At 40.5% G+C, this 144179-nt stretch overlaps 2 protein-coding genes and 1 pseudogene across 18 annotated transcripts; 1 reads left to right on the top strand and 2 right to left on the bottom strand.

The window, feature by feature from the left end:
• Positions 1–1477: 1477 nt before the first annotated feature.
• On the bottom strand, positions 1478–19224 carry SERF1A (small EDRK-rich factor 1A). Of its 6 annotated transcripts, none has more exons than XM_050793597.1 (5): positions 19062–19224; positions 17991–18099; positions 2981–3088; positions 2523–2658; positions 1478–1949 (listed from the first exon to the last, which is right to left on the bottom strand). In XM_050793597.1, the coding sequence occupies exons 1-5, from the start codon at positions 19066–19068 to the stop codon at positions 1803–1805; spliced, it is 507 nt and encodes a 168-aa protein (XP_050649554.1). In that variant the 5' UTR covers positions 19069–19224; the 3' UTR covers positions 1478–1802. The 6 variants fall into 6 exon arrangements, with proteins under 6 accessions (XP_050649554.1, XP_050649555.1, XP_050649553.1 ...); XM_050793598.1 differs by lacking the exon at positions 19062–19224 and adding an exon at positions 18855–18987; XM_050793596.1 differs by lacking the exon at positions 19062–19224 and adding an exon at positions 18726–18841.
• Positions 19225–24240: 5016 nt separating this feature from the next.
• Positions 24241–139497, top strand: BDP1 (B double prime 1, subunit of RNA polymerase III transcription initiation factor IIIB). Of its 12 annotated transcripts, none has more exons than XM_050793530.1 (40): positions 24241–24711; positions 26181–26457; positions 29785–29894; positions 32664–32723; positions 33913–34038; positions 35159–35292; positions 38234–38328; positions 53020–53074; positions 55668–55811; positions 58236–58514; positions 59833–59980; positions 64124–64282; positions 66845–67001; positions 72169–72260; positions 73188–73380; positions 75209–75336; positions 80359–80992; positions 81482–82054; positions 83130–83317; positions 84065–84287; positions 85779–85957; positions 86902–87112; positions 88142–88272; positions 96752–96953; positions 97217–97410; positions 98421–98805; positions 105470–105592; positions 113269–113305; positions 113788–113880; positions 116645–116873; positions 117297–117457; positions 119476–119626; positions 119844–120024; positions 123449–123515; positions 124211–124397; positions 126163–126367; positions 128216–128255; positions 131293–131548; positions 133640–133886; positions 136456–139497. In XM_050793530.1, exons 1-40 carry the CDS (start codon positions 24500–24502, stop codon positions 136585–136587), a joined length of 7398 nt encoding a protein of 2465 aa, XP_050649487.1. In that variant the 5' UTR covers positions 24241–24499; the 3' UTR covers positions 136588–139497. The 12 variants fall into 12 exon arrangements, with proteins under 12 accessions (XP_050649487.1, XP_050649486.1, XP_050649485.1 ...); XM_050793529.1 differs by having other exon boundaries at positions 81317–82054; XM_050793528.1 differs by having other exon boundaries at positions 80359–81329; positions 81495–82054.
• On the bottom strand, positions 45488–52725 carry LOC126957017 (sterol carrier protein 2-like; annotated as a pseudogene).
• Positions 139498–144179: the final 4682 nt, after the last annotated feature.

The raw sequence follows: 144179 nt of genomic DNA, 5'->3' as shown, positions 1-144179 counted from the left end.
TGCTGAAATGAACTGCCATGACTCTAAGACTGGTTTTACCTACAGCATCACTCACCAATCAGAGCTTGCTAGCTCCCACAAGCTCTAGTGTGAATGAGCTTTCTTCCAAAAGAGTATGTAACACTGTTCTTTCTCATAAAACCCTGAACCTTCTCTTTTTTTTTTTTTTTTTTTTTTTTTTTTGAGACGGAGTTCTGCTCTTGTTGCCCAGGCTGGAGAGCAATGGGGCGATCTCAGCTCACTGCAACCTTCACCTCCTGGGTTCAAGCGTTTCTCCTGTGTCAGCCTACTGAGTAGCTGGGATTACAGGCATGCGCCACCATTCCCAACTAATTTTGTATTTTTAGTAGAGACGGGGTTTCTCTATGTTGGTCAGGCTGGTCTCAAACTTCTGACCTCAGGTAATCCACCTGTCTCAGCCTCCCAAAGTTCTGGGATTACAGGCACGAGCTACAGCGCCCAGCCCCAACCTTCCCTTTATTCTCCTGATCATAACAATGATTAGCCTGGTCTGTGTGTATGCCCTGAATTGCAGCTCTTGCTTACCAAATTTTAGAGATTTGTCTCTGTATGATATTTGGCTTTGACATAACTATTTCCTAGGAATTCTATCTTTAAAAATCCATTCTTATAGAAATGAAAGCACCAGTAAATGGGAATAAATATGATAATCTACATCACAGAATTGTTTGTAGTGGCAAAAGTTGCAAACATCCTAATTGTCTAGGAGTAAGGAAATGATTGAATAAATTACTGTACATCTATACTAAAGTTAAATCTGTAAGTACTGAAGTATAAGCATGGCTATTTTTTTTCTTTTTGTGGAAACAGGGTTTCACTGTCACCCAGGCTGGAGTGCAGTGGCACCATCTTGCGTCACTGCAACCTCTGCCTCTGAGTTCAAGTGATCCTCGCACCTCAGCTCCCAAGTAGCTGGGACTATAGGCACGTGCCACCACACCTGGCTACTTTTTGTTTTTGGCTTGTTTCTTAATTGGTATGTTTATTTAAAATATAGACTAATGGGCCGGGCATGGTGGCTCACACCTGTAATCCCAGCACTTTGGGAGGCCAAGGCAGGCGGATCATGAGGTCAGGAGATTGAGACCATCCTCGCTAACACGGTGAAACCCCGTCTCTACTAAATATACAAAAAATTAGCCGGGCATGGTGCCTGTAGTCCCAGCTACTCAGGAGGCTGAGGCAGGAGAATGGCGTGAACTCGGTTGGCGGAGCTTGCAGTGAGCCGAGACTGCCCCACTGCACTCCAGCCTGGGCGACAGAGCAAGACTCCATCTCAAAAAAAATAAATAAAAATAACAATAATAATAATAAAATAAAATGTAGACTAATGATCCTGTGCTTAAATGTCATTGTGGTTATGTGCTGATGTCCGTAAAACATAACTTATAAGGGACTCTTCACAAATACACTCCAGACAGAAGGGTAAACAGAAATGACTGACAAGACAGTGCCATTTCAGACATACTTCCTTTAATTATTAATACTTGCTAGAAAATGGAGTTTGACATTATCTACAATTATACCAATATTCACAGAGGCCAAGTGCCACAGACATAACGGCACACCATGACCAGGAGACCTCGTTTCAGACTTCCCAAATATTTTTATGTTTTAGCTATTAAGATCAGTTACCAGAGCCAAACTTGTTCTTAACAAGCAGAATTTTTATGTCCATTCAAAGAGTCTCTTACACTTTTCTGGGCCTATTTACTTGCAGAGGGCAGTAGAAACTGTAACCAGGTTCTTCATATCATGCATTCACATGTGATGTCCAATCTTCATATGCTGTCCAATTTCTTTAATATAAATGGAGTGACTCGCAGCAGGGCCGCATAGATGAGAAAGTTCCGTATGGAGGAGATCATATCCTCATGCATCTTCCGTTTCATCTCCTTGGGGTCCAGCTTCTGGGTAAGGCCCTCAATCTGGAAGATCGGGGCTCTGACCAGCCTTCAGCCACCTTGCTCTGCTCTCCCTAGCGGCCCCCTCACACCCGGAACTCGGCCTATCCCCTCCCTTCAGCTAATTTTTGTATTTTTAGTAGAAATGGGGCTTCACCATGTTGCCCAGGCTGGTCTTGAACTCCTGAGCACAAGGGATCTACCCACTTCATTCTTCTAAAGTGCTCAGATTACAGGCATGAGCCACCACACCTGGCCCAACATGGCTATTTTTTTTTAAAGTGCTAAATTATGGCCGGGGGCTGTGGCTCATGCCTGTAATCCCAGCACTTTGGGAGGCCAAGGCGGGTGAATCACGAGGTCAGGAGATGGAGACCAGCCTGGCCAACATGGTGAAACCCCGTCTCTACTAAAAATACAGGAAATTAGCTGGGCATGGTGGCAGGTGCCTGTAATCCCATCTACTTGGGAGGCTGAGGCTGGAGAATCACTTGAACCCAGAAGGCAGAGGTTGCAGTGAGCAGTGATCACACCACTGCTGCAGTCCAGCCTGGGTAACAGTGCGAGTCTCAAAAAAAAAAAAAAAAAAAAAATTACCTGGGTGTGGCGGTGCATGCCTGTAATCCCAGCTACTAGGGACGCTGAGGCAGGAGAATCTCTTGAATCCGGAAGCAGATGTTGCAGGGAGCTGAGATCGCACCACTGCACTCTAGCCTGGTGACAGAGCGAGACTCTGTCTCAAAAAAAAAAAAAAAAAAAAAAGTGCTAGGTTACATCTAAGTTTCCTATTTTTGTTTAAAAAAACTCCTTGTAGTGGGTTGAACGGTAGACCCCAAAATGATACATCTGTCCATCTGATATGCATGAATGTGACCTATTTGAGAAAATAGTTTTTGTAGATCAATTAAGGATTTCCAGATAAGATCATCCTAGGTTAGAATGGAACCTAAATCCAATAGCAAAAGTCCTCATAAAAAGAAGGGAAGAAGACAGAAAAGAAGACCACAAAGACAAAGGCAGAGATAGGAGTTATACTGCCATAAGCCAAGTAATACCTGGAGCCACCAGCAGCTGGAAGAGGAAAGCAAGGATCCTCCCTTGGAGCCTTCAGAGGAAGGTGTGGCCCAGCTGACACCTTGCTCTCAGATTTCTGGCCTCCAGAACTGTGAACAGAAATATTTCTGTTGTTTTAAGCCACTAAGTTTGTGGTAATTTGTTACAGCAGCTCTCAGAATCAAATACCTTCCCACATCCCTTATTCATGTGTGTGTGTGTGTACGCATGTTTGCATGAGCACTGAGAGAAGTATACCATTTTTAACATTGGTTAGTTCAGGGGAATGAGACTGGCTTATTGAAGGCTGAGAGAGTATACATGTGTGTATATAAATTGAGTGTATTTAAATTAAGTATACAGAAGTAAATTAAGACCACAGTGAGATATCACTACCTCCCACCAATATGGATAAAGGACTGATAATACCTAATGCTGGTATGGAGCAATGGAACCTTCATTTATTGATGGTGGTAAAATGGTATGGTCATTAAAAACAAACTAAAACAAAAACAACAAAAATGCAATTGTTTAATGGTACCTACTAAAAAATGTGTGTATATGTGTGTATAGACACACACCCTATCACCCAGCAATTCCACTCCTAGCATATACTCAGTAGATAGCGTGTTTAAGACCACCATAAGATATATAAAAATGTTATGGTAGCATTATTCATAACAGCCCCAAAGTGGGAGCAATTCAAAGGTCCATGAAATGTAGAGTAACTAAATTATGGTATATTCATATAACAGGATGCTATACAGCAGTGAAAAAGGCTGAACTGCTGCGTAGCAGCAAAATAGAGGATTCTTGCAGACATAATGTTGAGCAAATGAAGCTAGGCTCACTACAGCACATACCGTGTGATCCCATTTATATAAAATTCAAAAACAGGCAAAACTATTTATGGTGATAATCAGTGAGGAGGCATTATCTAAGACGGTGCTGGAAATGTCCTTTATTGTGATCTGAACATAGTATTCATATACGAGTCATTGAAACATACATTTCAAATGCTGGCTGTTTATTATCATTTCACTGGGATAAATGCCCAAGGAGTTAGTTTTCAAAGAGCTGCTATTTAGAATTTATGGATATTTAGAACTTACTGTATTTTCCCAGATTTTCTATAATGAGCAAGCATTGTAGTTTGAGGGTTTGAAAGGTTTGTAGAGACAAAAATTGCATAAGCTGCATGATTATTTCTCACACTTCAGATACCACCTTCATGATTTGCCATATCACGTATTTTTAAAAATACATTTTTTTCTTTTTTTAGATGGAGTCTCGTTCTGTCACCCAGGCTGCAGTGCAGAGGTGTGATCTCAGCTCGCTGCAACCTCCTGAGTTCAAGTGATTCTCCTGCCTCAGCCTCCAGAGTAGCTGAGATTACAGGCACCCACCACAATGCCTGGCTAATTTTTATATTTAAAAATATAGCCAAGCATGGTGGCTCACGCCTGTAATCCCAGCACTTTGGGAGGCCAAGGCTGGCGGATCACCTGAGGTCAGGAGTTCAAGACCAGCCTGACCAACATGGCGAAACCCCGTCTCTACTTAAAACACAAAATTAGCTGGGCGTGGTGGCTCACGCCTGTAATCCCAGCACTTTGGGAGGCCAAGGTGGGGAGATCGCCTGAGGTCAGTTCAAGACCAGCCTGACCAATATGGTGAAATCTCATCTCTACTAAAAATACAAAAATTAGCTGGGCGTGGTGGTGTGCACCTGTAGTCCCAGCTACTCGGGAGGCTGAGGTAGGAGAATTGTTTGAATTCGGGAGGTGGTGGTTGCAGTGAGCCAAGATTGCGCCACTGCACTCCAGCCTGGGCAACAGAGCAACACTCCATCTAAAAAAAAAAAAAAAAAATATATATATATATATATATATATATACACACAATTTAAAAAATTTAGTCTTAGCTTTCAATAAGAGGGATTAAAATCTATTATTTTAGTCTGCTTAGCATCCATTCTTCCTTCCTTTTGGCAAAGAATCCTAAATTTTTGGGGGGGATGATATAGTTTGGCTGTGTCCCCACCCAAATCTTATCCTGAATTGTAGCTCCTATAATTCCCGTGTGTCATGGGAGGGAACTGGTGGGAGGTAATTATGGGGGTGGTTACCTCCATGCTGTTCTCGTGATAATGAGTGAGTTCTCAGGAGATCTGATGGTTTCATAAGGGGCTTTTCCCCTTTTGCTTTGCACTTCTCATTCCTGCCCTCTTGTGAAGAAGGATGCATTTGCTTCCCCTTCTGCCATGATTGTAAGCTTCCTGAGGTCTCCCCAGCCATAGACAATTGTGAGTCAATTAAACTTCTTTCCTTTATAAATTAGCCAGTCTCAAGTATGCCTTTATTATCAGCATGAGAATGGACTAATACAGGGGACCACCTATTCCTTACTAGACATAGTCTTGGTTTTACCATCAACTTGCCTTCCTCTTGCTGAGGGATGGGTACCTAACCCATGTAACTTCAGTTGGAGGCACTCCAAGTGACATAAAGGCTAAATATACTTGTCAGAATTTCAATCTGATATCAGCACTGGGAGGGGGCGGGGGGAAACACTTCATAACACCTACTCTTTTTTTTTTTTTTTTTTTGAGATGGAGTCTCGCTGTGTTGCCCGGGCTGGAGTGCAGTGGCCGGATCTCAGCTCACTGCAAGCTCCGCCTCCTGGGTTTTTACGCCATTCTCCTGCCTCAGCCTCCCGAGTAGCTGGGACTACAGGCGCCTGCCACCTCGCCCAGCTAGTTTTTTTTGTATTTTTAGTAGAGACGGGGTTTCACCGTGTTAGCCAGGATGGTCTCGATCTCCTGACCTCGTGATCCGCCCGTCTCGGCCTCCCAAAGTGCTGGGATTACAGGCTTGAGCCACCGCGCCCGGCCACACCTACTCTTAAGATACCTGAAACTGTTGCAATTCTTGATCTTTCCAAAGCCTTAAGTCCTCAACTTCTCCATGACTCTGGAGTCTCTCATTCTTTCAAATAAGGTTTTTAATCAGTAAGTTAATTAATCTGATCCTGTTGCTTGCAACCAAAAATTCCAATATATCATGAAATCAGGTTAGATGTGGTTACATTACTTCAAGTATATATTAACCCATTTCCCTTTTGCCCCAAGAATACTCTTGCCTCAAATCCTAATGTAACATCATATACATTTCTGTTATATTAGGATTAGAGACAAGTTCTGTTTAGAAATAACTCTTAGAATAGTTTATTTTATTTTCACATTGAAAATTAATTGGCATCAACCTCTAAGAGTGTGTTTATGTAAAATTAAATGGGCGCTGGCAGCGAGCTGTATTTTTTTTTTTCTAAACAGGAAATGGGTTAAATACATAACTCGGTGTGAAATATCCATTCACAAGCTACCCTAACAGCCCCTTTGAGTGGTACAAGGCTACAGCCTTTGACCAAAAAAAAAAAAAAAAGTATTTGACAAAAACTTATGTGATACATGTTCATAAAAGGAAAGTATTCAATAGGATTGTGTCAATTATAGCCAGGCTGGTAGGTAAATTTCTTGTAAACACAAAGAGTCAGCCAGACCGCTTCAAGGAAATGGTCTGGCACTTATGTACCAGCAAGCAGTCATGTCCAACTGGTAAACTAGCACGAGTAGTATGTGGAATGGAATTTTTTTTTTGAGATAGAGTCTCACTCTGTTGCTCAGGCTGGAGTGCAGTAGCACAGTCTCAGCTCACTGCAACCTTCGCCTCCTGGGGTCAAGAAATTCGTTTGCCTGAGCCTCCCAAGTAGTTGGAATTACAGGCGCCCGCCACCATGCCCGGCTAATTTTTTGTATTTTTAGTAGAGACGGGGTTTCACCATGTTGGCTAGACTGGTCTCGAACTCCTGACCTCAGGTGATCTGCCCGCCTCAGCCTCAGCCTCCCAAAGTGCTGGGATTACAGGCGTGAGACACCATTTTTTTCTGAGACGGAGTCTCGCTCTGTCGCCCAGGCTGGAGTGCAGTGGCCCGATCTCAGCTCACTGCAAACTCCGCCTCCCGGGTTTACGCCATTCTCCTGCCTCAGCCTCCCGAGTAGCTGGGACTACAGGCGCCTGCCACCTCACCTGGCTAGTTTTTTATATTTTTTTTAGTAGAGACGGGGTTTCACCGTGTTAGCCAGGATGGTCTCGATCTCCTGACCTCGTGATCCGCCCGTCTTGGCCTTCCAAAGTGCTGGGATTACAGGCTTGAGCCACCGCGCCCAGCCTTGTTTTTTTATTTTTTTCTTTGAGACGAAGTCTTGCTCTGTCACCTAGACTGGAATGCAGTGGTGTAATCTCAGCTCACTTAAATCTCCACCTCCCGGGTTCAAGAAATTCTCCTGCCTCAGCCTCCTCAGAAGCTGGGATTACAGGCGCACTCCACCATACCTGGCTAATTTTTGTATTTTTAGTGGAGACAGGTTTCACCATATTGGCCAGGCTGGTCTTGAACTCCCGACCTCGTGACCCACCTGCCTTGGCCTCCCAAAGTGCTGGGATTACAGGTGCCTTTTAAAAATTAGTATTGAGACAAGGTGTCACTTTGTCACCCAGGCTGGAGTGCAGTGGCGTGATCTTGGCTCACTGCATCCTCAACTTTCCAGGCTCAAACCATCCTCCCACCTCAGTCTCCCAAGTAGCTGGGACTACAGGTGTGCACCACCACACCTGGCTAATTTTTGTGCTTTTTGTAGAGATGGGGTTTTGTCATGTTGCCCAGGCTGGTCTCAAACTCCTGGCCTTAAGCGATCCTCCCACCTCAGGCTCCCAAAGTGCTGAGATTACAAGTGTGAGCTACTGCACCTGGCTGTGTATTTCTACAAAAGTTATGTTATAATCAAATTTGAATATCTCAACTTTTCAAAGCAAATGATCCAATAGCAGGCTATTTACAAACTTTTAATGTGCATTAGATAGTTACTGCTATGTAAAAGATTTGTTTTTAAGAAGTGAAGGTGTGGGACCTGGCGCGGTAGCTCACGCCTGTAATCCCAGCACCTTGGGAGGCTGAGGAGATCAAGGAGATCAAGACCATCCTGGCTAACACAGTGAAACCCCATTCTCTACTAAAAAAAAAAAAAAAAAAATAAAAAAAAATTAGTTGGGCGTAGTACTGGGCACCTGTAGTCCTAGCTACTCGGGAGGCGGAGCTGGCAGTGAGCCAAGATGGCACCACTGCACTCCAGCCTGGGCAATGGATCGAGACTCTGCCTAAAAAAAAAAATAAAAACAAAAACAAAAGTGAAGTTGTGAAAAAAAAAAAAAAAAAAAAAACCTGTAGTAAGTTTCATATCTTTCAGGAATTTATAGGGAAGTAGATTTGAGGATACACAGTGTCATTCTCCTTTTCTCAGTGACAGTTTTATGACTTGGCCATCTCTAAAGATAATATATTACAATATGTAATTGTTACACAGCAAATACATTAGCTGATAAAGTTGTAGGAGGCAATATAATAAATGTTCTTACTCAGCTCTGGTCTAAGAGATAACTATGAAAATTTCATAAAAGTAACAGACCAAGTATTTTTAAGTTGAGAGAGAGAGAGAGAGAGAGAGAGAGAGAGAGTGTGTGTGTGTGTGTGTGTGTGTGTGTGTGTGTGTGTGTGTGTGTGTATGTTTTGAGACAGGGTCCCACTCTATCGCCCAGGGTGGAAGGCAGTGATGAAATCTCGGCTCACTGCAGCCTTGACCTTCTGGGCTCAGGTGATTCTCCCACTTTAGCCTCCCAAGTAGCTGGGACTACAGGCGTGTAGTCCACCACACCCAGCTAACTTTTTTTTTTTTTGGTAGAGATGGCGTTTTGCTGTGTTGCGCAGGCTGGTCTCAACCTCCTGAGCTCAACTGATCCACCTGCTTTGGCCTCCCAAAGTGCTGGGATTACAGGCGTGAGCTACTGTGCCCAGCCTATATAAAATTTTTTTAAGTTTTTGGAAAATATCAGAAATCAATGTTCCCTTTTAGCCCTATTTTCAAAAACAGGCTAGAGTTTGATAAATGGAACACAATTTCTTACACATGCTACTAACAGAAGAGGCATTCAAAAATAAATGACTGATGGCTGGGTGGGTGGATGACTTGAAATCAGGAGTTCGAGACCAGCCTGGCCAAGATGGTAAAACCCCATCTCTACTAAAACTACAAAAAATTAGCCAGGCATGGAAATGGAGGTTGCAGTGAGCGGAGATCGCACCATTGCACTCCAGCCTGGATGGCAAAGCGAGACTCTGTCTCAAAAAAAAGGAACTGATAAAATGGACCACAGTGTATCTTGGGCAGTAATGGCCGCTACTTCTCATTTTCAGCAGGACTTACTGAAAATTGCTAATGATAATGCACTACCTCCTCTTGAGAATGATGCAAAATATAATTTTTGATGTTTAAAGGGGAGGTTCCATGGAGTTTAGTATTTTCCAAATTACATTCTAAAGTTGGTACTATCTCACCTAATAATTTTATCTTTCTTTAGCAACAAGCCCTAAGAATATCCAAACTAAATAAAGTCATTACATGAATTTACTTTTTAAAATTATTCTCCTAAGGCCAGGCACAGTGGCTCACGCCTATAATCCAGCACTTTGGGAGGCCAAGGCGGGTGGATCACCTGAGGTCATAAGTTTGAGACCAGTCTGACCAATATGGAGAAACCCTGTCTCTACTAAAAACACAAAATTAGTTGGGTGTGGTAGCTCATGCCTGTAATCCTAGCTACTTGGGAGGCTGAGGTGGGAGAACCCAGGAGGCAGAGGTTGTGATGAGCCAAGATCACACCAACGCACTCCAGTCTGGACAACAAGAGGGAAACTCTGTCTCAAAAATTATAATAATAGTAATAATAATAATAATAATTACTCTCCAGGGCTGGGCATGGTGGCTCATGTCTGTAATCCCAGCACTTTGGGAGGCCGAAGCAGGCAGATCATTCGAGGTCAGGAGTTTGAGACCAGCTTGGCTGACACGGTGAAACCCTGTCTCTACTAAAAATACAAAAAAACTAGCCAGGTGTGGTTGTGCACGCCTGTAATCCCAGCTACTTGGGAGGCTGAGACAGGGAATTGCTTGAACCCAGGAGGCATAGGTTGCAGTGAGTCAAGATTGTGCCACTGTACTCCAGCCTCGGCAACAGAGCAAGACACAGTCTCAAAAAAAAAAAAAAAAAAAGAAAAGAAAACTTATGGCTTATTACTCTGTGTAGAAATAAATTCTGGAGACAGAATTACAGAAATCAGGCCCACAAATTAAGCTACTGTAATCTTTTTGCCTTTGTGACTACCATCATAGAATATTCTGAAGACTAAAGTTAACCAAAGATCCAGAACAATGTTTTAATTTAATGAAAAATTTAGGCTAATATGAAGATAAAAACTCAGGCTAAAAAACTTCAGCTGGGTGGGATGGCTCATGCCTGTAATCCCAGCTCTATGGGAGGCCAAGAAGGGGGTGGATCACCTGAGGTTAGTAATTTGAGACCAGCCTGGCCAACATGGTGAAAACCCGTCTCTTCTAAAAATACAAAAATTAGCTGGGTCTGGTAGCGTACACCTGCAGTCCCAGCTCCTCAGGAGGCTGAGGCAGCAGAATCAGTTGAATCCAGGTGGCGGAGGTTGCAGTGAACCAAGATGGCACCACTGCGTTCTAGCCTGGGCAACAGAGCAAGACTCTGTCTCAAAACAACAAAAACAAAAACAAAAAAACAAAAAACTTCCTGGTTGTCTAATTCAATATTAGACACAAAAAATTATAGCCTATAACCTATGGGTGCTACCACTGGTAAGAGACATATCACACGATATTATTATATTAGGCTAACTCTTCAGGATCTGTCCATTCAGAGAGTGGTTGACGTATTGGACGATCAGAAAAATTTGTTAAACTGCATTATGTGAAAAATCAAGTATTTGTAGAATACTTACTTTAAAGTTATTCTATTTACTATTACAACGGCATTTTTATTCTCTTTGACATAGTTTTGCATTTACTTCAGAATGCAGCAAGGTCTCAAACCTTAATTTCCCTAGGTTACATATTTCCAAATTTATAACTACCATCAAGACTCAAGTTTTAGAAGGGGCTGAGAACAGAAAATATGGTACTCCATTCCAAAAAATATTAAAGTTATAAGTAGAACTGAGACCTCAGTTTACATCCACTTAGTTTCTATTCCAGTGGTTTGTAGTATCTGTTGTAAATTCTTCAAGCAAGCTTTGTAAGTTGGTTTTTTTTTTTTTTTTTTTTTTTTTGAGGCAGAGTCTCGCTTTGTTGTCCAGGCTGGAGTGCAGTGGCACAGTATCTGCTCACTGCAACCTCTACCTTGGGCTCAAGCGATTTTCCTACCTCAGCCTCCCGAGTAGCTGGGATTACAGGCATGTGCCGCCAACACCTGGCTAATTTTTTTTCTGTATTTTTAGTAGAGACAGGGTTTCATCATGTTGGTCAGGCTGGTCTCAAACTCCTGACCTCAAGTGATCCGCCCACTTTGGCCTCCCAAAGTGCTGGGATTACGGGCATGAGCCACTGCGCCTGGTCCTGGAAGTTGATTTCAAAGCAAAATTATACAAATGGATCTTAACTTCTATTATATATTTAAGTTTACTTCAAAGATCTACTTTATCCTTATCCTTAGAAACTGTGAGGAAAAAAACTACGTTAACAAAGCTGATGACAAAGATTTTTTTATTACATAAGAGATCCTATTATCTGATCATATTACCTGATAAATTATATATGAATGTTCAATAATAAAAATAATATTCACCAATACGTCACATGCATGGTTAGTGTTTTATTCTTTGAAGACTGCTTCTAAAACATCGCACTAAGTCAAGCTGAAATGGCAAAGTTTAAAATAGTTTTTAAAGGATAAGTTATAACATATGTAATGACTGTCCACTCTACAAAATCTTGATCTTAGAGCTTATGATACACCCAGTTGGCAGTAGCACCCAGGTTTTCCAAATAGCCAGTCATCACTTTTCTCTTGTCTGCATAGACTTCTTCTCATTAGCTGCCTTCTGCTTTTGTTGCATGATCTCAGAGTCCCTACAATGAGGGAAAAGTCTATAAGTTGTTACAGAAAAACCAATTTTATATTCTCACTTGTTTTCTACACATAACCCATTCAGTGTATTAGAAGACAATTGAAAAGATGATGTAAACATTCTTGTCTTTCCATTTTCATGGCTGGAGACAAAATGGAAAGACAAAGACTGGAAAGACTTCGAAGTCAGATCTTACTCTGAATACCATCTCTGTTATAACGACCTTGGGCAAATAACCTCAAAGCCCTTACAAAATCCGAGCAATATGTATCAAGGTTGTCACAAGGAATCACTAAAAGTGTCTGACATTAGGCAGCTACATGTAGAAATAATAGCTATTACTCCTGGTTGTTAACTAGTTAATTCATTCTAATTTTTTTTCTTGAAAGAAGAGGCATTTATGAACTCTCCTAGATATCCTAACTGGTATCTATGACTAGAACATAGATATTATGAAGGATTTCAGTTTCTCAGAAGCAAAAAAGCCCAAAAGCTAGTCACTGAAACTGGATTATACTAAAGAAAAGCTGGATGTTCAGGGTACTTTTTTTGTTTGTTTTTTTTTGAGACGGAGTCTCGCTCTGTTGCCCAGGCTGGAGTACAGTGGCATGATCTCAGCTCACTGCAACCTCCGCTTCCCAGGTTCATGCAATTCTTCTGCCTCAGCCTACTGAGTAGCTGGGACTACAGGCCCACGCCACCACACCTGACTAATTTTTGTATTTTAAGTAGAGACGGGGTTTCACCATATTGGCCGGGCTGGTCTCGAACTCCTGACCTCGTGATCCGCCTGCCTCGGCCTCCCAAAGTGCTGGGATTACAGGCGTGAGCCACTGCGCCCGGCCCTTAACCCTTTTCATCTCTGGTCAAACTGACACATGCCATATAAACTGTGAACTATGACCAGACTACTTGGGTTAGGTGATTCATGAGTCCATGGACCCATATTTTAAAAATAGACTAAACGGCCATGTATTCAACATCTACTGTGTGTCAAGCACTCTACCAGCTCTGGTTAAAGTCCCACAACTCTGACTTATTAACCTCATATTTCAAATTTTTTTATTTTTTTATTTATTTTTTTGAGACAGAGTCTTGCTCTGTTGCCCAGGCTGGAGTGCAGTGGCACAATCTTTGCTCACTGCAACCTCCACCTCCCTGGTTCAAGTGATTCTCCTGTTTCAGCCTCCCAGTAGCTGGGATCACAGGCATGTGCCACCACGTCCAGCTAATTTTTGTATTTTTATTTTTATTTTTTATTTTATTTTATTTTTTTTTTTTGAGACGGAGTCTCACGCTGTTGCCCAGGCTGGAGTGCAGTGGCGCGATCTCGGCTCACTGCAAGCTCCGCCTCCCGGGTTCCCGCCATTCTCCTGCCTCAGCCTCCTGAGTAGCTAGGATTACAGGCGCCCGCCACCGCGCCCGGCTAATTTTTTGTATTTTTAGTAGAGACGGGGTTTCACTGTGGTCTCGATCTCCTGACCTTGTGATCCGCCCGCCTCGGCCTCCCAAAGTGCTGGGATTACAGGCTTGAGCCACCGCGCCCGGCCTAATTTTTGTATTTTTAGTAGAGAGGGTTTCACCATGTTGGCCAGGCTTGTCTCGAACTCCTGGCCTCAAGTTGATCCGTTCACCTTGGCCTCCCAAAGTGATGGAATTACAAGCGTGAGCCGCTGAGCCTGGCCTGTTTTAACTTTTTGAGGAACTGCTAAACTGATTTCTACAGCCATGACAGTAAGACATTTCTGTAAAGCCAATAGCAAAAACAAAGGAATAGAAGAAAGGCAAAATAGGCCCGTGGCTCCCGTCTGTAATCCCAGCACTTTGGGAGGCTGAGGCAGGTGGATCACATGAGGTCGGGAGTTTGAAACCAGCCTGACCAACATGGAGAAACCCCATCTTTACTAAAAATACAAAATTAGCCGGGCATCGTGGTGCATACCTGTAATCCCAGCTACTTGGGAAGCTGAGGCAGCAGAATCACTTGCACCCAAGAGGTGGAGGTTGCGGTGAGCCGAGATTGCGCCACTGTACTCCGCCTGGGTAACAAGAGCGAAACTCAGTCTCAAAAAAAATAAATAAATAAAAATAAAGAAGAAAGGCAAAATAACACAGCTACAGGCTGTTCTGCCTATGAAGTAGCCAATCTTGATTTCCTTACTTTCCTAACAAACTTGCTTTCACTAAAAAAAAAAAAAACACAGCTATAAAGAAATGAAGTACAGTGGAAAAACAACCATGACGGTTACTTCCCTATTTGAAACCAAGCTCTGCTGTGCTTACTATATGACCTTAGTAATGTTACTGAAGTTTAGAGCCTCAGTTTCCTATTCTACACATTAGTGTTAATACCATTTTTCAGGGTTATGATGAATAAAGAATAACACATATAGAACATCTAGTACAGAACTTAATAAGGAGTGCATATTTGGTAAACAATGACAATTTCTTTTTCTTTCTTTTTTTTGAGATGAAGTCTCGCTCTCGTCCCCCAGGCTGGAGTGCAATGGCACGATCTCCGCTCACTGCAACCTCCCCCTCCCAGGTTCAAGTGATTCTCTTGCCTCAGCCTCCTGACTAGCTGGGATTACAGGCGCCTGTCACCATGCCCAGTTAATTTTTGTATTTTTAGTAGAGACGGGGTTTCACCATGTTGGCCAGGCTGGTCTCGAACTCCTGACATGATCCACCCACCTCGGCCTCCTGAAGTGTTTGGATTATAGGCGTGAGCCACCGTGCCCGGCCAACAATGACAATTTCTGAACCAAGCTAGACTAGGTTCTCCAATAAAAATACTACTGCAGAGTCACTGATTTATACCATGTTCATTTTTACTCTAAAGTGAGTAAACAGAAATTGAAGGCAAAGCTTATCACTTTAATAATAAAATAAATGCACTTTTAGGGCCGGTTGTGGGCGCCTGTAGTCCCAGCTACTGGTGGCTCAGCCTGGGCGACGCCTGTAAATTCCATGGTGGCTCACACTTTTGGGGGACTGAGGTGGGCAAATCACTTGACCCCAGAAGTTCAAGACCTGCCTGGACAACATGATGAAACCCCATTTCTACCCAAAATACAAAAACTATCTGGGATTGGTGGTGTGCCCTTGTAGTCCCAGCTACTCAGAAGGCTGAGGTGGGAGGGTCACTTGAGCCTGGGAGGTAGAGCTTGCAGAGAGGTGAGACTGTGGCACTGCACTCCAGTCTGGGTTACAGAGTAAGACTCCATCTCCAAAAAAAAAAAAAAAAAAAAAGTGTCAGGACCTTTGCCTTAAATTAAGGTCTTTAATCTCATTAATCAATGATTCTTACTAGTGGCTGCACATCAGAATCACCTGGGAGCTGTTTTAAGTTCAGTTTAAGGTATAACTGGGTGGGGTGGGAGGCTGGGGGAGGGAGAGCATCAGGAGAAATAACTAATGTAAATGACGAGTTGATGCATGCAGCAAACCAACATGGCACATGTATACCTACGTAACAAACCTGCACGTTGTGCACATGTACCCTAGAACTTAAAGTATAATAAATAAAAAATAAATAAAAAAATAAAGGTATAACTGGGCCATCGCGGGGCTCACGCCTGTAATCCCAGCACTTTGGGAGGCTGAGGTGGGTGGATCACTTGAGGTCAGTAGCTTGAGACCAGCCTGGCCAACATGGTAAAACCCTGTCTCTACTAAAAATACAAAAATTAGCTGGGTGTGGTGGTGGGCACCTGCAATTCCAGCTACTTGGATTGCTGATGCAGGAGAATCGCTTAAGTCCTGGAGGCAGAGGTTGCAGTGAGCCGAGATCACACCACTGCACTCCAGCCCAGGCAACAGAATAAGACTGTGTCTTCAAAAAAAAAAAAAAAAAAAAGGGTTTAACCTAAGTACAATAAAATTTACCTAGGGTGCTTTTTAATGCTCGACCTCAGACCAATTAAATCAGAACTGGATGAAAGATAAATGTTTGAGCATAGAGATATCCCAATTACCCCGATTTGATCATTACACATACAGGTTTTGTTTGTTTTTGTTTTTTGAGATGGAATTTCGCTCTTGTTGCCCAGGCTGGAGTGGAATGGTAAGATCTCAGTTCACCGCAACCTCCACGTCCCAGGTTCAAGTGATTCTGCTTTTTAATGCTCGACCTCAGACCAATTAAATCAGAACTGGATGAAAGATAAATGTTTGAGCATAGAGATATCCCTCCCAAGTAGCTGGCAGTACAGGATTATTCACTGTCAGCCTCCCCACAGGTATTCACTGCCACACCCGGCTAATTTTATAATTTTAGTAGACACTAGGTTTCTCCATGTTGGTCAGGCTGGTCTTGAGCTCCCGACCTCAGGTAATCTGCCCACTTCAGCCTCCCAAAGTGCTGGGATAACAGGCATGAGCCACCACACCCAGCTGGTTTCCTTTTGTTCTTGCTGTTTTTTTTGAGACAGGGTCTCACTCTGTCACCCAGGCTGGAATGCAGTGGCAGGATCTCGGCTCTCTGCAACCTCCACCTCCCAGGTTCAAGTGATTCTCCTGCCTTAGCCTCCCAAGTGGCTGGGACTACCCAGCCCACATACAGGTATTAAAATATCACATGTACCCCCAAAATATGTACAACTATCGTAATTCAATTTTTTAAAAAACAAAAAATCAGAACTGAGCATAAGGCAAGGCTTGAGTAGCTTTCGAGGTTTCCCAGGTGATTCTAATGTGCAGCCAGGATTGAGAACGCCAAACAAGCCACACTGAAGCACGTGCAGTCACTTATTCACTTAACCTCCAAGTTCCATATGGACAACATGATTTGAGAATAAAATTAAGCTTTGATTAGTTCTTTCAGAAACATGAATGTACTTTTTTTACTTAAGCTGCAGTCTAAAGTATTTCTGTAGCAGTTTTACATTGGCACATATAGTCATATATTAAGGCTATGTACGTGAATTCTCTCCAATGCAATGGATCTTCAGAAATCAGCATAGCTAGCTATTATACATATACTTTTTTTGCATCTTCTTCAGAACTATTATCATTATATCAACAATTGAGTCACTTGTCATCCAGAGTAGTTTGGGTACGCTGTCTGCTTTGAAAATGTTGTAACTCTAGCACCTCACAGTGTTTTGCATATGGAAGATGTTATTTTGCTGAATAAAGCTTTTTTTTTTTTTTTGAGACGGAGTTTCCTGCTTAGTACCCAGGCTGGAGTGCAATGGCGCGATCTTCACTCACTGCAACCTCCCCCTCCTCAGTTCAAACGATTCTCCTGCCTCAGCCTCCCAAGTAGCTGGGATTACAGGCATGCACCACTACACCCAGCTAATTTTGTATTTTTATTAGAGATAGGGTTTCACTGTGTTGGTCAGGCTGGTCTCAAACTCCTGATCTCAGGTGATTCACCCACCTTGGCCTCCCAAAGTGTTGAGATTATGGGCTTAAGCCACTGCACCCAGCCTATAAAGTTCTTATGGTTGTAGAGGAGCTGCAGGAGTCTCTGCGAAACAAATAGCCTCAGAGCTTTACCTGCTTTATCTATGGGTTGGGATGACTTCCCCACGTGGTTTTAGTCTGCCTGGCACAAATCATTAGGCCCTGTTCTACCGAGGGCTTAACAAAATGCTTTTCGTTCCCCAAAAATGAGGCCTTTTTTTTTTTTTTCAGACATGGTCTAACTGCCACCGAGGCTGGAGTGCAGTGGTGCAATCGCAGCTCACTGCAGCCTTAACCTCCTGTGCTCAGGCGATTCTCCCGCCTCAGCCTCTGGAGTAGTCAAGACCACAACCATGTGCCACCATGCCTGGCCAATTAAAAAAATATATATTTTGTAGATACAGGGGCTGGTTATGTTGTCCAAGTTGGTCTCAAACTCTTGGCTTCAAGCAGTCCTCCCAAACTGCTGGGATTACAGGCATGATAAAACACACCCAGCCCCAAATGTGGCTTCAATCACAACGTCAGCGACTTTAGAATTAAGTTAGTACCACTTACCTCTGCTTTCTCTGAGAGGCAGTCAGGCTATCCTCTTTTCTCTTACCCTTGCTAATTTCCTGGGTTTTCTTCATGTTTTTCTGGCGGGCAAGTTCTCGTTGATTTCCACCTACAAAGTCAAACAGTCATGCTCTTTTCCCATCTCCAAAATTATTAATAATTCCAATGAATAGGTCTTGTTTAAATGCATCTTTAGTTTGTGTTTTAATAGATAAACCAGCAGAGTAACAGACTGATGGTGTTCCCAGATCTGACAAAAAGGAAGTGGCTTAAAGGCAAACACTTAAAGACTTAAGAGTATTATCATCCCAATCAAGGTGGTCACTAGCTATAAATACCAGATATTTTAAAACAGATACTTGAATCTTGGGCCAGTATCCCAAAATAAGTTCTGGCTTTTGAGGGGAGTGGGTGGAAGGAGAAAGCTAGACACAGAGATCACAAGTTCAGCCCATCACTTGAGAGTTATCCTTATCCCCATGTAGAGGCGGAGAGGGATGGATGGGGACTGAACAGATTGAAGGTAACTGCGAAAGGCAATGTGGGCCCTTTACGTCCTTATTCTAGCCACAACCCTGCAAGGTAGGCTTCATTGTTCTCATTTTGCAGAACAGACTGACCTAATACCTAGGACTAGTAGAAACGAGCATCAGATTTAGGACCGGCTCTAAAGCCTCCTGTTTTTTCTACTATTAGCTGCGAGCGCCAAACAAAAGAACCAGGGAGGCGACTCACTGGAGTTCCCGGTCCTCATTAGGCCTTAAGACTTGAGGTATCAGCTATAAACCTCCTCCAAACAAGCACCCTCCCCGGGCGGCCGTGTCCACATCTCCGGGGTGTGTTCTTTACCGCACAAACTCGCACCTAAGAGACAGGCACCCGTCCGGCCTCAGAAGCCGGACCAGAACTACCCGCGAGCTCTCTCTCTGCAGACTGAAGCTGGGATTCCCGCCCTGCGGGACCCAAAGGGATTCTTCAGCCAGACCCCGCCTCCCCCGCCCGCCGCGCCTCAGCGCTAGGCTCCCACGCCGGACGCTTCCCGCAGCTTCCCACCCCAGTCTGCACACTCACGGGCCATGCCGACCACCGAGGGAGCCTGGAAGAGAGCAATTGGGAAAAGCAACGGCTCCCTGGCACTCTGGGCTACTGTCACCACTGTTGACCAGGAAGGCTGAGCCCGCGTGGGCCCTCCGCCCGGCTGCGCCTCCGCTCTGCTCCGCCAGCGGCCCCGCCCACTGGAGGCCAGACAACAGCCGGCAGCATGGCCGGCGCGTCCTGCGCGTGCGCGGCCGGGGCAGGGCCGGAGCTCCGAAGCTCGTGGAGACTTGGCAGCGCCGGGAGCCCTGCTGCAACAAATGCCTGGGAGATCCCAGAGAGAGCCCAGAAAGCGGGTTCTGTTCTGACTGAGGCATAGGCGTGTGTGGATTTTCCCTACTGTGCACCAGACACAGGGGCGGGGCTCCACCAGCTCCCCACCTTTTTTTTTTTTTTTTTAATAGGAAATGACAATAAACTCTACAATGTATTACTTTTTGGCAAAGAACATTAGCTTTCATTCATCCCCTTGCGGAGGCGGAGAGTGGTGGATGGGAACTGAACAGATTGAGGGTAACTCTGCAAAAGGCACTGCTTATCCTTTACATATTTTCCTTCCTCATTCTAAACGCAACCCTGCAAGGTAGGCTTCATTGTTTTCATTTTGCAGAAGAGACAGACTTAACCGAGTAGGAATTGTTATGAGAATAAAATTTAAGACGGACTCTAAAGCCTATTTATTTTCCAGTTTATCCCAGTGCCCTTGTCACGATCCACAGTGCTTTAGTAGTTTTAGGCTACTGACTGTGTGCTTAGGTTGTTTGGTGGGGAGAGGATGGCAGGGAGTGCAGTCTTAACCACCATTCAGAATAGCCCAGAATAACCTCGGAACCTACGTAAAAGCTGTGGACCATCCGTCATTGGTAGAAACACGTGTAGAGATGCTTCTATGGCTCATGTGGCATATAATTACATTGTTCACCTCTGTCATTGTCACACACGCAAGAATAAAAACAAAAGATAACATTGTTACAAACTGAGATGATTTGGATACCCCACATTGCCCTATATTTTAAAAACTTTTATTTTTGGAAGATCTGACATTTATACAGTACGAAAGCATTAGTAACAAGGATAACGAATCCTCAAGGAGATGCGACCAAACTTCAATTATTACCTCATACAATCGTCTATTTTAGAGAAGGTGGAGAAAGTAAAGACTGAGGAGCTCTGGAGATGAACTGTCTGGGTTGAAAGTCCATCTCTACTAATTAGTAGCTATGTCAACTTGGACACTATTTCATTATGTTAAAGCTTTCTTATCTGTAAAATGGGGAGGCATGTACCTCCTTCATTAACTGAATTAATGTATGTGAAGTACTAGGTCCCCAGCATATGGTAGCACTCAATATGTTAGCTCTGTCATTATTCCTTCAAATTCAGAGAGCCTGGCACACATCACTATCCTATCCCCACACCCCACCTTTCTTCCTTAATACTGCTAACATCTGTTTCCACTGAGTGAAGTAACTTGAAAGGAAAAGATTGACTTTCTAGCACCGTGTTTTGTTTTGTTTTGGAGACAGTGTCTCACTCTGTTGCCCAGACTGGAGTACACTGGTGCAGTCTCGGCACACTGCAGCCTCAGCCTCCCCGGTTCAGGCAATTCTTGTGCCTCAGCCTCCCAGTAGCTAGGATTACTAGATCTTTAGAGATAAGATCATCTAAAGAGGGAATGGGGTGGGATTGGAAGGTAAGTGGTAGAGTTGGTTTTTTGTTTGCTTGCTTTGTTTTGTTTTTTAGATGGAGTCTCGCTTTGTCACCCAGGCTGGAGTGCAGTGGCGCGATCTCAGCTCACTGCAAGCTCCGCCTTCTGGGTTCACGCCATTCTCCTGCCTCAGCCTCCCGGTAGCTGGGACGGTGGCGGTAGATGCCCGCCACCACGCCTGGCTAATTCTTTTTTAGTAGAGACGGGGTTTCACCGTGTTAGCCAGGATGGTCTTGATCTCCTGACCTCGTGATCCGCCTCGACCTCCCAAAGTGCTGGGATTACAGGCGCGAGCCACCGCACCCGGCCGGTAGGTGGTAGAGTTGTTTTTGTATGTTCTCTCAATTTAATGTCACTGAACATTTTTATTTGCAGCTGAAAAATTTTGCAGTTTTTAAGTCGTAGGGCTACACATGATATACCCCATGTACACAAAACGTGTTGGGTATGTCTCTCAGAGAAAAGTAGAGATTTAAAAAATTACTATGATGCCACTGAGAATTTACTCCACAAACTTGTGTAACAAATGTCTTATGGCTTTATATTTAATAATAAAACTTAATCTGATTCTGATCCCATCCCTTTACTGGTGGGAAATTGAATCTTAGTCACTATTTACTTTCTGACCTGTAAAAACTTGGGAGAATGCCCTAGTTTCTTAAGTGGAACAGAAGCCCATCTGGGGAAAGGCCCTATGTCTTCGGTTTGTATCAGAATATGCTGTTCAAAGCTGTGTAGTCCTCCAAAATTCCTGAGACATCTGTAGCGGGGGATTCTCTCGAATTCTTGAGCTTCTTTAGATAAAACTGAGATCCCGTTCCTTTTCCAGAGTATTGCAGGGAGCCCACAGAATCCACAGACCTTCCCTTCCCTTCCCTTCCCTTCCATTCTTCCTCTCTCTTTTTTTTTTTTTTTTTTTTTTGAGACAGGGTCTCACTTTGTGACCCAGGCTGGAGTGCAGTAGTGTGATCTTGGCTCACTGCAACTTCTGCCTCCTGGGCTCAAGCAATCCTCCAACCTCAGCCTCCTGAGTAGCTGGCATTACAGGCGCAAGCCACCATGCTCAGCTAATTTTCGTATTTTTGGTAGAGATGGGGTTTCACCATGTTGGCTAGGCTGGTCTTGAACTCCTGGGCTCAAGTGATTCGCCCGCCTCAGCCTCCCAAAGTGCTGGGATTACAGGCACGAGCTGTGCCTGGCCTCCAGACCTTCATTTTCTTCATAGTCTTAGAGACATATCTTTTCTCTTCTCTGCTTTCAGTCTTGCCTTCCTACTCTCAAAAGCACTCTCCTCTTTTTTGTTCTCCCTTTAGGTGATCTATTTCTTCAGTCAGTTCAGGATTTTATTCCTTGACATTTTGTTATTAATGTATTACCATGTTCTTGTAGGATTTTCTTTTCCTTCCAAGAAGAAAGTCACACCTTTGTGTTCCCATGAGTCAGGAGATTTGTATCACTGGTTCAAACGTTGGCCCAATACCTCCAAGGCCAACCTCAGCTCTGGCTATTTTTCCTCTCACCATAGAGGACTTCCCTAGCCAGTCTACTGCCAGCTTCCCTCCCATTAATTTCTATCACATTGTCCTGTACATTTTTTTTTTCTTGTTATATTTACATTTTTGTTTTAGAGACGAGGTTTTCTCTGTCACCCAGGCTGGAGGGCTGTGGCACTATTATAGCTCACTGCAGCCTGGACCTCCTGCCTCAGCTTTCCGGGTGGCTGGGGCTAGAGGTGGCAGCCATCACAGCCACCGCATGTGGGTAATTTGTTTTAGGGGTCTCAATATTTTGAGCAGGTTGATCTGGAAGTCTTGGACTCAAGAGATCCTCCCACTTCAGCCTCCTCAGTAGCTGGGATTATAGGCGTGCCCCGCCATGCCCAGCATTCAACCCTTAAATTTCTTTCACATTTGATAAATTTTATTTTATTGTAATTAATTAATTCATTTAAGACATTCTCACTCATTCTGTCGCCCAGGCTGGAGTGCAGTGGTGCCATCTTGGCTCCGGCAGCCTCCACCTCCAGGGTTCAAGCGATTCTCCTGTCTTAGCCTCCCATAGCTGGGATTACAGGCTTGCACCACCAGGCCTGGCTCATTTTTGTATTTTTAGTAGAGACGGAGTTTAACCATGTTGGCCAGGCTGGTCTCGAACTCCTGACTTCAAGCAATCTGCCTTGCCTTAGCCTCCTAAAGTGCTGGGATTACAGGCATAAGCCACCATGCCCGGCCTGATACATTTTAAAAATATCTTGTTCATTTCTTTTTTGTATTTTCTCCTCCCAAATCCAGAACATCTTGTTTACTGCTACCTCCTGAAGCAGATTAAGAATACTCACAATAATTTACAAAGTTTCAACTATAATAATTTTTAAACAGGCTGGAGTATAGTGGCAAGATCTCCGGCGATACATTCATATTAAAAAGTACACAAAGGGCTGGGCGCGGTGGCTCACGCCTGTAATCCCAGCACTTTGGGAGGCTGAGGCGTGCGAATCACAAGGTCAGGAGATCGAGACCACCCTGGCGAACACGGTGAAACCCCGTCTCCAGTAAAAATATAGAAAAATTAGCCGGGCGTGGTGGCGGGCGCCTGTAGTCCCAGCTTCTCGGGAGGCTGAGGCAGGAGAATGGCGTGAATGCGGGGGGCGACGGAGCTTGCAGTGAGCGGAGATCGCGCCACTGCACTCCAGCCTGGGAGATAGAGCGAGACTCCGTTTCAAAAAAAAAAAAGTACACAAGGAGGTTGGGCGTGGTGGCTCACGTCTGTAATCCCAGCAGTTTGGGAGGCCAAGTCAGGTGGATCGCTTGAGCCCAGGAGTTCAAGATCAGCTTGGGCAACACGATGAACCCCGTCTCCAGTAAATATACCAAAAAAAAAAATTAGCCGTTTCTGGTGGCGCGCGCCTGTGGTCCCAGCAACTTGGGAGGCTGAGACAGGAGAATCGCCTGAGCCCGAGAGGTGGAGGCTGCAGTGAGCCTAGATCGCGCTACTGTACCACTCCTGCCTAGGGGACAGAGCAAGACCCTGTCTCAAAGGAAAAAAACAAAAAAGTACACAAGAGCGTACGGTAAATGGTCTTCCTACCACGATGTATTTTCCAGAAACCCATTCCTCTCCTGGGAGGTAACTATGATCAGTTTCTTCACACCAGCATTTAATCTGTCTACTCAATTTAGAATTTCTAAACCCTTCAGGACCTTCTAAAAACAAAATCGGCCAGCGATTTTAATACTTCCAGTAAAGGTTTGAGCTGAGAAGTCGACTTTCTTCTTTTCCTCTTTTCAACTACTCCTAAGGACTCCTGGAGAAGAAAGAGCAAATATCTCTGCATCTCAATTTCTGGTCCACAGTTAACCCAATCTCAGTAGCTTGGTAGTTACCATGGCTCCCAGTGCTGTGCGTCTGACGTCATTCTGCGGCGCTGGCTGATGGCGCAATCAGTTCCGGCGCCCTGTGAGGGCGGGGGAGCTGGGAGGAGGGTGAAATTTAGCCATCAGTGTGTGGCAGGGTCATGAAAAAGCGGCGGCGGCGGGAGAGAGGAGGAGGCGGCGGCGGCGGCGTGAAACTGCGGTAGCTGCCCCCTGGGCTGGTAGTGTGGCTTTGTGGGGAGGGCGTAGTTCCTAATCCCCTTTCCGGGCAGCCGCCGGGGCTCGGGGCTGTGAGCGGCCGTCAAGGCTGCCTCCCCGGGCCCCCTGCCTCCGCCATGTTCCGCAGGGCACGCCTTAGCGTGAAGCCGAATGTCAGGCCTAGTGTAGGCGCCAGGGGCTCCACAGCTCCCAATCCCCAGCGTGGACAGGAGTCTCCTAGGCCGCCGGAGCCTGCCACGGACTCTGCTTCCAAGCCAGCGGAGCCCACAGATGTACCCGCAGTCGATTTCGGTGGAGCGGAGCCCCAAGAAAAGGCTTCTAGGCGCAGGTAAGAGCTTGCAGAGGGAAGAATTTTCATTTGCCCCGCCTCTCCGGGCCTGTCACCTGGAAGCTGAGCAAATGAATTTTATCATAGAAGTCCGCTGTCGTTTGCTGTAAGCCTTTCAGTTGAGGCTTGATGAAACCACTCCAAACTGCAGGTTGGTTGTCTGACCTGCAGGGTGTGGCTTATGTGGATTTTGTCACGGTCTGTAGATTCTCCGAGAGGAGACCATGTCTTCCAAGTGGTGGTGGGAAGAATCGGGGTATGGCAGTCCTGAAGTGGAGAATAGCCACACTATTCATTTGAGAGTTTAGGTCACGATAGTTTTCATCCTTCTGGAGTGCTTTGCAGGGAAGTGTTTTTGTCTTTCAAAATATAAAGTATTTATTTTTTAAAGGAGAAGATAATTACCATGTTGGCCAGGCTGTACTCAAACTCCTGACCTCAAGTGATCCACTTGCCTCAGCCAAAAGTGCTGGGGTTACAGGCATGAGCCACCGTGCCCGGCCTCTTTTTATAAATTTTTTGTGGGTCTTTGCTAGTTGTAAAAATCTATAGGATATATATTCTGTCATTATGCACTCAACATTATTGAGTGAAATGCAGATAATGCATGTATCACATTGTCATAACAGCTAAGATACGAATTTAAATTGAAGTCTTCCTGGAAAGGTTATTCTGTAAGTTAAGGCATTTTCTAATTTTTTATAAGTAGTTGTAAAATATGAAAAAAGTAGACTTTTTAATTATTGACTTATACCACCTCTTTTCTTGACTTAAGTTGCATTTATAGACCATTCCTGAAATATTTATATCTGAGGTGTACCATATCTAATATGCAATTTGGGGTGATTCAGTACTTTTTTTGACTGAAGAGTTTATTCTGATGGCTGTATAAGTAGCGTTGTACCTGACAAAAGATAAATGATTTCTGCCTCAAAGGGAACTGGGTTTGGCTACTGTAACTAAATGTTTTTCTTCAAACACTGCAATATAGGTATTTCAGAGGTTTGAAGTTTTGCATATTTGATTTGACCTCTCTTTGATAAGTAAAATGCCGGTAGTTTAGACCAGTTTAAAATGTCAGAGTGAATTAAAATTTTTTTATTTTTATATATAAATTAATTTAATGATAAATACTTTTTTACTTAGTAATTCAAATTAGGTTGATTAAGCTTCGTTCTGTAACTTGGTTATTTGTTTTGAGGGAACTAAGCCTATAATTATGTGTTCTAATGTGCCTAGGGACTTTATGTTTGGAAAAGATTAAGAGTCTATTAGAATTTACATATATTTAAAAGATGTACTAAAGAAATTTTTTTGTAACCTGTCATAATTATCATACATCTCAAGTTATTAGTTTTTTTTTAATTACGAGATTGAGGTTTTGGATTTTCACCAGACTAAGTGTTAAAACTAGCATGTGTAACAGAAGACTCATGGTGCCCTCTTTTTTTCTTTTTTAATTTCAACAGTTCTGAAAAGACTGGTAGTGACAATGATGTTGAAGAATCCAGTAGATCTTCCCCTACTGTTTCACAGAGAAGAAAGCGAATATCAAGTACTTCTAGTCTGGTTAAGGCTAGTGTCAGTGTTCCTTCAGAATCTCATCCCTTATCTACAGTTAATCAAGAGGCTGCACAGCCAACTGCCACTCCAACAAAAGAGAAACAGCCGTGCTCAGACAGATACCGAATATACAAAGCCCAGAAACTGAGGGAAATGTTAAAAGAAGAATTGAGAAAAGAGAAGGTAAAGGAGGAGAATCAGGATTTTGTTGTTGCCTTCTGTTTATGTTAGTAAGGAATCATTGGGAAGAAAAGCGTTTGTAGCATTTTGATGGGGGAACAAAACTGCATAACATCCCTTAGTCAATAGAACATCCCTTCTTGTTAATGGATTGATACACCATGGACTTAAATTACATTTTTCACTGATAGTAATTTTTACATTATTTATTTATGTTTTCACTGTTTTTAGTTAAGGCCACAAATACGTTTCATACACATACACATAGATATACATACACAAACATGTTTATAAAATAAACCTTCAGTCAGATTTTTTTTTTTTTTTTTGAAACGGAGTCTTGCTCTGTCGCCCGGGCTGGAGTGCCGGGCTGGAGTGCAGTGGCCGTATCTCAGCTCACTGCAAGCTCCGCCTCCCGGGTTTACGCCATTCTCCTGCCTCAGCCTCCTGAGTAATGGACTACAGGCGCCCGCCACCTCGCCCGGCTAGTTTTTTGTATTTTTTTTTAGTAGAGACGGGGTTTCACCGTGTGAGCCAGGATGGTCTCGATCTCCTGACCTCGTGATCCACCCGTCTCGGCCTCCTAAAGTGCTGGGATTACAGGTTTGAGCCACTGCGCCCGGCCTTAGCCAGATTTTTCATATAAAGATATCCAAGTGACAAGCGATGTATTTATTTGAATTAAGGCAAGCATATGCTGGGCTTGGTGGCTCATGCCTGTAATTTCAGCACTTTGGGAGCACTAGGCGGGCAGATCACTTGAGGTCAGGAGTTCAAGACCAACCTGGCCAACATGGCAAAACCCTGTCTCTACTAAAAATACAAAAATTAGCTGGGCCTGGTGGCACGCATCTGTAATCCTAACTACTGGGGAGGCTGAGGCATGAGAATTGCTTGAACCTGGGAGGTGGAAGTTGCAGTGAGCTGAGATTGTGCCTCTGTGCTCCAGCCTGGGTGATAGAGTGAAACGGTCTCCAAAAAAAAAAAAAAAAAAAAAAAAAAGACAAATGTAGTTGAGCAGAATGAATTGGTAATGTTTTCTAAATTGACAATATGGGAAATTACAAGTGGGAAAAATTTGTGGTATGCATATAGTAGAGTCCATGTTCTTTTTAATCTTGAGGATTGATTTCTTTTCTAGAAGGGCAGGTAACAGCAGTAGAGTGTGCTGGCCCTGGAGTTAAATACTTAAGGATTGAACCTCAGCTTCATTTCTTTACTAGCTATGTGACCTTGAGTAATTTAATTAATCTATTTCCTCATCTGTAAAATAGGACCAATAATAGTTCAGGTTGAGCATCCCTGAAATTGAAAATGCTCCAAAGTCCAAAATGTTTTTTGAGTGCCAAAGTGATGCTCCAAGGAAATGCTCATTGGAGCATATTGGATTTCAGATTTTCAGGTTAGAGATGCTTAGCCAGTATGTATTCTGCAAATATTCAAAAATGTGAAAAAATCCAAAATGTGTATCATTTCTGGTCTCAAGTATTTCAGATAAGAGATGCTCAACCTCTGTCTATCTCATTGGAGGGTTGTGAAGATTAAATGAGTCAATACATGTAAAACACACTTAAAATGGGCCTGGTGTGGTGGCTTATGCCTGTAATCCCAGCACTTTGGGAGACTATGGTGGGCTGATAACCAGAGGTCAGGAGTTCAAGACCAGCCTGGCCAACATGGTGAAACGCTGTCTCTACTAAAAATATAAAAACTATCTGGTCATGGTGGTGCACGCCTGTAATCTCAGCTATTCAGGAGGCTGAGACAGGAGAATCACTTGAACCCGGGAGGCAGAGGTTGCAGTGAGCCAAGATTGCACCATTGCACTCCAGCATGAGTGACAGAGCGAGACTCTGTCTCAAAAAAAATCAAACAAAAAAACTATGTCTTGAAAATAGTAAGTGCCCAACCAGTGTCAGCTCCTGTTATGAATTATAAAATGCCTCTTTAGTTTTTTTTTAAATTAAGGGAAGGCATTTTGCTTCGTGCTTTATGTCTGTTATGTTAGGTAATTATATCAACTGTGTGAAGTAGATATCACTGTTTTACACAGGAGAAAACAAGCTTTGAATTTATGTCTTCTAAAATGTAAGCCTTACGAGAATTGCTTGAACCTGGGAGGCAGAGGTTGCAGTAAGCCAAAATTGTGCTACTGCACTCCAACCTGGGTGACAGAGCAAGGCTATGTCTCAAAAAAAAAAAAAAGAGTAAGTCTCTAAAAATGTTTTATGGGTTGGGAATTGGGGGTGGGGGGATTAAAAAAAAGTTCTGTGTTTTACAGAAACTGCTTACTTGCGTATTTATTTTGGGGAATTGAAGATTAAACATTTGCTTCAAGAATTTTACAAAATACACAGAATTTCAATTCACTACAGGGTAAAAAAAAAAGCTGTGTAAGCATAAATTCTCAGTGAGCTATTAAGATGTTTAGTTAGAAGGCATCAGTAAGCATTTTATACATTGAGCTTTATTAGTGTTATTCTTTTATTATTTATTTAGTTTTGAGACAAGCACACCCAGGATGGAGTGTGCTAGTATGATTACAGTTCCCTGCAACTTCAGCCTCGCAGGCTTAAGTGATCCTTCCACCTCAGCCTCCCAAGTGGCTGTGGCTATAGGCATATGCCACCACATACAGCTAATTTTTTTGTATTTTTTTGTAGAGATAGGGTCTCATTATGTTGCCCAGGCTGGTAACTCCTGAGCTCAAGCAATCCTCCTGCGTCAGCCTCCCAAGGTACTGGGATTATAGGCATAAGCCACTGTGCCTGGCCACATTGAGCTTTTATCTAGTCCTAGTCACTTTAGTTGTTAAAATCTAAATGCTGCCTGGGTATGTGGTTCACTCCTGTAATCCCAGTGCTTTAGGAGGCTGAGGCAGGAGGATCACTTGAGCCCAGGAATTTGAGACCAGCCTTGGCAACGTAGGGAGACTTCATCTCTACCAAAAAAAAAAAAAAACAAAACCCCACAAAATTAGCCAGGTGTTGTGGCAAGCATCTGTAGTCCCAGCTACTTGGGAGGCTGAGGTGGGAGGACTGCTTGAGCTCAGGAGTTCAAGGCTGCAGTGAGCTATGATTGCACCACTGCACTCTAGCCTGGACAACACAGCAAGACCCCATCTCAAAAGTAGATAAATAAAAACTAAAAACTATTAAGGGTAATGTGCTACAACTTTTTAATATTCCATCTACAAAATTACGTAACTAGGGTGAGAATAATATTAGAGCACTTATAGTGAATGCAACAGTGGACTGTATATTTGCATATAGTACATCTGAAATTCTTTAGTATTTATAAAAGTGGATCTGTGTGTGTTTATGTATACAGAAACAATGGAAAAACAAATATGCTATAAATGAAAGTCAGAGGCCACCAGATCGTTCAAAAATGACTATGAGAGACTTCATATATTATCTACCAGATAACAATCCAATGACGTAAGTAAAATTTATTTCAGCTTTACTGTCTCTTTTTTTTTTTTTTTTTTTTTTTTGATTTAGAGTCTTGCTCCGTCACCCAGGCTGAAGTGCAGTGGTGCAATCTTGGCTCACTGCATCCTCTGCCTCCCAGGTTCAAGTGATTCTCCTGCCTCAGATTCCTGAGTAGCTGGGATTACAGATGCTCACCACCACATCTGGCTAATTTTTATATTTTTAGTAGAGACTGGGTTTCGCCATGTTGGCTTGCCTGGTTTCAAACTCCTTACCTTGGGTGATCCACCCACTTCGGCCTCCCAAAGTGCTGAGATTACAGGCGTGAGCCACCGTGCCTGGCCTTCTGTTTTACTTTCTTTGGGTATGTAGTTATATAAATATCACTTTTATAGTACAGTTTTTTGTTTTCCAAAAGCATGTTGACAAAATTTGGAACACATATGTCCTTTTAAATATAATTTCATAACCAAAAGTAGCTGTATTTCAAGTAATTGCTTTCTGGAGATGTTTAATTATGCCCTTTATTTCTGAGATTAAAAATAAATTTCCTCACTAGGCGCAGTGGCTCATGCCTGTAATCCCAGCACTTTAGGAGACCAAGGCAGGTGGGCCGCTTGGGTCCTGGAGTTTGAGACCAGCCTGGGCAACATGGTGAAACCCTCTCTCTACAAAAAATACAAAAATTAGCTAGGCATGGTGGCATGTGCCTGTAGTTCCAGCTGTTTGGGAGTCTGAGGCAGGAGGACTGGTTGAGCCCTGGCATTTGAGGCTACAGTGAACAATGTTCATGTCACTGCATTCTGGGTGCAGTCTGGGTGACAGAGCGAGATCCTGTTTAAAAAAAAATTTTTTTTCTTTGTTATATTAATTACCAAGGCATAGTGAAACCAACTAAGCCACTTTTCTGTAGTCAAGATTGCAATTTTGGCCGGGCGAGGTGGCTCACCCCTGTAATCACAGCATTTTGGGAGGCCAAGGCGAGAGGATCACTTGAGGCCAGGAGTTTGAGACCAGCCTGGATAACATAGTGAGACCCCATCTCTACAAAAAATACAAAAATTAGGTGGGCATTGTGCCGCATAGGAGGAGGCTGAGGTGGGAGGATCACTTGAACCTGGGAGTTCAAGGTGGCAGTGAGCCAAGATTGCACCACTGCACTCCAGCCTGGGAGACAGCAAGACTCTGTCTCATGTAAAAAAAAAAAAAAAAAAAAAAAAAAAATTTGAAAGGATTGCAGTTTCTATTTTTTTTTTTTTTTTTTTGAGACAGAGTCTCGCTCTGTCGCCCAGGCTGGAGTGCAGTGGCCGGATCTCAGCTCACTGCAAGCTCCGCCTCCTGGGTTTATGCCATTCTCCTGCCTCAGCCTCCAGAGTAGCTGGGACTACAGGCGCCCGCCACCTCGCCCGGCTAGTTTTTCGTATTTTTTAGTAGAGACGGGGTTTCACCGTGTTAGCCAGGATGGTCTCGATCTCCTGACCTCGTGATCCGCCCGTCTCGGCCTCCCAAAGTGCTGGGATTACAGGCTTGAGCCACCGCGCCCGGCCCCTGCAGTTTCTATTTTTAACATACTATAAACTGATCTAAAGGAGTGATCGAAGTTTTATGCCCTGCCTTCTAATAAAGACAGTAGTAGTGTGATTAGTAAATCCTCCAAGAACAAAGTTTCTTTATTAAAGTTAGCCTGGGGTTTCTGAGGCAGAAGGTTTATAATAAATCTCATTGTTGTATTGTTGATGGTTTAGCAGGTAGAGGTAGGAATAGGGACAGTTCCTTAGCATAGTCCTTTTTCAGATTCACCAGGTCTTTGGCCCTGTTGAAGAAAGGGCCAGAAACCTAGGTTTTGAGTTGTTTAACATCTAGGAGTTGAAGACAAGTCACCTAAGCGGCTTCATGCCTTGGGATTGGGAGCCTCCTTTCACTGGGGAGTTAGAGGATAAGAACATTCTCTGCTGGGTGTGGTGGCTCATGCCTGTAATCCCATTGTTTTGGGAAGCTAAGGTGGGAGGATGGCACGATGCCCGGAGTTTGAGACCAGCCTGGGCGATATGGTGAAACCTCGTCTCTACAAAAAATTAAAAGACAAAAATCAGCCCTGTGTGGTGGCACGCACCTATAGTCCCAGCTACTTGGGAGGCTGAGGTGGGAGGATTGCTTGAGCTCAAGAAGTAGAGGTTACGTGGAGCTGAGATCACACCACTGCACTTCAGCCTGAGTGACACAGCAAGACCCTATTGTTGTATTAAAAAAAAAAAAAAAGAAGGCCGGGCGCGGTGGCTCAAGCCTGTAATCCCAGCACTTTGGGAGGCCGAGATGGGCGGATCACGAGGTCAGGAGATCGAGACCATCCTGGCTAACACGGTGAAACCCCGTCTCTACTAAAAAATACAAAAAACTAGCCGGGCGCGGTGGCGGGCGCCTGTAGTCCCAGCTACTCAGGAGGCTGAGGCAGGAGAATGGCGTGAACCCGGGAGACGGAGCTTGCAGTGAGCTGAGATCCGGCCACTGCACTCCAGCCTGGGCGGCAGAGCGAGACTCCGTCTCAAAAAAAAAAAAAAAAAAAGAGTATTCTCTACTTAGGACCTAACAAATTATTTGTACGTGATGACAAGCTTCTGACTGAAAAATCGGTTGTTGGATTGCACCGTCATTAACAAAATGCTATGGCATATCTTTAAAAATTAGAAGTTAGAATAATTTTCTTCTGCCTACAGATAGAATTGAGAGGATATAAATTAATAATTCATTAAAGGTATTGTTATTTATGTTCAATAGTTCTTCACTGGAACAAGAAAAGAAAACTGAAAAGCCATCGACTCCAGTCCAGACAAGAGAGTAAGTATTTTATTTTATTTTTGAATATATTCTGTTGCTACATTTTTTAAATGAGATCAAATGGTGCTTCCTGTTATAGTCGAATTACATTTGACTGGGGTCAGGCACAGTGGCTCACTCCTGTAATCTCAGCACTTTGCGGAACCAAGATGGGAGGATTGCCCAAAGCCAGGGGTTGAGACCAGCCTGAGCGTCATTGTGACATTTTGTCTCTACAAAAAATGTAAAAATAAGCTGTACATGGTGGTGTGTACATGTAGTCCTAGTTATTCAGGAGGCTGAGGTGGGAGGATCGCTCGAGCCCACACGTTCAAGGCTGTAGTGAGCTATGATCATGCCACTGCATTCCAGCCTGGGTGACAGAGCAAGACTTTGTCTCTTAAAAAAAAATTACATTTGGTTGGACTTTTGTTTTGGTAATTTTAAAATTTTAATTTAATTTTTGAGACAGGGTATTGCTGTGTCACCCAGGCTGGAGTGCAGTGGTGTGAACACAGCTCACTGCAGCCTTGACCTCCTGGGCTCAAGTGATCCTCCTGCCTCAGCCTCCTGAGTAGCCGGGAGTATAGGTGTGTGCCGCCATGCTTGGCTAAATTTTTTTTTTTTTTTTTTTGAGATGGAGTCTCGCTCTGTCGCCAGGCTTGAGTGCAGTGGTGCGATCTTGGCTCACTGCAGCCTCTGCCTCCTGGGTTCGAGTGATTCTGCTGCCTCAGCCTCCCGAGCAGCTGGGACTACAGCTGTGTGCCACCATGCCCAGCTAATTTTTGTATTAGTAGAGATGGGGTTTCACCATGTTGGTCAGGATGGTCTCCATCTCTTGACCTCGTGATCCACCTGCCTTGGCCTCCCAAAGTGCTGGGATTATAGGCATGAGCCACCACGCCTGGCTCAAGAAGTCTTTATTCTCTTTTAAAATGAAGAGAAACAAGCAGGACATGGTGGTTCAGGCTTGTAATCCTAGCACTTTTGGAGGCCAAGGCAGGAAGATCACTTGAGGCCAGGAGTTGAGATAAAACTTGAGAAAATCCTCTAATTGTGTCCTTAACAACACATACTGTTTTCATTTGGATTATAGGAAAAGTTGGAAATAGCTAGAAGGTTGAGTTTGTAATCATTTATTTTAAGTTTTATACTATTCAGGGACTACTTTTCATGCCTTTGTGAATTAACTCATCTTTATATCTGGTAGGCAAGAAGGTAAAAGTGCTGCTAATGCTGAAGATAATGAAATGGAAGAAGAGACAGATGATGGGCCCTTACTGGTTCCTCGAGTAAAAGTGGCAGAAGATGGCTCTATTATTTTGGATGAAGAAAGGTATTTAAAAAAGAGAGAAAGTGAGATTGTAATTATATGAGAACAAACATGCTTTGTCTAGTGAAAGAGGTCCTCTTTCTATATCGGCCTTTGTCACTTAGACCTTGACATTTATATTTGCATAATGAATATTGTAAATGGAAAAGTGGGTTAGATTAATTTATAAATTTTAGTAATTTTTATAACTCTTTTGTATGAGAAGATGCCCTTTCTTCTATTAACCTAACACCATTGTTTTATCATCTTTACTGGTCATTGAGTCAGGCTGTTGAACTAATCATATGCTGTCTTCCACTGAGGATAAATTTCTAAGATTGACACAGTCTTGAAGTCAGTATTCAGGTTCTCATATTATTAACATATCCTGATGTGTGGTGATAACTGATGGATATACAGTGAAATGTAGGTTTAACATATTTTATGATTTTTGTTATGGTGCGGTATAATTCATCTTCTGGTTTAATTTCTGTTATAACATTAAATTTCTCACATTGGGCATCGTGGAATTTAGTTGTTTTAAGGGTATTTTTTTTTTTTTAAGTGATAAATTAGTAAGTAAATAAATAGAGCAATGGAAGGTCTTTGAATGTTTAGCTAGTGAAAAATAATTTTACAGCATTTACATTCTATAATTAAACATAAATATAATACTGCTAATAATAGTTGTTTTTGTGTGCTGTTTTCCATTAGTTTGTAATGATGATTTTACTGGTCATTAAATAGAGCATGTTTAACTGCTTTGTCTGCAGGAATGTAAAAAATAAAGTGCTTATGTTTTTCAAAATTTCCATTGATTCCAGCACAGTAATACATATTGAATATCAAAGACTTGTGGAAATCAATAATACAAATACCTTTTTATAATACGTAGCCCAAAGATATTTTTTAAATATATTGCTGTTATGGAGTTTGAAAATGAGTTGACACTTCTTTCTACTCTCTTGGAATCACATTTTAGGTAAAACTTAGCAGATGCTTGGAAAATACCCATATTTCACATAAATATTATACTTTTGATATGATTGCCATGCTAAACCTCAAAATGTAACTATTTACATCTCATTTACTATTTGTTTCCTTGTTTTTAGTATAGCTCTATTTAAAAATATATTTATTTCAGTTTAACTGTAGAAGTTTTAAGAACGAAAGGCCCTTGTGTTGTTGAAGAAAATGACCCCATATTTGAGCGCGGTTCTACAACTACATACTCCAGCTTTAGGAAAAATTATTACTCTAAGCCATGGTCAAACAAAGGTAACTAATTTTCATTTAAAAATGTGTAAGTTCTTTATTTGAAATGAAGTGACTGTTTCGGAATTAAATCAGTTCTCCCCTAAGTAAATAAAATGCAGACTACCATTTTATTCCAGCTAATTTTATTATTGACACCTCTATCTTATGTCCTCCATGGAATGGTATCTCTGACTTTATCTTACAAATCTTTAAAAAAATTTTATTTTTTATAGCAGCTGGGTCTCAGCCAGGTGCAGTGGCTTACACCTGTAATTCCTGCACTTTGGGAGGTTGAGGCAGGAGGATCACTTGAGGTCAGGAGTTTGAGACCAACTTGGGCAACAAAGCAAGACCTCATCTCTACAAAAAAATTTAAAAAAAAAAATTAGAAAGTAGAGATAGGGTCTTGATGATTGCAGAGGCTGGAGTGCAGTGAAACAATCATAGCTAACTGCAGCCTGGAACTCCTGGGCTCATGTGATCTTCCTGCCTCAGCCTTCCAGAGCAGCTGGCACTACAGGCGTGTGCCACCATACCCAGCTAATTTTGGGGAATTTTTTTTTTTTTTTGAGATGGAGTTACCCTCTTTTTGCCCAGGCTGGAGTGCAATGGTGCGATCTCGACTCACTGCAACCTCTGCCTCCTGGGTTCAAGTGATTCTTCTGCCTCACCTTCCCAAGTAGCTGGGATTACAGGCACCTGCCACCAACCCCAGCTAATTTTTGTACTTTTAGTAGAGATGGGGTTTTACCATGTTGGTCAGGCTGGTCTCAAACTCCTGACCTCAGGTGATCTGCCCGCCTTGGCCTCCCAAAGTGCTGGGATTACAGGCAGGAGCCACCGCACCTGACCTGTTTTTTGGATTTTTTGAAGAAATAAGGTCTCAATATGTTGCCCAGTCTGGTCTCCAATGCCTGGGCTCAAGCGATCCTCGTGCCTTTGCCTCCCAAAGTGTTGAGATTACAGATGTGAGCCATTGTGCCCTGCCCAGAATCTGTTCTTTCTTTTTTTTCTTTTTAAGTTTCTTTTAGTCACTGTTGTGCTTAAGGAAATATTTTTTAAGAGTTAACTTTATAGTCATTTTGACTGGAATGTTCCTCTCTGTCAAATCTCTGTACAACAAATACCATTTAAGTCAAAATTAACAATACAATATTTCCTTTTTTTTTTTTTGAGATGGAGTTTTGCTGTTGTCGCCTAGGTTGGAGTGCAGTGCTGCGATCTCGGCTCACTGCAACCTCTGCCTCCTGGGTTCAAGCGATTCTTCTGCCTCAGCCTCTTGAGCAGCTGGTATTACAGGTGCCTGCCACCATGCCCAGCTCATTTTTGTGTTTTTAGTAGAGATGGGGTTTCACCATGTTGGCCAGACTGGTCTCGAACTCCTGACCTCAGGTGATCCGCCTGCCTCAGCCTCCCAAAGTGCTGGGATTACAGGCGTAAGCCACTGTGCTTGGCCAACAATACAATATTTCTAATGTGAATAATGTTCTACCTCAGATAATACTGTATAATAAAGTTTCTATAGATAAATATTATGCTGTTAAAAATCTGTTGCATGTTGGCACTTACTATTTTTATTTTAAAAACAGCAGTTTTGGGGAAAAATTCAAACAGCAGAATATAGAGTAAAAAGATTCTATACTTCCCATCTTTCATTTCCCTGTTCCTATTCTCCTGAGGTGTAACTTCTGTTAATGGTTTCTTTTTTTGAGACAGAGTCTCACTCTGTCACCCAGGCTGGAGTGCAGTGGTGGGATCTTGGCTCACTGCAACCTCCACCTCCTGGGTTCAAGTGATTCTCCTTCCTCAGCCTCCCGAGTAGCTGGGATTACAGGCATATGTCACCATGCCCAGCTAATTTCTGTGTTTTTAGTAGAGACGGGATTTCACTGTGTTGGCCAGGATGGTCTGGAACTCCTGACCTCAACCGATGTGCCCGCTTTGGCCTCCCATAGTGCTGGTATTTACAAGCCTGAGCCAACATGCCTGGCCTCTTTTGTATTTTTCTAGCTACTTTCTTTATATACTGCTTAGCACATCTTAGTTGCTTACGTGGTGTAACCCTATCCTGACTATGACTCATAGTTTTCTTCAGAGCACTTCGAATAAAATCAGCTAGGCAGAATGAATGTCTTAAAAAAAAAAAAATCCAGCTGCTTTTGTATGATTTCTTTTTCTTTCTTTTTTTTTTTTTTTGAGGTGGAGTCTTGCTCTTTTTGCCCAGGCTGGAGTGCAGTGGTGCCATCTCAGCTCACTATAACCTCCACCTCCCGGATTCAAGCTATTCTTCTGCCTCAGCCTCCCCAGTAGCTGGGATTACAGGTGCACGCCACCATGCCCGGCTCATTTTTTTTAAATTTTTGGTAGAGACGGGGTTTCACCATGTTGGCCTGGCTGGTCTTGAACTCTTTTTTTTTTTTTTTTTTGAGATGGAGTTTCACTTTCGTTGCCCGGGTTGGGGTGCAATGGCGCAATCTTGGCTCACCACAATCTCTGCCTCCTGGGTTCAAGCGATTCTCCTGCCTCAGCCTCCCACGTAGCTGGAATTACAGTCATGTGCCACCATGCCCGGCTAATTTTGTATTTTTAGTAGAGATGGGGTTTCTCCATGTTGGTCAGGCTGGTCTCAAACTCCCGACCTCAGGTGACCCACCCGCCTCAGCCTCCCAAAGTGCTATGATTACAGGCATGAGCCACTGTGAGCAGCCCTGATCTCCAACTCTTGTCCTCAAATGATCTGCCCGCCTTGGCCTCCCAGAGTTCTGGGATTGCAGGCGTGAGTCACCATGCCCAGCCTATGATTTCTTATACTGAAAAGTTTTTATTTATAATCAGGTGTTTTTAGGTATTCCATGGGGATCTTTCTAGTAAAATTAAGTACTGTCAAATTTTGTAAGATTTCTTTTCTCTGAAATATTGGTAGGATTAATTTTCAGTCATTCTAAATCTTTTATTTTCACAGAAACAGATATGTTTTTTTTAGCCATCAGCATGGTAGGAACTGACTTTTCTATGATCGGACAACTTTTTCCTCACAGAGCAAGGATAGAAATTAAGGTAAAGTAAACCCATCACATTTGTTGATTGGAAAGAGACCAAACATTACAAATGTTAGTAGTAGTATTTGTTTACCTTTGGTTTAAATCTCAGTTCATCTTTTTTTTTTTCCATTGAGACAGAGTTTCACTTTGTTGCTCAGGAGTGCGATGGCACTATCTCAGCTCACTGCAACCTCTGCCTCCGGGTTCAAGCAATTCTCGTGCCTCAGCGTGTCACGTAGCTGGTATTACAGGCGCTTGCCACCACGCCCGGCTGATTTTTTGTGTGTTTTAGTAGAGACGGGGTTTCACCATGTTGCCCAGGCTGCTCTCAAACTCCCGAGCTCAGGTAATCCCCCCATCTTGGCCTCCCAAAGTGCTAGGGTTACAGGCAAGAGCCTCTGCTCCCAGCCCATCTTTTTTTTTTTAAAAAAAAACTGTTATGACGTTTTTGTTACATTTGTCCCTTTTTATTGATTGAAAAGTAATATTTATGAGTTCTTATTTGGGTACAATCTTCTTTATGTTAGTTTCGTGTTTTCTTATTTATATCTACTAATAAAAACGCACTGCAACTAAGATATAGAAGAGTTATATAATGAAAAGAGAAAATAAATGTACCAGAGTACCTTGGTTAAGGGTAGCTTTTTTTTTTTTGAGATGGAGTCTCGCTCTGTTGCCCAGGTGGAGTGCAGTGGTGTGATCTTGGCTCACTGCAACCTCTGCCTCCTAAATTCAAGTGATTCTCCTACCTCAGCCTCCCTAGTAGCTGGGATTACAGGCGCACACCGCCATGCCCAGCTAATTTTTGTATTTTTTGTAGAGGGAGTTTCACTGTGTTGGTCAGCCTGGTCTCGAACTCTTGACCTCTGGTGATTCACCCGCCTCGGCTTTCCACCAAGTGCTGGAATTATAGGCATGAGCCATCATGCCCGGCCAAGGGTAGCTTTTTGAACACAAAATGTATTTCAGAATTTCCTAGGAAAGCTTAAAGAGAAGAAATCTGAGTTTACACAGTTCTCATTTTCTGATCCACTGCTTTCCTAGGCCCCCTTAACTCTGGGACAACCAGTGGCACTAATAACAACAGTGATGTCAGTTACAGCTATTATATGCCCCAGAAGATGAGCTGTCTCTGTTTTTTAGTTTCTTTGCTTGAGAAACTTATATAAGTTTTCTGGGTTTAAGCTCATTTGAGTGTCATCACACTATGTTGCCATAATGCATTCTTAATTGATAGTGAGATCTTTACCCAACCATGGGCTTTTTCTTTCGTTTCTCATCCATGTCATGTTCATTACATTAATAAAAGGAACCATTAGGATGGTATGTTTTTTCCTCTAGAACTAAATTAGGCATGGATTGTCTGGGGACATTACATAAGGGGCATTGTACAGTGTAATGAAATAGTCTTGTATTTCTGCAAGGGATGAGGAACTGTTTATATTCTTTACGTTCATTTTCTGATGTTGATCTTTGATAAAAGAACAAAATGTTAAAATTCTGTGAAGGCTAGAAATTGTCTACAATTGGAGCTCTCTGCTGATCTGAGTAATTAATTATAAATTTGTCACTGGGCTATTTGTCTCAAAAATCATGTAGATTCTTTTCCTGAAAGGTTACTATGGCTCTAGCAGGTCATTGGGTAAAGTGTAGAAAAGTAAGAGTAGGCCGGGCGTGGTGGCTCACACCTGTAATCCTAGCACTTTGGGAGGCCGAGGCAGGTGGATCACCTGAGGTCAGGAGTCCAAGACCAGCCAGGCCAACATGGTGAAATCCCGTCTCTACTAAAAATACAAAAATTAGCCATAAGCGTGGTGGCACATACCTGTAATCCCAGCTACTCGGGAGGCTGAGGAAGGAGAATCGCCTGAACCCAGGAGGTGGAGGTTGCCGTGAGCCGAGATTGCGCCACTGCTCTCCAGTCTGCGCAATGGGAGTAAGACTCCATCTCAAAAATGAGAATAGACTATATTTGAAGCTACTGAATTACATTACATTGATTTTCAAATATTGGACTGATGTTGTATTCCTGTATAAGCTCCATTTGGTCATAGTGTATTTTTCTGTGTTGTTCTGTTTTGCTACATTTTCTTGAGAATATTTTTGCTACTTTGTTCATGAGGGATACTGATTTGTAATTTTCCTTTACAAAGTCTGTCCTATTTTGATATAAGGCTTATACTGGTCACAGAAATTGAGCTGGAAAGTGCTCCCTCTTCTATTTTATGAAATAATTTGTTGAAGATTAGTATTATTTTGTCTTTAACATTTGATAGAATTTACCTGTGAAACTATTTGATTCTGTAGTTTTCTTTGGAGGAAGGGTTTATTTTATAAATTTACTCTTTCATTGATAATTTGTATTTTTCCTCTCTCTCTCTCTGTTTTTTTTTTTTTTTTTTTTTTTTTTTTTTTTGGAGACAGGGTCTCAGTCTGTCACCCAGGCTGGAGTGCAGTGGCGCTATCATAGCTCACTACAGCCTCAACCTCCTGGGCTTGAGTGATCCTCCCACCTCAGCCTCCTGAGTAGCTGGGACTACAGGCATGTGCTGCAATGCCCAGCTAGTTTTTTGTATTTTTTGGAGAGACTGGGTTTTGCCATGTTGCTCAGGCTGGTTTGGAACTCCTGGGCTCAAGTGATCTGCCTACTTTGGCCTCCCAAAGTTCTGGAATGACAGGTGTGAGCCATTTCTCCCAGCCTCCTTAATAAACCAACTTTTCTTAATGTCAGTTTTAAATTTCCAATTGTTTGTGTGTTATTGATTTTTTTTTTACTGTTTAGCACTTCCATTTACTTTTTGTAAATTTACCGTTCAGCACTTCCATTTACTGTGTTTGTTTTTCTAACTTCTTAAGATGAACACTTAAAGCATTGATTTTAAAGCCTTCTTTTCTGAAGTAGACATTTACAGCTGTACATTTCCTTTTTGTTTTTGAGACGGAGCCTCGCTCTGCCACCCAGGCTGGAGTGCAGTGGCGGATCTCAGCTCACTGCAAGCTCTGCCTCCTGGGTTCACACCATTCTCCTGCCTCAGCCTCCCAAGTAGCTGGAACTACAGGTGCCCGCCACCACGCCCGGCTAATTTTTTGTATTTTTAGTAGAGATGGGGTTTCACTGTGTTAGCCAGGATGGTCTCCATCTCCTGACCTCATGATACGCCCACCTCGGCCTCCCAAAGTGCTAGGATTACAGTCATGAGCCACCGTGCCCAGCCTGTACATTTCCTTTTAAGCATCACTAGAGCTGTGTCCCACAAATTTTGATTTTTTTTTTTTTTTTTTTTTTTTTTTTTGAGACAGTCTTGCTCTGTTGCCCAGGCTGGAGTGCAATGGCATGATCTTGGCTGACTGCAAACTCCACCTCCCAGGCTCAAGCAATCCTCCTGCCTTAGCCTCCCAAGAAGTTGCGACTATAGGTGTGCACTACTATGCTCAGCTAACTTTTGCATTTTTTTGTACAGATGAGTTTTCACCAGGTTGCTCAGGCGAGTTTCTGACTTCTGAGCTTGGCCAGGCATGGTGGCTCATGCCTGTAATCCCAACACTTTGGGAGGCTGAGGTGGGTGGGTCACTTGAGGTCAGGAGTCCAAGACCAGCCTGGCCAACATGATGAAACCCCACTTCTACTAAAATATAAAAATTAGTCAGGTGTGGTAGCAAGCTCTTATAGTCCTAGCTACTCGGAAGGCTGAGGCAAGAGAATTGCTTGAACCCGGGAGCGAGAGGTTGCAGTGAGCCAAAATTGCATCACTGCACTCCAGCATAGGTGACAGAGCAAGACTCTGTCTCAAAAAAAAAAAAAAAAAAAAAAAAAACAACTCTTGAGCTCAAGGCAGATCCTCCTGCCTCGGACTCCCGAAGTGCTGGTATTGTAGGCATGAGCCACTGTGCCTGGCCCGATGTTGTTACTGTTCAGTTAAAAATATTTTCTAGTTTCCCCTGTGATTTCTTCCTTTACTTCTCAGTTATTTAAAAGTTGGTTGCTTAATTTCTAAGCATCTGGGATGTAAGTTTTTATTTTATTTTTTGAGACAGAGCCTGGCTCTGTTTCCCAGAGTGGAGTGCTATGGTGCGACCTTGGCTCACTGCAACCTTTGCCTCCTTGCCACAAACCATCCTCCCACCTTATCCTCCCAAGTAGCTGGGACTATAGGTGTGTGCCACCAAGTCCAGCTAACTTTTTTTTTTTTTTTTTGTAGAGGTGAGGTTTTGCTATGTTGCCCAGGCTGGTCTTGAACTTCTGGGCTCAAGTGATCTGCCTGCCTTGGCTTCCCAGAGTGCTGGGATTACAGGCATGAGCCACTGTGCCGGGCCTAAATATCTTATTGTTTCCTAACCTAATTTTATTGTGTATGTTGATATAATTTGTAATTTAATATTTTTAAAATATATTGATTTATTTTAAAATTTAGCATATTAAAAAATGAAATTTAGCATATTTCCATCTTGGTATGTGTTTCCAGTGTACTTGAAGTTAATGTGTATTCTACAGTTGTTGGATGTGGTGGTATCTAGTTCTGTCAGTTACTAAGAGAGGAATTAAAATCTCCAACCATGACTATGGATGTATTTCTGTTTAGATCTATCAGTTTTTACTTTGTGTATGTTAAAGTTGGTTTGTTGGATGTTGACATTTAGCATGCTGATGAATTTATTCTTTTACCTTTAGGAAATGTTTATTTTTGTTTGTTTAGAGACTGGGGTCTCACTATGTTGCCCAGACTGGAGTGCAGTGGCTATTTATAGGGATGATTGCAGCCTCAGTCTCTTGGGCTCAAAAGATCCTCCTGCCTCAGCCTCCTGAATAGCTGGCACTACAAATGTGTGTCACAGTGCCGGGCTCCTGTGTGGTTGTGTTTTTTTAAATTATTGTTACAGAGATGGAGTCTCACTTTGTTGCTCAGGTTGATCTCAAACTCTTGGGCTCAAGCAGTCCTCTCACCTCGGATTCCCAAAGTGTTGGAATTACAGGTGTGAGCCATCCTGACTGGTCCATGAATTTGTTTTTTAATTGTTTCTTTAACCTGCGTCTTCACATTGTAAGTACACATTTTATAGACTACATAGTTGGGTCATCCTGGTTTTTTTGTTTGTTTTGTTTTGTTTGTTTATTTGTTTTAACCTTGTCAAGGGGCCAGGCTAATCTTGACTGTACTGTTCCAGTTTTAGTATATATCCTACTGAATGGAGCATAGGTCATGCTTTTTTATCTAGTCTGAAATCCTCTGCCCTTTTTTTTTCCCAGGAAGAACTATGTAAATTTTCTAGTAAACATTCTTAGAAAAGCATTACTTTACTGTATATCTCACTGATTTATAAGAAATAACATCAGCCTTAAAAAAACTAGGAAAAAAGATACAGATAATTAAACTTACATGAAAATGGAAAATTATAACAAAAGACTGAGCTTTATACATTTAGTTAAATTAATGAGATTATAATTTAAAAGCTGCATCTGAAAACAAACTTCATTTAATCAACAGCAGTGTTTTATGACTCAAATATACTGAATTTTTTTTTAAAAGAAGGAAACCCACTTTGAAACCATGTTTATTTTAAAACTAGACCTGGGTCAGATGCAGTGGCTCACGACTGTAATCCCAGCCCTTTGGGAGGCTGAGGTGGGTGGATCACTTGAGGTTGGAAGTTTGAGACCAGCCTGGCCAACATGGTAAAACCCCATCTCTGCTAAAAATACAAAAATTAGCTGGGCGTGATGGCTTGTGCCTGTAATCCCAGCTTTTTGAGAGGCTGAGGCATGAGAATCACTTGAACCTGGGAGGCGGAGATTGCAGTGAACTCAGATAGTGCCACTACGCTCTAGCCTGGGCAACAGAGCGACACCCTGTCTCAAAAAAAAAAAAAAAAAAAAAAAAAAAATTTTGGCCTGTATTCAGCTTAGATTTTTTCTCCCAGGCTCTGATCATATTTATTTTATTTTGATTTAGGAAGAAAATACTGTTTCTGATGGTATGAAAGGCAAAATTTAAAAGTTTTATGTGTGTTTTTTTTGTAATCCTAGTATGGAATTTTTTCCTTCTCTTTTTTCTCTTCTCTTCTGTTCTCTTCTCTTTCTTTCCTTTCTTTTTGGAAGTCTTGCTCTTTTTCTCAGCCTAGAGTGCAGTTGCGTGATCTTGTCTCACTGCAACCTCTGTCTCCTGGGTTCAAGTGATTCTCCTGCCTCAGCCTCCTGAGTAGCTGGGATTTCAGGTGCCTGCCACCATGCCTGGCTAATTTTTGCATTTTTATTAGAGACAGGGTTTCACCATGTTGGCCAGGATGGTCTAAAATTCCTGACTTCAAGTGATCCACCTGGCTTGGCCTCCCGAAGTGCTGGGATTACAGGCATGAGCCACCATGCCTGGCCCCCACTATAAAATTTTAAGAATTATTAATTATTTCTGATTAAGGTTATTAAATGCATAACACTAATTACTTGCCAGCTGTTGGTAGTCTTTTTCTTCTCTAGTTCATCCAGGGAACTCTTAAATTACATCTTCAGCAGAATAATCCTTAAATGTACTTTAATTTTTTTTGAGACAGGGCCTCGCTCTGTTACATAGCGTGAAGTGCATGGGCATGATTACGGCTTACTGCAGCCTCTATCTCGGCTCACTGCAGCCTCTTATCTCCTGGGCGCAAATGATCTTCCCACCTCAGCTTCCTAGGTAGCTGGGACTACAGCACATGCCACTATGCTCGGCTAATTAAATTTTTTTTTTTTGTAGAGACTAAGTCTCACTACATTGCCCAGGCTGGTTTTGAACTCCTTGACTCGAGTGATCCTCTTGCCTCGCCCTCCCAAAGTGTTGGGATTACAGGCATGAGCCACTGTGCCTGGCCCTTCAGTGTACTTCATAAGCAAAATGGGAGCTTTTGTTTGGATTTTACTGTTCCTAATTTTATTCTGAAACTCAGTTTTACTCCAGGCCACAAATAACATATTAACTTTGTAATGCACAGTTGTATCCAATTCAGCAAAACAGTAGTTCATCATCAGGCTGTGTTCACCCAGAGGTTAGGAAAACCAGGATTCGTCACACCTTTTAAAACAAATCTATCTCATGTTATTTGCCAATGTGTAGTTTCAGCCTAAATTCTGACAATGTAATTATATAGATTCGTATCTGTGAGATGAGATATCTTGATTTTCAAAAGGAGCCAAAGGGAGTTCCTCACAGCTTGCCTTTGCCTGGCTGAAGCTGAAAACTTTGTAACTTCATATTGCCAGTGATTTTCCCTTTGCCTTGAAGGAAGGCGAACTGAGGATTCATTTTACCAGTTCAATCACTAAAGCAAGTAAGTCTTAGTCAGTATTTGTGATTGTGTGGTCAGCTTTCTCATCTGAGTTGGAAAGCACCGATCCTTTGCTGTTATTTACATCCACCGCTAGGTGGCTTCTTTACCCCCTAGGCCATGCGTTCTTCACCTTCAAGGCAAAAATGCTACCAATTTTCTTCACAATCTGTCTGCTTTCCTCTTCAGGCTTCCTCTAAATCTCTTTAAACACAAGATTTGCCTTAAATCCATTCCCTGTAAAGCTGGCTGGAGCAGCCTCAATTTGATGAGTTCTAAAAGAACTGGCAGCTTTGAGAAAGCACATCTCGTAAAGTGTTAAAACCCCGGCTTCTCCAAGGCCTAAATTACGCTGCACAGCCACCTTTGCACCAGGAGCTTGCCTCTTTCCAGCTTCCTTTCTCAGCTGCTAGCAAAGTTCAGCACACTGAACCAGCTGTTTATTGGTTTATTATAAAGGATATTGTAAGGGATACAGATGAAGGATTCATAGAGTAAGGTCTGGAAGGGTCTTGAATGCAGGCACTTCTGTCCTGGAGGAGTTGAGGTGCACTGACCTCCCAGCACCTGGTTGCATTCACCAACCGTGAAGCTCCTGAAAATCTCAGCCTTTTATTTGCTTGTTTTTTCAGTAGCCCCAAAGAACATGGCCAGCTTTGTCTTTTTTTCCCTTTTTTTTTTTTTTTTTTTAAAGACAGAGTCTCACTCTGTCATCCAGACTGGAGTACAGTGATGTGATCTCAGTTCACTGCATCCTCTGCCTCCCAGGTTCAAGCCATTCTCCTGCTTCAGCCTCCTGAGTAGCTTGGAATTACAGGCGCGTGCCACCACGCCCAGTTAATTTTTTTTTTTAACTAGAGATGGAGTTTTGCTATGTTGGCCAGGCTCGTCTTGAACTTCCTTACTTCAAGTGGTCTGCCTACCTCAGCTTCCCAAAGTGCTGGGATTATAGGCGTGAGCCACTGCGCCCAGTCTCTTTTCCCTTTCCTTTCCTTTTTTTTTTTTTTTTGAGACAGGGTCTTTGTTGCCCAGGCTGGAGTGCAGCGGTGTAACCATGGCTCACTGCAGCCATGGCCTCTTGGACTCAAGCAATCCTCCTACCTCAGCCTCCTGGACCACAGGTGTGCGCTACCGTGCTTGACTAAATTTTTTATTTTTTGTAGATAAGAGATCTTACTATGTTGCCCAGGGTTGTCTCAAATTCCTGGGTTCAAGCAGTCCTCCTGCTTCAGCCTCTCAAAGTGCTGGCATTACAGGCATGAGACACTGTACTTAGCCCTATATATCTTTAAATTCACTTTACAATGAACTTATAATAGTTTAATGAGGCAGCTGGTCCAAGTGTACTGGTGTTTACAACTAAATGATCTCAACTGATTACAGAATTGTTTCTTTTTTAATATTAAACTTTTTAAAAAACCAGCTGACCCATGTTCAGATAAATTTCTTCTTTTCGGGTTTTTTTTTTTTGGTACAGGGTCTCACTCTCTGTTGCCCAGGCTGGAGTGCAGTGGCATGATTGTGGCTACCTGCAGCTTCACCCTCCTGAGCTCAAGTGATCCCTCCATCTCAGCATCCCAAGTGCCCAAGTACAGGCATGTGTCACTATGCCCACCCAATTTTTGTATTTTTTTTGTAGAGATGGGGTTTTGCTATGTTGCCCAGGCTGGTCTCAAACTCCTGGGCTCAAGCAGTCTGCTGCCTTGGCCTCCCAGAGTGCAGGGATTGCAGGCTGAGCCACCATACATGGCCCAGATAAATTTCTTTTACCCTACTCTACTTCCACTGCTTTACTTGACTAGCCTTAAAAACAAAAATAAACAGCTGGGTGCGGTGGCTCATGCCTGTAATCCCAGCACTTTGGGAGGCTGAGGCAGGCAGATCACCTGAGGTTGGGAGTTCGAGACCAGGCTGACCAACATGGAGAAACCCTGTCTCTACTAAAAATACAAAATTAGCCAGGCATGGTGGCACATGCCTGTAATCCCAGCTACTCGGAGGGCTGAGGCAAGAGAATCAGTTGAACCTTGGAGGTAGAGGTTGCGATGGCTGAAATCATGCTATTGGACTCCAGCCTGGGTAACGAGAGAGAAACTCTGTCTCAAAAACAAAAACAAACAAACAAAAAACCAGCTTTCCTTCTCTGTATATAGATATATATGGGTTTTTTGTCTTTTAAGGAAATTGAGTAGAAAAACTAGTTTTTAACATTTAACTATATATTTACCATTTTTGATGTTTTCATTTCTTCCTGTAGGTCTGAATGACAGGTCTACTGTTGAAAAATTTTCTGAGCTTTCATTTTTCTGAATGTTTTTATTTCAACCTTATTTTTGAATGATATATTTTGCTGGTTTGACGGGTTTTTTTTTTTTTGTCTTTTAAAGATATCATTCTGTTTTCTCTTGGCTTTCAGTGTTTCTGATGAAAAGTTGACAGTAATCATATCGTTCTTGCCCCCATATATGATTAATTGTACTTCTCTGGCTGTTTTCAGGATTTCTTTCTTTCTTTTTTTTTTTTTTTTTTTTTAGTATTCAGCTGTATGATGATGATATGCCTAGCTTTAGTTTTGAGTTTGCTGAGCTTCTTGCATCTTTCCCTGTATTTGGGAAATTTTAAATTACTTCTTTTAATAGTTTCTCTGTTTAATTCTCTCGTTCTGGAACTCCACCAACATAGTTTACCCCAAGTGACATTCTACAGGTTACCAAAGCTCTGACCACCTTTTTCCAATCTTTTTTCCTTCATTTCAGTGTTGATAGTTTCTATTGTCATAGCATCAAGTTCACTGACCCTGTCTTTTATCTTCAGTCTGCTGTTAAGCCCATTTAGTGAATATTTTGTTTCTGATACTATATTTCTTATTTCTGTAATTTCCACCTGGGTTTGCTTTATTTTTATTTTATTTTATTTTTTGAGACGGAGTCTCGCTCTGTCGCCCAGGCTGGAGTGCAGTGGCATGATCTCAGCTCACTGCGAGCTCTGCCTCCCGGGTTTACACCATTCTTCTGCCTCAACCTCCTGAGTAGCTGGGACTACAGGTGCCCACCACCACGCCCGGCTAATTTTTTTTTTAACTTTATGGAGATGGGGTTTCACCATGTTAGCCAGGATGATCTTGATCTCCTGACCTTGTGATCCACCTGCCTCGGCCTCCCAAAGTGCTGGAATTATAGGCGTGAGCCACCACGCCTGGCCTCCTCCTGGCTATTATAGTTTCTATTCCTCTGCTGAGATTTCCCCATCACTTCACTATACTTTCCTCTAAATCCTCAAACATCTGTATAATTAATGGATCCTTTAACTTTTTTGTCTGTTCATTCTAATATCTAGATCACATTGAGATCTGTTAATTTTTTTCTTTTTATTCTGAGTCTGCTTGCCAGGGAATGGGATCGTGCTATTGTGACTTTTCCTTTTCTTTTCCTATCACATTTTCCTATCTTTTCTCATGTCATGTGGGTTTTAAAAAACAATTAATTTTTTGGTCTCTGTCATGGGTTTGTTTGTTTGTTTGTTTTTGTTTGAGACAAAGTCTCGCTGTGTCACCCAGTCTGGAGTATGGTGGCATGATCATGGCTCACTGCAACCTCTGCCACCCAGGTTCAAGTGATTCTCCTGCCTGAGCCTCCTGAGTAGCTGGGACTATAGGTGTGCACCACCATGCCTGGCTAATTTTTTTTCTTTTTTTTTTTTTTTGAGACAGAGTCTCACTCTGTCGTCAGGCTGGAGTGCAGTGGCGCTATCTCAACTCACTGCAACCTCTGTCTGCTGGGTTCAGGTGATTCTCCTGCCTCAGCCTCCTGAGTAGCTGGGACTACAGGCATGTGCCACCATGCCCAGCTAATTTTTTTTTTTTTTTTTTTTTTTTAATTTTTAGTAGAGACGGGGTTTTACCATGTTGGTCAGGATGGTCTTAATCTCTTGACCTTGTGACCCACCCACCTTGGCCTCCCAAAGTGCTGGGATTACAGGTGTGAGCCACCGTGCCCAGCTTAATTTTTATATTTTTAGTAGAGATGGGGTTTCATCATGTTGGCCAGGCTGGTCTCGAACTCCTGACCTCAAGTGATCCACCTACCTTGGCCTCCCAAAGTGCTGGGATTATAGGCGTGAGCCATTGTGCCCAACCATTTTTTTTGTTTTGAAATGGAATCTCGCTCTGTTGCCCAGGCTGGAGTTCAGTAGCATGATCTCAGCTCACTGTAACCTCTGCCTGCTGGGTTCAGGTGATTCTTCTGCCTCAGCCTCCCAAGTTGGGATTACAGGTGCACACCACCATGCCTGACTAATTTTTGTATTTTTAGCAGAGATGTGGTTTCACCATGTTGGCTAGGCTGGTCTTGAACTTCTGACCTCAAGTGATCCTTGACCTCCTGACCTCAAGTGACCTCAGCCTCCCAAAGTGCCAGGATTATAAGGAGTGAACCACCATGCCCGGCCAGCCATGAGTTTTTTTGAAATTGCATACTGGGCTGGGCGCGGTTGCTCATGCCTGTAATGCCAGCACTTTGGGAGGCCAAGGCAGTTGGATCACGAGGTCAGCAGATTGAGACCATCCTGGCCAACACGGAAACCCCGTCTCTACTAAAAATACAAAAAATTAGCTGGGCGTGGTGGCATGCGCCTGTAGTCCCAGCTACTCGGGAGGCTGAGGCAGGAGAATGGCGTGAACTCGGGAGGTGGAGGTTGTAGTGAGCCGAGATCGCGCTACTGCACTCTGGCCTAGGAGACAGAGCAAGACTCTGTCTCAAAAAAAAAAAAAAGGAAATTGCATACCAGACATTGTGAATGATGTGTTGTATAGTGTCTGGATTATGTTTTTTCTTTTGTTTTAAAGAGCATTGGGGCCAGGTGCGGTGGTTCACACCTCTAATCCCAGTACTTTGGGAGGCTGAGATGAGAGGATTGCTTGAGCCCAGAAGTTCAAAACCAGACTGAGCAACATGGCAAGATTCCATCTCTACAAAAACAAAACAAAACAAAACAAAAAAACGCCAGGCGTGGTGGCACACGCAATTCAGGAGGCTGAGGCAAGAGGATTGCTTGAGCCTGGGAGGTCAAGGCTGCAGTGAGCTGTGATCACACCACTGCACTCCAGTCTGGAAGACAGCAAGACTCTGTTTCAATAAACAAAACAAAATAAAAAATAGTGTTGACTTTTGTTCTGGAAAGTCGTTAATTTACTGCTGACCTCTTTGTTCCTGTTAAGGCTTGGCTTAAAGCTTTGTTGAGGCAGATCTAGACTGGTCTTTAATCTAGGACATCCTTTCTCCAATGGGATTTCTTGTCTGATTTACAGAAAATAATTTGAGTTACTATTATATTATTCTTTTTCCAGAACAGTCTCACGGTAGGCATGAGTTATTATTTTCTAAGTTCTCTAAGGATGGTTATACTAATACTATACTGTAAATAGATAAATGAGAGAAGGGAATGCATTGCATACAGTGGCTGCTTTAATGCATTAGTACTTCATTCTCATGCTACATCCCTGGTAGAGAAAGGCTACTCTAGGGTATCATCTTTATCTCTAATGGTGACCTTTCTGGTGTCTGAGGTTAATGTATTTGGGTGTTAGTGAGGTCTTTCCATTAGGATGCACCTGAACTCTGTTGTTGTATGGTGTTTTGTGACTTTTAGCGTCTTCCTTCTGCTCTCATCCCTTTAGCAGCTGTTCTCTTTTAGGCCTTATATTCTGGACATATGCAACCCATACTTAGGCCAAGGTACCATGGAGTACTTCACCACCTAGGCATGTGAGGTGCCCCTCACAGTTCCTTTTTAGAACTATGCTCCTAAAGATTCCCTACTTCTGCAGCCTTAGTTGGATTGCTGTACCCTGTTTAGCCTTCACCTCCCTTTCCTTGGTTGGGAAATTGAGCCCAGGCAGAGAGCCAAGGTAAACATGGGCACATCTTGTCTGTTTTTCTTCTCTCCATGATTGTAGTCTTGCTCTGACTATTGTCCTTTGCTTGAAAATAATTGATGTATATATTTTGTCAGTGTTAAAAGTCATTCGTGGTAGAGTTGGATATTATCCATAATGAGTTACTTTGTCAGGGCCAGTAGTGGAAATTATGGGATTTATTTTGTGATCATGGAATTTGACCTGTTACTGGTTCTTACCTATGAAATCAATAACTAGTTTCAATACATTCTTCGAGAAAGTTTTAAATTGTTTTGAATTATATTACCAATTAAGTACAATATGAGGTAGCACTGTTTTAGAATTAAATGCCTGAAACCTATTGATGTTTCTTTTAGGACATTTAATTTAATGTTTATAGCCAGTCACTTTTTGTGGAGGTAACATTTGTTAACTTTTGAGGAAATGTTTAAATAACAGTATGATCTTTTAAGGTAGAAATAAGATTATCTTTGAAAACTTCTGTATTGGTAATAAGTTTTGTGAAGAAAAATAAAGAAAAGAATGGGAAAGAAGGGCAACCTGTACATTAAAAGATGTTAATGTCATATCAGGTTTTAAAAATGTGGGTAAGTCTAAACTATAGCATCTAAGAGTACACACTTGGGTCATAAGCAATAAGGAAATACGAGAAAGTGATTGCTTTACAAGTCATATTAGTGGTTAAGTTCTTTTGAAGGGAGGAAGGGGGCATGAAGTACTTCCTTTGTTTTATGTGATATTCTCTCTCTCCCTCTCTCTTTTTTTTTTTTCCAATAAAAAGCTTTATTTTTTGCTTTTAGTAAAAACTTATAGATCACTGACGTATAGATGGGAAACATTGGCTGTTTCCTCTCCTACGATGTGTGTATCTTCAGACACATCTTCAGACACAAACTTATGCCCTCAGTCTTCCTAATGACCTTAGGATGGATTGAGCCTTAAGCCTTAAACACCTCCCTCTTAATGGAAGTAATCTGGTAGTAAACTGAGGACAGGGATTTTTGGGGCTGAGAAAAACGTGATGAAATGTGCCTTAATATATAGAAGGTTGTCAAGATAAACTTGGCCTGCTTCAAAATTTCACTTGTTTCTCTATAGTCTTCTCTCCATGCCACTTGAAATATATTAGAACGATGATGTCAGAGGCTTAACCTGATACGAATACTTAATTTTTTAAAAGTTAATACCAGTTACCTTAATCATAGGTTTGATCTGCTTCTGTGTATGTTGACTTTATGTTTTTCTGTCCTTTGTAAATCCAGCTTTCATTGCTGATTCATGCTATTGGTAATGAGAATCAAGAAGCTCAGTAAAAATCTTTCATCCTTATTTTTAAAAAGCCAAAGGTTTAAGTAACTTGCCTATTGGCAAAGACATATTAAGTAGAGAACAGTATGTTATTCCTAAGAGTTTCATTTTAATGCTTACTGCATTTAAGAAAAAAAAGCTTGTTTTATGGGAGAAAATTACCATAGGGTTTTTTGTTGTTGTTAACAGAATAAATTTAAACGTGAAGAGAAAACAAATGGATGGAGAATAGACAAAGCATTCCGTAAGTATTAAGACCTCTTTTACAAAGTATTACTTGGAGAGCCTAAAAAATGACCAGTCTTTTGTCTTTGGCTCCAGTGTGTTTTAGATTTGTTTTGTTCCTGTATTGGCATAAGAGGAAGAAGTCTGAAATTTTTCTGTTTAGCAGTATGGGTCTGGTACTTGCTACAAATATATAGGCAGGAGATTATCCAGAATATCTAGGTGCAGGTAAACAGTTCTAAGTCCAAGAAGTTATGGAGGGATTGATGCTACCACTTCTAAGTGTTATTTATTCTGAAGGAACTGTATTGGAGGAGATAATTGTTTCTGGAAGACAGTACTATTAGTTATATAGATGGTTCTTTCTAGTTCTGAATGACTAATCAGTCATTCAGTCTATAACACTGACCACCTACTATATGGTAGTCATTGTTCTAGGTATTGAGTATGTAATGGTGGAAGATATATGGCAGATGAGAATCCTGCATTTAGAGCCCTAAGTCTAATTGGATGGGGGAAGAAAGATAGTGGATAAACATAATTTTAGGTAGTGATTCATTTCCAAAAAGAAGATAAAAGAGAGGGTGGCTGTTTAGATCTCTTTTTTCCTAATGGTCATTGGGGGGAAGTTCTGTCTGAAGAGATACACTAGCATTTGAATTTAGATCTTGTCTGAAGGAATGATAGGTATCTTTCAATTTCTAACTAAAATCCTCATTAAAATTAACATTTTTCTTTAAGTCTAGAGAAAGACATCTAAGGATCTATAAAGAAAAATAAATTTACTGTTTAAAATAGTTCTTGTAATTTTTTATTGTAAGATAGGTCTTTTTCTTTTTCACCACACTGGTGGACAGGAATATATTTTTTGTGGATTTATAATTATCAGTATTTTATTATTAATGTATATATTCAATGTCCATTTAGTCATCAGATTAGCCATAGTGCTAATTTTAGGGAAAAAAAATCCAAATGTAGAGAGTACTTACATTATGTAGCATGTACATTTATTTTATGAGTAGACAGTAAGGTAGGTGGGTAGATTCTATACCCAGTGTTTTATCGGGTCTTTAGGGAAACTGCTTTGCGGAATGGTTCTTAGAAGATCTGGAATATTGTGTTCCTTGGCCCATTCCGTGTTAGAGAAGTGGTCCTGAAACTTTTCATTAAGTTTAACACATTATAGTCAGAAAATAATTCATAAATCTATAAACAGTCTATTTAGAGTGTGAAGCCTTTTATAGACCATTATAATAGATATCGTTAAAATTTATTGATCTTAAACACGATACAGTGTTGTATGCCTGTAGTCCCAGCTACTCTCAGGGGTCGCTGAGGCAGGAGGATCTTTTCAGCCCAAGAATTCGAGGCCAGCCTGGGCAACAGAGCAAGATCCTATCTCAAAACTAAAAACAACTCATTGATTTGGGGGCTTTCTGTTGGATTTTTATTTTATTTTATTTTTTTAGTTAAAACCTATATAGGTTTTTTAAGAGAACTTACGTTTTGAATTTCTCTGAGAACCATGTGGAGATCCTTTATGATTCTTTGAGTCTATGTCTTTCAGAATCATTGTGGAGAGTCAGAACAAATTAAGTCTGGGTCAACAGTGAAATAGGGCCTTCAGGAATCCCAGATTTGGGTTTAGTTTCCTGAAATTCTTTTTATTTTAGTATATACCTTCTTTTCTGAGGCTATCTTGTAATCAAACCAGTCTTCAGCTTATGTGCATAGAGCACCATTTTCTCTACATTTACTGTAAGATTAGATGTAAAGTTCAAGCAAGGATTTGCCTCCTGGCCTGGATTCATTCTTGGAGTGTTCACTGATTACTTTCAGATACAATGCTGTTGATAGGTATTTAGTGGGCATGTTCCTGATTAAATTCATTTACTTCCCACTTTGCTGATTCTTATAAGAGTAAATGGTGAAATGGTTGTGATAAAGGTAGGGCATATGGTGGTGAATAGGCATTTCAAGGACTTCTCAGTCCATAAAAAAATTGATTTATATTTACACACAGTTCAAAGTATAGTTCGAGTTTTGACAAAGAATATGCCTGTGTAACCACTATCCCAAACAATAGAGGAAATGTTTTCATCACTTCACAAGGCCTGTTATGTCCCTTTCTGGACAATCAAATGCTGTCTTCCTGGCCCATGGCAACCACTATTTTCATTTTAATCACCATAGATAGCTTAGTGTGTTCTAGAATATCTTATACATGGTATCATACAGTATGTACCCTAGTATCTGTTTTCTTCCACTCAGTATGTTTTTGAGATTGCCTCAGATTATTGCATGTATCAGTAGTTCCTTTTGTTTAAAACTAGTTTATTTGTAATAAATTATTACAAATTTGTAGTAAACAAATTATTGTTTGTAATAAACTAGTTTATTCCTTTTGTTGCTGAGTGGTGTTCTGATGTGAATTTACGTATTTCTCTGCTAAGACAAAGCTATTTTATTGCTGAGTGGTGTTCTGTTGTGTACTTGTTTATCTGTTCTCCTGCTGATAGACAAACCCATTTGCTTTTGATGTTATACTTGAAAAGCTAGAAGTAGTTTTGAAAAATAAAAACTTGAAAGTTCTTTTCCTTTTTTTTAAACAGAGGAAAAGCGCCCTTTTGACTTCGATTTTTTTGCTCATTTGCTTCAGAAAGTTCTTGCTGAAGAAGAGAAAAGAAAACAAAAATCTGTTAAAAATCACAGTTTAAAGGAGAAGAAATCCACCAAACCACGGAAAAATGTAAAAGGTATTGATTTTAAAGGAAAGTGTGCTAGTTTACTTAGTAGTAATAAACTCGTAATGTTGTCCCTCAGGCCTTTGAGAGTTCATGTGTAGCTCAGGTAGTTAAGATCATCAAAGCATCCAGTTGGAGGGAGTATATCTTTTTTCAGTCAATTCGTTATCTGGTCCAAAACAATAGCTTTGTTTTAAAATTTTTAACTGGCATGATTGGGTTATTTGATATCTTTCTAGCATAGAGGATAGTTGTAGACAGTCAAAGAGCATCAGAATTTGGAGTGTCGTATTCTAGTATTAAAAAAATGGAACTCTAATCTTTTGGGGTTGTGACTAGACTGTATTGGTTGAGCATAACATTTCTGAAGGCTAATGTTGACTTGTAAAAGGTAGAAAGACGTTGTATATATGTAGGTATTTTTATTTTTAGGCTTATGTTTTCTTAACTATTTGAACTCTGATCTATGAGGACAATGTTTAGCTGTAATCACATAAAGAAGATGCTTGGAACTATAGGGAACCTTATATGTTAGCTACTTTACGTTTTAGCCCCTTTTGTATTGGTTTTAATCACCGAGAAACAGCCCCAGCGATCGTAAGACACTTTTTCCTAAGGACTCACAGTGTGAGTAGTGGCAGAGGCAGAACTGAAACCTAGGATTGTGAGAGCCTGTGTTGGGGGTCCCCACGACCACCACCGGGGTTTGAGTATTCACCAAGAAGACTAAGGATTCAGCATCCTTTGCCTGGAACATACCAAAATTTCAGATATTTAAAAGGAAAGCAGTTCAGCATAAACCACATTATACGGCTAAGGCACAGTGAACCACTCTTATCAGTTAAGAGTGGTAGGAACCGTTCCCAGAACCAAATTCTGAGACATGACCTGAGGGCCAACCTTGTAAGGAGGATTTTCAAAGGATAGCAGTCAAGCCTGCTAAATTAACTCTTTTCTGTTCAAAGCTGGGCTAGAATTTCTTCTTCTGGAGCATATCTTTTAAAAAGTAGTATTGATAACTGCAAAATACCTTTATTCTCAGTAATCTTTTTTTTTTTTCTTGTACATAATCCTAGAAGATTAAAATATATATCTTCTTGTGATTATCATGTTATAGGTGATAACATGAGTAACTCACTGTATCTTATTTAATGTAAGAACTTTTTTTTTGAGACAGGGTCTCACTTTGTTGCCCAGGCTGGAGTGCAGTGGCCCGATCTTGGCTCACTGAATTCTTCACTGCTCGAGTTCAAATAGTTCTTTCACCTCAGCCTCCTGAATTGCTGAGATTACAGGCACGTGCCACCATGCCTGGCTAATTTTTGTAATTTTTCGTAGAGATGGGGTTTTACCATATTGGCCAGACTGGTCTTAAACTTCTGACCTCAAATGATCTGCCCACCTTGGCCTCCCAAAGCACTGGGATTGCAGGTGTGAGCCACCATGCCCAACCAGAACTTTTTTTTTGAGATGGAGTTTTGCTCTTGTTGCCCAGGCTGGAGTGCCTTGGCGCCATCTCAGCTCACTGCAGCCTCCACCTCTCCAATTCAAGCGATTCTCCTGCCTCAGCCTCCCAAGTAGCTGGGATTACAGGCATGTGCCACCATACCCAGCTAATTTTTGTATTTTTAGTAGAGATGGAGTTTCACCATGTTGGCCAGGCTGGTCTTGAACTCCTGACCTCAAGTGATCCACCTGCATCAGCCTCCCAAAGTGTTGGGATTACAGGCATGAGCCACCATGCCCAGCCCAGAGTTTTGCTGTTATCGCCCAGGCTGGAGTGCAATGATGCGATCTTGGCTCACTGCAACTTCTGCCTCCCGTGTTCAAGTGATTCTCCTGCCTCAGCCTCCTGAGCAGCTGGGATTACAGGTGCCTGCCACCACGTCCAGCTAATTTCTGTATTTTTAGTAGAGATGGGGTTTCACCATGTTGGCCAGGTTGGTCTCGAACTTCTGACCTCAGATGATCTGCTCGCCTCAGCCTCTCAAAGTACTGGGATTACAGGTGTGAGCCATCGCACCTGGCCTGTATTAAATGCATTTTCAATTTACAGTATACTCAACTTATGATGGGTTTATTGGGATGAAACCCAGTATAAGTCAAGGAGCATCTCTATATGTAATTTTTTTTTTTAATAAAAATGAGATTTTAAAAAAAAGATTTTATGTGTATCTTGTTCTGCTTGATTTTTTAATGCAACAGTATGCTTTGAAATTTTCATGTGACTGCATATAAACTTACCTCATTACTATTATTGGCTCCATGGATTTTTATATATTATTTAGTCATTTCCCATTGGACATTTTAGGTTGTCTTTAGGTTTTTTGTTCTTGCAAATAAATACTACAGAGGACATCTTTGAGTCTCTTTTCCACCTTCACAAATTTTTCTTTAGGTTGTTTGCATATTTATAGTCGTTTCTCTTGTTTTCAGTCAAAAAAATTGCCTGTGAAAGAGTGAATGATGATCCAGATGAGTCTATGAGTTCTAGAATTTCAGACACAGAAAGATCTCAGAAGGATGCTCAGACAGTTGACGAAGAGTCTCTGACCTTATCAGGGAAGGATGCAGAACAGGTTGCATTAGAAGTAAACCTTAATCAAAAGAAAAGAAGAAGGAAGAAGCAAGATGGAGTTAATGAACTGGAAGTAAACAATCTTTTAGAAAATGCCACTGTTCAGGCGGGTCCTTCTAAAGGAGAAAAACACAAGAGTAAGTTTCTTACATATTTAAAAAGCCTCTATATTACTTGAGAAGACATGTACAGCAATATGGTATGTAACTTAATTTTCTGTCTAGATAGCAATTAATGGTGCTTATTAATTGGTTCTGTACTCATGGTACTGTGCTAACTCTGTTTATTTTTAATTAAAGAAAAAAGTTTATTGTAAAAAGAAAATTAAACAAATTAAAGTGGGGAGATTGTTCTCTAAAGTTTGTTTCTAAGTTGTGTCACCTCCTGTGCATTCCCATTAACTATGATTAGAAATCACATGTATATATAGTTTGAAGTGTGTTGCTTATGTCTGTTAATAAAGCACAGGTTTTCGTGTTGTACCTCTACAGAGCACCTCTGTGAACCCAGAAGGGGTTAATTCCTATAAAAGAACTAGAGGAATATGTGTTCCTTCCATTTTTCTTTTTTACTCTTTGAATGCAAACATATTGCCACTTAAGAGTTGCTTGGGATGAGGGCTAAGAGTTTGAGGGGGAGTCTTGGTCCCTTTCCTTAAGAATTCATATGTACATTATTTAAAGCCGATAACCAAGGAAAAGGTAGGAGCAGACCAGAACAACCTTTCTATAAAATTTATGTTTTCTGTAGTTCAGATTTACCAATCTGATTTTAATATAAGAGTCCTGGTAGCTAACATTGCATGCTTTGTAGGCATCACAATATTATGCTCTTTTTTGGCTTATCATTAGAGTCATTACGTATAATGCAGAACAGCTTAATGATTCACAACCAGATTTTAGAAATCAAACAGACCTTGCTTTAAATTCCAGCTTTTTTACTTGCTTAAGTATTGCATTGGGCAAGTTACTTAAGATCTCTGAACTCAGGGGTTCTCTATGAGGTTAATATTAATATCTTTTAACAGGTTTGTTTCAAGTATTAAATGAGATAATGCATTTGATGGACTTAAGGGTTCCAGCCACTTAATAAGTACTTAATAAATGATAGCTATTACTTTGTTACTAATTGGTATACTTCTGAAGGAGCAAAAGAATAGTTAAGTCAACTTTTAGTTTCCTTACTTGACATATAAAATAAGCCACTTTAAATACTTAGAATTTAAGATAAAAGAAAGATGCTATAAACTGTCCAAGAAGCTTGGGCTGATCCTCATCTATGTTAAGTTTTTATTGTGGTCTAAAAATAAGATGTGTGCCTTGCAAATAGGAATTTGAATGTTGAATGGATTAAGGTTTTGTAGGAAAAGACAGTGTTATAGGTAAATTCCTTTGTGCTTTAAAAAATATGTTTTTGCTGTCATTTTTTAGAATAACATGCATTTTGTATTTGTAGATAAATGTCAGGCTATAAGGCCCGAGGTAAAGGAAGGTGAATGCAGTAAGGAGCAGATGCTTTCCTGCACACAAAACGTAGATGGCATTGTGGGTTTTGCCTCCAGTGAAAAAGTTGAGAAAAGAACTGACCCCATCCTTTCATTAAGGTATTTTCTGTGTGTTTTCTGGTTTTACCCACATCTGTTGATTACTGAGAAAGGAGTGTTGAAGTCTCCATCTGTAATTGTGGATTTGCCTGTTTCTTTTTTTCAGTTCTATTTGGTTTTGCTCCATATATTTTGAAGCTCTTTTGTTAGGTGTGTACATATCTAGGATTGTTTTGTCTTTTTGGTGAAATTCCCTTTATCATTGTGTACTATCCTTCTGGTATTGCTCTTTTTTTCTGATGTTTACTTTGCCATTGTAGCTTTCTTTTGGTTGGTGTTTACATGGGTTTATCATTTTCTATAATGATTTTCTTTGTCTTTGGTTTTCATTAGTTTGAATATAATGTGTCCTGCTCTGTGTGTGTGTATGTGTGTTAAAATCTTAATTTGTAATATAAAAACATGAGATTTACCCTCTTAACAGATTTTTTATGTGTACTATACAGTATTGTTAACTATAAGCACAGTGTTGTATTGACAATCTCTGGAATTTTTTTTTACCTTGCATAACTGTACCTCTGTACCTATTGAACAGCAACTCCCATTTCCTCTGCCTCCCAGCCCTTGGCAATCATGATTCTTTCTTTTTCTTTTTTGTTTTGTTTTGTTTTGTTTTGTTTTGTTTTTGAGATGGGGTCGGTTTCTGTCACCCAGGCTGGAGTGCAGTGGCACGATCTCAGCTCCCTGCAACTTCCACCTCCCAGGCTCAAGCAATCCTCCCATCTCAGCCTCCCAAGAAGCTGGGACCACAGGCATGTACCACTACACCTGGCTAATTTCTTGTATTTTTGTTAGAGATGGAGTTTCACCATTTTGCTCAGGCTGGTCTTGAACTGAGCTCAGGTGACCCACCTGCCCTGGCCTCCCAAGTACTGGGATTACAGGTGTGAGTCACAGCGCCCAGCCTCATGCAGTAGTTTTCCTTCTGTGACTGGCTTATTTCACTTAATGTAATGTCCTCAACTTTCATCCATATTGTAGCATATCAGAAGATTGCCTTTTTTATGACCGAATAATATTATAGTACATGTATAGGCCACATTTTCTTCATCCATTCATTGGTTGATGGACATTTAGGTTGTTTTTGTCTGTTGTCGTCACTGAACATGGGAGTGCAAATATCTCTTTGAGGTCCTGATTTCAGTTCTTGTGGATGAATACCTGGAAGTAGGGTTGCTAGATCATGTGGTAGTTCTACTTTTCATTTTTTGAGGACCCTTCATACTGTTTCCAATAGCGGGTGCACCATTTTACATAACCACCAACAATGTACAAGGGTTCCAGTTTTTTTCACATCTTCTTCAATACTTGTTATCTTTCATTTTATTAATAATGTCCTTCTGAACAGGTAGAAGGTGGTTTCTTATGGTTGTTTTGATTTGCATTTCCCAGATAATTATTGAGTTGAGCATCTTTCGTAGCTGTTAGCCATTTGTGTATCTTCTTTGGAGACATGTCTATTCAGGTCCTGTGCCCGAGTTTTTAATTAGGTTATTTTTTTTTGCTGTTGAGTTTTGAGAATTATTTATGTAGTTTGGATTTTAGCCCCTTATCAGAAATATGATTTACACATTTTCTCCCATTCCATAGATTGCCTTTTCACTCTGCTGTTTCCTTTGGTGTACAGAAGCTTTTTAGTTCAATGTAGTCCCATTTGTCTAATTTTGCTTTTGTTGCCTATACTTTTGGTGTCATATCTAAGAAACTATTGCCAAAAACAAACCTAAAGCTGTTTACTGTTTTTAAGCATACAATTTAGTAGCATTAATTACATTTACATTGTTGTGCAGCCATCAGCACTATTTCTAAAGCTGTTTTATCACTGCAAACAGAAAACCTGCACCCATTATGCAGTAATTCCTCATTCTCCCCTCGCTGCAACCACTGATAATCTCTAATCTGCTTTCTGTTTCCCATCCATGTACTAATCAGGACCAGACTTGCTTAGTTTGAGATCAAATTAGGCCCATTAAGAGTGGTAAGGTTGTAGACAACTTTCTGTTTCTATGTCTAATCTAGATATTTCACATAAGTGGAATCATGCTATTTCTCATAGTTGTTTGTTCCTAGGTGACAGATATCTAAAGTGTGACTTCAGAGATACACCTAGTTTTGTAAACTACACAAAACTACTCATGACTTTTTCTAATTTTTAAGATAATTTAAAAAAATTGTGACAGGGTCTTACTCTGTTGCTCCGGCTAGAGTGTAGTAGCATGATCGTGGCTCACCACAACCTTGAACTCTTGGGCTCAAATGATTCTATCACCTCAGCCTCTCGAGTAGCTGGGACTACAGTCATGGGACACCATGCCTGGCTAATTTTTAAAAACATTTTTTAGTGGAGATGTTTTCCAGGCTGGTCTCAAACTCCTGGGCTCAAGCAATCCTCGCACCTCAGCATGAGCCACTGTGGCCCTAACTTTTTCTGCTTTAGGGGAAAACAACCTTGTAATGATCGTTAAAGTCCCAGTTGGTTTTGGAAAACAAAGAGTTGATTCTAAAATTGTTGTGTACACAAGAGTAAAGGCTCAAGAATGGTAAAGACAGGTTTAAAAAACGCCAGCTTTGGAGAGGGACTGTCCTAGACTAATTTTCAAGCTACAGTAACTAAAGCAGCATGGTATTGGTACAGGGTTAGATGAATTGACTCAGCGGAACTGAATATAGAGTTTAGGAAGAGACATTTAGGAATCTGTCATATGGCAGAGGTAGCTTTAGAAATTAGCGGGCAAAGATTGAACTAACTAACCATCAGATTGAGCTCAGATTTGAAAACCATAATATTTAATCCTCATGTTACCATATCCGCTAACTTCCTGATGGATTGAAGACTACATGTATAAAACAAATCTTTACAACTTTTAGAAGAAATGTAGAAAAATATCTTTGTAATGTCAAGGCCTGAGGTAAGACATTTCTATTAAAACATAGAAAACACAGACTTTAAAAGATAAGATTGGTAAGTTTGATGGTAGTAAAATTAAATAGTTCTGTTAACAAATCCTCCATAAAGAAAATAAAAGGCAAGTTACTGATCGGGAGATTTTATGTGTAATATCTAGACAATAAAAATATATAGAGAACTCTTGCTGATAAGTCAGGAAAAGATGAACACCTAGTAGAAAAAATGAGCGAGAAAAAAGAAAAAAAAAAAGGTATGGCTAAATGTGAATATGTGTTGAAATGGTCAGTGCATGACTCTCAGTTATATTATTGTTAGTTGAAATTTATTTTGTGACCGAGTCTTGCTCTATCGCCCAGGCTGGAGTGCAGTGGTGCAATCTCAGCTCACTGCCGCCTCGATTTCCTGGGCTTAAGCGGTCCTCTCACCTCAGCCTTCTGAGTAGCTGGGACTACAGGCACGTTCTATAACACCTGGCTGATAATTGAAATATTTTTAAATATAGTAGTTCTCACTTTGCATAGGACTATGTTAACTGCAACTTGAGCTTATTGGAGCTGTGTCTTTGCTTTATATGACTTTTGGTTACACAGTACCCTGCATAGCAAGGCTTGCCTATATAAATTTTAATGAAAGCTAATTCCTAAATGTTACTATTATTTTACGCATGTTTGATTTGTGAACCACATTTAATAATTTCTCATTTTGAAGCCTTTTTTTTTTTTTTGAGACAGAGCTTGGCTCTATCACCCAGGCTGGAGTGCAGTGGTGTGATCACCTCCCGGGTTCTAGTGATTCTTTTGCCTCAGCCTCCTAAGTAGGTGGATTATAGGCCTGCACCACCATGCCCAGCTAGTTTTTGTATTTTTATTAGAGATGGAGTTTAACCATATTGGCCACGATGGTCTCAAACTCCTAGCCTCAAGTAATCGACCCACCCCGGCCTCCCAAAGTGCTGGGATTACAGGCCACTTTGTCCGGCCTTCGTTTTGAAATTTCTTGAGCATGTTCCTAAACGTGTAAATTTGTGGCTGCTGCTTTCTCTGGAGGTACAGTTTTTGTAACATGGTGCAAGATGGATCATAGAAAAGCTAATATAGCAGTTTGTATTATTCTGTAATTTGAAGCAGCATCTTGCAAAATGGTGATTTTGTGTATTTAAAATTTTAAAAAATAATTATTATAAAATATATATTATTAGGAGTTCTTTTCTGTCTGATATATTTTCACTTTTTTAGTAATCAACAAGATGCCGCATCAGTAGCAACTGAGTCTTCAGAATCAAGCACTTCAGATTTGCCTTCATTAGAAGTTGGAATTAGAGCATCATGTGAGGTGAATGATGCTGAGGGTAGTTGTACAGAAGAAAGAAATGTTGACCTAAAAAATAATTCACAGTGAGTATTTTATACGATAGGATTTATTTATAAAATTTTGATAAGGTTCTTAAATGATAATAATGTTGCTTTATTTAGGGATTCAAGGGGACTATTAATACATAGTTTATTAATAGTTGAGGGAATCATTTAATATGTAATTATACTGTAGTCTGTTCAGAGTATAACATCAGGTGTTTTTATATTTAATTGCAGAAAGATTCTCTTTCATATTTGTTGTATAATATATGAATTTTAGGAAGGTGGTAACTTATGAAATTCGAAAACAATTTGGAAGCCTAAATATTTGCCGTGAGATTTTACTTTTGCTTGGTTTGAGTTATTTTTTATGCCTGGTGTCAAAATAATAGATTTTAATATTGGTGATTTCAAGGAAGTGTATCTTCCAGTATGCAGATACTGGTTAAATTAATATCTTCTCAAGAAATGATTAAAAGCATCATAAAAATCTCCCTTTGAAGAGATATCTGAAGGTTTTATACTTCCTTTTAATCTTCCTCATAATTCCTCATCTCATATGGGCTTAAAAGCTATTCAGTTTATGGGCTGGGCACAGTGGCTTACACCTGTAATCCCGGCACTTTGGGAGGCCGAGGCAGGCAGATCACAAGGTCAGGAGATTGAGACCATCCTGGCTAACATGGTGAAACCCTGTCTCTGCTAAAAATACAAAAAATTAGCCGGGCGTGGTGGTGGCACAGGTGGCAGCCGGTGTGCCTGTAGTCCCAGCTACTTAGAAGGCTGAGGCAGGAGAATGGCGTGAACCCGGGAGGCAGAGCCTTCAGTGAGCTGAGATCACGTCACTGCACTCCATCCTGGGCGACAGAGCGAGACTCTGTCAAAAAAAAAAAAAAAAAAAAAAAGCTATTCATCAATTCTTATTTTTCAGTAAAGTACTGTCACAATGGAAATCAAACTCTTAAAAAATCAAAATGTCAGTTAGTCTTTGAAATAGACAATACATTCATAGGGTTCAAACATCAACAAGTATAAAAAGGTATGATTGAGCTCTCCCTCTTAACCTGTCCCGTTTCACTCAAATAATCCATGTTATTTATTTCTTATATTCTTTCAGAGATTAAAAAAATACATTCAAGCTAATACAAATTTATATTTTTTGCTCTTGTTATAAACCTAATGATACTATATATAACATTTTGCAGTGGTTTTCTTCTGTCTTCATATTCTTATGTAGTAACTCTCCTTGTTCTTTTTATAGCTTAATAGTGTTCTGTATATGTATGCATCATAGTTTGTATTACCAGTGCCCTATTGACTGCTATGTAGGCTGTGTTGCTAAACAGTGCTTATAGTCTTGCACCTCTATCTTTTTGCCTATATACAAGTATATAGGGTAAGTTCCTGAAAATTGAATTGCTTGCTGACAGAATGTGTGTGTGTGTATACACACACTTACACATTTAAATATTTACGATTTTTTTTTGAGACAGGGTTGCAGGAGTGCAGTGGTGTGATCATAGCTCACTGCAACCTCGACCTGGCCCCAGGCTTAGGTGATCCTCTCACCTTAGTCTCCCTAGTAGCTGGGACTATAGGTGCTCACCACCACATCCAGAGATGGAGTCTTGCTCTTGTCACCCAGTCTGGAGTGCACTGGCACCATCTTGGCTCACTGCAACCTCTGCCTCCCGGATTCAAGGAATTCACCTTCCTCAGCCTTCTGAGTAGCTGGGACTACAGGCACATGCCGCCATGCATGGCTAATTATTGTTATTTTTAGTAGAAACAGGGTTTCACCATGTTTGCCAGGCTGGTCTCGAACTCCTGACTTGAGGTGATCCACCCACCTCGGCCTCCCAAAGTGCTGGGATTATAGGTATGAGCCACTGTGCCCGGCCTTCCCATCATCTTAATCTTACTTAATATTTCTTAAGTTTTATCCTCACCGTATTGTATTGCATTTCATCTTATCCTCCCTGTTATGAGTTGCTACCTTCAATATATGCCAAAATCATGTCTATTTTGAAGTTGGTTTCTGGATTTTATTTTATTTATTTATTTATTTTTATTTATTCTTTTTTTTGAGACGGAGTCTTACGCTGCTGCCCAGGCTGGAGTGCAGTGGCGCGATCTCGGCTCACTGCAAGCTCCGCCTCCTGGGTTCATGCCATTCTCCTGCCTCAGCCTCCCGAGTAGCTGGGACTACAGGCGCTCGCCACCGCGCCCGGCTAATTTTTTGTATTTTTAGTAGAGACGGGGTTTCACCGTGGTCTCGATCTCCTGACCTTGTGATCCGCCCGCCTCGGCCTCCCAAAGTGCTGGGATTACAGGCTTGAGCCACCGCGCCCGGCCGGTTTCTGGATTTTAAATTTGTTTCATTTATCTGTTTACTCATATATTAGTACCACACTGTTTTAATTACTGATGATGAATAGTATATTTTTAATATCAGATAGAACAAATTAGTCTAAGTTTTCTTTGCTACTCTTGTTCTAAGTAAGCTCTTAAAGGAGTTCTTCCTAGTTCTCAGTAGGTTATTTTAGAAGTTCATTTGGACATGACTGCATGTTTGATGCTATTTAAATAATGTTAATTTTTCAGGGAAATTGATCAAACAGAAAATGTTAAACCGATGTTGAGAGGTTGCTTCCAGAGACCTAAACCCAATTTGTCAAGGGCTGGGAAGAAATCGGTTCTTTCACAAGGCAAAACAGAGGCAGAGAGCAAGAATTCACATTCAAAAACTTCAGTTGAAAAGGTATGGGGTAAGAGACTTCATGGAAATTAAAATTATAAAAATTTTCTTTAAATAGTTGGGAATAAAAGTTTTTGACTTGTAATTACAAAGTAATGTTACTGATATTAAAACGGATACAAGAACTTACATTAACATTAGATTTGTTCCTATCTTAGTCTCCTGTTGACACGTTTTCTTTAACCTGGTATATAATCATTTCAGATATCCTCAGTGGTGATAAATCTATCGTCTGTTTACTTATATAAAATTTTTATTTAAAATATTTCATGACCGGGCGCGGTGGCTCACGCCTGTAATCCCAGCACTTTGGGAGGCCGAGACGGGCGGATCACGAGGTCAGGAGATCGAGACCATCCTGGCTAACACGGTGAAACCCTGTCTCTACTAAAAATACATTTAAAAAAATGAGCCGGGCGTGGTGGTGGGCGCCTGTAGTCCCAGCTACACGGGAGGCTGAGGCAGGAGAATGGTGTGAACCCGGGAAGCGGAGCTTGCAGTGAGTGGAGATCGCGCCACTGCACTCCAGCCTGGGTGACAAAGCAAGACTCCGTCTCAAAAAATAAAAAAAAATAAAAAAAAAAATATTTCATAAACCAGCTATATATTAAATTATGCCCACAACGTTCTCATCCACACATAGGCAGTCACATTTCTGTTTGTCTTTTACAAACTGTTTGTTTTTTCTGAGACAGGGTCTTGCTCTATTGCCAAGGCAACAGAGTCCAGGAGTGCAATGGCACTATTACGGCTCTCTACAGACTCAAAATCCTGAGCTCAAGTGATTCTCCCACATCACCCTCCCCAGTAGGTGGGAATACAGGTGTGTGCCACCAAACCCAGATAATTTTTTTTTTTTTTTTTTTTTGAGACAGAGTCTCGCTGTCTCCCAGGCTGGACTGCAATGGCGCGATCTCGGCTCACTGCAAGCTCCATCTCCCGATTTCATACCATTCTCCTGCCTCAGTCTCCTGAGTGCCTGGGACTATCGGCACCCACCACCACGCCTGGCTAATTTTTTGTATTTTTAGTAGAGACGGGGTTTCGGTGTGTTAGCCAGGATGGTCTTGATCTCCTGACCTCGTGATCTGCCCGCTTCAGCCTCCCAAAGTGCTGGGATTACAGGCGTGAACCACCACGCCCGGCCTGATTTTCTTTTTTAAATTAGCAAAAATTAGGAATGGAGTATATGTGCACCAGGCTGGTTTCTAACTCCTGGCCTCAAGTGGTTCTCCTGCCTCAGCTTTCCAGAGTGCTAGGATTATAGGCATGAGCCAGCTCACCTGGTCAATAAATTTCTTTATTCTTTTTCTTTCTTTCTTTCTTTCTTTTTTCTTTCTTTCTTTCTTTTTCTTTCTTTCTTTCTTTCTTTTTTTTTTTTTTTTTTTTGCGATGGAGTCTTGCTCTGTCACCTAGGCTGGAGTGCAGTGGCACGTTCTTGGCTCACTGCAGCCTCCACCTCTCAGGGTGAAGCAATTCTCCTGCCTCAGTCTCCCAAGTAGCTGGGATTACAGGCACATGCCACCACACCTGGCTAATTTTTGTATTTTTATTAGAGACAGGGTTTCACCATGTTGGCCAGGCTGGTCTCGAACTCCTGACCTGATGTGATCCACCTGCCTCAGCCTCCCAAAGTGCTGGGATTACAGACATAAGCCACCATGCCTGCCCTCTTTTTTTTTTTTTTTTTTTGAGATAGGGTCTCGCTCAGTCGCCCAGGCTGGAGTGCAATGGCATGATCCTGGCTCATTGTAGCCTCTGTCTCACAGGTTCAAGCTATTCTCGTGCCTCAGCCTCCTAAGTAGGTGGGATTGCAGGCATGCACCACCACACCCAACTAATTTTTGTATTTTCAGTTGAGATGAGGTTTTGTCATGTTGGCCAGGCTTGTCTTGAATTCCTGACCTCAAGTGATCCATCCACATTGGCCTCTCAAAATGCTGGGATTACAGGTGTGAGGGCACCATGCCTGGCCAATAACTTTATCTATGTATGCACACATTTCTATAATTTTTAACCATTATGTGTATAATATTTAAAACCTTTTTCTTTTCTTTGTTTTGTTTTTGGGACGGAGTCTTGCCCTGTCGCCCAGGCTGGGGTGTGATGGCGTGATCTCGGCTCAGTGCAACCTCTGCCTCCAGGGTTCAAGCGATTCTCCTGCCTCAGCCTTCCAAGTAGCTGAGATTACAGGCGCACACCTCTACGCCCAGCCAATTTTTGTACTTTTAGTAGAGACAAGGTTTCACTATGTTGAGCCACTGCGCCCTGCCAAAACCTTTTTTACCTGGCCACAGTGGTGCGCACCTGTAATCCCAGCACTTTGGGAGGCCGAGGCCAGTGGTTCACTTTAGGCCAGGAGTTTGAAACCAGCCTGGCCAACATGGCGAAACCCCATCTCTACTAAAAATACAAAAAATTAGCTGGGTGTTGTGACACACGCCTGTAATCCCAACTACTCGGGAGTTTGAGGCAAGAGAACCATCTGAACCCAGAAGGGAAGAGGTTTCAGCGAGCCAAGATTGCGCCACTGTACTCCAGCCTGGGCAACAGAGCGAAACTCTCAAAAAAATAAAAAATTTAAAAAAACTCTTTTCCTCTGAAACTATTAATTTACACTTTTTTGGGTCCAATTGATATTTTTAATAGCTATATCATGTTAACATGTTATTGATTTACCTTATCAGTTTTCTACTAATGGATGTTCAGATTGTTTATATTTTTGTTTATTTGTTTTTTTAACTCTTGTACATAAGAAGCAAACAATTTTGTAAGTAAGGCTTTCTCAAGGAAACAAAGTGTAAATTTCTACAGACTGGTGGGATTGTTGGGTCAAATAATGTTTTAAATATTTTTATGATTCTTGTTATGTGTTGTCTTTTGTTATTTGTTATTTTTATTACTTTAAAAATTTTTCTGATATGTCTGAGTCCTGAATTGTTATGCATTGTCAAGCTGACAGTCATAAATAATGTATTTACATTGCTAAGTGAATCTTTCTGTTTCCTTATAACTTTTCCAGAATTATATTGTTACAATTTTTTTTTTTTTTTTGAGACGGAGTCTCGCTCTGTCGCCCAGGCTGGAGTGCAGTGGCCGGATCTCGGCTCACTGCAAGCTCCACCTCCCGGGTTTACGCCATTCTCCTGCCTCAGCCTCCCGAGTAGCTGGGACTACAGGTGCCCGCCACCTTGCCCGGCTAGTTTTTTGTATTTTTTAGTAGAGACGGGGTTTCACCGTATTAGCCAGGATGGTCTCGATCTCCTGACCTCGTGATCCGCCCGTCTCGGCCTCCCAAAGTGCTGGGATTACAGGCTTGAGCCACCGCGCGCAGCCTACAATTTTTTTTTTAACTAAAACACTTTTTAAGATGTTGGTTTGCTTTTTACTGTTTTGTGAAATATCTTTTATCATAATCTTTATAGTATAGTTATATCATTCTAATCTTACGTTTATTGAATTCTAGAAAATTTGGAAAATACAGATTCATGTAAAAGTTAAAACAAAAATCACTTGTAATTTTTTTCTTTACCTTTTTTTCTTTGAAATGTTGTAGTCTTGTTTCTTTTCTTTTTCTTTTTTTTTTTTTTTGAGGTGGAGTTTCACTCTTGTTGCCCAAGCTAGAGTGCAATGGTGTGATTTCGGCTTATAGCAACCTCCGCCTCCTGGGTTCAGGCGATTCCCCTGCCTCAGCCTCCCAACTGGCTGGGATTACAGGCATGTGCCACCATGCCCGGCTAATTTTTTTCTATTTTTAATAGAAATGAGGTTTCACCGTGTTATCCCCGCTGCTCTCGAACTTCTGACCTCAGGTGATCCCCCGCCTCAGCCTCCCAAAGTGCTGGGATTACAGGCATAAGCCACCATGCCCAACCATTCTTTCTAATATTTGTAATTTCATTATTTACATGCAACCAATCTTTTCACATATATTGTTACATATTTTCTTTTACACAACTGAATCGTGGTTTCAATACAGTTTTGTATCCTTTGGTAATTAACATTTCAGAAATATTTTTCTGAAATATTTAGTGTGATTCCATTTTTGTTAAAAAAAAAAAAATTGTACACCAGGTGTGGTGGCTCATACCTGTAAGCCCAGCCCTTTGGGAGGCTGAGGTGGGCTAATCATCTGAGCCCAGGAATTTGAAACAAGCTTGGGCAACATGGCAAGATCCGGTCTGTACAAAAAAATGAAAAAATTAGCTGGGCATGGTGTGCACCTGTAGTCCCAGCTACTCAGGAGGCTGAGATGGGAGGATCACCTGAGCCTCTGGGGTCAAGGCTGCAGTGAGCTATCATGATGCCACTGTACTCTAGCCTGGGCGACAGAGCGTGACTGTGTCTCAAAAAAAAAAAAAAAAAAATTTCATCTGCATTTAGGATTTTTAGAAAATCTCATCTAGTTAGAAGTACAAAAAATGAAGTTCTTATTTATTTATTTATTTATTTTATTTTATTTTATTTTATTTTATTTTATTTTTTTTTTTTTTTTGAGACAGAGTCTTGCTCTGTCGCCCAGGCTGAGGTGCAGTGGCCGGATCTCAGCTCACTGCAAGCTCCGCCTCCCAGGTTTACGCCATTCTCCTACCTCAGCCTCCCGAGTAGCTGGGACTACAGGCGCCCGCCAACCCGCCCGGCTAGTTTTTTTGCATTTTTTAGTAGAGACGGGGTTTCACCGTGTTAGCGAGGATGGTCTCGATCTCCTGACCTTGTGATCCGCCCGTCTCGGCCTCCCAAAGTGCTGGGATTACAGGCTTGAGCCACCGCGCCTGGCCGAAGTTCTTATTTATTTATTTATTGAGATGGAGTCTCACTCTGTCACCCAGGCTGGAGTATAGTGGCGTGACCTCAGCCCACTGCAGCCTCTGCCTCCCGCATTCAAGGAATTCTCCTGCCTTAGCCTCCCAAGTAACTGGAACTACAGGCGCACACTGCCACGCCTGGCTAATTTTTTGTATTTTAGTAGAGACAGTTTCACCATGTTTCCCGGGCTGGTCTTAAACTCCTGAGGTCAGGCAGTCTGCTCGCCTTGGCCTCCCAAAGTGCTAGGATTACAGGCTTGAGCCACTGTGCCCGGCCAGTTCTGTTGTTTTAATTTCCATTTATTTATTGCAAAGTTTGAACTTTTTATGGTAAGTAGATAAATTGTAGCAAATTAAATTCACAGGACCACCTGGAAAAGGATAAGATGAATACATTGGACATTTTGAGAATGGAGACTATGGAGAGAGAGAATCCAGAAGCTGAAACTGTATCTATGTAAGTATTCAGGAAATAGTAACAAAAAAGTAACTCTTAGGAATGATGGTAATAATTTGTTTTCTACTTAATAAGGTCTGAATTTAATTTTCAAGTGGATATTTTAAGTTCGTTTTCAACCATAGGTGGTTTTGAAACATTAATAATACTCTCTCTGCTTGATATTCCTTCTATGAATTTTTTAAGTCTGTTGAGTTAGCCATTACATTTGAATGTTTATAATATGTGCTCCTGGATAATTTTATTTATAGTAAGAGATTTTAAAAGGGAATATTTAACTTGAAATGGAAATCTAAAATAGAATGTGAATCTGACTGGTGGATTCTGGGCTGTTCCAGGGGTTACCATTTATACCATGCTTTGGGACTAATCCCCTGGAGTTCTACAGTATTCTATAGTATCCTTAGTCAGGAGTAGTATTCTATGCTTGACAGATGTAGATTTTTCCAATTTTGTAATAAAATTCTATTTAAAAGTGCTTTTTCAAATGGGCTTTTCAGGATTTGTCTTTTTTTTCTTTTTCCTTTTTTTTTGAGATGGAGTCTCGCTTTGTTGAGTAGTGGTGCAGTCTCTGCTCACTGCAGCCTTTGCCTCCCAGGTTCAAGTGATTCTCCTGCCTCAGCCTCCCAAGTAGCTGAGGTTACAGGCGCCCACCACCACGCCTGGCTAATTTTTATATTTTTAGTAGAGACAGATTTAACCATGTCGGCCAGGCTGATCTCGAACTCCTGACCTCAAATGATCCCCCCGCCTTGGCCTCCCAAAGTGCTGGGATTATAGGTGTGAGCTACCACGTCTGGGAGGATTATGTCTTTTCAGGAAACTTGTGAATTATTTCATATTCCACATGGTTTACTTCTTCATGCCAGGGAGAAGGAAATTGGTGACTTCAAAATAAACATTGATTTTATTTCTTTGTGGTTCTAGGTTGGGTGAAAAAAATTGTCTGCGGGAAGAGAGTCAACTAAAGGCTTTAACACCTGCAAAAGTGAGGGGCCGATTGCAAAAGCCAAAGCCAAATGTAGGTAAAGCTGCTGGAAGAAAAGAAATTCTCATGTCACAGGAAGAAATTGGGGCCAATGTAGAAAAGAATGAAAATGAATCCCGTGCTGATAGAGATGTGAGTACTCTGATTCCTCCTCACATTTTTGTGAAGTACGTGAGCCTTAATATAAGCTTCCCTTCACCCACATACATGCATACATACATACATACATACACATGTTTATTTCTGACAGAGTCTCGCTCTGTCGCCCAGACTGGAATGCAGTGGCACGATCTTGGCTCACTGCAACCTCTGCCACCCAGGTTCAAGTGATTCTCCTACCTCAGCCACCTGAGATCGTGCCACTGCACTCTAGCCTGGGTGACAGAGCAAGACTCTGTCTCAAAAACAAAAAAATTCCCATGATCTATAATGTTTTTGTATTTTTAGTTGTGTGACTACAGGCGCACACCACCAGGTCTGGCTAATTTTTGTATTTTCAGTAGAGACAGGGTTTTGCCATATTGACCAGGCTGATCTTGAACTCCTGACCTCAGGTGATCCACCCGCCTCAGCCTCCCAAAGTGCTAGGATTACAGGCATGAGCCACTGTGCCCAACCCCGTTACCCCCTTTTAAAAACAGTACTGCACAATTTGTGTGCATCATTTATTAAATTTGTGGTCAAAATGTTATAGCCAACAGCCTTGCTAGTTGTAAAGCCATTTTAGATTTTGGGCATTTACATGATAAATAATCTGTTTCACCTGACCTCATATTTGGACTTGCTTTTCCCTATCACTTAGTAGATGTTTGAATTAACCTTCTCTTTTGGAGAGATCAGTACATATGTGAGTTTTAACATTGGCTTAAACGGCATAAAATGTTAAAAGCTCCCTATTAAGATACAATTCCAAGAACAAAGACTGTGAATTTTGGATTATTTACATAGTCTTTGTGATACAGATAAAAGTTGGCATATTTTGAGATTTCAATTTCTTACGTTATAATTCCCATGGTCTGTAGACCAGGCATGTTGACCTATGCCTGTAATCCCAGCATTTTGGGAGGCTGAGGTGAGAGGATTGCTTGAGGCCAGGTGTCTGAAACCAGTCTGGGCAACATAGTGACACTCTGTTTCTACAAACAGTTTTTTTAATTAGCTGGGCTTAGTGGTGTGCTTCTATAGTTCCAGCTACTTGGGAGGCTGAGGCAGGAGGATCAGTTGAGTCCAGGAGTTCAAGCCTCCAGTGAGCTATCTATAATTATGCCATTGCACTCTAGCGTGGGTGACAGAGTGAGACCCAGTCTTAAAAAAACTCCAGCTGGGCGCAGTGGCTCACGCCTGTAATCCCAGCACTCTGGGAGGCCGAGACGGGCGGATCACGAGGTCAGGAGATCAAGACCATCCTGGCTAACATGGTGAAACCCTGTCTCTGCTAAAAATACAAAAAATTAGCCGGGCGTGGTGGTGGCACAGGTGGCAGCTGGTGCACCTGTAGTCCCAGCTACTCAGGAGGCTGAGGCAGGAGAATGGCGTGAACCTGGGAGGCGGAGTTTGCAGTGAGCCGAGATCGCGTCACTGCACTCTAGCCTGGGCAACAGAGCAAGATTCTGTCTCAAAAAAAAAAAAAAATTCACGTGATCTATAATGCAATTGTAATAATCAAAATAATTCAGAAAAATAGACCCCACAGGGGTATTTCTAACAGATGAAACCAAGACAGTTAACTTGTTTTTTGACTGGGAGGAGAGGAATGGGACTTTGAGATATCCTAAAAGGAGTAGCTCTTGAAATTTTCTAAGATAGCTACAGAAAATACATTAAAAGTATTTTAAAGTCACCATTTTATAATTTTGAATTTTTTTTTACCATTTTATACTTAAATTGGACAACATTTTCAATGAAATGTTATGCCTCATTGTGAAACCTAAAACATTAGAAAAATGTGTTTGTTTTTAAGACTCAGCACATGGAAGATCAATCATGTAAAGATTTTGAAGAGGAAGATGTCATATTACAACCTGAGAAAAATGATTCTTTTCAAAATGTGCAGCCAGATGAGCCCAAGGTTCTTAATGAATGTCTAAGGTAAGCATCATTTTGTTGATTATATCATCTTTGGATTTTGTAAGAAGTTTTAGAACTCAATCAGTTTTTTAAAACAGAAGCAATTTACATGGATTTTTTGTCTGCGTATCTAGTTATATAACATTTAAAAATATAACTTCACCTTTCAAGAAAGTTTATGTTGTAGGCTTTATGTGAATTTCTCAGATGGTTTGAAAAAAGCTACTCATCATAAATTAGCACTTGAGTTAACATGAATAGCCTTATCACTTTATTTTATTTTATTTTACTTTTTATTTTTTGAGATGGAATTTCACTCTTATTGCCCAGGCTGGAGGACAGTCTTTTTTTTTTTTTTTTTTTGAGACGGCGTCTCGCTGTGTCTCCCAGGCTGGAGTGCAGTGGCGTGATCTCGGCTCACTGCAAGCTCCGCCTCCCGGGTTCACGCCATTCTCCCGCCTCAGCCTCCCAAGTAGCTGAGACTACAGGCGCCCGCCACCACGCCCGGCTAGTTTTTTGTATTTTTAGTAGAGACGGGGTTTCACCATGTTAGCCAGGATAGTCTCGATCTCCTGACCTCGTGATCCACCCGCCTCGGCCTCCCAAAGTGCTGGGATTACAGGCTCGAGCCACCGCGCCCGGCCGAGGACAGTCTTAGCACACTGCAACCACTGCCTCCCAGGTTCAGGTGATTCTCCTGCCTCAGCCTGCTGAGTAGCTGGGATTACAGGCGCCTGCCACCAAGCCCAGCTAATTTTTATATTTTTAGTAGAGACAGGGTTTCACCATGTTGGCCAGGCTGGTCTCGAACTCCTGACCTCAAGTGATCCACCTGCCTTGGCCTCCTAAAATGCTGGGGTTACAGATGTGACCCATCACGCCCAGTCAGCCTTGTCACTTAACATGCGTATTAAATTATATGTTTATGTTCAAATGTAAAATGCTACTTACTTTTAAAATATTTGTTTCTTTGGAATTAGATTGAGCACATATTGCTTTTATTTAAGATTTCTATATTTTGTTTAAAACTTATGTATAGAAACCCATACTGCTTATAGCCAAAGCCTTTTCTATTTTTTATTTCTTCCTTGGAGGGTACCAAGCCAGGCTGATGGAATTACTAGTATACTGTTTCAACTTTTCATTTTGGAAATGTTTAAGGTGCGCAAAAGCGCAGTAGTGGACTCCCATATACCTGCTGTCCAGTTTCAATAATTAATATTTTACCAGTCTTTACATTTAAAGACTAGCCTATGCTATAATTTCTTACAGCTGTGTTAACCTGTTTAAATAGTACCTAGCTGGGCATGGCGGCTCATGGCTATCTAGCTACATGGAAGGCCGAAGGAAGAGACTTGCTTGAGCCCAGGAATTAGAAGCTGCAGGGAGCTGTGATTGTGCCACTTTCCTCCAGCCAGGGCAGCAAAGTGAGACAGACTCCTGTCCCTCCAGAAAAGAAAAGTACCTAACCTGAGAGTGAAAGCTAGGTTTCCTGAACTACTTTAAACATCTTTATGGGAAGACAAAAAAATTTATTTATTTCTTGTTGCCTTCAATATTCCTTTGCTTCTTATTCCTCCCCACTGCCCCAATTATTTTACTAATGTGCACACAGTCTCTAGGTAGAAGTTTGTATGACTGCATTGCTTGTTACATATCTCTGATATGGATTTTAATTACAGATAGCTAACAAATTATTATTTTTATTTATATTTTTTCAGTTTAAGCTAGAGTCTTTTAATAGATACTGTGGCTAAGTAGAAAATTAAACTTTCCTGAATGGCCTCTGGGTTTTAGAATGCTGGTGGACATTGTAACTAATATTCAGTCTGATCTCAACAACTTTCCTCTCCATGGGTAGTGTCATTTCTGCTTTGTCATGTGATCTTTCTGGCCTTTGAATCTCTAAACTCTTCAAAAGCAATTCTAAGATTCTGTGTTTTATCAAATTATACACCTATCTATGTCTAGCAGAAAGTTTTCTCCCTCCCCTACTCCAAATATGTTGGCCTGTTCAAGATGCTATGTAAGAGAAAGAGATGGTAGGAAAACAGTCTCTTAAAGAATGCATTAAAAATTCTTTAGGCTGGGCATGGTGACTCACACCTATAATCCCAGCACTTTGGGAGGCTGATACAGGAGGATCACTTGAGGCCAGGAGCTCAAGACAAGCCTGGACAACATAGCAAGACCCCATCTCTATATAAAAAAGGTACTTTATTAGATAAATTAGTGAATATTTCTTTGAAATTTAATCTTCTAGGTTAATTTTGCATCTTATCTACTTCATATAAATATTTTAAGATTTTTGTCATGATTGGTGATGTTCCTTTGGAGGTTTATATATATATATATATATTTGAAACATATATATACACGCATTTATATGTTTGAAACACACGCAGACACACGCTTCTTTTTAAAGACAGGGTCTTGCTCTTGCACCCAGGCTGGAGTACAGTGGCGCGATCATGGCTCACTGCAGCCTTGACCTCTTGGGCTCAATTGATCCTCTTGCCTCAGCCTCCCAAGTAGCTGGGACAACAGGTGCATGCCACCATGTCTGGCTAATTTTTAAATTTTTTGTAGAAACAGTGTTTTGCCATGTTGCCCAGGCTGATCTTGAACTCTTGGGCTGAAGGGATCCTCCTTCCTTGGCCTCCCAAAGTGCTGGGATTATAGGTGTGAGCCACTGCGCCTGGCCATGAATATTTTATAGATTCTTAAACTCTGTGTTTTAGAAAAACACATATGCAGACCTTAAAGCACATTTATAGTTCTGTGCTCATTCCATATCTTATTTTCTCCATTCGTGGTCCTCTTGCTTTGCCTTCCTTCTCAAATTTGTGATCTGAGGAAGGTTTGTAGATCCACTGCATATTTTGAGAAATAATCTAGTTCAATTTTATATCTGATATCCAGTCTCAGATACTGCCCTTCAGTTAATGCTGTACTTCTTTTGTTACTTAGAAACAATCTAATGCTTTGCTGGAATGGCAGTTTAAAAAATCTAAGCACATAGAATATAGTTACAACATTGCATATCTGTGTCTTACAATCTGAACTGATATTGAAATAATGAAATTATTAATAAAGCCTTTGCTTAAAGCATTTATGTGTTTAAATAATATGCCTGTTTTCAAAATGTGACTTTGTAAAGATAGTTTATCTCTTCCCATGATACCCAAACCAAGATTGCTAACATAGTAATCTCACTAAAAGCTAGATGTTTCTGGATGGAGATGAAAAGTGTCATAAATCAGAAAATGGAATTCAGTCCATTCTGTACTAATCAAATTAAATTTCCTTCATTGATTGCTGTTAATTTTACATTTAACATTGTCAATTACTAACGTTAATGATGGATATAAACACTTAAGTTACGTAAACAAATACAACTTGAAAAGCAATCTTATTCCTAAGGACCTGTCTTATAGTATCAAAAATTGCATTATTGAAAACAGTTATTTCAGTGAGGAAGGATAGTTTAGGACCTAAGGAAGTTGAAACAAACAGTAGCAACAATAGCATACTTTTGTTTTTTTGTTTTTGTTTTGTTTTTTTTTTTTTGAGACAGAGTCTTGCTCTGTCGCCCAGGCTGGAGTGCAGTGGTATGATCTTGGCTCACTGCAACCTCCGCTTCGTGGGTTCCAGCTATTTTCCTGCCTCAGCCTCCTGTGTAGCTGAGATTACAGGCATGCGCCACCATGCCCTGCTAATTTTTGTATTTTCAGTAGAGATAGTGTTTCACCATGTTGGCCAGCTGGTCTCGAACTCTTGACCTCAAGTGATCCGCCTGTCTCAACCTTCCAAAATGCAGGGATTACAGGCTGAGCCACCATGCCCAGCCTAGAATACTTTTAAGTAAATCTTTTGCTTATTTGTTTTTGTTTTTTGTTTGTTTGTTTTGAGACGGGATCTTGCTCTGTTGCTCAGTCTGGAGTGCAGTGGCATGATCATAGATTACTGCACTGTCATCCTTCCTGGGCTCAGGTGATCCTCCCACCTCAGCCTCCTGAATAGCTGGGACTACAGGTGCACGCTACCTCACCTTTTGGGTTTGGTTTTGTTTTGGTAGAGATGGGATTTCTACCAAAAACTCCTGGGGTCGAGCCATCTGCTTCAGCTTCCTGAAGTGCTGGGAGTACATGCATGAGGCATCATGCCCCGCTCGTCTTTTTTTAAGCTGTTGAATGTATAGTTACATACCTGTTCAGTCTGACATGGCTGAATAAATCTAGTGTTTCATTTGATCTAGCTTTTGCCCAATATTAATAACTTTTCCTTACCAGTCATATAAAAGCTCTTTCATTTATGTATGTGTTTATTGATTTCACCATCTATTATAATAAACAGAAAGCAAAACAAAAAGTGCTGCTGCTTTTCTGGAGAGCAAGGTGCTTGTTTTGGATAGTGATTGTGTGCCAAGTAGCATTCAGCAAACATTATTGTGTATTTAGTCTTTCCTTTTATTCTTTACTTATATTATGAAATAAGCTCTTAGAGAAACATGTGTATAGGAAATCTCATATAAAGTTGATTTTAAAAGGTGAGGAGGGCAGACCTCATTTGTAGTCCTAAGATTTAATCTTAGTCAAGTCATACTTGTATCCAGGTATTTGAGGTGGTCAGGTCTATTTTGGCAAAGCGTTTGTCTGTGTAAAAGATAGAAGGGATGAAGAGGTAGAAATAGCAGACATACATTAATCTGGCTCCAATGCAGGGAACTGGAGAGTCTTTCCCAGTCAGTATTTGCAAATGGTAGTGTGAATGACAATTGGAAAGAGATTATCAGGATCAAATAGCTTCTATACTGATTGACTTTACTAGGTATATATATTTAAACTTTTTGCTTTGATTTCAAAAGGTGGGATTTTTTTCTTTTAATTTGTAAATTTTACCCAGAGATTCCTAGGGTTTCCTTAATTTTTTTGAATTTGTGAGTTTTTGGTGTTTCTGTAGTGATTTCTCAAACATCATCTCTTTAGCAGGCAGTCTGGTTTAAAACTTGATTGTGTGCCCCTCCTTTTTTTTTTTTTATAGCATTCAAGAGAATAATAAAGCAAATAAACTTAATCAAGTCCCAGTTCTAAGGACTCGATTTCAGAAACCAAAGCCAAATATCGGAAGAGGAACCGGAAGGAGAGAAATTTCCTCAAAAGAAGAAGTACTAGAGAAGATTCTTGCCTCTGGGGAAATGACAGCAGCATTGAGAGAAACTGTAAGACTAGACACCTCACCAAAGGAGATGGTACCAGCAGAGATTAATACTACTAAAGAAATGCAGTCAGATTTAAAAGAAACTGGAAGAAGAGCCATTTCTCCCAGGGAGAAGATTCTAGATGTGATTGATGTCACCAGGGAAGTGGAGACAGGTTTGAAAGCAAGGGGAAGAGAGATTTGTTTAAGGGAGAAGACACCAGAGGTGATTGATGCCACTAAGGAAATAGACAAAGATTTGGAAGAAACTGGAAGAAGAGAAATACCCCCACATGAAAATGGCCCAGAGGAAGTCAAGCCTGTAGGTGAAATGGAGACAAATTTAAAAGCAACTGGAAATGAGAGTTCCCCAAGAGAGAAGACACCAGAGGTGATTGATGCCACTCAGGAAATAGACAAAGATTTGGAAGACACTGGAAAAAGAAAAATATCCCCAAAGGAAAATGGCCCAGAGGAGGTCAAGCCTGTAGATGAAATGGAGACAGATTTGAAAGCAGCTGGAAGAGAGAGTTCCCCAAGAGAGAAGACACCAGAGGTGATTGATGCTACTGAGGAAATAGAGATAGATTTGGAAGAAACTGAAAGAGAAATATCCCCACAGGAAAATGGCCCAGAGGAGATCAAGCCTCTAGGTGAAATGGAGACGGATTTGAAAGCAGCTGGAAGAGAGAGTTCCCCAAGGGAGAAGACACCAGAGGTGACTGATACCACTGAGGAAATAGAGATAGATTTGGAAGAAACTGAAAGAGAAATATCCCCACAGGAAAATGGCCTAGAAGAGGTCAAGCCTGTAGGTAAAATGGAGACAGATTTGAAAGCAGCTGGAAGGGAGATTTCCCCAAAGGAGAAGACACCAGAGGTGATTGATGCCATTGAGGAAATAGACAAAGATTTGGAAGAAACCGGAAGAAGAGAAATATCCCCAGAGGAAAATGGCCCAGAGGAGGTCAAGCCTGTAGATGAAATGGAGACAGATTTGAAAGCAACTGGAAGAGAGAGTTTCCCAAGGGAGAAGACACCAGAGGTGATTGATGCTGCTGAGGAAATAGAGATAGATGTGGAAGAAACTGAAAGAGAAATAGCCCCACAGGAAAGTGGCCCAGAGGAGGTCAGGCCTGTAGGTAAAATGGAGACAGATTTGAAAGAAATTAGAGAAGAAATTTCCCAAAGGGAAAAGGTGCTAGCGGAGATCAGTGCTGTAAGGGAAAAGGAGATTGATTTGAAAGAAACTGGAAAAAGAGACATTTCCATGATGGAGAAAGTATCAGGAAAGATGGCTGTCATTGAAGAAATGGGGACAGATATGAAAGAAACTGGAAGAGAAAATTTTAGAGAGCGAGGATCTGAAGAGATCTGTGTTACTGAGGAAAAGGTGGCAGAATTGAAAAAAACTGGAAAAACATACATTTCTCCAAGGGAAAATGAACTAGAGGAGACCAGTACCTCAAGACAAACTGAGACACATTTAATGCAGAGCGGTAGCAATGACTGCAGTGCTATGCCTTCGCTAGATATTAAAGTATGTATTTTTCTGTCCTTTAAAAGTTTTTTTGAATGCTTTTTTTCAGAGGAAAGTTACCAAAATAATTCCATGATTATTTTGTCCTTAAGTCCAACAGCACTTAAAAATCTCTAAAAGTCTAAAGTCTTTTGTAGGCCTAAGTTTCTGTGTTTCAGTGCCTTGAAGAAACTGTATGTTCTTTTTTAAAAAGATAACTTAGGCTGGGCACACCTCTAAACCCAACACTTTGGGAGGCCAAAATGGGAGGATTACTTGAGCCCAGGAGTTTGAGACCAGCCTGGGCAACATAGGGAGACCTTGTCTCTAAGAAAATAATAATAATAAATAAAATAAAATATAATGAGGTGCAAGCCTGTAGTCCCAGCTACTTGGGAGGCTAAGGTGAGAGGATTGCTTGAGCCCTGGAGGTTGAGGCTGCAGTGAGCTGTGATTGTGCCATTGTACTCCACCCTGGGTGACAGAGTGAGACCCTGTCTCAAAAAGAAATGAAAAAAAAAAAACTATTTTTAACTGAAAAAGTCACTATTATTATTGTTTTTTTCTCTAAGTCAGACGGGCAAGGATCAAATTTTTCTTTTGGCTTAGGTTTGAGATCCCAAAAATGTTACTGTTCTTAATGTCATTTGAAGTAACTCTTTTAGGTAAAAGAATAGGAAATTAGACTGACTTAGTACTAACCCTAGCGTGAACACACATTATTTATTTTGGCCCCATCTGCATCTGCTTTTATTTCTTGCCCCCCCTGACTTCACTTCTAAAAGTTCTTTTTGTTTTTGCAAGTTACTTTGAAGTTCACAATCTTCTAACATTTTCAAGGACTTTTTTTTTTTTTTTTCCTGACTTTTAAAAATAGGTAACGACATTTGTGGTTTGGAAAAGTAATAATGTGCAATGTTAAAAGGGTTTCCTGAATTCCTAGTTTTACCATTTGGAAATTAAATTTTCTTTAAAAATTAAAAACTTTTAAATTGTTAAAGGAAAGTGTTCAGAATTTAGTAGACTTTTGTTTTAAGTATATAAGATGTTTAAATAATCTTTTATTTGTGCTGATTTACTATGACTGTTTCTCTAGAACATTAGCAGTGAAGTACTGTTGATGATGCACACACCTGTAGAAGAAAAAAGAGATTCTGAAAAAGAAGTATCAAATCCCTTCAGTCATTTCAAGATTTCTTCACAGACTCTTGAATCTGATAAAACAGAAGTCCTGGGGATTCGATCTCCAGATGTTCCAGAGCCATTTTCAGATATTAATTTAAGGTACAAGTGTGTTTTTAAAGAAAAAGATACTAAGTTATAGTTGCAGATTCTGTTAAACTAAGTGAGGTTTCAAGGTGTAACATATACAGGATAGTGTTAGAGATTTTAAGATAGTTTTGGGAAGACTGGGAGAGAGGATTGAGGTCACTCTGACAAGTCAGTTGTGAAAGTTACTGACATACAAAATTGTAACAGTCTTAAATCAATACAGGTTTGATAGACTTATGTTTTCTTTGTGCAGAGATGATATAATTCCTAGGCTCATACCTGGATTGTACCATTAATGGTTTTCAGGATCTGCCAGATAGTTCGATTTGTTTTCCTGTTAAGAATTAGAATTAGGCCAAGTATGGTGGCTCACACCTCTAATCGTAGCAATTTGGGAGGCTGAGTTGGGTGAATCCTTTAAGCCCAGGAGTTTGAGACCAGCCTGGGCAACAGGCTGTAGCAACCCCATCTCTACAAAAAATACAAAAACTAGCTGGGTGTAGTGGCACATGCCTGTAGTCCCAGCTACTTGGGAGACTCAGATGTGAGGATCACCTGAGCCTGCAGAGGTCAAGGCTGCAGTGAGGTATGATTGTGTCATTGCACTCCAGCCTGGGGGACAGAACAAGACCCTGTCTCCAAAAAAGAAAAAAAAAAAAAAAATTAAATGTTTACCGCCAGTCTCTAAGGTTGTACTGAGACTGTGTTTCCCCTGCCCCTTCAGTTCATTCTAAAGCTTGATAATCCTTGTTCCAAAAGCAGATCTCTTCCTCAAGAACAGAAGTCACTTGAAATTAAACCAGCACCTTTTGTGAGGAGTCGATTCAAAAAACCAAAACCAAACTTAGCAAGAGCAGCTTTGAAGAGAGAGACTACAGAATCAGAAAAATATATATATGGGAAGAAATCAGAAACCAAGAAAATGGAGACTATTGTGATGCAAGAAAATAATGAACAAGCTGATACTCTCCCTTCTCAACATGTGAGTGATATTTAAGATGGAAGTTCTGTGTGTGGGGTTTTTTTTTTGTTTTTGTTTTTGTTTTTTAATTATTAGGGCTAATAAAAGCACCTGGCATTAAAATTTTACAAATATTTCTGTGTAATTTTTGCTGCGTGTAATGTTGCTCCCATGCTTAATGTGCCTCATTGTTACACATAATTTGTGTAAGAATCTCAGATACCTGATAATGGGCAAGCGTGTTGTGGGAAAGCGTTTAGGAGGTCTGGGCTCTGGTTCCAGGTCTGGCTATGTGACCATTGACAAAACAGTTTTTCTTCATAGAAAAAATGACAGTAATAGGGGTTTTTAAAAATTTTTAAATTTTTTTTGAGTTGAAGTCTCACTCTGTTCCCAAGCTGGAGTGTAGTGGTGCAATCTTGGCTCACTGCAATCTCCACCTCCCGGGTTCAAGCGATTCTCCTGCCTCAGCCTCCTGAATGCTGGGACTACAGGCACGCGCCGCCATGCCTGGCTAATTTTTTTTTTTTATTTTTAGTAGAGACGGGGTTCATGGCTGATCTCGAACTCCTGACCTCGTGATTCACCTGCTTTGGCCTCCCAAAGTGCTGGGATTACGCTGAGCCACGGCGCCTGGCGAGAATAATAGTTTTTTATTTCAGTCTGTTGTGTAGGTGAAATAAAGAGTTAAAAGATTGATTTGAGTTAAAGGTGATATTTTATTTACTTTATTAACTTGGTCCATAACAGATTAAAATTGTGAGAAATGAAATGAATAATTATAAACTGAATGTTTTCCACATACAAAGTCCTTTTTAGAATTAAAACTCTTACTTGACATCTTAAAACAGCTCAGTACTTTACTGTGCATCAACATTTGTACTTTTTCTCCTACACTTTTCTGATTGTAGAAATTTCAATTTGGAAAAATATATGTATTCTAAAAAGTGAAAGTCTTATAATGTCACATCCCTTTCCCCCAAGTTAATCATACAGTAATTTTGAATATATCCACTTATACTTTTTGGTCTTACAGTTTTAAAATAATAAAATGGGAAGGTATTTTTATTTTTTTCCAAAATGACATTAATTTTTGCCTTCTGATTTTTCCACCTACAATATTGTGAGCTTCTTCTTAGATCAGTACAAAGAGATATATCTTCTTTTAAATGATTAGGTACTATTGCATTGTAAAGAAATTAAAATTTATTTATTCAGCCCCTAATGATAGATCTGTCTTATTTCTGATTTTTTGTTTGTCTTTTCCAGTGAGGGAGATGGTGCTTAAATTATTACAATAAATATTTTTGTGTGTATATTTGTACTTGTTGAGTATTTGTAAGATACATTTCTAGAAGTGGAATTGCTGGGAATTTAGAATTTTGGTATAGACAAACTTATTATTCTTTACAAAGATGATACCGGTTTATACTTGTACTAATGGAATAAGAAAGTTCTTATTTCCTTATACTTTTAGCAACCCTGAATGAAATTTTGTTTTCTACCTTTTAGGATGAAGCTTCCCTAATGATATCAAGAGAAAAAGACACATCAGGTCACAGGAATGAGGAGGCTGTGATATTGCCATGTACACAGACTGAAAAGAACCTTTCACCTTCAAATTCTTGTGAACCGAAAGAGGAGTCTCAGTCAGCACAAGCCCAGGAAAATGACTTAGTTGTTTCTGTGGGGTAAACAGTGATTTTCTTTGAAAATATAAAATAAGAGAGATACTTCTTTTAAATATTTCTCATTTTTATTGAGATATGTTAATTCACTTAAAAAGTGAACATAAAGAATATTGTTTTAATTTTATTGATATAGCAGACTGCCTAAAATATAATATCAGACTGAATTCAACACCACCTAATGGTTGCCTGCTTATCTGCATTGTCAGCTGTGTAAGAGCCTATACCAAGCAATGCATTTAAAAACTACAGGCTGAGCATCCCTAATAAAAAATTCTGAAATGCTCCACAATATAAAACTTTTTGAGAGCTGATGTGATGCTCAAAAGAAATGCTCAGTGGAGCATTTTGGATTTTCAAAGTAGGGATGCTCAACTGATAAGTATAATGCAAATATTTCCAAATCTAAAAAAATCTGAAATCTGAAACATTTCTGGTCCTAAGCATTTTGGATGAGGGCTGCTCAGCCTGTATGTATATGAGCTATATATATTCATTACCTTTTAAAAATCGGTGAAATACTCATAACATAAAATTTACCTTTTTAACTATTTTTTAATGTGCAGTGGGTTTAAGTGTATTCACATTATTGTCCCGTTGCCACCACCATTCATCTCTAGACTTTATTTTTCATCTTCGTAAAATGAAACTCTCTACCCATTAAATATTAACTTATTCTCCTCTTCTTCCAGCTCCTGGCAACCACCATTCTGTCTGTATATTTAGCTACTCTAGGCATATTATATAAGTTTATTACCTTTTGAGAATTGAAATAACTGTTTTCTTTTGTAAAGTAAGATGTTTATAATCAGAAAGCAATTTCCCTTTGATGGTACAAAGTATTTTTTAGAGCGTTTATTAGAGGAGATCCAAATTTTACATTTTTACATTAGTTTTCAACTTTTTACAGTCAAGTGCCCTGACTTTCTCCCTGTGCCCTTGTTTAGGACTAATAATATAAACACTTTCCAGCAAGAAACGAAGGAAAGTGTTATCCAAACTGCTCGACCAGTAAGGGGCCGACTTCAGAGACCAAGACCAAATGTAAGAAAGACAGGACAGAGGCAAATAGTAGACAAAGGTGACGCCAAAGGCATAATTAAGGAAGAAAGAACAATATTACAAAAAGATGAAACCGAAAAGAAAATCTTAACTGCGGTGAGTTATTGTTATGTAATTAAATTGAGCCTTTTAATGCATTTAAAATAAGTTACAGCTCAGACATGGCTTAGAAATACAGGCATCTGACACTTATTCTACTCAATGAATACAGTTTCCAGTTTTGTTTCAGATTTGCTCTTCTGGATTTTTTTTTTTAAGTGAAAAAGATGTATTTCTTTTCGAATTAATGAAGCTATTCATCGTAAAAGACAAAATAATATAATAAATACCACAGATCTTACTCTGAGATAACCACTGAAAACTTTTTGACATATCTTACTGGATCTATTTCCATGCACACATATGTACACACTTATGCAGATTTAAGCAATAAAGTCATTACATATTATAACTTTCTGTTACTCAATACTATGTTAAGTGGCTTTCTGGATCAATAAATATGTTAGTTACATCATTTTTGCTGTATAACATGCTGTTTTGAATGACAGTTTAATCTCTTACTGATGGGACTTTTGGTATTAGGAAAAAAGTAAGTAGTGTAATGCCTAAAAATGTTCATTTTAGGTAGTTCTTATTTTTGTTTAGCAGTGCAAAGTCTGGATTTAAAATAATCTTTATTTGAACCAAAAAGCTCTTTTTTTAAAAAAAAATTAAACTTTTGTTTATTTTAAATTTCATAGCAGGTGACTATTATAGGTTTCAAAGTATTATGTAAACATATCATTGCAATAATCTTTGAAAATTTTCTCTGAACTAGGTATCCTTGTTTTGGCAACAGAATATGAACATTGCATATCCAGTTTGAATCTAATTTTAAAGAATTAACCACCGATGGTGGTATGTGCCTGTAATCCCAGTTACTCAGGAGGCCGAGGAAGGAGGATCACTTGCGCCTAGGAGTTTGAGACCAGCCTGGGCAGTATGATGAGACTATCTTGAAATAAATAAAAATTTAAAAAAGAAAAGGGATTTTAGAAAACCAAATATCTTTCTTAATGATGGAAATATTTTAAGAGGTATATTCTGCTATAAAAATAACATACTAATATGATTTTGTCTTTTCAGTCAAATCTTCAAATTGAAACTGATATTGAAGTTCCCTCCTCCACAGTTTCAGAACACAGAATGTGTGAAAATCAAAGTCAGGTGATTCTTGTAGAAAACCTTCATATTAACAAAACAGATGAAACAATCAGGTGAGTTTGCTTTTAATGAGAAAAACATAAGACTTTTCAAAGATAAAGGTTATATATTTTTGCATAGTTGACTTTGTATATTAATAACTTCACATCTTGAAAATGTTAAAAGGATGAAGTAATAAATACTTTTGATACTAGAGTCTTTTAAATCTGCTTCTCGAATACTGTATGAATTGCATGGCTGATATTCTCTTAAGTATATGATATTCTCTTAAGTATATGTAATTTCTCTGAAAAGTTTGACAAGCATCCTACTTCTTGGTACTGAAACTAAACTTTTAATAGTAGTCAAAGATTCTTAAGTTCTTTGTATCTTTTTTAGAAATTCAGGCCAGGCGCAGTGGTTCACGCCTGTAATCCTAGCACTTTGGGAAACCAAGACGAGAGAATCACTTGAGTCCAGGAGTTCAAGACCAGCCTGGGCAACATAGTGAGACCTCGTCTCTATAAAAATAACAAATACAAAATAAAAGATGTTTATAACCTAGTGACTAAAGTTCATTAATAGGTAGTGCTATAAAGTACTTACTGTATACTATATTTAGAGGTAACTGTATCAAAGCCAAATGGTAAGAATGATATCTTTTACATGAGATGAGCTAGTGGGATGAGGAAGTTTTAACATTACCACTTTTATTTATTACTTGCTATCTGCCTTATTATTATTGATATTAAAGCAAGATGTGTTCTTTAGTAAAAACACCTTTCCTTTCTGTGTATAGTTCTTGGTCCATCTAATTTACCGTCTTTGTAACTAGAACATGTTTTAGTGAGGTATTTATTAATTTTCCCCCAGGATGTTTTCAGCACTTAAGAATATACTTTAAATATTCAGCTTCCTTTAATTAGGTAGAGTGACTTTGGCTTTCTGGGAAATGCAGAGGAGATGTTATTGTATCCTTTTTTTACCCTCTCTAGTTGGGTGAAGCTAGAATTGGGGCATGTTAGGTCATCTGTCGAAACAGGTGCTATTGATTTATATTTTCTTTTATTATATTTACTTTTTGAGACAAGGTATCTCACTGTGTCGCCCAGGATGGAGTGCAGTGGTGCCGTCACAGCTCACTGCAGCCTCAACTTCCTGGGCTCAAGTGATCCTCCCACCTCAGCCACGAGTAGCTGGGACCACAGGTGCACACCATCATGCCTGGCTATTATTTTTGTATCTTTTTGTAGAGATGGGGTTTCAGCATGTTGCCCAGGCTGGTCCTGAACTCCTGAGCTCAAGTGATCCGCCTGTCTCGGCCTCCCAAAATCTTGGGATTACACAGTGAGCACCATGCCCGACCTCTGTTAATTTTAGATGCTTGAAGCAGTTTGCTTTCATTTAGACAAGTTTCTAATGTGAAGTTTTTATTTTAGTATGGATTACTTTTTTTTTTGGAGACAGAGTCTCAGAGGGCAGTGGCTGGATTGTGGCTCATTGCAACCTTGGCCTCCTAGATTCAAGCAATTCTTGTGCCTCAGCCTCCTGAGTAGTTGGGATTACAGGCACCTACCACCACACCCTACTAATTTTTGTATTTTTAGTAGAGACAGGGATTCACCATGTTGGCCAGCCTGGTCTGGAACTCCTGACCTCAGGTGATCCATCCACCTCAGCCTCCCAAAGTGCTGGGATTATAGGCATGAGCCACTGTGCCCAGTCTGGATTACTTTTCTTTCCAATATTACAGCCCCCACCCCCTGCCCCCGCTTTTTGTCTTAAAAAGCCTTACATTTTTTTTTTTTGGATGTATAATAGTTATACGTATTTTTGGACTACATGTAGTATTTTGATACATTATACACAGTATATAATTATCAATCAGAGTAACTGGGATATCATCACCGCATACATTTATCTTTATATTGGCAACATAATTTTCTAGCTATTTTGAAATAATACAATAAGTGATTGTTAACTATAATTTTCCTACTGTACTGTTGAATACCAGAACTTATTCCTTCTATCTAACTGTGTTTTTGTACACACTAATCAGCTTCTCATTACTCCCTTCCCTCTTTCCTTCCTAGTCTCTGGTGAGCACCATTCTAATCCCTACCTCCATGAGATCCACTTTTTAAGCTGCTACATATGAGTGAGAATATGCAATATTTGTCTTTCTGTGCCTGGCTTATTTCACCTAACATAATGACCTCTAGTTCCATCTGTGTTGCTGTGAATGACAGGATTTCATTCTTTTTTATGGTTAAATAATATTCCATTGTATATATATATACCACACTTTCTCACTTTTTTTATTCATTTGTTGCTGGACACTTAGGTTGATACTATGTGTTGGCTATTGTGAATACCACTGCAGTAAACATGAGAGTTCAGATATCTCTTTGATACACTGATTTCCTTTCTTTTGGACATATACCTGGCAGTAGGATGGCTCAATCAAATGGTAGTTCTATTTTTAGTTTTTTGAGGAACTTTCATACTTTTTTCCATAATGGCATTCCTACTTTATATTCCCATGAACAGCATATGAGTTTTCCCCTTTCTACACATCCTGACCAGTATTTGTAATTTTTTGTCTTTTTAATAGTACCCATTTTAACTGCAGTGAGATGATATCTCAGTGCCGTTTTGATTTGTGTTTCCCTGATGATTAATGATGTTGAACATTTTGTCAGACACCGGTTGGCCATTTGTATGTCTTTGAGAACTGTCTGTTTAGATCTTTTGCGTATTCTTTAATCAGATTATTTGTTTTTTGCTATTGAGTTGTTTTCGTTCCTTATATATTCTGGTCATTAACTTTTGTGAGATGGATAGTTGGGAATTTTTTTCTCCCATTCTGTAGGTTGTCTCTTCACTTTGTTGATTGTGTCCTGTGCTGTGCATTGAAAAGTCTTTCCATATTGCTTTTAAGATTAAGGCCAATTTTTATTTCACATTAATTTTAGGTTCCCTTACTAAGCCATTTTTTCAGTTTTTAAAACTGGATATTTTATTGAAAATTTTTTTACTAAAATTCATTACACTTATATTACAAATGCAATATTGGATTAGGTTTATGATTGATCCCAGAGCAATTTAACTCTGATAATGTCTAGGAAACATTACAAATGAATTTGTTTACATCATTCACTTCTCCTAATTACTAACTATGGGATTAGTTTCTATGTATAATCCCTTTTTGATCTTAAAGAATTATAGAATTTTGGCCGGGTGCAGTGGCTTACGCCTGTAATCCCAACACTTTGGGAGGCTGAGGCGGGCAGATCACAGGGTCAGGAGATCAAGACCATACTGGCTAACACGGTGAAACCCCGTCTCTACTAAAAATACAGAAAATTAGCCGGGAGTGACGGCGTGTGCCGGTGGTCTGAGCTACTCCGGAGGCTGAGGCAGGAGAATGGTGTGAACCCGGGAGGAGGAGCTTGCAGTGAGCCGAGATCGTGCCCCTGCACTCCAGCCTGGGCGACAGAGCGACACTCCATCTCAAAAAAAAAAAAAAAAAAAAATTAGAATTTTACCACTGAAAATAACCTTACATACTCATTTATTCCACAAACGTTTTAGTGTCTGCTGTGTGCCAGGCGTTGTTCTAAGTGCTGATGATATACGAATGAACAAAGAAAAAAATGCTGTTACTGTGGAGTTCATATTCTAATTGAGAAACAGATTATATAAACAAGAGAAATAAGTTGAATAAGTGATAAATAAGTAGAGAAAAATAAAGTTTTGAGTAGGGGGTATTGTGATTGGGGATTCAATTTTTAATCAGCAGTGACCAGAGAAAGCATCACTGAAAGGGTGCATTGAAGGCCGGGTGCGGTGACTTATGTCTGTAATCCCAGCACTTTGGGAGGCTGAGGCGGGTGGATCACCTGAGGTTGGGAGTTTGAGACCAGCCTGACCAACATAGAGAAACCCCATCTCTACTAAAAATACAAAATTAGCCAGGCGTGGTGGTGTATGCCTGTCTGTAATCCCAGCTACTTGGGAGGCTGAGGCAGGAGAATCACTTGAACCCAGGAGGCGGAGGTTGCAGTGAGCCGAGATCGTGCCATTGCACTGCAGCCTGGGTGACAAGAGCAGAAGTCACTCTAAAAATAAAAAGGATGCATTGAAAAGAAGTGAAGGGCCAGCTGTGGTGGCTCATGCCTGTAATCCTAGCATTTAGGGAGGCCGAGATGGGCAGATCAGTTGAGCTCAGGAGTTCGAGACCAGCCTGGCCAACATGGCAAAACCTTGTCTCTACAAAAAAAATACAAAAATTAGCCAAGTGGGGTGCTGTGCACCTTTAAGAACAAAAGAAAGAAGTAAAGGAGTATGTTGAGTCTAGGGGATGTCCTGGGGAAGAGGAAACAATTCAAAGCACTAAGGCAAGAGGAGAGTATGCTGGCAAGCTTGGGGAACAGCAAAGAGGCCAACGTAGGACAGAGTGCAAAAGAGGAAGAATAGTAGATGTATGAGAGGTAAAGGCTGAGGATAGAGATGGATAGATTATATAGGGCAATTGCAAGGATTTTGATTTTTACTCCAAGTGAGCCTTTAAAACACTAGTGACCTTGAGGGCAGCCTTCCCTAATGCTTTCATTTATAATTGACTAAATAGATCTAGAGTGCTTAAGTGACTTACACAAAGTAATATTGGCAGTTTAGCTTTTTTTTTTTTTTTTTTTGAGACAGAGTCTTGTTCTGTCGCCCAGGCTGGAGTGCAGTAGCAGTCATGGCTCACTGTAGCCTCAATCTCCCAGACTCAAGTGATTCTCTTGCCTCAGCCTCCCAAGTAGCTGGGACTGCAGGTGTGTACCGCCACACCTGGCTATTTTTTTATTTCTTGTGGAGACAGGGTTTCACCATGTCACCCAGGCTGGTCTTGAACTCCTGGGCTCAAGTGATCGTCCTGCTTTGGCCTCCCAGAATGCTGGGATTACAGGCATGAGTTGCTGTGCCTGGCCAAGCAGTTTAGTTTTCAAGATTTATAACTTTCAGACTAGCAGATTCTGCAGTTACATAGGCAGTGTTTCTTGAAACAAACTTTCTGTGTTTCAGATTATTTTATGCTTAGCCTTTGTATTTCTTGATGAGAGAGATCTGACTTTAAAACTTCCTGTATGGGGCCAGGAGTGGTGGCTCACATCTGTAATCCCAGCACTTTGGGAGGCTGAGGTGGGTGGATCACGAGGTCAGGAGATCAAGACCATCCTGGCTAACACAGTGAAACCCTGTCTCTACTAAAAATACAAAAAATTAGCCGGGTGTGGTGGCGGGTGCCTGTAGTCCCAGCTGCTCGGGAGGCTGAGGTAGGAGAATGGCATGAACCTGGGAGGCGGGGCTTGCAGTAAGCTGAGATTGTGCCACAGCACTCCAGCCTGGGCGACAGAGCGAGACTCCATCTCAAAAAACAAAAACAAAAACAAAGCCGGGCGCGGTGGCTCAAGCCTGTAATCCCAGCACTTTGGGAGGCTGAGACGGGCGGATCACAAGGTCAGGAGATCGAGACCATCCTGGCTAACACGGTGAAACCCCGTCTCTACTAAAAAATACAAAAAACTAGCCGGGTGAGGTGGCGGGCGCCTGTGGTCCCAGCTACTCCGGAGGCTGAGGCAGGAGAATGGCGTAAACCCGGGAGGCGGAGCTTGCAGTGAGCTGAGATCCGGCCACTGCACTCCAGCCTGGGCGACAGAGCCAGAGTCAGTCTCAAAAAAAAAAACAAAAAAAAACAACAAAAAAAATTCCTGTATGGAAACCTGTCACGCCCGTTGTCCCCCACTTTTTTTTTTAACCTTTTCTAGTTCGTGAAGTATATTTCAGCTGTTAGCCATACAGTAATTGAAAGTAACTATCTCTGTATAGTTTTTGTTTGTGTGTTTGAGATGGAGTCTTGCTCTGTTGCCCAGGCTGGAGTGCATTGCGTGATCTTGGCTCACTACAACCTCCGTCTTCTGGGTTCAAGTGATTCTCCTGCCTCAGCCTCTTGAGTAGCTGGGATTGTAGGTACCTGCAACCATGCCTGGCTAATTTTTGTATTTTTAGTAGAAGGGGTCTCACCATGTGGGTAGGCTGGTCTTGAACTCCTGACCTCAAATAATCCATCTGCCTCAGTTTACCAAAGGGCTGGTATTATAGGCATGAACTAGTGCGCCTGGCCTCTCTCTGTATAGTTTTACAGTTAGTTTATTCTTAGGTTCAGCATCTTGTAGGTTGTTTTTTTGTTTTGTTTTGTGTTTTTGAGACAGAGTTATGCTCTTGTCGCCAGGCTGAAGTTCACTGGCATGATCTTGGCTCGCTGCAACCTCCATCTTCCAGGTTCAAGCAATACTCGTGCCTCAGCCTCCTGAGTAGCTGGGATTACAGGCGCCTGCCACCACACCCAGCTAATTTTTGTATTTTCAGTAGAGATTGTGTTTTACCATGTTGGTCAGGCTGGTCTTGAACTCCTGACCTCAAATGACCCACCTGCCTTGGCCTCCCAAAGTGCTGGGATTACAGGTTTGAGCCACCACACCCAGCCAATTTGGCGTTTTGTTGTCCCTTTTGACTTCAGTAGCACATTGGGCTTATTTATATTTTATTCTTAAATACCTCTGCAGAATCACATTTGATTGTAAATAGCTTATACTTAAATATGATTTGTTTTCCCATATAATTAGTCTACATTAGCCAGCATTGTAACCTTGTTAGAATTTCCTGTGAACCTCCGTGTTGTTTACTGCCAGAAGAATGTAGGAGGGTTAGTACATTTGGAAATGTGGTAACTACTCCTAGGTAATTTTTATTTAGGAATATTGCTTAAGATTAGTTTTTAGGCCAGGCGTGGTGGCTCACGCCTGTAATCCCAGCACTTTGGGAGGCTGAGGCAGGTGGATCACCTGAGGTTGGGAGTTTGAGACCAGTCTGGCCAACATGGTGAAACCACATCTCTACTAAAAATAGAAAAATTGACCAGTCATAGTGGCGCATGCCTTTAATCCCAGCTACTCGGGAGGCTGAGGTAGGAGAATCGCTTGAACCTGGAGGTGGAGGTTGGGGTGAGCTGAGATGGCACCATTGCACTTCAGCCTGGGTGACAAGAGCGAAACTCCGTCTCAAACAAACAAACAAAAAAGATTAGTTTTTTTTTTTTTTTTTTTTTTTTTGAGATGGAGTCTGGCTCTGTCGCCCAGGCTGGAGTGCAGTGGCCGGATCTCAGCTCACTGCAAGCTCCGCCCTCCGGGTTTACGCCATTCTCCTGCCTCAGCCTCCCGAGTAGCTGGGACTACAGGCGCCCACCACCTCGCCCGGCTAGTTTTTTGTATTTTTTAGTAGAGACGGGGTTTCACCGTGTCAGCCAGGATGGTCTCGATCTCCTGACATCGTGATCCGCCCGTCTCGGCCTCCCAAAGTGCTGGGATTACAGGCTTGAGCCACCGCGCCCAGCCAAAAGATTAGTTTTTAATGCAGATCTTTCAGAGAACTCATGATAGGTACTTATATATCCAGTTATTCTTTATAAATATCCAGGTTTATATTATTATTATTATTTTTTTTGAGACAGAGTTTCGCTCTTGTTGCCCAGGCTGGAGTGCAATGGTGCAACTTCAGCTCACCGCAACCTCCGCCTCACTGCACCCTCCACCTCCCAGATTCAAGTGATTCTCCTGCCTCAGCCTCCTGAGTAGCTGGGACTTCAGGCATGCACCACAATGCCCGGCTAATTTTGTTTTTTTTTGGTAGAAATGGGGTTTCTTCATGCTGGCCAGTCTGATCTTAAACTCCCGACCTCAGGTGATCCGCCCACATTGGCCTCCCAAAGTGTATTTGGCCTCCCAAATACACTGCACCTGGCCTATATTAGTTTTTAAGCTTCCTAATTCAGATCCTTGCCAGTGGGTAAAATATTTTCCAGGAAACCGTTAGATAGCTATTCAGGTTACCTTGGGAGCTGAATGCTACTCTCTTGAATGCTAAAACATTGTCTTTTTCTGATTTGGCAGATACAAATGGATTATATTGAGAAGCTTATGACATTGGTTGTCAGTAAACCCTTTTTAGTGGGATTTCAGGCATGTGGTAGGAGAATAGACTCTACCCTTCAAGCCTACTTTAGAACTAGAAGGATCAAGCTGGTTATAACTGTCATATATTTGTTCATGCTTTGGGGGTCCAATTGAAGGCATTTGTTTAAAGTGCCATCATGAAATCCATCTTCAGCTACTTGCATTTTTTTTTTCTGATCTTGTGATTTCTCTGAAAATTAAAGTAGCATGAAATCACATAATAGAATAAATAAATGAAAGTTTAAAAAGATTAATATTATTGTAAAACTTCTTCAGGCTATATAGAAAATGGAAGCTACAAAAGCTTTGTAAGTTTTTCCTTTCATATCAGCAATGTGTGGTTTCATTTTACTTGCTTGATTTTGTTGCCAATTTATATGTAATCCTTTGAACATAGAATTGATTTGTATCCAAAATTGTCTGATGTAACAGCTGTTATATCAACAAGAAATTCTGATTTTTCTTCTTCAATATGATTCATACTTCATTCTAGACATGAAAATAAACTGTATGTTCCTAGTTCAGCACAAATGACAAGAAGGAAATTCCAAAAGGCTAAGCCAAATTTGGGAAGAGCACACAGTAAGAAAGAGGAACCAATTTTAGAAAAAAGCACAACAGATCAGAGCAAGGAAGGCAAGCCAGAAGATCATTTGCTGCAGAAAGGAGCTTCCAACACCCAGCTCCTTCTAAAAGTAAGTTTGGGCAAAAAAAAAAAAATTTCTCAATGAGGTCTATTTTGTCAAGATCATGAAGAGCATGAGTAAAATATAGTTTTGACTTCCTTCCATACTGTAACCATTTTCATGAAAAGTGACTTTCTAGTGTTACAAAAGATGAGCAACCAATTGCTTGTAATATATGTGTAAACTTGGAGATTTAGGCCAAACTAACAAACCAAATTAACATAGAGATTGTTTCTGTAGTAATAACTGTTTAATTTCTTCTTAAATCTAAGGAAAAAGCTGAGCTTCTGACATCTATGGAGGTTTCAGCGAGAAAAGATTGTGTAGGTTCCAACAAGTCTGCTTTGGCAAAAATAGATGCTGAATTAGAAGAAGCTGGACCATCAAGAAGAGTTGGAGAGGAAACTGTAGGAGATAATTCACTATCTTCAGTTGTTGAAGAGCAATATCTCAATAAACTAACAAGGTAACATTTTATTTAACAAAATGTTTCACAATAGGAAATAAAAATCACTTAACTTTTACCTTAACTTACTGGTAGAACGAAATTTTTGGGTGTTGAGTCTGTTAGACATGGGTAGAAACATGACCAAAGAGTAGTAATTAAGGTAAGTAATTAAGGTGCTCATTTGAATGGAGTCACAAACAAAATGAAGAATACCCTACTTCTATAGTTTTCAAAGAAAATGGAAAGAAACTTAAGTTCTAGAAACCAACGCTGCTCTAATGGATTTCTGCTGCCTCCTTTTTCTTTTAACCTATCTGTTTACCCAGTAGGATAAACTAATACCACCTTTTGATCTCATATTCTGTATTTGTTGGTCCTGTGTGTGTGTTTTGTTTTTTTTGTTTTTTGTTTTTTGTTTTTTTTTTGAGACAATTTCATTCTTCTCGTGCAGGCTGGAGTACAATTGTGTGATCTTGACTCACTGCAATCTCCACCTCCCTGGTACAAGTAATTCTCCTGCCTCAGCCTCCCGAGTAGCTGAGATTGCAGGCGTGCACCACCATGCCCAGCTAATTTTTGTATTTTTAGTAGAGATCGGGTTTCACCATGTTGGCCAGGCTTGTCTTGAACTCTTGACCTCAAGTGATCTGCCTGCCTCATCCTCCCAAAGTGCTGGGATTACCGGGGTGAGCTACTGCTCCCAGCTGGTTCTGTGTCTTTTATCCCTTTTTCTTCTAATAATTATCAGTTTTGTGTTTATTTTATCTTCACTTTCTTATTACAGGAAAGAATGGCCCAGAATTAAAAACTTACTATGAAAAATTTGTAGGTAGATAACTAAGAATTAACTCTGAATGAGAAACTAGTAGTTAATTCCTTTTTTATTTTCACAGCACAAGATTTTAAAAGAATGGGTGGTGGGCATTTTCATTTTAATGACTGGAACCGGAGTTTCACTCTAAAAGTTTGGTTTGCATTGAAATTATCCTTGCATGCATATGACCTTGTTGTTTTGATTAAACGTCTAGCTGTCCACAACCGTTAAAAGAATCAAATTACTCTAAAATTGCTCTGGATGGGAAAACAACTATCTCTTCTGCATCTGAGTATGAGAGAAATCGTGGTGAAAGGAGAAGTCACAGAAAGATCAAACCAAATGTCACCAGAGGTCGTGGATCAAAACGAGTTCGGGGTAAGACCTCTAAGAAGGAACCTAGAGCTTCCAAGGCCATACTGGTGACTCTTCGGGCTTCCCAGGAAGAAGAAGATGATGCTGATGATTTTGAGTCTGACTATGAAGAAGAAAGCTGTCATCTTGCTCCTGAAGAAGTAAACAAAGCTCCAGTATTTGTACCTGTTGGTCTCAGATCCCCTGAACCTGTTTCTGCTCAGATAGAGGAAACAATGGAAGAGGTTTGGTTTTTTTTTTTTAATCCTTGGTACTTTTATCTTACTTGGTTTTTACCTCTTGTTTCTTTTAGGGGATTGTTATTTCTTCTCTTAGTGATTATTAGGATTTGAAGAGTTCTTTCTCTAAATAACCTCTACCAAATATAATTTGGGGCTTTGTATAACCTTTTGTGATTGCTCAGACCCTATGGCGCAGGCCCAGCAAGGGAGTCAGTATAACAACAATGAGAGAAATCTGCTTACACTTGTACCTAGAAGCTGCTTAGTCTACTTTCTGATTAATCTTTCAAACATTTTGGCAGGTGTTTTCTGGTTGATAGAGAAGCGAGAAGGGACTTACTTGTTTTCTTTTTTAAAAAAAAATTGGGCCAGGCGTGGTGGCTCACGCCTGTAATCCCAGCACTTTGAGAGGCCAAGGTGGATGGATCACCTGAAGTCAGGAGTTTGAGACCAGCCTGACCAAGGTGAAACTCTGTCTCTGCTAAAATACAAAAATTAGCTAGGCATGGTGACAGGTGCCTGTAGTCCCAGCTGCTGGGGAAGCTGAGACAGGAGAATTACTTGAACCCTGGGAGGTGAAGAGTGCAGTGAGCCAAGATCGCGCCACTGCACTCCAGCCTGGGCGACAGAGCGAGACTCCATCTCAAAAAAAATAAAATAAAATAAAAATTTAAAAAGTGCTAAAATACATGTAACCTAAAATTTACTATCTCTGTCTCTCTGGTTTTTTTTTTTTTGAGACAGGATCTCACTCTGTCACCCAGGCTGGAGTGCAGTGGTGGGATCTCAGCTCACTGCAACCTCCACCTCCCAGGTTTAAGTAGTTCTCCTGCCTCAGCCTCCTGTAGCTGGGACTAACAGGTGTGCACCACCACGCCTGACTAATTTTTGTATTTTTGGTAGAGACAGGGTTTTATCATGTTGACCAGGGTGGTCTTGAACTCTTGAACAACTCAAGCAGTCCACCAGCCTTGGCCTCCCAAATTGCTGGGGTTACAGGCGTGAGCCACCGTGACCAGCCATCTTACTCATTTTTAAGTGTATGGTTCAGTGGCATTAAGAACTTTCACATGTACATGTTGTCATGCTACCATCACTACCATCCATCCACAGAACTCTTTTTTAAAATAAATTAATTTAGAGATGGGGATTTGCTACATTGCCCAGTCTGGTCTCAAACTCCTGAGCTCGGCCTTCCAAAGTGCTGGGATCACAGGCATGAGCTACTGTGTTCTTTTTTAAGATGATTAAGACATCCTGCAATGAGTGGTTGTCCCCTAGCCTGGCAAAAAACCAAGATACAAGATACAAACACTCAACACCTGTCCCTCGAGCCCTATCCCTGTCCTGTCTGGCCTGGTCACTCCCAGGTCTGCCTTGCACCCCTGGCAAACTCTTTTTATTTTGTTAAAACTGAAATTCTATACCCATTAAACAATAACTCTCCATTCCTCCCCCTAACCTTTTGGCAACCACTTTTTTACATCTTGGCTCTGTAATTTGACTCCTCGTATAAATGGAATCATACAGTACTTTTTTGTGTGACCATTTTATTTCATTTAGCATAGTGTTTTCATAGTTCATATATGTTGTAGCTTATGTCAGAGTGTTCTTCATTTTCAAGGTTGAATAATATTCCATTGTGTGCATGTATCACATTTTGTTTATTCCTTTATTATCAATGGACACTTGGGTTGCTTCTACCTTTTGGCTGTTAGAAATAATGCTGGTATGAACATAGTTGTATAAATACCTCTTTGAATCTCTGCTTTTACTTTTTGGGGGATATACCCAGAAGTGGAATTGCTGGATTGTATGTAAATTCTTTTTTTTTTTTTTTTTTTTTTTTTTTGAGATGGAGTCTCTGTCACTTAGACTGGAGTAGAGTACAGTGGTGCGATCTTGGCTCACTGTAACCTCCATCTCCCAGGTTCAAGCAATTCTCCTGCCTCAGCCTCCCAAGTAGCTGGGATTACAGGCGCCTGCCACCACATCCAGCTAATTTTTTTGTATTTTTAGTAGAGGTGGGGTTTCACCGTGTTGGCCAGGCTGGTCTCAAACTCCTGACCTCAAATGATCCACCTACCTGGGCCTCCCAAAGTGCTGGGATTACAGGTGTGAGCCACTGCACCCAGCCTGGATCGTATGTTAATTCTATACTTAACTTTTCAAGCAACCTTTATACTGTTTTTCACAGGGTTATATCATTTTACATCCCTATCAACAGCGTACATCCTCACGGGTAGTAGCCATGTTGTAACTTTTGATAGTAACCATCCTAAGTGTTGTGAACTAGAGGAACATATTGAACGTATTTAGCTTCGTTACACTTTTGCCTCTTAGTCTGCCATTCCAACTTTGTAACTTCAGAGTTTTCTGTTCTGCCTCAATTTTCAGTCACTTCTTTGGCTTACTGAGGAGCTTATCTGAGTCAGTTTTGGGTAAGCATTCATGATAGTTTCTGAGTCATTTGAAATGAATCAGAGTTAACTAAGATAGTGGCAACAATAAAAGAAACAATAAGAAACATTAAACAATTCAAGTAATGTTTAAGATAATTAAAGTAAACTTTAAATGTTAATGTAATTCCATTAAGAATTAACAGATTATCTGAATCTGTAAAGTCATATATGAAGGGAAGTCAAAACCTACTTTTATTTACTTTTATTCAGTGTTAATAATAAACTGGTAAATGTTTTAGAGTAAATGAACTAATAAAATGGTTGAAGCTGATTTAAATGATGCAAAATGAGGTTGTTTCTTACAATTCAAAGTAAAGATAGTGAATGTGAGCATTATGTGAAACAAGAAAATGCAGAAGGAAGGGTAATTTTGTGGAAAGACATCTGGTTAATGCTGCATGAGAGTTCATTTAGCTATCTATTTTGCATTTTTCTTTCTTTAAGTGAAGCCAAATTGCTAGTGAAACTATGATCAGTAATTAATTTCTGAAAATTAGATTCCAGACTGTATCCCTGAATTAATACAGGCTATCTTGTTAAATAGCAGTAATCATAGTAATTGAACAAGGCTTTCCTTAAATTCTATTCCTTGTGGCCAGCCTACTAAACAAGGAAATATATATGTTAGAAAAAATATATATGTTAGAAAAAATTTTCTTTAAAAAGTATTGAGGCTGGGCACAGTGGCTTACGCCTGTAATCCCAGCACTTTGAGAGGTTGAGGCGGGCAGATCACGAGGCCAGGAGTTCGAGACCAGCCTGGCCAACATAGTGAAACCCCATCTCTACTAAAAATACAAAAATTAGCTGGGCGTGGTGGTGGGCTCCCATAATCCCAACTACTCGGGAGGCTGAGGCAGGAGAATCACTTGAAACCAGAAGGCAAAGGTTGTGGTGAGCCAAGATAGGACCACTGTACTCCAGCCTGGGCGAAAAAGCGAAACTCTGTCTCAAAAAAAAAAAAAAAAAAAAAAAAAGCATTGAAAGGCCAGGCATTGGCGGCTCACGTCTGTAATCCCAGTGATTTGGGAGGCTGAGATGGGAGGATCAGTTGAGGCCAGGAGTTCAAGACCAGCCTATACAACATAACAAGACCCTGTGTCTGCATTCAATCAATAAATTAGCGAGGTGTGTTGGTGCATATTTATAATCCCAGCTACTCAGAAGGCTGAGTGGGGAGGATTGCTGGAGCCCAGGAGTTTGAGGTTACAGTGAGCTACAATCATGCCACTGCATTGTAGCCTGGACAACAGGAGGAGACAAAAGCATTGAAACACAATGGAATGTTTTTCTGCCCTAAAGGGACATAAAGTGTTGATATGTGTTACAACATGGATGAATTTTGGGAACCTTCTGCCAAGGGAAAGAAACTAGTTACAAAGTGTCACATATTATGTGATTCCATTCATATGAAATGTCCAAAATAAGGAAATCCACAGAGACAGAAAGTAGATTAGTAGTGGCTTAGGGATTGGGAGATAGGGAAGAGAGGTAGGTTAAGGGAGAGATAGCTAGTGGGTATAAGGTTTATTTTTGAAGTGATGAAAATGTTCCACATTTGAATGTGGTAATGATTGCACATATCTGTGAATATCCCAAAATACGTTGAATGATACACCTTAAGTGGGTGAATTGTATGTTATGTGAATTACAAGTCTTCTTTAAAATTACGAAACTGTATGATGCTTAAAAAACCAACTTTTACTTTATAGAATATTCTCTTTTCCCATCCAGTCCCAACTCTTTAAGAAGAATTTTTTCTTCTCAAATCACCTGAACTTTAACATTTTTTGTTGTGTGTGTTTATTTTTTTCTTTTCTTTTCTTTTCTTTTCTTTATTTTTATTTTTTTTTGAGACAGGGTCTCACTCCGTTGCCCAGGGTCTCACTCCATTGCCCAGGCTGAAGTGCAGTGGTATGATTTCAGCTTGCTACAACCTCTGCCTCCCATGATTTCAGCTTGCTACAAGCAATCCTCCCACCTCGCCACCTGAGTAGCTGGGACTACAGGTGCATACCACCACACCCGGCTAATTTTTTTTTTGTATTTTCAATAGAGACGGGGTTTCACCATGTTGCCTAGGCTGGTCTCAAACTCCTGAGCTCAAGCAATCTGCCTGCCTTGGCCTCCCAAATGCTGAGATTACAGGCGTGAGCTACCGTGCCCGGCCTATTGTTTTTAAATTCATTTTTTTAGAGACAAGATCTTGCGGTATTGTCCAGGCTGGCCTCAAATTCCTGGGCTCAAGCGCCCCTTCCACCTCAACCTCCGAGTACTTAGAACTACAGGCATGTGCCCCTGCGCTCACTTGAATTTTTTAGTTCATCCCAGTGCTATCAGATATTGTCAAAGATTTTTCTCCAAATTTTGTATCTGAGGAAACAGATGTGGTACATACAAATGTAATTATAACAGATAAGTCGGGGCACAGGGGCTCATGGCCACAGTCCCAGCACTTTGGGAAGCCAAGGTGGGCAGATCACTTGAGTGCAGGAGTTTGAGACCAGCCTAGGCAACACGGTGAAACCTCATCTTTACAAAAAATACAAAAATAAGCTAGGCATGGCGGTACATGCCTGTAGTCCCAGCTACTTGGGGGGCTGAGGCAGGAGGATTGCTTGAGCGTGAGAGGTTGAGGCTGTAGTGAGCCCTGATAGTGCCACTGCATCCCAGCTTGGGCGATAGAGTGAGACCTAGTCTCAAAAAAAATAAGATATGTCTTGAAGGCAGATTCTCAGACTTGACTCTTTACTCACAGTTTCTACTCAGCCATACAATATTTTATACTCTTTTTTTCTGTTAATAAGAGAATAGGCCCAGGCGTAGTGGCTGTCATCACACCACTGCAGCTGGGGTGACATGAGTGAGACTCTGCCTCAGAATAACAAAAGAAAAACAAACAAAAAAGATAATAAGAACCAGACTGTATTGTATATATTCTAGTAGGTAAATACTTTTTTAGTGCTCAGATTACAGGGCTCTTTAAGTAATAGGACTCAAATGGAGAGTAAATGTGAGTGAACTTCTTATTTTACATGGCTGTTGCCCTGGGTATCAAGAATCACGCAGGGTTTGGGGTTTTGGAAGAAGGGAGTTGGGGTGGGGGCAGTGGTATGATAAATATTTTATTTATATATTTATTTATTTTTGAGAACGAAGTGTTACTCTGTTGCCCAGGCTGGGGTGCAGCGGTGCAATCTCGGTTCACTGCAACCTCCACCTCCCAGGTTCAAGTGATTCTCCTGCCTCAGCCTCCCCAGTAGCTAGGACTACAGGCAGGCACCACCATGCCTGGCTAATTTTTGTATTTTTATTGGAGATGGGGCTTCACTGTGTTGGCCAGGCTGGTCTTGAACTCCTGACCTCAGGTGATCCACCTGCCTCGGCCTCCCAGAGTGCTGGGATTACAGGCGTGAGCCACTGCACCCGGTCGGATAAATATTTTTAAGGACTTTCAACTCATTATAGATTGCATTTATGACAGTATATAATTAGTTGATTACATGTCTACTTTTCTGTTGGATTGTGAGTTCACTGAGGATAGGGACCAAACTTGTCTCATTTGACTTTATATCCCTGTACCCCTAGCCCTCTATAAATGTTAACAGACTGAACACTCTCTAAATGTTAACAGACTGAACAGAGAAATTAGGGGAAAGTAAAGAGAAAGTGAAGAAAATGGAAAATGAAATGCCAGACACTAAGAAGATGAGTCTTAGAAAGTTTGCTTACTGGTTGTAATAGTCACAGCCCCCTCAAAAAATTTAAATATTTTACTTCTGCAAAGTTGCTGTCAGTCAATAAAATAATTACTGCAGCGGCGCGATCTTGGCTCACTGCAAGCTCTGCCTCCTGGGTTCATGCCATTTTCCTGCCTCAGCCTCCCTAGTAGCTGGGACTACAGGCGCCCACCACCATACCTGGCTAATTTTTTGTATTTTTAATAGAGATGGGATTTCACCATGTTAGTCAGGATGGTCTCAATCTCCTGACCTTGTGATCCGCCTGCCTCGGCCTCCCAAAGTACTGGGATTACAGGCGTGAGCCACTGTGCCTGGCCATTCCGTTTCATTTTTTAAGTTATATATGAATGTGGATTATTTCTTTATTTTAGCATTTCATCTTACTTATTCATGTGGAAGATGAGGTTTTGTTTTGCTGTTTTTAATATGCCAAAATGAAATGATAAAACTTTATTTTGACAGCTTGAAATAACCGTGAATGTCCCAGATGTAGGATGCATAGCTGTTGTTGAACATGAGCTCCCTAACACAGATGTGACTACTGAAGAAATGAAACAAGAAGAAAATTTGAATGCATCATCATTTGTAAGCATCCATTTTAATATGTTTTGGCCTTTTATTCTTTGTTTACTTTGAAAAGACTGGCGGTTCATTTTGATAGCTTTAGGTTTACAAACACTTCTTAGCTAATTTCTCTCTGTAAGGGGCTGTTAGTCTGAATAGTAAAAACTAGTGAAAGCATTGATTTTGTTTGTTTTTGGGCAGAGCTCTTAATATCCTCATAGACTTTTACATTAACATTCAGTTGCATTAAATTTATACTAAGTATAAACAAGTTAAAATATATTTTGTTGCATTTTATTTGGCACTCTTCCATTATTGATATTTATTTGCCTTTTCAAGTGGAGGCTTGAAATTGTAACTTTTTAAAAACAACTTTATTGACATATAATTCACACACCATATGATTTACCCATTATTTAAAGTGTACAAGTAAGTGATTTCTAGTATCGTGCAAACATAATCACAGTCAATTTTAGGACATTTTCATCACCTTAAAAAGAAACCTTTTTAGCGGTCACTACTCATTTCCTCCCAACCCTCCCCAGCCTAGGGAACCAATAATTTGTCTTTTGTCTGTATAGATTTGCCTGTTCTAGACATTTCCTAGACATGAAATTATAAAATCTGGTCATTTGTGTCTGGCTTCTTTCACTTAATGTAACATTTTTACTGTTCATCTACGTTGCAGCATGTAGTGATACTTCCTTACTTTTTGTAGCCTAATAATATTCCATATGGATATGGTACATTTTGTTTATCTATTCATCCATTCATGAACATTTGGATTATTTTTATTTTTTGTCTGTTATACATAATGCTGCTGTAAACATTCACGTAGAAGTGTTTGTGTGGATATATGTTTTTATTTCTCTTGGGTACATTTCTAGGAATGTAATTGCTGGGTCTTATGGTAACTCAATGTTTTATCATTTGAGGAACTGCCAAACTGTTTTCCAAAGTAGCTATACCATTTTACATTCCCACCAGCAGTTTATGAGGGTTTCTGTTCTTCCATGTCCTTGCCAGCACTTGTTATTTCACTTTTTGGTTTTTTTGTTCTTTTTTTTTTTTTAATTTATTTTTAGATGGCCTTGCATTGTCACTCAAACTAGAGTGCAGTAACACAATTGTAGCACACTACAACCTTGACCTTCTGAGTGGAAATGATTCTCTCCACTCAGCATTCTAAGTAGCTGTGACTACAGGTGTGTGCCACTATGCCCAGCTAATTTTTTTTTTTTTTTTTGGTAGAGGTGGGGTCTTGCTGTGTTGCTCAGGCTGGTCTCATACTCCTGTCCTCAAGTGATACTTTTCCCTCAGCCTTCCAAAGGGTTGGGATTACAGGCATGAGCCACTGTGCCTGGCTTGACTTTTTGGATCTAGTTGTCCTAGTGTGTGTGAAGTGGTATCTCACTGTGGTTTTGATTTGTATTTCCTTGGTGACTAATGATGTCAGGCACATTTTATGTTCCTATTGGCCATTTGTGTATCATCTTTGAGAAATGTGTGTTCAAATATTTTGTCCGTTTTTCTTTTATTGTGCTATTTGTCTTTTTATTATTGAAAGGAGTCTTTATATATTCTAGATAAAAGTCCCTTATCAGGTATATGATTTGCAAATATTTCCTCCCTTACTGTGGGTTGTCTTTTCACTTTCTTGATGATTTCCTTTAAAGCAAAAAGTTTTAAATTTTGATGTTCAATTAATCTATTTTTTCTTTTGTTGATCATGCTTCTGTTGTCAGATCTGAGTCCTTTGTCAAACCGAAGGCCATGAAGATTTACCCATTTTTCTTCTAAAAGAGATTTTTGCTTTTACATTTAAGTCTTTGATCCATGTTGAGTTAATTTTTGTACATGGATAACCTCATTATCCAACTTATTTCTTTTGCATATGGCTATCCATTTGTCGTATCACCATTTATTCGAAAAGACTGTTCTTTCCGCATTGAGTAGTCTTGACACTCTTAACAAAAATCAGCTGACCATAGCTGTATGGGTTTATTTCTGAATTCTGAATTCTGTTGCATAGATCTATATGTCTATTCTTATGCTAGTGATGCTATATTGATCACTGTTACTTTGTAGTAAGTTTTTTAGTTTGTTTATTTGTTTCTTTGGTGTTGAGACGGAGTCTGGTCTGTCACCCAGGCTGGATGCACTCCAGGTGGCGTGATCTCAGCTCACTGCAAGCTCCACCTCCTGGGTTCATGCCATTCTCCTGCCTCAGCATCCCAAGTAGCTGGGACTACAGGCGCCCGCCACCATGCCCAGCTAATTTTTTTGTATTTTTAGTAGAGACAGGGTTTCACTGTGTTAGCCATGATGGTCTTGATCTCCTGACCTTGTGATCCACCTGCCTCGGCCTCCCAAAGTGCTGGGATTACAGGCATGAGCCACCGTGCCTGGCCGCTTTGTAATAAGTTTTTGAATTGGGAAGTGTGAGTTTTACTTTATTGTTTTTCGGAATGGTTTTGGCTATTGTGGGTCCCTTTCAATTTCATATGTATTTTATTTTTATTATGTTACATTTTTTTGGTACAGACAGGGCCCCACAGTGTTGCCCAGGCAGGTTTCAAACTCCTGGCCTCAAGTGATTCTCCCATCTCAGCTTCCGTAAGTGCTGAAATTTCAGACATGAGCCACTATCCCTGGCCCCATATGAATTTTGCCTCATATGAATTTTAAAATCAACTTGTCAGTTTCTGCAAAGCAGTCAGCTAGGAATCTTAGTGGGATTGCATTGCATCTGGAGATCAGTTTAAGGGATAATGCAATCTTAACAGTGTTGAGATTCTTGATCCAAGAATATGAGATCTTTCCCCATTTATTTAAATCTTCTTTACTTTTTTTTTTTTTTTTTTAATTTTTATTTTTAAGACAAGAGTCTTGCTCTGTCACCCGGGCTGGAATGCAGTGGTGCAATCTCGGCTCACTGTAACCTCCACCTCCTGGGTTCAAGCAATTCTTGCCTCAGCCTCCTGAGTAGCTTAGATTACAGGCATTTGTCACTACACCCAACTATTTTTTTGTATTTTTATTAGAAATGGGGTTTCACTATATTAGCCAGACTGGTTCCCTGGCCTCAAGTGATTTGCCTGCTTTAGCCTTCCAAAGTACTCATGCGTGAGCCACCACACCTGGCTGATTTAGATCTTTTACTTTCAACAATGTTTTGTAGTTTTTAGCATATAAAGTTTGCACTTCTTTGTTAAATTTATTTCCAAGTATGTTATTTTTGTCACTATTGTGAATGGGATTGTTTTCTTTGTTTTTTTTTGGAGACGGAGTTTCCCTCTTATTGCCCAGGCTGGAGTGCAGTGGTGCCATCTTGGCTCTCCACAACCTCTGCCTCCCTGGTTCAAGTGATTCTCCTGCCTCAGCCTCCCGACTAGCTGAGATTACAGGCATATGCCACCACACCCTGCTAATTTTGTATTTTTAGTAGAGATGGGGTTTCTCCATGTTGGTCAGGCTAGTCTCAAAGTCCTGATCTCAGGTGATCCACCCACCCCGGCCTCCCAAAGTGCTGGGATTACAGGCATAAGCTGCTGTGCCCAGCCTGGGATTGTTTTCTTAATTTCATTTTTGGATTGTTCGTTGAAAGTGTGTAGAAATAAAAATGATTTTTGTATATTAGCTTTATATCCTGCAACAACTTTGGTAGATTCCTTAGGATTTTCTATATGTCAAATCATGTCATCTGCAAATAAAGATAGTTTTACCTCGTTCTGTATTAGTTTCCTAGGATCACTATAACAAAGTACAGATGCTCCTCAACTTATGAGGAGATTACATCCTGATAAATCTATCATAAAATAACTATATATATATATATATATATATATATATATATTTTTTTTTTTTTTTTTTTTTTTTTTTAAAGACAGTGTCTCTGTTGCCCAGGCTGGAGTGCAGTGGTGCCATCTCGGAGACTCGCTACACCCTCCGCCTCCCAGTTTCAAGTGATTCTCCTGCCTCAGCCTCCAGAGTAGCTGGGATTACAAGTGCCCGCCACCACACCCAGCTAATTTTTGTATTTTTAGTAGAGATGAGGTTTTACCATGTTGGTCAGGCTGGTCTCGAACTTCTGACCTCAGGTGATCTTCCCACCTTGGCCTCCCAAAATGCTGAGATTACAGGTGTGAACCACCGTGCCCAGCCTAAAATAAAAAATTTAAGTCGGGTACTCTTTGAACTACCAAGTTGGTAGCTTTTACCCACAAAAAGTTCTCCAGGCACTTACAGAGATAAGAAAAACAAAACAAAACAAAACAAATTTATTCTCTCACAGCTTTAGAGTCTAGAAGTCTAAAATCAAGGTGTCACCAGTGTTGGTTCCTTCTGGAGGCTCTGAGAAAGAACCATCCCATGCCTTTCTCCTGCCTTCTGGTGGTAGCCAGCAGTCCTTATCATTTCTCAGCATGCAGCAGCATACTTCCACCTTCTGCCTCTATTACCACATGGCATTTTCCCTTTCTGTATGTGTATCCTGTCATCTTATAAGGAAAGGACACCAGTAATACTGGATTAGGACCAACTCTGATCTAGTATGACCTCATCTAAATTTGATTGTATCTACAAATACCGTATTTTTAAATAATGTCGTGTTCACATTATTTGGGATTAAGACTTTGACGTATCTTTCTAGGGGACACAATTCAACCTTTGATACTTTCTTACCTGAATGCCTTTTATTTCTTTTTCTTGCCTAATTGCCCTGGCTGGAACCTATAGTTCAATGTTTAATAGAAGCGAGAGTGGGCATTTTGGTCTTATTCCTGATCTTAGGGGGCAAGTATCCAGTCTTCCATCATTTATTTTTTCATAATTGAGATTTTGTTGGTTGTGTTAAGGATCAGTACACAATTCTTCACATTTATACTGAAAATCTAAAAAGCCATGTATTGTAATTATTTTTAAAAGTTACTCCAGTGACTTTCCAGCTTAAAATTTGGAGGAAAGTTTTCATTAAAAGGCTATCAAGTGCTAGTATCCTTACATATTGATAAACTGTTACATACTTCCACAATTTGCAATTAAATAGCATATATACTACATACTTAAATTTTCAGTCTTTCACAGCACATTAACGAAGTTATTAGGAAAACAGGACTACCACAACCAAAGATTTATAGAGTGCACACAATTCTGACAGGGATTCCACATTACTGGGATTACAGCCATGACCAAGGAATGGTTTTCTTTAGGAAGCAATTCTACTAAAAAACAACATGGGCCCAGGCGCGATGGCTCATGCCTGTAATCCTAGTAATTTGGAAGGTGGGAGGATCGCATGGTAGTTCAAGGTCAGTCTGGGCAACAGAGGGAGACCCTGTCTCTACAAATGCGTTTTTTAAAAGTTGGCTAGGCATGTTGGCATGCACCTCTGGTCCCGGCTACTCTGGAGGCTGAGGCAGGAGGATCGCCTAGGCCCAGGAGGGTGAGGTTGCAGTGAGCTGTCGTTGCCACCACTGCACCCCAGTCTGGGCATCAGAGCAAGACTCTGTCTCAAACAAAACAGAACCAGGTTGGGCGCATTGACTCACGCCTGTAATCGCAGCACTTTGGGAGGCTGAGGTGGGCAGATCACGAGGTCAGGAGTTTGAGACCAGCCTGGGCAACATGGTGAAACCCCATCTCTACTAAAAATACAAAAAATCAGCCGGGCATGGTGGCGCACGCCTGTAATCCCAGCTACTTGGGAGGCTGAGGCAGGAGAATCACTTGAACCCAGGAGGTGAAGGTTGCAGTGAGTGGAGATTGTGCCATTGCACTCTAGCCTAGGCAACAGAGCAAGACTCTGTCTCAAAAACAAAACAAACAAACTAGCAAACTAAAGAACCAGAACCAAACCATGGGAATAAAAGTAACTAAAAAATTTCAAGACATCAGATGCAGGACTGTGACTCCATATTAATAGTTAATATAGTGGAAGGGTAAGCTGATACCTAAGACAGTCAAAGCCTCCCATAATTCAATATTCCACACTGTTTTCTGGTTGTACCAAAAAATAAACAACTGGCAAATGATTTTTACCCTTAAAAGCATTTACACTTAAAAAATGGGATGTGGTGGGATTCCTTTCTTCTTAAAAATGTTTCTAGAGTTACTAAAAAACTTGCATTTATGAAATAGTTGATAAAAATATTCCTCTGGAATGTACAAGAAGGGAGACAAGGACTATTGGTAAGACATGGTATATGATATTAATCAGACTTGGCTTTTTCTCTCCGGCTTCGTCAGAGGCTGGACTTTCCTTGGTTTTTGTTTCTCTGTTTTCTGTAGGTAAATGTGATTTCTTGCTTAGCCACTTTGGTCTGTTTTCCCTTTGTTCCCCTTTTTTCTCTTGTTTGCACTTTTTTGTTTGGAGATTTATCCTTTCCTGCTGCCTTTTTTGGCTTTGTTTCCACTTATGCAGGAGCGGGTTTAGCTGACAGTCATACCAATCTCATGTTGGGCTCTTTCCTTCACTGCTCTTCTGCTGAGCTGATCTTTCTCTTGGGCATCTTGCGGCCGGGAGTGTGCGTGTTGGTGCCTGTGAGCCGCACCATGCTGAGAGCCTTCTCAAAGCTGGGCTGCCTGGCTGCTACCACTTCTCCTATCCTGTCTTATCATTAAGTGTAATGTTACTATGGGTTTTTCATAAATGTCCTTTACCAGGCTAAAGATGTTACTTTCCATTCCTAGTTTGTTGAATGTTTCTTTCATTAAAGGGTGTTGGAATTTGTCATGCTTTTTCCGCATTTATGGAGATGATCATGTGAATTTTGTTTTTTATTGTATTGATTTTTGGATGTTAAACCAACCTCGCTTCCCCAGGAAATATTCTAGGGTCATAATGTCTAATTTTTATACATTGTTGGATTTGGCTTGCTAGTATTTTATTGATTTTTGTGTCCATATTCATAATAAATATTGGTCTGTACTTTCCTTGTGATGTCAGGAGCTGAAGTCCTACTCCCCTAGGGAAAAATGCTCTCCAGGTGGGACCTTGGGGACCGGGGGCCTTGTATTTTTGGGTGCAGCAGTTTGAGGTGGAGTCTCTGCCATGCTGAGCTGGGAGGAAGGAGAGAGAGCAGTTTTGGTTCACATAGACTCTCACCTTTGTTAGCAAATTTTCAGATTTTCTTGAACAGATATTTCTTCGTTTGCTTTTTGTCGCTAGGATCATTTTCAGAGGCTGTTAAATGTTTTGTTTTTAAAATCGGTTTCACTGAGGAGTGGGTCAGTGAAGCTTCTCAAGCTGTCGCTCTGGACATTGGTTCTGTAACTTCTTAATTTATTAAAATGCGTTTAAGTTTTAAGCTACGTAGGATTATAAAAATTTTGCAATACCCTTCAGGCCTTGGTTTCCATTGGTAAAAATTGGCAGCAGATATGACTAGAGTTGAAGGATTATGAAAATGAAGAAGTAAAGTAAGAATGGTAGACATACATAACAATATGATAAGAGTTAAAATTTGCACATAATGCAATATAAAGATAAAATCAGGAGCAAGAGACAGAAAAATTTTGCCTTTAAATTATTTCTGTTCTTGCTGGTGAAATTTTGTGAATAATTATAAATTAAGACAAACCAGTTTATGCTATTGTAACTCAAAGTATGGAAAGACCTCTAAAAATGTAGTGCGTGTTGAGAAACAGAACATGTTTGGAGAAATATTTAAGATATTACTTATTTTTTTCATTTTTAGGAAATGACCACAGGTGAACATATCCAAGATGAACCAGGTAACTGTTATCAAGGAAACTGCTAAGACTACCTTGATTAACACTAGTACAATGATTTAATAGTGGGGATAATAAATGAATCAGTTTGCTGGAGAGTTTAACAAAAAGATTCAGCTATTGAATGTGTTATCTCTGTGAGAAATGTGGATTCTTAGAATGTTATTTTAGAAGGTGAATTAAAAGTTAAATGTTTAAGAAATATTTGAGCGTTTCCTCTGGATCTGTACAAATGGGAGAGCATTTTCCTTGAAGATATTATTTAATGGGAGGGAGGCATGGTCAGTGAGTCAAAACCAACAGTGATGATTTATTTATCTGTAACATATAACCTGAACAAAAGACTACCCTATTAAGGGATTAATGGTTCAGAGGATATTGGAATCTGCTACTAGGAGATAAACACCTCAATTAAAAATATTTTTTAAGTGAACAGATTTCCAGATTCATTCTTTTGTTTTAATGTTGATATATTTCCTCACAAGGTACCAGTGATGGAAGCACTGAAGCTGCAATAACTTTACTTACAATGGGAGATCTAGTATTGCAGTCAGAGATCAGTACTGAACAGGGTGATGGTAAGAATGAAAGCTAAGTCCTACCAAAAATAGAAACTTTTAAAACCTAACTTTTAAGAAATTATACCCACATTTGGCCGGGCGCGGTGGCTCAAGCCTGTAATCCCAGCACTTTGGGAGGCCGAGACGGGCGGATCATGAGGTCAGGAGATCGAGACCATCCTGGCTAACACAGTGAAACCCCGTCTCTACTAAAAATACAAAAACTTAGCCGGGCGAGGTGGCAGGCGCCTGTAGTCCCAGCTACTCGGGAGGCTGAGGTAGGAGAATGGCGTGAACCCGGGAGGCGGAGCTTGCAGTGAGCTGAGATCCGGCCACTGCACTCCAGCCTGGGTGACAGAGTGAGACTCCGTCTCAAAAAAAAAAAAAAAAAAAAAAAAGAAATTATACCCACATTTGAGTAATAACCCTTTTACATTTGAAGTTGTCTCCATTTTGTTGTTCTTCCATAAAATGTGATATGTATATATTGATCTATCCACTATTTGACTACTGTTTAGGTATAGTGACAGCCAATTCAAGATCGTACACTTGGTTTATTAAGAATAATTTGTATTCAAGCCGGGCATGGTGGCTCACACCTGTAATCCCAGCACTTTGGGAGGCCAAGGCGGGTGGATCAGGAGGTCAGGAGATCAAGACCATCCTGGCTAACACTGTGAAACCCCATCTCTACTAAAAATACAAAAAATTAGCCGGTCATGGTGGCGGACGCCTATTGTCCCAGCTACTTGGGAGGCTGAGGCAGGAGAATGGCGTGAACCTGGAACCTGGGAGGTGGAGCTTGCAGTGAGCCGAGATTGCACCACTGCACTCCAGCCTGGGCAACAGAGTGAGACTGTGTCTCAAAAAATAAATAAATAAATAAATAAATAAATAAATAAATAAAAAAGAATAATTCGTATTCATGGAATAGTTGCTCTAGTGAATACTGCCATTACCATCATGAATGTCATTGGTTAACTGAGCTCATTGATCACTGATCACTTTATACATGTGTCTTTAGCCAAGGAGTTGCTGCTTGGGATGGTATTCACAATTAGATGACAAATACGGTACAAAGAGACAATAGCACTCATTGAAATAATTTAGTTTAAACTGTTCTCAGTTTGGACAGAGCCAAAAGATTTATCAACCAAGATTTTTAATTTATTAGACGGAAATCACAGACAGGTGATAAATCTTTACTATCTAACTATCTTTTAAGTGCATGAAATGAGTAATTATACTATTCCTGGTAATTATTTTGCTTGGTTATGAGTACTCTACTGTTCATTTTATTTACTTATTTATTTATTTGAGACGGAGTTTGATTATGAGTAGCCTACCATTCATCTTTATTTATTTATTTATTTGAAGCAGAGTCTCACTCTTGTCACCCAGGCTGGAGTGCAATGGCGCAATCTCGGCTCGCTGCAACCTCTGCTGCCCAGGTTCAAGCAACTCTCCTGCCTCAGCCTCTCGAGTAGTTGGGATTACAGGCACCTGCCACCATGCCCAGCTAATTTTTGTGTTTTTAGTGGAGTTGGGGTTTCACTTGGCCAGGCTAGTCTCGAACTCCAGACCTCAGGTGATCCATCTGCCTTGGCCTCCCAAAGTGCTGGGATTACAGGCATGAGCCACTGCGCTAGCCTCCATTCTTTTTAAGTAATAGACTTTTGGGCCGGATGCGGCAGCTCAAGCCTATAGTCCCAGCACTTTGGGAGGCCAAGGCTGGTGAATGCTTGACTTCAGGAGTGGAACTCTGTCTCTATAAAAAATACAAAAAATTGAGGCTGGGCGCGGTGGCTCAAGCCTGTAATCCCAGCACTTTGGGAGGCCGAGACGGGCGGATCACGATGTCAGGAGATCGAGACCATCCTGGCTGACACGGTGAAACCCCGTCTCTACTAAAAAATACAAAAAACTAGCCGGGCGAGGTGGCGGGCGCCTGTAATCCCAGCTACTCGGGAGGCTGAGGCAGGAGAATGGCGTGAACCCGGGAGGCGGAGCTTGCAGTGAGCTGAGATCCGGCCACTGCACTCCAGCCTGGGCGGCAGAGCGAGACTCCGTCTCAAAAAAAAAAAAAAAAAAAAAAAAAAAAAAAAACAAAAAATTAGACAGGCATGGTGGTGTACGCCTGTAGTGCTTGCTGCTTGGGAAGCTGAGGTGAGAGGATCCCTTGAGCTCAGGAGGTCAAGACTGCAGTGAGCTGAGATCGTGCCACTGCACTCCAGCCTGGGTGACAAAGTGAGACCCTGTCTCCAAAGTAGATAGGTAAAAACGTATTAGACTTTTAGGCTTGGAACCATATATTTATCAGGAAAGTCTCTGGTTTGTGTTCTGTATAGGGCTCCTTTCTTAGTGGCAGAGTATTGCAGTAGAGCCTGTCAGAAACATATAGAACATAAAGTACACATAGAACATAAAGGTTTTAAAAATCTTAAATGCTGGCAGTGCTGTCTATCTTGAAATCCATCTGAGATTATATAATTACTCAAAATAACAAAAGGACTCATTTTTACTAATAATTGCATAAAATTTCAGTCTATAAGGATTATTAAGCTCACAATAGGTCAAATCCCTGGCATGAAATAGGGAGATCATAACTTTAAATTTATAGCCAACAAGAGCAAACTTTATTTATTTTTTAAATCTTTTTCTATTGCTGCCACACAAATGAAGCAAACTTTAATAATACAGAATTTTACAGTTACTAAATGTTGAAGAATTTATTTTGAGCATCTAATTTGGTCCATTTTAATTTTTTTTTTTTTTTCTTCAGTAGGGGTATGTATACTTCCTCATGTACATTCAAAGGATAAAAGCCATATTCCTTTTAGCCTAGATAATGTAAATCACAAAATTGTTCATGAATGTCAGGAGCTTTCTTCACCTGTCATTACTACATCTCCTGCATCATTTGAAGAAAACAAGATTGTATTGGAGGAGCAAAGTTCCAGAGAAGAAATAAGTTTAATGGAGAAAGTAAAGGAGAATGCTACACCAACCAGGTTTATTTTAGTATTCAATTAATAAATATTACTAAAACCACCATCAAATTAGTTAATAGCTTTGAGTAATGCTTGTAAATGTAAAGTAGGCAATGCTAATTTCTTATCCTTTAAAGATGGACTGATTTTGATTTTAGGTTAATGGTTTGCATATTTAAATTATAGTAGTAAATGTTATATATCTTTGAAATTTTAATGAAATAGATTTATGTAAATGTCTCTGTTTTACAAATACAGACTGAATTCTCATCTTAAGACCTCTAGTAAAGTTACTACTTTGTAATTTTGGTATGAAGAAATGAACACTTGTAGACAATGTGGCACCTAACAGGTCGTTCACTCTATCAGTGCTAGACAGACTGTATTAATGTGAGAGAGTAAGATCTAACATGATTCATAAATTTCTCTATCTTCTGTTTTTAGGAATACAATTTCTAAAGTGACCAGTAATTTGAGAATAAGAAGTAGACTTGCCAAGCCTAAGCCAAATCTTGAGAAGACTTTAGGGACCAACAGGTTTGATGATCATCAGGAAATTTCCAGTTTGTGTGTAACCAAAGGGGAAGAAATGGAAACTCAAAGAGGTAAATTTTATTCTCTTAATATGTTGCAAAATCATTTTGGCACAAGAAATTACATTAACATTTCAAAGAAATATTTGGTCATTAAATTGTTTTAACTTACAATAAAATAGTTTCAAATTAAAAAGTAAGATGAGCTATAAAATAAATATCCATAAATCTACCAGTTGGTTTTAGTAATTAGTACCAGTTTGCTATATTTGTTTGATCAATTTTTTGTCTTTTTATTCTCTTTCTCTCTCTCATAGTTGACCCTTTAACTAGGGGCACTGACCTCCCCAAACAGTCAGAAATTTGTGTATAGGCTGGGTGCAGTGGCTTACACCTGTAGTTCCAGCATTTTGGGAGGCTTGAGCCCAGGAGTTGGAGGCCAGCCTGGACAACATAGTGAGACCCTGTCTCTTATGAATTGAAAACACACATATATATATATATATATTCGTGTATAACTTTTGTCTCCCCAAAAACTTACCTACTAATGACTTACTGTTGACCAGAAGCCTGATTGATAAGATAGTCAATTAACACATATTTTGTATTTTAGATGTGTTATATACTGTATTCTTATGATAAAATAGGCTGGAGAAAATTTTTTAAAAAAGATTTCTTTTTCTGTTTTTTCAACTGATGTCCTTGAGCCATAGAGAAATGAAAATGTTATTAAGAAAGTCAGGCTGGGGCTGGGCACAGTGGCTCACACCTGTAATCCCAGCACTTTGGGAGGCCAGGGCAGGCAGTTCACTTGACACCAGATGGGGCTGGGCAACAAGGCAGAACCCCATCTCTACAAAAGTACAAAAATTAGCCAGGCATGGTGGTGCATGCTCGTAGTCCTAGCTACTCAGGAGGCTGAGGTGGGAGTATCACCTGAGCCCGGGGAGGTTGAGGTTGCAGTGAACTGTGATCATGCCAGTGTACTCCGGCCTGGGCAGCAGAGTGAGACTCCATATCAAATAAAGAAAAAAGAAAGTCAGGCTAGGCACGGTGGTGGTGCACACCTGAAATGCTAGCCCTTTGGGAGGCAGAGGCAGGAAGATCACGTGAGCGCAGGAGTTTTGAGACCAGCTTGGGCAATATAGGGAGACCTTGTCTCTACAAAATAATTTTAAGAAGTTAGCCAGACGTGGTGGCACACACCTGTGGTCCCAGCTACTCATAGGTTTGAGCTTGCAAGATCAGGTCTGCTGTAAATTGTGATATTGCCACTGCACTCTAGCCTGGGCGACAGAGCAAGACCCTGTCTTAAAGAAAAATAAAAGGAAGAAAATTATAAGGAAGAGAAAAAACATTTTCAGTACTGCATTGTATTTATCAGTACCAAAAGTTTATGTCAGCTGTTTACAAGATGAAACATCTGTCTAAAATGGTGGGCAACCCCAACTACAGGTGTCAATCTGTAATACATACCAAGCAATTCAGCTTTTTCTTATAATGTTAGGACTTTCCTCTGCTTCTTGGGAGTGCTTCCAGCATCATTAATGGCACTTTGTATGGGTCCCATGGTGTTATTCACAGTATTGCACTAAACATGATGAAAAATACAGGAGAACCATGAGAGGTCACCTTTTCTAAAACCTCTGCCGACATGCAGGATCAAATTACCTCTTCTATGTAGAAATCTCTTTTTCCCCCATTTGTGATGCTATTCTTTGCAGTGCAGCTCCTTCCTGAAGACTTCCTCTAAAGTGGAACTAGCCAAACCTCCGCGTACCCACCTCTAAGTCTCTTTTGTATGTTGAGTGTCTAATTATTGATGCTAGTACTATAAAGTGAGGATACAATTACCGTGGCAGCCAGGAGTGAACTATTTGCAGAACATGATTTGTTAATCATCTGTTTTACTGTTCAAAAATCTATTAGCCAGGACTTTCTGCCGTGTGTGTAAGCCTGATTTGTGGAATGAGAGAAGTTTGGAAGAGTCACAGTATAGGGATCTTCCTTTTAAGAGGGTATATGTTTCTAATAGAGGGATTTTAGCTGTATTATTTTGGTCTGTATCGTAAGTCTGCTTTTTGTTTAAGAAACAGAGAAAAATGCTTCCAAAGCAACAGAATTGGAAAATAAAAACGTCGGACCAGTTACAACAGCAGAGAATAAGGATCAGAGCAAATTGGCATGTGTACATGGTATCAAAGGGACCAGTATTTCTCCAGAAGTAAACCTAACTGAAAGGTAAAAGAGGGAAGGGATTCTGAGATTCAGTTTATATTGTTTCAGCGATAGCCTTAAGTTGTGACTCTAAGAATTTGAAAAAGAAGTTCTGTTGCATTAAATATATTTTAAAAGTTTGAAAACCATTGAATTAGATGATCTTTTACACACCTAGCTCTAAAAATAATTCCATGATTTGCCCAATTTCAAATGATATGCATTCTTAACTCTCTTTCAGAAATGAAAATCAAGAAGAGAGCTCTCAGGAGGTTCACATGTTGTCAGTTGCTCCAGTTGCTTCCTCTGAGATAGGGCCCTGCAAACTTGGTTTGGATAGGGGTCTTGGTGAAAATTCTGTTGAAGAGGCCCAGATAAAAGACTCTAAAGGAGACAGTGTGCTTATACTTCCTGTGCCAGAGGTAAAAGAATGTACAATATAATAAGGGATAGCAAGGTGTTTCCCTCCATTAAAAAAAAAAAATAAATGAAAAGGTATAATTTACATACAATACACTTCACCTCTTTTATGTTCGTTTTTCTTTATTTCTTTTTTTTGAGACAGTCTTGGTCTGTTGCCCAGGCTGGAGTGCAGTGGTATGATCTCAGCTCACTGCAGCCTCTGCCTCCCAGGTTCAACAGATTCTTCTGCCTCAGCCTGCCAAGTAGCTGGGACTACAGGCATGTGTCACTACAGCTAGCTAGGTTTTGTATTTTTAGTAGAGACGGGGTTCGCCATATTGGCCAGGCTGGTCTTGAACTCCTGGCTTCAAGTGATCTGCCTGCATTGGCCTCCAAAAGTGTTGGGATTACAGGCATGAGCCACTGCACCTGGCTAACTTCACCCTTTTTAGTGTACAGTTCTTCAGGTTTTTATAACTATGCAGTCATATAACCAATACATGAACAGTTCCATTAAAAAGTTCCCCAATTGAGAGAAGCCTTGGACTTGAAGAACATGTATACATTATCCAGTTAAAGGGAAAGGAACATGTGTGTGTAAAGAACAGGTGTGGACCAGGTGCAGTGGCTCAAACCTATAATGCCATTTAAAAAAAAAAAAAAAAACCCAGGCATGGTGGCATTTGCCTGTAGTCCCAGCTACTCAGGAGGCTGAAGTGGGAGGATCACTTCAGCCTGGGAGGTAGAGGCTACAGTGAGCTGTGGTCGCCATGCACTCCAGTCTGGGAGACAGAGTGAGACCCTGTCTCCAAGAACAAACAAGTATGAAATAGCATGTAAGTAGTATGAGTGGAATATTAATGAAGAAAGTGATTAGAGATGAACTTAGAAAGGTAACCTGCAGACAGACCATAAAAGGATTTTTATGACTTGATAAGGAGTTTGGTTACATTTGAAGTTACGAGATTCCTCACCCCACCCTGACTTTTTAATTTTTGCTTTTTATTTTGAAATAATTTTAAACTTAGAGAAAAGTTACAAAAATCTTACAAAGAATTATCCCATACACTTCATTTTGATTCATCAATAGTTAATACTTTGCCTCATTTGTTTTTTTACTCTGCCTTGCTCTCCATCTGTATAGATAAATACTTGGCTGGGTGGAGTAGCTCATGCCTGTAATCCCAGTATTTTGGGAGGCTGAGGCGGGCAGATCACCTGAGGTCAGGAGTTCAAGAACGGCTTGGCAAACAAGGTGAAACCCCATCATTACAAAAATTAGCCAGGCGTGGTGGCATGCACCTGTAATCCCAGCTAGTTGGGAGGCTGAGGTGTGAGAATTGCTTGAACTCAGGAGACGGAGGTTGCAGTGACCAAAGACTGCACCATTGTACTCCAGCCTGGGCAACAGAACAAGACTCTGTCTCAAAAAAAAAAACCAAAAAAACTGAATCATTTGAAAGTAACTTGAGTCCATAAATACCTCATCTTGTATCTAATAAGGACAAGGAAGTTCTCTTACAGAGAAAGGACAGTACTGTTGTCACACTCAATATTACTACACTATGTAACATTGTCTCAGTGATATGTAATATACAGTTTCCATTCCAGTTTCCCTAGTTGTCCCAATCCTGTCCATTATAGCTTTTTTCTTTTTTAAACAGAGTCTTACTCTGTCAGCCAGGCTGGAGTGCAGTGGCACGATCTCGGCTCACTGCAACCTCCGCCTCCCGGGTTGAAATGATTCTTGTGCTTCAGCCTCCCGAGTAGCTGGGATTAAAGATGTGCGCCACCACACCTGACTAATTTTTTTGCATAATATTTTTAGAAGAGATGGGGTTTTGCTGTGTTGGCCAGGCTGGTCTTGAGCTCCTGGCCTCAAATGATTTGCCTACCTCAGCCTCCCAAAGTGCTGGGGTTACAAGTGTGAGCCACCGCGCCTGGCCAGCTTTTTTTTTCTTTTTCTTAAATTCAAGATCCAATCAGGGCTCTCACATTACATTTGATTATCCTTTCTCCTTATTTTCCTTTAATCTAGAGTATTTTTCTTATCTTTTTGTTCACAAAAGAAAAAGCAAGAAAAGTTTAGAACAGTCTAGGCTGGCCTACAATCTGGATTTCTTTTTTTTAATTGCTTCCTCATTACTAGATTCAACTTACATATTTTAGGGCAAGATTATTATATAGGTAATGACATGTTCTTCCTTTTATATCACATCGGGAGACACATGATGTCAGTTTGTCCCATTATTGGTGATGCTGACTGATCACTTGGCTAGAATGATACCTGCCAGATTTCTTCATTATAGTGGCATCTTTTCCATTCTGTATTAGTAATTTGTCAAATGGGACCAACGCAGCAAGCTGTCACCCTGTAGTTTTAATATCCATTGATGATTCTTGCCTTAATGAATTATTGACATTGTTGGTTGCAAAATGAGAGTTTTAAGATTTTAAGCAGGCCGGGCGCAATGGCTCACACCTGTAATCCCAGCACTTTGGGAGGCCAAGGCAGGCGGATCACAAGGTCAAGAAATCGAGATCATGCTGGCCAACATGGTGAAACCCCGTCTGTACTAAGAATACAAAAATTAGCTGGGCATGGTGGCATGCACCTGTAGTCCCAGCTACTCGGGAGGCTGAGGCAGGAGAATTGTTTGGACCCAGGACGGGGAGGGGCGGAGGCTGCAGTGAGCTGAGATCGCGCCACTGCACTCCAGCCTGGCGACAGAGCAAGACTGTCTCAAAAAAATAATAATAAAATAAAATAAAAGATTTTAAGCAGTAGAAACCCAGCATAGTGTCTTACACCTATAATCCCCGCACTTTTGGGAGGCTGAGGTGGGCGGATCACTTGAGCCCAGGAGTTTGGGACCAGCCTGGGCAACATGGCAAAACCCCATCTCTACCCCCGAAAAATTTTAAAAAAATTAGCCAGGTGTGGTGGCATGCATCTGTACTCCCAACTACTCAGGAGGTTGAGGTGGGAGGATCGCTTGAGCCCAGGAGGTGGAGGTTGTAGTGAGCTAAGAGATTTTAAGCAGTAGAGAATTACAGTCAGGATTGCATTTTAGAAAAACCATGTTTGCAGTTTTTTGGAAAACAGATTGGAGGGAACCATACTGGATTCAGGGAAAGCAGTTTGCCTCCATTCACATGTCACCTGCTAATAGTACAAAGGCTGGTGTGATGGGAGTAGAGAAAAAGTTGTGGGGTTTGGGTCTCCCTATTCTGTCACTTCAAAAATCATTTCATAAAATGCACATATTTAACAATGTAGTCAGGATTCTTTGTATTAATATTTAAATAAATCAAAAGTTTATTGAAACAGCCTAAAGCTTCAAACACTTGAAAAGTATATATGGTTAGATGTTGTTGAGTTAATCTCTTCACTATATCATATTGACTTGGCCAACCTCACTCTTTCATTTTAATTTTTTATAGCAGTATACACCAACAAGTATTCCAGAAGTCCAACAAGAGAGTATAATCAATCCTCAAGACCTAACAGGTATGATAATATGCTTCAGTGACATGTCATAGAACCTAATTGTATGATTTTTACCCCTTCTTTAACTATGGAAAAACACAAAACAGTTTTATTTTAGTCTATGCTGGCCTTAAATTTAAAAAGTTTTATAGAAACACCTTGAAGTATTTTGCATATCAGTTTTGTTTTTCAGAGTCATAAATCTTTTCCATAGTATATCACCTTTATCCTTTATGAAATTACTTCTTGGGCCGGGCATGGTGGCTCACTCCTGTAATCCCAGCACTTTGGGAGGCTGAGGTGGGCAGATCAATTGAGGCCAGGAGTTCAAGACCAGCCTGGCCAACATGGCAAAACACCGTCTCTACTAAAAGTACAAAACTAGGCAGGCATGGTGGCACACACCTGTAATCCCAGCTACTTGGGAGGCTGAGGCACGAGAATCATTTGAACACAGGAGGCGGAGGTTGCAGTGAGCCGAGATTGTGCCATTGTATTTTAGCCTGGGCGACAGAGTGAGACTCTGTCTCCCCAAAAAAAAAAAAAAAAGGAGGGAACTTACTTCCTCAGGCTGGGGGTCGTGGCGGGGAGCATTTATTTATTTAATCTTGATGATAAGTTGTCCTGAAACTGTCTTTTTAGAAATGAAATAAATTAATGATATTCTGTTATTTCATAGTTGAGCTTTTTTATTACTAACTTTTAAACTTTAATAGTGAATCTAGTTGCTAATGTACCTCAAGATGGAGAAGATGAACAAGCCTTTATTTTAACTCTGGTGGAAATTCCAACCAATGCAGTAGAAGAATTTACTGATGCCACTGCACAGTTCATGCCAAACCCTTTACTGCCAGCTCCCATATTGGTCAAATCAGTGAATACTGAAGAAAGAGGTGACATGAGGTAATGAATGAGCAAAACTGTTTTCGCTAGGAGGAAAAGTGATTTATGAATTAAGTAGTATTGATTGAACAAACCATTCACCAATATTAGTTGTTATTGTTGTGGAAATCTTATTTATCTTGTTGTGGAAATCTTATTTATCATTTATGTGGTAAGTTAGAGAAGAAATGTAATGTGGTAGATTTTATATCTGATAAAGATGCCACTTAAATGTTTCATGTATTAGTTTTGTATGAAACTTGTTTATTAAGTTATTTTGAAAGCTAAAAATATTAACAGTCTAGATCATAAAATGATACCTGTTAAAAGTGTGGTTACTTTGTATAGACACACACGTATGAAACTGTGAAATATACATTCACAGAAAGTTGTGAAAATAGTACAGTGGTAATAAATACAGATTTTTTCTTAAGAGACAGGGACTTGCTTTGGTGCCTAGGCTAGAGTGCCAGGCTAAAGTGTAGTGGTGCCATCATAGTTCACTGCAGCCTGGAACTCCTGGGCTCAAGAGATCCTCCTGGCTGGATGTAGTGGCTTGTGCCTTTAATCTCAGTTCCTTGGGAGGCCAAGGTGGGAAGATCACCTGAGGTCAGGAGTTGAAGACCAGCCTGGTCAACATGGCAAAACTCCATCACTACTACAAATATAAAAATTAGCTGGGCACGGTGGCATACGCCTGTAATCCCAGCTACTCAGGAGGCGGAGGCAGGAGAACCACTTGAACCCAGGAAGTGGAGGTTGCAGTGAGCTGAGATTGCACCACTGCACTCTAGCCTGGGTGATAGAGTGAGAAAAAAGAAAAAAAGATCCTCCTGCCCCAGCCTTTCAAGTAGCTTCTCAGCTACAGGTGCGCACCACCGTGCTTGGCTAATTTAAACATTTTTTTTTTTTTTTTCCAGAGGTGGAGTCTTGCTCTGGTACCCAGGCTTGTCTCGAATTCCTGGCCTCATGCATTCCTCCCACTTTGGCCTCCCAAAGTGCTGAGATTACAGGCATGAGCCACTGTGTCCAGCTATTCCTGATACTCTTATTTTTTTTTATTTTTATTTTTTGATACTCTTAATTCTTTATTTTGGAAGTAAGTTGTATCTTAACCACCATTAATTAAGATAATTGTCCATAGTGTAGCATTAGAAATTGAAGACTTTTATATTTTTATTTTTGGAGACAAGAGTCTTGCTCTGTCACCCAGGTGGAGTGCAGTGGTGTGATCTCAGCTCACTGTAACCTCCGCCTCCTGAGTTCAAGTGATTCTCGTGCCTAAGTCTCCCAAGTAGCCGGGACTATAGGTGTGTGCCACCACACCTGGCTAATTTTTTGTGTTTTTAGTAGAGACGAGGTTTCGCCATGTTGACCAGGCTGGTCTTAAACTCCTGACCTCAGGTAATACACCTACCTTGGCCTCCCAAAGTGTTGGGATTACAGGCGTGAGCCGCTGCGCCTGGACTAGAAGGGACATTTTAGGTTAAACGTTTAACTTTACAATCAGGGAAAATACTATTAAATATTCAGATTTAATTCAATATTATGGAATTTAAGTTATAAGCCTTTAAGTATGAATGGAGCTCAAAACTATTAATAGCATTTTTGTGGCCATGGCCATGTATCTCTTTGTTAGTTTGGAGTTTTTTGGTTTTATTGGAATTTTCATTGGAATACCTCAGCCTTTAACCTTGTTATTGAAAGGATTTCTAGGATCATTAAAAAAAAAAGTATTAAATAACTTCTAATTCAGTGATTTAATATGTATTTCTTTTCTATGCAGTATTTGTTTACCAGCAACTTCAGTTGGTCAGGATGCCGTGGGTTTATCTATTTCTGGAAGAGATAATTCTAAAAAGCCTCCTGATAATTTGGATCTTATATCTAGGAAGAGATTTAAATGCAGGCTTGATGAAAATGACCACATTCCTCCTGCCAAAAAATGTTTGCTCACTTTAAGAGATGATTGTCAGGAATATACCTCTGAGGTAAGGTAGAATCATTAAGTAAGATGGCCATATTGCAACAGATCTGTTTCTATTTTTTCCTTTGTTCTCTTTAAACTTTTAGATATGTATAAAGTTAGTTCTGACATTTATCATCATAAGTTATTCAAGTAAAACTGGTTTTGGATTATCACTTTTAACCAGTGATAAATGAAAATTGATGGAGAGTAATCAAGAAACTTATTCCCAGCTCTGTATTGGTGGCTAAAAATAAGACCAAAAGCATTATATATGTCTGGATCTTGGCTCTATCACCTAGTAGTTGAAACACCTTAGGCAAGATACTTCACCTGTCTCTCTGATCAGGTTTCCTAATGCATAAAATGGTAATACTAGTATCATCATCATCATGCTTAAAGCTACCCATTACTTTTAGGAGTAAAACCATAGTGTTTAGTGCCCCGTATTGTCTTGCTGATTTTCGTCTCTAGTCTCATTTTATGCCAGCTTCTGCCTCACTTTCTGGCCACATTGGCCATCTTTCAATTCCTTAAATGTCCCAGGACACTTCATTTGATGTACCTTGTGTGTGCAACATTCCCTTGAAAAACATACAAACTTCTTTAGTTCAGTCATCGCTGCCTCAGGGAAGTCCGGCCAGACCATGCAAATTCAATCACCAACCTCTATGTTGTAGGTTTCCTAGTACCCTCTTATTTTTGTACTCACCTAGTATGCCTCATAATTTATAACTACACTATGGAAAAGATCATTTAAAATCTGTGTTCTCAGAGAGAAAGTTAAAGACCAATAGTTCTTGATTAATAGTTGACAAAGAGCAAATGTACTTTTATATATTTGGTGAGTCAAAAAATGGCATATCCCAGAATTGTTTTATTTTCTCTTGTTATGGGTAAGATTGAACATCTTTTCATATGCTTAGGAGCCATGTATATTTCCTTTTCTATGAACTGACTTTTCCTTTACCCATTTTTCAATTAGATTATTGATCTTTTTCTTATAGAACTGGCAGAACTCTGTTATATATGTCTGTGGTAATGAGGTGCAAATCTTTTTTCCCAGTTCGTCATTTGTCTCTTGACTCTGCTTTCTTTGTTGTTGTTTTCTCATGCAGAACTTTTGAATTAACTTTTTATATGAACATTTCCAGACATATTAAAAGATAGACTGGGTATAATATGTCCCCATGTGCCAGTCATCCAGTTTTGATAATTTATCAGCATTCCATGCAGACATTATTTTGTTTTGTTTTAAAAATATCCTTAATGACATGGACAAAAGACCATAGTACTTTACTAACTACAAAACTAGGTCACCAGACGATGATATGCCATTTTAAAAATGATAGTTATACAGTGGTGTGAATATGCAAAGAATGCAAAGATGATCTGACATTATGAAATCTAATACAAACCAATAGATCTGAGGAGAAAAATCATCTCTATTTACAGAAAAGGTACCCAATAATATTCATTCTTGGAAAAAACTTATAAAATGGAATAGACATTTTCTTAACACTATAAAATATAACTATTGCAATCTAAAAGCTAGCATCCCACGTAATAAACAATGGAAGTTTGTGATGTAGTAGTCTTTTGATGTGCTGCTTGTACTATTTCTTTGTTACTTTTGCACTGATATTGAAACTGATTATAAAAGGCATTTAGCAGCTTTTTCTCTTCCAGTGGGCTCTGGAACACTTTAAAATAGTAGCAATATTTTTGCCATAAATGTTTAGTAGACTTCCTGTAAGAGCTTTTTGGGAGATAACATGGTTTCTTTACTTAAAGAAAAAAAGGAAATAAAATTAACTTCAGTTTTACTTGATAAATAGATTTCTAAATTTTTTTGTAAATTTTCTTAAAACAGGTGCACTCAAAGGAATTAACAAATGTTTTTGAGGAAACAGGTGAGATACATTTTAACATGATTGCATTTTGCTAAATACTCCTGATTATTTGGGATATACCTTGTTCAAATATGAGATTGAAACTGAATATTACTTTTCTGTAAGAGTAATACTTGTATTATTAGCACTTCTTTCCTGCAAAGGCCTTGGATTTGGCAGTTTGGTAGGCAAAAGAAGCTCTTTTCATCCTGTCATCAGTTGAAGACTATGTGGCTACAAGTATTTTCTATATAAGCTCAATAACTACATTTTAGGAGTTAGCTGAGTGTAAGGGCTTTCCCCACCCCCCCACCCCGAGACAGGATCTCACTCTGTCACCCAGGCTGAAGTGCAGCGACACAATCACAGCTTACTGCAGCCTCCACCTCTCAGGCTCAAGCAATCCTCCCACCTCAGCCTCCTAACTAGCTGGGACTACAGGCATGTGCTACTATGCCCAGCTAATTTTTTTTTTTTTTTTGAGATGGAGTCTTGCTCTGTTGCCCAGGCTGGAGTGCAGTGGCGTGATCTCGGCTCACTGCAACCTCCACCTCCCGGGTTTATGCCATTCTCCCGCCTCAGCCTCCCTAGTAGCTGGGACTACAGGCGCCCCCACCACGCCAGGCTAATTTTTTGTATTTTTAGTAGAGACAGGGTTTCACCGTATTAGCCAGGATGGTCTCAATCTCCTGACCTCCTGATCTGCCCGCCTCGGAATTTTTGTATTTTTTATAGAGACAGAGTTTCGCCATGTTGCCCAGCCTGGTCTTGAATGTAGTTTTGTAGAGAGAGGGTTTTGCCATGTTGCCCATGCTGGTCTTGAACTCCTGGCCTCAAGCAGTCTGCCTGCCCCAGCCTCCCAAAGTGCTGGGATCATAAGCATTAGCCACCACCTGTGGCCTATAATGGCATTCATAGTAGGTTCTTTACACGGAAAATTAGTTTTGTTCTAGAGATCTTTTCAGGCTTAAGCCACCTACAGAAGCTGAAAAGATCTTAGAGTCTTCTATTTTTATAGGAATCTAAAATTTCTGTGGGACATTAAACCACTTAGGGTCTATTTCCCTCATGACTAAAGGCGCTAGTCACATTTATCCTGTGTTTTGTACAACTCTTTATTTTTCATTTCTTTTATGACATCATTTCTCTTTTCTCTCAAACTTAGGCTTATCATTCATACATATAGCCACTGCTTTACCATGACAATGGCACTCAAGAATAAAAATGTTGCTGATGGCATCTTACAAGAGTTAGAGTTACAAGATGGAAGGGTTTGATAACCTATGATGGTTCTGGTTCTTTAAAAACACTTAGTAATGGGCCAGGCGCAGGGGCTCATGCCTGTAATCCCAGCACTTTGGGAGGCTGAGGTGGGTGGATAACCTGAGGTCAGGAATTCAAGACCAGCCTGGCCAACATGGCGAAACCCCATCTCTACTAAAAATACAAAAAATTAGCCAGGCCTGGTGGTGGGCGTCTGTAATCCTAGCTACTTGGGAGGCTGAGGCAGGAAATTGCTTGAACCTGGGAGATGGAGGTTGCGGCAAGCCAAGATCATGCCACTGCACTCCAGCCTGGGTGACAGAGCAAAACTCTGTCTCAAAAAACAAACAAAAAATACTTGACTGAGCGTGGTGGCTCACGCCTGTAATCCCAGCACTTTGGGAGGCCAAGGCAGGTGGATGATCTGAGGTCAGGAGTTGGAGACCAGCCTGGCCAACGTGGCAAAACCTCCTCTCTGCTAAAAATGCAAAAATTAGCTGGGCGTGGTGGCAGGCACCTGTAATCCCAGCTACTTGGCAGGCTGAGGCAGGAGAATCACTTGAACCTGGGAGGCAGAGGTTGCGGTGAGCTGAGATTACACCATTGCACTCCAGCCTGGGCCACAAGAGCGAAACTCTGTCTCAGAAACAAAACAAAACCAAAAAACCCACACATTTAATGGGCTGAGCGTAGCGAGCGTAGTGGCTCACACCTGTAATCCCAGCACTTTGGGAGGCCAAGGTGAGTGGGTCACTTGAGGTCAGGAGTTCGGGAGCAGCCTGGACAACATGGTGAAACACTGTCTCTACTAAAAATACAAACATTAGTTAGACGTGGTGGTGCATGCCTGTAATCCCAGCTACTCAGGAGGCTAAGGCGAGAGAATTGCTTGAACCCGGGAGGCAGAGGTTGCAGTGAACCGAGATCACGCCACTGCACTCCAGCCTGGGTGACAGAGCAAGACTCTGTTTCAAAAAAACAAAAACAAAAAAACTCTTATAATGTTAATACGGTCTTAGACTTAATTGTCCCAACTTTGACTGTGAAACTGTAATATGGTTACAGTTTACAGCCTCTAGAGATGTTCTAAGATTGCTCCCATCCATCTGCTCTCCAATAAAAGCATTAAGCAAACTACAATACAGTGAAGTGTTAGTGAATTTGTTATATGCTGTCTTTAATTAGGTTGTTTCTTTTAGCAGGTGTACTTATCAACCTCATTCTCCCTTCACAGAGCTAAAGCGCTCTCTTTGAGAACAAGGCCTTAGCTATACTGAGGGAAAATAGGTTTTTTTATTGAGTAAGAAAGCTTTAGTTATTTTGTCCTAATCCTTGGCTACTTTGGTTTTGTCTGCTATTTAGTTAAGGAAAGAGAATTCTTTAGCTAAACTTGAGTATTTGAGAGTCTGTAGGTTTTACTTTTCAGGAGACCACAGGTACCTGAGTTACCACCTATATTTTGGATTGGTTTGGTTTCTAAATTTTAACAAACCTTAGATTTTTTAGAAAGTAATCACTCCCATTGTGATTGCTCAAGAAATATTTCTGGGAGAAGATTTTCTAAGCCAAAATATATTGATACAACTATTTTGTTTCTGAATGCAGAAGCTGTTAGCATACCTTTTAACCAATTATAATAATAATAATCCAGATAACTCCACTAATGATAATTTAGCTTACTCTTAATAGGGTAGGTTTATTATAGAATACCATGGGTTTCTTGGTCAAATTTTGGGATTACATGGAATGTATTAACATCAATATCCTTGCTTTCCATTTGCTCTTTTTTTTGAAGGGGAGTCTCACAAAGGACAAGATATTTTTCCTACCTCGGGAAGCACACTGACAACTCCAGAACCTCAAAGACAGCAAGTTGAACCAGCTTTTCAGAGTAGAGGATCTAGATCTCCTGATGCATGCATAGACAAGAATGTGCCTCAGTTACCTCAGGATGAAATGATTGTGTCTGATAAGGAAGAAAGAACTGATGCTGCTCCTAAGTCTGAGCAAATGGATAACAGAACATCATCTTCTAAAGCCCCATTATCCAGGTACCATGAAAACATATTTAATAAGTGTTGTGCTCTCTGTCTTAATAAATATAACCTATACAGAACAGATATATATATATATATCAAGATTAGATCCAGTACTAAGGATGGTGTTTAATAAACATATTGCTCCATCAGTAATGTAAAGGAAGAAGTTTCAGCCAAGGAAATACAGTAATATTGCAGATAAACGTTTTGTACAATAAGAGCTTAAATTTAAGTGCTGAAACTTTGTTTTAGATAGAAAATCTTTAGAATGTTTTATACACTTATTTTTTTAGATTGTTCATGGTTATTTTGATCATTACATATTCATTACATTACATATTCTACCATGTGCAGTAGCTACTAATGCACATATATATGGATGCTGACATCAGACGTTGTTTTATTGAAGTCTCAAATAATGTGTCAGTTTTCTCCCTTGTAACAAACCAAAGAGGTAAATTATGGCTTTCTGTCCATAAGAATAAGTGTTGGAATTTAAGCAAAAGCCAACTTCTCTCACATTTTTCTCATATTCTAGAAACAATGGTTATCAATAATTATTGGCTTGTCAGCAGCATCCAGAAGATTAACGTGGTGTTGCTGAATTGAAGGAGGTGGGGGAACATGCACTAGTCTCCACTAAGAGGAAGGGTTGGGGGAAAGGACACATGTAGCTTAAAAGACATACTTAATAGATCTGTTGTTTTTGTTATCTAAATTATTGGAAGTAAAGCTCAGTAGTATCTCTTCTGGCCTTAGAGATGCGCTGAAAATAGAATGATTCCCAGGTACAGTGGCACATGCCTGTAATCCCAGCTACCCAGGAGGCTGAGGGCGGAGTTTGAGATTGCAGTGAGCTATGATTGTGCCTGCGAATAGCCACTGCACTCCAGCCTGGGCAACATAGCCAGACCGGTCTCTGAAAAAAGGAAAAAAAGGCTGGGTGTGGTGGCTTATGCCTGTAATCCCAGCACTTTGGGAGGCTGAGGTGGGCGGATCACCTGAGGTTGGGAGTTCCAGACCAGCCTAACCAACATGGAGAAGCCCCATCTCTACTAAAAATACAAAATTAGCTGGGCATAGTGGCACATGCCTATAATCCCAGCCACTCAGGAGGCTGAGGCAGGAGAATCGCTTGAACTCAGGAGGTGGAGGTTGTGGTGAGCCAAGATTGTGCCATTGCACTCCAGCCTGGGTAACAAGAGTGAAATTCCGTCTCAAGAAAACAAAAAGAAAGAAAAAATAAATAAAATGAGGGAACCATCATGAGAGCTGGGATTAAAACAGGTTGAGAAGCAGTGTTCTAGAACAGAAGTCAGCATTTTTTGTAAAATGGCATTTGTACATATTTTAGGCTTTGGGAGCCATATGGTCTCTGTTAACAGCTATTCAACTCTGCAATTACAGCACAAAAGCAACCACAGACCATATGTAAACAAATGAACATAGCTGTGTTCCAGTAAAACGTACTCACAGAATTGGGTCGGGGACTGCATATGGCCTGTAGAGCATACCATGCTGACCCCTGTTCCACAGCCTTGCTACTCAAAGTGTAGTCCTGACAACAGCAGTATGGACATCATTTGAGAACACTTGTTAAAATGCAGAACTCAGGCCATGCCCACTACCAACTGTGGGAATCTTCTTTTTAATAAGATCACCAAGTGATTTGAATGCTAGAGATGTTCTAGAGACCAGGGTCCTGCTAATTTTGTGTAAGCTGTTCTTGAGCTCCTAGCCTTAAGCGGTCCTCCCACCTTAGCCTTGCGAAGCAGAAGCAGTTATTAAGGATGTGTCTTGGCCGGGCACAGTGGCTCACGCCTGTAATCCCAGCACTTTGGGAGGCTGAGGTGAGAAGATCACGAGGTCAGGAGTTCGAGACCAGCATGACCAACATGGTGAAACTCCGTCTCTACTACAGCTACTTGGGAGGCTGAGGCAGGAGAATATCTTGGACCCGAGAGGTGGAGGTTGCAGTGAGTCGAGATCGTGTCACTGCACTCCAGCCTGGGTGACAGAGTGAGACTGTGTCTCAAAAGAAAAAAAAAAACAGGAATGTGTCTTCCTGGATATTCTTGACTATCTTTACATTTGTGTTTCTAGACCTGGCAGAAGACCCCTGGGATTTTTATCTTTAATATGTTCAAAGAATAGTTTGGAGTCTGACGAACCTATGCAGGTCCATAGTAAGAAACGCCTAAAACCTCTTATACCTGCATTAAGACAGAAATTGAAAAGATCTAATCCATTCAATGAAAGCCAGAAAAAAAATCAAGATTCCTCTCATCCGCTTCCATCTCCAAGTGTTATTAATACTCAATCTAAGAATATTAGCAGCTCAGCAACTCAGGTATGTGATAACTACTGTATTTTATTGTTTGTATGAGATGGGTTGGTTATGAGATTCGACTAGGGAAAACATAGTAATTTGTTATTTTTATTTGATGTCAGAAATTATTTTAGGGCAACTCCCATCCTTCTCTCCATCGTGTTCCTCCATAATGGAAGAAGAAAAGGTGTTGAGTCAGGAAGTTACAGTTAAGTTAGTACAGAGCCGTTGAACTAACCATAAATGGACACTTAATAGCCATTCCTTTAATCTAGAGACCCTTCTGACTTGTGGAAGCAAAAGGAAGCAGTGCTGACACCCACAAGAATTTAAGGAACTGTAAAACTAGAATTTGTTCACATGTTTCATTTCTATGTCTCCTGAAGCTATCCAATGGCAAGTATTGGGATGGAAAAATCTGTAAACCTGTATCAAAGACTTTGTAAAAATATTGGGGTGACTTAAGATCTCAACATAGAAGAGGCTGGTGAGCATCTATTGAATAGCATGAGTCTTTGAAAGGGGTACTTTTGTAAAGAATATCTTTAAACTTTTTTAAACATTTTGTATTATTTGTTAGAATTATTTTCTGAGATCATAGATTTTATCAGTCTTGCTTATCATTGCCAAAGTTGTGAGCTTTTTTGTTGTTGTTGTTTTGTTTTGAGACAGAGTCTCACTCACTCTGTCACCCAGGCTGTAGTGCAGTGGCGTGATCTTGGCTCACTGCAACCTGCATCTCCGGGGTTCAAGTGATTCTCCTGTCTCAGCCTCTCGAGCAGCTGAGATTACAGATGCATGCCACAATACCCAGCTAAGTTTTGTATCTTTAGTAGAGACGGGATTTCGCCATGTTGGCCAGGCTGGTCTCAAATGCCTGGCCTCAAGCCATCTGCTCGCCTCGCCTCCCATAGTGTTGGAATTATAGGCATGAGCCACTGCACCTGTCCTGTAGTAGTTATTATATTCAGGGGAAAAGGCCCTTTGTGATAAAGACTGCAATTTTTTTTTTCTCTGTATGTCATTTGTCTTTTGATTTTGTGTATGGTGGTTTTTGCCAAGCAGACATTTTTTATTTCTGTTTAGATTAATTTGTCAATCTTTTATAGCTTTCTGCTTTCAGGTAGTTTAAAAAGGTACTCTTCCCAGCTGGGTGCAGTGGCTCACACCTGTAATCCTAGCACTTTGGGAGGCCAAGGCGGGCGGATCACCTGAGGTGAGGAGTTCGAAACCAGCCTGGCCAACATGGCAAAACTCCGTCTCTATCAAAAATACAAAATTTAGTCAGGCATAGTGGCATGCGCGTGTAGTCCCAGCTACTCGGGAGGCTGAGCTAAGAGAATTGCTTGAATCCAGGAGTTGGAGGTTGCAGTGAGCTGAGATCATCCCATTGCACTACAGCCTGGCTTTGTCTTGAAATAAATAAATAAATAAAAAGATACCCTTCCCCACCTACCTCCATCCAGAATTATAAAAGTGTTTTTCCATGGCATTTTTTACAGTAGAGTTTTTTAAAAAATACTTTTATATTTAAATCTTTTGATCCATCTAGAATTTGTTTTGGTAAGCTATAGGTCTGACTTTTTTCCCCCTGAGGTGGTTATATAGTTGTCCAACATCATTTATTTAATAATGTAATAACTGTTTTTGATATAGCACTTTTATCAGATGCTAAGTTTCTGTATATATATTGGGGTTATTTCTAGTCTTCTGTTTCATTGATAAATCTGTCATTCCCGTGCCAATACCATGCTTTCTTAATTTGTTTATAGATTTGTAAGTATGCTAATTTCTGATAAGGTATCTTTGATATGTTATCTTTAGGTGCTGTTTTGTTTCATGGGTCTATTTTTTTTTTTTTTTTTTTTTTTTTTAATGTGATGGAGGCTTGCTCTGTTGCCCAGGCTGTAGTGCAGTTGCCGGATCTCAGCTCACTGCAAGCTCCGCCTCCCGGGTTCACGCCATTCTCCTGCCTCAGCCTCCTGAGTAGCTGGGACTACAGGCGCCCGCCACCTCGCCTGGCTAGTTTTTTGTATTTTTTAGTAGAGATGGGGTTTCACCGTGTTAGCCAGGATGGTCTCAATCTCCTGACCTCGTGATCCGCTCGTCTCGGCCTCCCAAAGTGCTGGGATTACAGGCGTGAGCCACCGCGCCCAGCCGGGTCTGTCTATTCTTATGCAACTAATTGAAGTATTTTTACTTTAATCATTTAGTGACAGATTTAACTGTATTTTTCTTTATTAAAATTGTTCATGGAAATTAGGATGAAGTAATGGACCATGGGTACACTATGATTTACCTAATTATATCTAGTGTGGTATATTTAGTTGCTTCCAATTTTATTATTATAACTAATGCTACAAAGGTTATCTTAGTCATAAAACTTACTACATTTAGGATTATTTACTCTATGTAACAGCATAGAAATGAAATTTTTGGGTCAGTGATTGTGAACATATTTAAAGCTCAGTATTTATTGCCACATTGCTTTTCAAACAGATCATATCAGTTTAGACTGCTATACACACACACACATATATATGTAAATGTATAACAGTTTTATTTTACTTTATTTTTATTACCTTTTTAGGTTTCTTGTGATCAGCCCTTACTGAAAGAAGGACATAAAAGTGCCCAAAAGCGGGCCCCTCAAGGGGAGCCAACCACAGTCTCTGAATATTTCTTCAATGATATCTTCATTGAAGTGGATGAAACAGAATAAAACAGTCTTTTGTCTTTTTCTTTTTTAAATTAGGTCTAGGATTTCCAGAGTCAATTACATCAACAAAACAGTATTTACAGCAAAATATCACTGTCTATTTTTCTTTAGGTTGATTTTGAATATTTAATGAGCTTGATTTGAAGCTTTTATAATCAGTGGAAAACATTTCTGAGGTTCCTCTCATTCTGATTGATTCAGCATTTTGCAAATAGCAAGCAATTGAGACTGCTTTCTCAGACAGATGTTGTTTACATTTTGACTCTTCCTGTGCTAAGCACACATGGACATTTGGGAATGCTGTGGATATATGTCTCTGTATGAATTGCAGTGCAGACAGATTTGGGGGTTAATTGTATCGTATTTAACATTTAGCAACTTCTTTTGTGAAGATTTTTTATTTTTAGGGGGAGATGATGAAGGATGAAGCCTTTTCCGTTGCTTCTGTGTACAGTCATGTATCACATGATAATCTTTCAGTCAACAGCGGACCACATATATGACAGTGGTCCCATACGATTAAAATGGAGATAAAAAATTCCTATCAACTAGTGACATTATAGCCAACATAACACAGTGCGTTGCTTTTTTATTTTTAGATATGTTTAGATACACAAATACTACTATTGTGTTACAACTGCCTACAGTATTCAGCATAGTAACACATTGTAGAGGTTTGTAGCCTAGAATCTCTAAGATATACCACATAGCCTCAGTCTGTAGGGTGTGTCGCAGTCTGTACCATCTCAGTGTTTGTAAGTACACTCTGTGTTGTTCCACACAAGATCACCTAACAAGGCATTTCTTAGAACATACAGTAAGGGACACGTGACTATATGTGAAAACAAATTGTCAAACTTCACTTTAGTATGGTAAATGTTAAAGAACTTTTCTATTATCAGCTGTTTGTCTGACTAAAAAATACATATTTTTCTAATTCATGGTGATGTAACATTAGTCCTCATTGAAAAACTAGTATTTAAACATAATTATTTATAAAGATGACACATCAAAGAGCTTATTTATTTTTAAGTTTTTTATTTAAAAGGATATTCAGTTTTAGCTATTTTCACCCCTCAGATTGTAGATAAGGAAGGCATTAACAAATTTATGTTTGTCTCCTTTTTCTCTTTTAATTTTAAAGATATTTGAAATGCTATAACTAAAAATGTTTGGTGTATATGTTTTGAATACCTTTTTTCCCTCAGTTTAGTATATTGACTTTGTACTGTGAATTTTTCTGTTTTTCTTCTTTCTTGGATAATCTCAGGATTTTCATGAGGGTGAGGGAACTCAACTTTATTTATTAGACAGAATTTCCATACAAAGTTCAATCTCCTTTATACACACACAGACATATATTAGTTTTTAAAAAGCCAACTTCTTCATAGTTTTTTCTCAATTCTCAAGGAACACTTAGATCTTTAAGCATGGAACATAATAGTGATGTTAAAAACAGAAAATAAGGCTTTATAAAGTTAATGATTATCATCAATATGAATTTAAGATTTGTTTTAATTTCAAGATTTAATGATTTACATGTGTATTTCTATTATCTACCCAAGCAGATCTGTAGTGGTTCCAATTAGACTTCTCAAACAGCAAATTTATCCTGATTTTATTTGAAAAGCCTCTTGGAATGATAATATAGTAGCTCAGGAGTTGGAAACTTCCTGCAAACTATTTTGGGTTTGCAGGCCAGATGGTCTCTGTGGCAGCTACTCAGCTCTGCAATTTCAGTGTGAAAGAAGCCATGGACAGTACTTGAATGAAGGACTGTGGCTGGATTGGCCTTTTAGTTTGACCCCTGCATTAGGCCCCAAATTTTCTTACCCTGAGGTGCTGATATCTGTATGTATGAGTTATTTGTCACTAAAGTTATGAGTTGTGCCTAAAAGTTAAAACTGTTGATTGTATTATATAATGATCAGTGTTTCAATTGGGAAGATATTTTAGAGTCTAGATAATTATGTTTGTATATTGAAAAAATGGTGGCCAGTTTTTAAGCTCCTTAATAGAAGAGAATTATGTCTCAGCAGGTATGACAGTAATGCTAATTTATTGAAACTACTGCTGTTAGAGCACTTCTTATTCATTGTCTTTTAGTAAAATTTATGACATAACATTTTGTCAGAGAGGAGGCTATATAATTTGGAGTGGAAATTGTAAGTAGGCATTTATTTCATGATTGATATGTCACAGAAATTATGGTAGTAAATCACATTGCTATTTTAATACCCTGTTTATGTAAGTTTTTAAAACTCGTATTCTGAAAATATTTCATTCTCTTAGTGTTAGTTTGGGAGTTAGATTGCCATGATTAAACTGTTATTTATCCTTGTGTAATATAATTTTTAACCTTAACATCTGTCTCTTTTTAATCTATAATCTAGTTTTATGGAAGATGGAATTTCTTACTATATAAAGAATACAAAGACTCATTGTATTAGAGAATCAAGTCAGCCAGCTAAATTATCCTACTGTTATATCCTTAAACCTGATTTTGGAAAAGAGAAAGTTAATCAGTGTATTTACCTTACATGGTGGAAAGAACTATGTTAGGTCTGATTCATGTAAAGAAGATGTTGCAAAGAATTTATTTCACAAATCTTAATGGAGATGTGAGTAAAAGTTTTTATCTTTTCTTGACTTTTTCTCCTGAACGCTTATGTCTTAGCAAGTGGTCAGCATGAGGGTTTGAACGCCTAATTGTTGGTAAATGGTTGAGGCATGACAAAAATACTAATATCCACTGTTTATCATCATGTTATTTGAAACAAAAGTGACCATGTATACTATCTTGCTTGAAGAAGTCTTTGACAGAAAAAGCAATATCATGTCATTTATAAATTTTCTTGTTCTAAAGAAAGCAGTTGTATATATATAAATTATGTAAATAAAAGTTATTTTATACCATTTCTGTTGTGTCTTTTTAAGATGACTAAATAAAGAATTGGCTGGGTATCGTGGCTTACACCTGTAATCCCAGCACTTTGGGAGGCCGAGGTAGGAGGATCACTTGAGCCCAGGAGTTCAAGACCAGCCTGGGCAACATAATGAGACCTCATCTCTACAAAAAAATTAAAAATCAGCCAACTGTGATGGGGTGTGCTTTTGGTCCCAGTTACTCAGGAGGCTGGCATGAGAAGATCGCTTGAGCCCAGGAGGAGGTTGAGGCTGCCGTAAGCTGTGATCGCCCCATCACACTCCAGCCTAGATGACAGAAGACGACCCTGTCTTCGTGGGGAGGGGAAAAGTTTTTGACAGGTGTGCATATCCTTATTTCAAAGCTGTAGGAGTCTGCAATGTGATTGTCCTAATAGTATTTGGAAGAGACTTCACACAGCATCTCTGATTGCTACAGCATCGCATCCTGAGTCTGCTGGAGAATCCTGTCTTACATTGGGTTTCACTAACAATCGGCTGTCTTCTGGGTTACCCAGGAAATAGGTTGGGGTGGTATTCCCAAATATATTTTATCTCAAATTCAAAGGGCCTCTTCGAACATTGTTGCTTCTGTCGTCATGAAGGCCAGTGCAAGGTGCAGAATCTTGTCTACCCTCTCCCTACTGCCTTTGTTTAAGAGACGGGGTCTCAGTTTGTCGCCCAGGCTGGAGTGTGGTGGCGTGATCATAGCTCACTGCAGCCTCGAACTTCTGGGTGCAAACAGTCCTCCCAGAGAGGTGAGCCATCATGCCTCGGTAGCTTGTTCTTCCCTTTAAAAATAGATCCCACGTCCTCAGACCACTAGACCCTTAGGAGATTTGCCTATGTGATAGGCGCCTGAACTTTAGCAGGATTTACCTCCCAACCTCTTACGTGTGTATGTCTTCCTAAGATATCTAACTGCTTGCTAAGTCCTGCATTCCAGCTCCAGTTAGCATAATGTTATCCATGTCACATTTCATTTTTTGTCAAAAATCAAGAAAATACAAGTCTCACCAGACTATATTCTGAAAGAAAATGAGGGTATTCATATCACTTTGAAGTAAGTAAAATCAGTTGTCCCTGCCATATAAAAATGCAGGTTCTTTTAATTTTTCTCACCGGAATGGAAAATGTTGCATTTTTTTCATGCCACTGGCTTTATTCCAGGTATTAGGAGTTGTGTTGATTTGGTCTAATAAAGGTACCAATCTTGAACTGCAGCTGTGATTGACATCATCATTTGTTAAATCTGTGATAACTTATTGTCATTCCCCAAGACCAGTGGTTCCCAAACTTTATTGCACATCAGACTCACCTGGGAAGCTTTAAAAAGTTTCTATGTTGGAGTTCTATCCCCTATTGTTAATCAGTGTCTGGGTGCAGTGGCTCATGCCTGTTATCCCAGCATTTTGGGAGGCTGAGGCAAGACATAGCGAGACCTCATCTCTACAAACAAAACAAAAACTAGCAGAGCATGGTGGTGTGTGCCTGTGGTCCCAGCTACTGGAGAGGCTGAGGCAGGAAGATCGCTTGAGCCCAGGAGCTCAAGGTTGCAGTGAGGTATGATCACGCCAGCCTGCGTCACAGAGTGAGACCCTGTTGCTAAAAAACATTAAAAAATAATAGGGCCAGGCACAGTGGCTCATGCCTGTAATCTTAGCACTTTGGGAAGCCGAGATGGGAGGATCACTTGAGCCCAGGACTTTGAGACCAGCCTGGGCAACATGGCAAAACCCCTTGTCTACTAAAAATGCAAAAATCAGCCAGGCGTGCTGGCGCGTGCCTGTGGTCCCAGCTACTGGAGAGGCTGGAGTGGGAGGATCACTCGAGCCCGGAGGTGGAGGTTGCAGTGTGCTGAGATTGTGCCACTCACTGTACTCCAGCGTGGGTGACAGGGAGATCCTGTCTCAAAATAAGTAGAAAACACACACACACATTGCAGTGCCTGGGGATGGACGTCAGACATCACCATTTAAAAAGAAATCTGCAGGTGATTCTAACGTGCAACACCAACACCACACAAAACAAAAAAATGTGAAACATTGTTCGGGACCCGTCTGACTTTAACAACTGGCCAAGCTGGTGAGTCAAATGGAAATGTAGTAGGAATCAACAGATCCCACTCACTCTGTGGGTCAGAGAACGGGGGTGGTTTAAACCTTCTATTTGGCCCTTCCTTAATGCCTTATCTCATGGGTTAAGGAAACAGTGTGATGACTCTGCTGTATCCTACTTCTATGCATTCTGGGACTGAGGAAATAATTACAGGATGGGCTCCTGTGAGAAGTCAGACCAAGAATCCATCTTTCGTGCAACCTCCATTAGCCTTCACTCTGAAAACCGGATCATACAGGCTTTTCAGCTCTCTGGAAATCAGTATCATTTCAGAGTCACTATCTTAATAACCGTGAAATAGCTGAGCATTTCTGATTCCCCAGTGCAAAGTCCCTGATGAATAACCATAGTTCTATCTGCAGAAGGCTTGGGGGAAGATTAATGGTATACCCATGAAGCCACAATTACAAAATCCTTCCTCAGGGGCTCCCATCCGCCCCCTCAGTCCAGGGACTTTGGGTCTATAACCTGATTTATTTAGTCTGGAAACTGGATATGAGGCTGTCTCCACTGTGGAGACTTGAGTTTGGTTCTTGCACAACAGACCTAGAATTGTTTTGTCTATAGGTGTCATGCAACACTTCAGAAGGCTGTCAGTCTGTTTAACAGGAACCTTGGGGTCAATTAGCCATTATCACAGATCCCCACATGTAAAAATACACTATGTCAGTCCTTTGCTATGGCTTATTATAATAATTGTGCCCATCTGGTCTAAAACAGTTCGGCATTGCTGCCTGGCTTCTTCCAGTATTCTCACTGAGGTCAGGGGATCTAATTCCTTGGCAGTACCTCTTACCATCATCTCCAGCCTGCAAAGGACAGCCATCGTAGTGGCTGCATCAACTCTTCGAAGAGGCTGATGCTTCTGTTACCAAGACTTTAAAGAAAAGAGTGTCCTCCAGGCCCTCTTTGGAGTTATGGTTAGGGGGTGTCTGAATAAGATGTACATAAATATAGCCAGTCCCCCTTTATCTGCAGGTTCCATATCCTGAGATTCAACCCACCAAGGATCAGAAATATTTGAAAAATAAAACAAAAAAAAATACAACTATAACAAATAATACAAATAAAAAATAAGTATGATGATGATTTACATAGCATTCATATTGTATTAGGTATTATGAGTAACCTAGAGATGATTTAAAGTATATAGAAGGATAGTGCTATGTTATACGCAAATACTATGCCATTTTATTTTTTGAGACAAAGTCTGACTCTGTCGCCCAGGCTGGAAGGCAGTGGCGCAATCTCAGCTTACTGCAGCTTCGGCCTCCCAGGCTTAAGGGATCCTCCTGCCTCAGCCTCCCAAGTAGCTGGGACTACAGGTGCATGCCACCATGCCCAGCTAATACTTATATTTTTTGTAAAGATGGGTTTTTGCCATATTGCCCAGCTGGTTTTGAACTCCTGAGCTCAAGTGAACCACCCACCTCGGCCTCCCAAAGTTCTGGAGTTACAGGCCTGTGCCACCACACCTGGCCTCTGGAACCAGTTTTTCTCAGATACCCAGGGACAACTGTAATCCATTCTAACATCCTCATTTTCCTGAGTCTTCAGATGGCTTCTTGTACATGGCTTTCTCTGTATAGTAGTGAGCATCAGAATCACCTTGGAGGGCTTATTAAACACAGGTTGCTGGGCCCCAATCCCAAAGTTTATTTATTTTATTTAATTATTTATTTTTGAGAAGGAGTTTCACTCTTGTTGCCCAGGCTGGAGTGCAATGGCACGATCTCAACTCACTCCAACCTCCACCTCCTGGATTCAAGCAATTCTTCTGCCTCAGCCTCCCGAGTAGCTGGGACTACAGGCAGGCACCACTATTTTGTATTTTTAGTAGAGGTGGGGTCTCACCATGTTGGCCAGGCTGGTCTTGAACTCTTGACCTCAGCAGGTCCGCCTGCCTCAGCCTCCCAAAGTGCTAGGAATATTGGGAGCTGAAAAGGCCAAAGGAATCTTGACCAACTCAGCATTCCACTGAAGGCTATATGATCAGAGAGCAAACTGTTCATCATGAATACAGAATGTGAGCAAACTCGCTTCTGTGCCTGCCCCAGAGGGTTTGCTGAGGGCTATCACTCCCTGGCCCCAGCTCCTTGAGGTTATCTACTGGGACATCTAGAGCCTATTGTTCGAGGAGTGCAGTCTTGCAAGCCTGCTCTGGACCGAGCAGCTGACCTCTTCTTCCACACCCCTTCTTGCTGTCTCTCTTGCCTAACAGCGGAGGGCTGTGTAAAGCTCAGGGCCCTTGTCCACTAGAGGCAAGGTGTCCCCTGACCCTTCTTCCAAACATATTCTTTTGTCTGTTGTCTTTATTCCTGCATTCATCCCCCTTTGTTCGGTCCCCCAGGGATCCTGGCAGGCTACAAGTGGTATCCTGAACAGCAACAGAATCAGGTGCTCTACAGGATTATACAGGCATGAGCCACCACTACAGGCGCCAATCCTGAAGTTTATGATTCAGCAGATCACGGGCCTAAGTTCCCAGGTGAGGCTGATGCTGCTGGCCTGTGAGCACAATTTGAGTATCACTGTTTTATAGCAGATTCTCA

This window comes from Macaca thibetana, chromosome 6 (genome assembly GCF_024542745.1).
Source record: "Macaca thibetana thibetana isolate TM-01 chromosome 6, ASM2454274v1, whole genome shotgun sequence".
Classification (NCBI taxonomy): Eukaryota; Metazoa; Chordata; class Mammalia; order Primates; family Cercopithecidae; genus Macaca; species Macaca thibetana.
The sequence above is the reverse complement of the archived record's forward strand: the minus strand, read 5'-3'. Positions and strand labels throughout refer to the sequence as shown.

What these genes read in the sequence shown, in the direction of transcription:
- SERF1A (XM_050793596.1), bottom strand. An exon ending in GCCTCTCAGAGAAAGCAGAG is followed by an intron (nt 3,089 to 17,990) that starts GTAAGTGGTACT and finishes TTCTGTTCACAG; the next exon opens with TTCTGGAGGCCAGAAATCTG. An exon ending in CCAGCTGCTGGTGGCTCCAG is followed by an intron (nt 2,659 to 2,980) that starts GTATTACTTGGC and finishes TTTTTGAGACAG; the next exon opens with AGTCTCGCTCTGTCACCAGG.
- BDP1 (XM_050793519.1), top strand. Translation starts at nt 24,500, where the DNA reads ATGTTCCGCAGGGCACGCCTTAGCGTGAAGCCGAATGTCAGGCCTAGT. An exon ending in GTTCTTAATGAATGTCTAAG is followed by an intron (nt 75,337 to 80,358) that starts GTAAGCATCATT and finishes TTTTTTTTATAG; the next exon opens with CATTCAAGAGAATAATAAAG. An exon ending in CAATCCTCAAGACCTAACAG is followed by an intron (nt 123,516 to 124,210) that starts GTATGATAATAT and finishes AAACTTTAATAG; the next exon opens with TGAATCTAGTTGCTAATGTA.